The sequence below is a fragment of the Pteropus medius genome, unplaced genomic scaffold (genome assembly GCF_902729225.1).
Source record: "Pteropus medius unplaced genomic scaffold, Ma_sr-lr_union100, whole genome shotgun sequence".
In the NCBI taxonomy this organism is placed as follows: Eukaryota; Metazoa; Chordata; class Mammalia; order Chiroptera; family Pteropodidae; genus Pteropus; species Pteropus medius.
The window spans coordinates 10,160,912-10,305,090 of NW_024355205.1; the positions used below are offsets into that span (position 1 = coordinate 10,160,912).

At 29.8% G+C, this 144,179-nt stretch overlaps 1 protein-coding gene across 1 annotated transcript; it reads left to right on the forward strand.

Moving 5' to 3' along the window:
* Window positions 1-13,233: 13,233 nt before the first annotated feature.
* Window positions 13,234-97,718, forward strand: SI (sucrase-isomaltase). Its single transcript, XM_039857313.1, has 48 exons — window positions 13,234-13,269; window positions 15,674-15,791; window positions 17,009-17,145; window positions 20,752-20,869; window positions 21,153-21,262; window positions 22,188-22,339; window positions 23,362-23,533; window positions 24,924-25,023; window positions 25,943-26,055; window positions 28,670-28,795; window positions 29,385-29,516; window positions 30,121-30,240; window positions 31,915-32,028; window positions 34,911-34,995; window positions 35,968-36,085; window positions 37,523-37,694; window positions 40,574-40,690; window positions 42,560-42,714; window positions 43,553-43,637; window positions 44,454-44,510; window positions 45,443-45,567; window positions 47,132-47,220; window positions 49,784-49,833; window positions 50,564-50,734; window positions 52,684-52,839; window positions 57,914-58,117; window positions 60,081-60,235; window positions 61,724-61,892; window positions 63,377-63,473; window positions 63,572-63,684; window positions 63,777-63,902; window positions 65,432-65,560; window positions 66,292-66,402; window positions 68,133-68,195; window positions 73,839-73,955; window positions 75,257-75,344; window positions 76,239-76,377; window positions 80,536-80,669; window positions 81,521-81,555; window positions 81,641-81,757; window positions 84,278-84,426; window positions 87,019-87,103; window positions 87,187-87,243; window positions 87,841-87,965; window positions 90,385-90,473; window positions 94,435-94,484; window positions 94,618-94,785; window positions 97,600-97,718. The coding sequence occupies exons 2-48, from the start codon at window positions 15,674-15,676 to the stop codon at window positions 97,666-97,668; spliced, it is 5,481 nt and encodes a 1,826-aa protein (XP_039713247.1). The 5' UTR covers window positions 13,234-13,269; the 3' UTR covers window positions 97,669-97,718.
* Window positions 97,719-144,179: the final 46,461 nt, after the last annotated feature.

Genomic DNA, 144,179 nt, shown 5'->3' on the forward strand with positions numbered 1-144,179 from the left:
CTGTGGCCTTTTTAATCCATAAAGTACTCAAACCGTAGTAATCATCTTATTCAATGTCTATTTCCTCCTACACTCTCAATCATGTTAACTGTAAAACTTAATATAAATGTTATTGGCACCAGTGGGCATATTATCATTAGGGTGATAGAACTGAGGAAGAGGAAAGGGATTAGTGAGCCTGAGAGATATTTGCATCCTTGTAAAGAGAAGAAATATGGAAACATGAATCTAGGAAGGAGGAAAGAGGAGTTAAAGTATCAACTTATTTTATCTACCTTAGACAGGTGGATCCAAAACATTATTTTTACAGCTATTCGAGAAATGTACATGAATGTTGATTACACATAAACGAAAATTTCCAAATTTTAGACCCCGTATTTTATTCTGGAGGCAAGGAGATGAAAGGTTGAAAAATAAAGTTTGAGATGGAAAAATTAATTCTCATAGAATAACAGAACTTTAGTTAAATTGGAACTTATTTTATAGATGAGAACACTGAGGTAAATGTGAAACGACTTAGTCTCAAATATATGTATTCAGCAGTTCAGCAAGATCTGTTCACAGACCAACATTCAGTAAGCTGACAGGATAGCAAATCACTGTGGGAGTAAGGTATAGTGATATTAACCATCTTAAATTTATGCTGGTTTTAGAAATAAACACATTGAAAAACAAATTAAATTCATTATTCTTAAAATGTTTTGACATGAGGAAAGCATTTAGTATCCTGCTGATTAGTCATTTGTTCTAACTTAACATATTTATCGAGTGCCTAACAGGAGGAAACTCAAATAATCTTCTTGTAATCAGTATCAAAGGCTACTTTCATATTCTCTTTTTTTTCCTCTATTGCCTGTCCTTTATCTTTGTCCAAAGCTCAAAGTTATTTCCTCTTTTGTAATGTCTATATTTAAAACATCTATTTTTTAAAAAATTCAAATTCAGGAAAATTCAGAGATATTAGAAAAATAGTTATGGTCTCTTTCTTGATTTTTCTTCCAATTGATTAATTAATCTTATGTTTTTAAGAAAGTTTGAGTGGTTTGATTTGTAGTGCCACATTTCACTTCACCTATCAGATATTTTTATGGACACTAACTACTACACATTTATTTCCTGCTTTTTAAATCACATAACTTCAAGGTACAGCCATGTCATCTTAAGAAAGTAATATAACCCATTCCCTAAACCACAGTTTATTTATATACAACACAGACAGTAAAACCTACTTTAACATAATTTTCTAATAATTAAATAAAATAATATGTGAACATAGTACAGTGGTGTCAAATATTAGTCTTTTTCATACTTTAAATGTTTTTTATGTATTTAGTTGTGAATTAGAACTTTATACAAAGATTATTTGTTAGCTTCTTATTTTATTCACAGTGTGTATTATTCCAGAATGATTTAAAAAGTTGTACAAACTGAATGGGAAAATAGTATCCTATATTCACCAGGTCAAATTCTGTAGGCTCATCTCTTAAAGAAAACCTAGGATCAAGAAATGGGCACAAAAATGTTCTGTGATGGTACACTGAAGTTATTTAATATTTTTGGAAGATGGCTAAAGAAGTTTATTTGGAGTCAGAGTTATTTTGTTACATGTTCATTTAATAAATATGGATATATTACTTCTCATGAAATAATAAATTAAACACCATAACTTAGATGAGGGAGTTCAATTTAAAAGACAGGCATACTATTAAAATAACAAAGAATCATTTTAATGCCAATGGAAGAGAGAAAAACATGCTTTATAGCCCCACATAAGTTATAATCTAAAAGGTAACCTGTATTATAAATAATATTACTTTTGTATGTCATCTGCAAGATTAATAAAAGAATGATAAGAAATATTTCATTTTTGAATACTTTATCCAAGTGAATTATAATTTCAAAGATAAGCTTCAATTCAATTATCTCAAATTTTTTCTACTTACACCCTCTTCTCCAAACTCTTTACTAAATAAAGCATTGATGTATGTATTCAGGTTTTCATTAAATAGTGGAAGTAAATATGTTAGGACTCAATTTAAACATTTGCAATTTAACATTTAACATTGTATCCTTATCTATTTCACTATTTTCTCTATTAAACCCAGTAAAATCAGACGTTAATCAACAACACTCTATTTTAACTGGTCTTGATTCACCTATAACTTACACATTTCTAAAGCCAGTGATTGTTTCTCAGTCTTTATGATCTTTGACCTATCAGCAAAGCTGATTAGTCCTCAATATATTTCTTTTTGTTTGACTACTAGGACATCTCACTCTTTTATTTTTTCCTAAATCACAAGTGATTTTTTCTTTTCTTTGATGGTTCCTTTTCTCCGTGACCTCTTAATGTCGAAGGTCCCCAGTTCTCAGACTTTGGGCCTCCTTTCTCTATTGTACTTTCTCTGTGGCTTCCATTGAACTCTGGTGGCACTCAAGCTTAAATCTCTAACTTAGAACTTTCCCTTAAATTCCAGATTTATATACTTAACTGCCTCCTCGACATTTCTGTAGGAGATATAACAGATGTGTAAACTTAACCTTACCAAAACTCAACATCAAATCTTTCTTTCTCCCTCTGTTTAAACATGCCATACTAATTGAAGCATCTTCTAGATGTTTAGGCCATGACTTCTGTCCTCACACATCCAGTATTGTGTCTACCTTCAAAATAAATTTGAAATCTTACTGGTTTTTAGAGCCATCATTTTTTGACTCTTTCTCCCTGAACAGAGAAAGATCCAGTAGAAGCCATCTAATTATGGTTTAGACATGAGGAAAAGAGACACTTAACACTTAGAAAGATTGAGGGAAATACCCCATTTTCCTTTTCTTATTTTTTTCTTTCTCTGTTCTCTCAGGTTCCAGCCTATAGGCCATCCTATGGCAGTAATGGTGGCAGCAGCAGGGGCCTACAGGTACCTAAAACATTGAGAGGAAGGAACATTCCTCAAATATAAGAAGAGCTGTTGCCCCAAGAAAGTGAGACAAATACCATTGCTTTTTAAAATTTCTTTTTCCTCCCACTGTTTAGATTCAGGAATGGGTGCACTAATAAGAAGTGCATGGCAGAATAAGGTGACGAAAGCCTTAATTTACTGAAAGAGTAGTAAAAAGGGACCACAAGGAACCAGAAGCAGGGAATTTTGGAGAAAGAGAAGCTCAATGCTGGAACAATGATTATGAATTTCTCAAATCATCCTCAAGATAGACAGACATGTGTGACTCTGATGCTAATAAGCATACAAAAAACTTTGAGAACTGAACTTTGAGGCAGACGACCGTCGAGGGGCCAGAATGGACAGTAAATGGCAATACATGGACCAATTCTGAATAGTCTTGCAAAGACTTTAATAATGGAAGTAACATGGAAAATACAACCCACAAAAGAATTAGGCTCATTGGAATTTATAGCCTGAACCCGACTGTGTCAGTCACCCACTTAAACAGAATATCAGCATTTTTATAATTATTTAAACAGGATCCAAAGTCTAGTAATGCATTATTCAAAATGTCCAGTTTACAATTCAAAATTGCTCAGCATATAAAGAACCAGGAAAATTTCAATTCCCATTTGGAAAGATTACCAACAAATAATACCAACATGTTACATATATTAGAATTATCCTATAAGGACTTTAACAATAAAAAGAAATTTTTTCAAAGAGGATAAAAAAAAACTAAACATAAATTTTACAGTTGAAAAATAAAATTATAGAACTAAGAAAATAAAAACTCACTGGATGAGTTCAGTAATGGAGATAACAAAGGAAAGATTAAGTGAACTTGAGGTACATCACCAGAAATTATCTCGTTTGAACATCGGAGAGTGAAAAGGTTGAAAAAAAATGATTGGAGCCTCAGAGACTTGTGGGACCATACCAAAAGGACTAACATTTTGCACCATTGTAGTTCTAGTAGGAGTGGGGCAAGATATTGGTGCAGAAAAATATTTAAAGACATAATGGCTGAATATTTTCCAAACTTGGTGAAATTCACAAACCTATATACGCAAGAAACTCAGTGAAGCACAATAGGATAAACACAAAAAATTTCACACCAAAAAACATCATAATATAATATAAAATATGAAAGAAAAAAACCTTGAAAGAAGCCAGAGAAAAGAAATAATATTTTACTTATAAAGGAACAATATTTGAATGAATTCAGGTCCCCCATCTGAAGCCATAGATGCTAGAAATAAGGGGAAGATCATTTTTTTTTTAAGTGCTGAAGAAAAGTATTGTCAACCCAGAATTCTATAGCCATTAAAAATAGTTTTGAGGAATAAAAGTTAAAGACATTCTCTGATGAAGGAAAACTAAAAGGATTTATTGCCAGCTAACCTGTGTAAAACACTTGCTAAAGGATGCTCTTCAAACAAAATGCAAATTATATGAGACAGAAACATGAAACATAAGGAACAAAGGAAGAGCTGAAATGGTAAAATCTGGGTAAATCTAAAGTCTATTCTTCTCTTGAGTTATCTAGAATATGTTTTATGGTTAAAAGCAAAAATTATAACATCATCTCATGGAGTTTTCAGTGTCTATAGAAGTAATTTATAAAGTAACTACAGCATAAAGGAAGGGAGGACAAAGAGACCTACAGGTAATATGGTTTCTACAATACACATGTGGTGATAAAATATTAACATATATATATGTGTGTATATATATATATATATATATATATATATAAACTACTATTAGAGCAGTTGTAGTTTTAGGAAAATTGAGAGAATAATACAGATATTACCCACATACATCCTGTCTCCACATACACACTGCCTCTATAATATCAGAATCCCTACTAGAATGGTACATTTGTTACAATCAATGAATGTGCATCATTAACATAATTATCACCCAAAGTCCATAGTTTACATTAATGCTTATGCTTGGCGTTACACACTCTATAAGTTTGAACAAATCTGTAATGACATGTGTTCACTATTATAATATCATACAAAGTAATTTAACTGTCCTAAAAATACTTCATGGCTTGCCCATTATGGACATAAGTTTTCAAATTATTTGAATAAAAACCTAGGAGCATGGTTGCTGAATCATACGGAAAGAGTACATTTAATTTTGTAGGAAATTTCCAAACAATCTTCCAAGTGACTGTTCCATTTTGCATTCCCCAAAGCAATGAATGAAAGTTCCTGCTGCTTCATAGCTTTATGAGTAGATGATGTTGTTAGTGTTTTAGATTTTGGCTATTCCAAAAAATATGTTGTGGTATCTCATTGTTCTGTATTTTCCTGTTCAGGTTGGTTAGCCTCTGGAAAAAATCTCAATAGTTTAGGCTCTGGTAAAATAGTTTCTCCTGAGATCAAGCTCTGTTAAGAACAGAATGCTCTGACTCACTTCAAAATAGTTTATTTTCTCCTCCCCCTGCCAGAAGAACAAGCAGATTTTCCACCAATTTTCACTGTAAGAATCTGTTCCAGTTTCTGGGGGTAAAGTTTGGGAGCCCCCTATGACTGAGTCCCCTGGAGTTTTATATCTCAGACTTATGCACAATGAATCTCTAGTGATTCATCAGTAACAGTTTAGTTTTTCTTTATCCCAACACTAATTCCTAAGGAGATTTGGGATCATAGGTTTCTGCTCCAGCAAGTTGTGATTCTCTGTATGTGCCTGTCTTATCCTTGAATTTTGGCATCAGGAGTTTGACCTGTGACCTCACTTCTTTGACAGATTAAAGAAGGATTGTTGATATTTTTAGTTTGTTTAGACTTTTACTTGTTGTTTACTTGTTGGCGTGGTGGCTTCAAAGCTCCTTACATGTCTAGAAACTGGAAGTTTAGTACATGTGTTTTATATGTAGAAAACCACTTAAAAAACTATATGAAGAAATATGCTCAAAGAACACAATAATTAAAACAATGCCAAAAAAAAAGTTTAAATCATCCAAAAGAAGGCAAGAAAGAATAAACAAGTAAGTGAAAAATTGAGAGGAAACAAGACAATAAATAATATAAGATTATGTCTTAATCCATATTGATATTATGTTAAATTATATTGATATTATATTAAATGTCAATAAATAAATCTCAAAAATGAGAGATGAGAGAGAGTATGAGAATGAATGAGAATATTAGTGATATCATCAAGAGAGGATATCACTACGTGTCCCACAGACATTAAAGAGATAATGAAGGAGTGCTATCAGCAATTGTATATATATAAATTAGACAACTTAGATTAAATGCACCTATTTCTCACAAACCACAAACTACTAAAATCTACCCAGATGAAATGTATAACCTAAATATTTCTATACTATTTAAGATACTGAAATTATAATTAAAACATCTTTCAAAAAAAGAAGTTTAATCCTATACTGAAGAAGCTACACACTGTTGTCAATCTTAACCCACCTTGGGATTTATTCTATCATAGTTGTATTCTATTTCCTAGAGTCATTTTATTCCCTAGAGAAGATGTTCCGTCCAAAAGGAAAGATATAGTTCTGGTGTCTGTCATGCAATACTATTATACCATTGGTCAAGAGGAGCAAGATTTTCTTTAAGTTTCAGTACAAATATAGCTTGTGAACCATAGTGATTTCCACAAACTTCTCATTTAGGATATTGTAAGTTGGATATTTATCTTGAAGATTCATGTGACTTATGTACTTGACTTTACCCTTTATTCCTCTTTATATATATGCATGGCATAAAAGACTATAGAGCCATTCATTACTTCTCATTCTTCTGTAAATGATATGAAATAATTGCATTTGATCAAAATCAGATGCTTATTTTTTATGCAAATAATATTTTCAGGAAAAATTATAGGCATTTAAATATAATGTCAGTGGATCGATTGTCTTGCAGTTTGAGTGCAACAGAGGGCTTCATTATTCAAAGATAGAATATTACTTCTTAAGGCTTTTGAAGGAAGTTTGAGTTAGTTATTTGAAGATTTCATTACCTTAAAGAATTCATTGGGAACATCATTTCATTAGATAGATAAGACCCATCTAACTATGATATAAGTCTGTTTTCCTTTTCTTTCCTTTTCTTTTTCTTTCTCCCCATTTTATGTATTTTCTTGTTTAGCAAGGCTGAAAGTAGAAAATTGTTTTAATTTTTAGGAATATAACACAAAACTACAAAATAGGAAAATAACACAAAAATAATAGTTTAAAATCAAGTGAGATAATAAATAGTAAACAATTGTTTCTTCTGTTACATACTTTGAATTTCCAATCCCCTTAAAATAACATTAGCATATCAATAAAACAGGATGAAGAGAGTGTTTTTGTAAACAGTCTAATAAAAATAATTTTTAAAAAGCATTTAAAAAACACATTTTGATTTTATATTTTATTTCCCTGTACAGCTAAAGGAAGGATTCAATTGAAATTTCACATTAAATATATAAAAAATTGCAATTCATTGAAAGTATGATTGCCCTGTCGAATAAGTGATTGAGTCATTAATTTGAAAATGTTTATGTAATTTGTTCTGTTATTGAGGAGTACCACAAAGAATAAGGCAGCTACAATGGCTTGTGCTCACATAGAGATACTAATTGATTAGAAATTAGACAAGCAATTAGATTCTAATTGAGATGCAAACAAATAAACTGGTCATTACATTGAAGTGTTACTAATGCTATGATGAAGTCCCTTTACATTTTAGTTAATGCATTTTTCTCAATTTAAAGTTAATTTGAATTTTGAGGAATGTAATTTTTATGAATACATTTAGTGTTAAAGTTGTGTGACTTCAACACACTTTCTTTGAGTGCTTATAACGTATGAGATATTTTAGAAATTCAAAGATAATTAGACTACATTAGAATATAGTTCTCATTCTCAATTTAAGTTGTAGTCTATCTTGAGAGACAAATTTATAAATTGCTGCATACATTCTGAGAATGAATAAAATACATTATTTGTAAAGATTAAAGAAAAACACTGGACACTTTGGGTGAGACTTTTAGGTGGAAAGAATGAAGGCAGGCAAGGTATTGAGAAACAAAATGGAGGGACCTGTCAATGATGTGTAATAAACTGTATATGGAACTGCTAATCTCTCCAAATGCGTGAAACCTTAATACTGAAGTATAGTGTTTATTGTACGTAAGCTTCTTCCTAAACAGAGGGATGTTTGTATTGGCTGATATTACTCTGAGCTTCTGATGACCTAGGAGATCAAAAGCCAATGCTATTCAAGGTGCTTTATCCCCATTGAGGCTTAATTATCTTTAAGTGATTTCACAGTAACTAATGTGACCGAGACAACTGGAGACTGTCACTGGAAATGGTCTGAGAGCAAACTGCCCAGTTTAATTAAATGTTGAGTAAAAGATGGGTTCTCTATATAGATTACCAAGTTAAAACATTATACACACAAATCAATATATAATAAATGCTGATCAATGTGTAATATTTTCTGTTCTTCTAAAGACACTGTGAGAATTTGGAGTACATTTTGTTTATCATTATATGGGTTAAATCATTTTTCGTGTCCAGTATTTTGAGGAGATATTCTAGTAGCAACTTTATTTTCCTAATTGCATTCATGATATACATATGCTCACTAAGATTATTGACATACTTTTTGTATGAGTCTAATCAAGTGTGAGACTTTGGTTCTTAGTATCAATGGAAAGTTCAGCAAATGGGTGGAAAACCAAAGGATGCCATACAATGCTAGGATACAGCCATGATAAAGCCTAAGAATGATTTCCTTAGGATGCTATCAGCACTGTTAGACCCACGACTCTGTTGCTTCCCAGTGAATCGTCTCTGGTAGTTCATGTAACTGCTAAGAGCAAGGAAAGACTATCTGCTCCCTTTTACCTTGAGAGATGGTTCCTAGTTCCCATTTCTTGGGCCTTTCCTTCAATAGCAAGGGTTTTGAGATGTTACTAGTATCATTTTCTTTTAGCCAATCTCTATTTAAGGTAAAAGAGACTATATTGAATGGCCTTCAGTAGTTCCTGAGCTTGATACTTTTCTAAAGTGATAACATTAAGTAATATTATACAAGAGGCATCTCCAATATTTTCTTTTATATACTTTTTACATGTTGACATTTGGCAATCTGTCTTTTGATTTCAGATTTTATTACTCTTTGTGTATAATCTGTGATTCAGTGGCTTTTATGTGACTATAAATAACCCAGAATAAGCTCATATATAAACAGTGATTTTATTATCCCTGCAGGCAAGTGTTTACTTATCATCAAATAGGTAGTTTCATTTGTGCAAGATATGTTCATTAACTTACCAGTCATGTAACCGTTATTTATTAAGTATTTGCTATGTTTTCAGAATGGAGTAGAGTTTAAAGAAAAACAAAATGTTCCTTGACATGTAGGGAGAAAACATATGATGTAGAAATTTTTTTCAAATTATAAATCGGAATAGAATTGAACCCAAATTTGCTGTGTGATTTTGGTGTAGACATTACTCTCAGTTTCAATGGAACCATCTGGAAGGTGGGAATTATAAATTCTACTTAGCTGGGTTTGGTAAGATTGAAGATTATCTAGATAAGGTATTTAGTACATAATAGTATGGCTAAGTCCTATACACCTGAAACCACTAGAGAGCAAAATAAGATTTACCTAATCTTAAATGTGTTTTTAAAAGGTTATAGAAATTTTGATAAGAGGAAATCCCTAAAGAGCTTAAGTAATTGAAACACTGTATTCAAGAACTGAAACATGGAAGATAGTGGGTAGATTTTGAAGATGATTGCTGTAGAAATAGTGACACTAAAAGACCTTGGATCATTTTAGGAAAAATTTGACAGGAAAAATGCTGAATTTGATTTCAGAACTATTAACTTTGAAGGATGAAAGTTCATTCAAGTAAAGATGTACAGTAGAGTGGCATATTGTATTCGCTGAGAAGATGAAACAAGAAAAATGCAGCAAAAAGTTAGGCATACTGTAGTTTAGGTCAGAAGATAAACTAGAAAAACAAATTTAGTAGTTTTTAGTTTAGAGATGACAACTGAAAGATGAGTTCTCTGAGAGATAGAATGTTAAAAAAGAACAGAGCTCCAAAGTAATTTTGAAAGTCAATAAAACATTATTTTTCGATGTTCTGTCTTTTAAGATTTAGTTCAATATTGCCTTGACAATCATGAAAAATATGAAGAATCCACTTTCAGAAAATGAATATTGGGTCTCCTTAAAATTCTATCTAGGAAACAAAGGTGCAAATCTAATTATACTTTAAGTAATATACTGATACAGAGAAATATTTTATTTATAGATGAGTTAGGTTCATTTTTTCCTAACAGATGATTCTCCCTCCCGCAAAGTACTGTATCCCTTTGGTATAGGAAATCTTCGAAGAACAGGAAATTAGCCTTATTTTTTAGTAATGTGCACTTTCTAAAAAAGTTCAAGGTAAACTTTATCTAAAGAGAATGCGTTGTTTTCCATGACCTTGAATTATAACTGAAAATACATTTATTGTTTTGTATTGGCAATTTTTGATAAAAAGTTATATTAAATGCAAATGATTCCATCTCCTTAAAGATTTTTATTTAGCAGTCAATTATAATTAGGGACAGTTATATTTATGTCCAGCGCTTGCTCATTAGGACAAGCTGTTTCTTTGAAATGTGGATATCATGAAGATCAATATAATCAAATGCTTCATTTGTTATTTAATTATTGTTTTCAGTTGCACAAATAATTTTAAGATCAGGGGACTAATCATTTATTTTTTCTCCAATTTTATCATGGCTATTAATACCTTTGACTATTTTCTAATTTAATCTAAATTCTCAATATTAGTTTTCTCATACTGAAGATACTTCACTCAATGTAATGTTTCAGGTATCTTTCTCATCTCATAAACTGAATATATACATTCTAATGAACTTGTTCTCCAGCATCTTTTTCTCATACTCTCCCAAAATGTCTGTTTTAAAAGAGATGAAAAATGCTATATAAGAAGAAAAGGATAATATATAATATTTAGAGTACTTGCATTTATTTTTGAACACACACACATACACACACACACACACATGGAGCATCTTGGATTTTATGGTTGAATTATTGTCACTCAACCTTATCTAGCCTTTACTTTTGAGACTAGAGCACAAGAAATGCACAAGAGGGTGAAATTCAGGTATGTTTTTGTCAAGCTTTTTTACTCTACCAGTAAGTTGTTAAATATACTGTCTGTTTAGCTAACCATTCAGGGCATACAACAGAGAAAGCACTTGGGGTATCATAGGGGAGTGTAACCAAAGTCATTAACAACTAATTCTTATCAAATGGTCAATTTAGAGAGACAATGGCACTCTAGAGAATGTGTACTGTTTCTCCATTTTGATATAGAAAGTATCTTATTTAATAATAATAACATATTCCTGATGGGATGTACTAATGTCAGTTTTCTGGTTTTGATGTTTTCTGTTTCCAGTGAGTTAAAATTTTAAATTATCCCAAATTATACATTGATGCAGAAAATTTATAATCAACTCGTCTATATCTACTTGCTGGGATTTTTATTGAGATTATATTAAATATACAGGTCTTATTGTGAAGAATCAACAGCAACATAATATTGACTTGTGTAATCCATGAATATGGTTTACCTTCCCATTTATTTAGATCTTAGACTTTTACTAATATTTTGTTGTTTTCAGGATAGAGGTTCTGGATATATTTTGCTAGATTTATACCCAAGTACTCATTTTTCATGCTGTCATAAGTTATCTATCTATTTATAGCTATAGATATATACGCTAGATATATATATATGTATATATATTAGTTTCAGTTTCCAATTGTTATATAGGAACATGACTGACTTTGTGTATTGACCTTACCTCCTATTACCTTTCTACACTCACATCTTGGTTCTAGGAGATTTGGGTAGACTTACTGAGATTTTCCACATATATAATTGTGTGCTCTGTGTATAGAGAGTAAATCACTCATAACTTTTATTACATAGAACTAGTTTTGCCCATTGAGACCATTCTAGAATGATACTAATCTTATTTCCATATCATTGCTCTTTATATACTGAAAGTTCTCCTTTATATCTCCCCTGAGTCTTATAGTAATCCATGCATACACTTCTTTTATTGTTTCTCTTTAAATTCATATTCAGGTTACCTCAAAAAACTAGTTACTCTATTTTGTGTAATCACATTTTAAAATACATATTCTTTTAAAAAATAGTGGCCAAATTCAGTGCAGAACTCAGATACCAACCATTTCTGAGTCTGATTGTACTTCCTTCATGATAGCAGAGCTGCAATAATGATAATAGATTGTGTTATCTCATGTACTTCTCACAATGACCTTTTACATAGGTATTTTTATTTCTGCTTTGTAGATAAAGTGACTTAGGCTTAAAGAAATTAACAAATTTGCCCACGGGTTCTCAGGTGTTTATGTAGTACAGCTAGCATTCGTATCCAGGTCTCTTATATTGACTCCTTTGCTCTTAAACACTCTTCTAGCTCAAAATAGTAGCACAATCGATACTATAATTTTTACTATATGAAATTATAAATGTTTACAATATAATTTTTATAATTAGTGCTTTATATAATAAACATGTAGATAAATGAAATGTGATTTTATTTCTGGATTACTTATTTATATAGCTCTACTTTTACATTTTAAAATGGACTTGGTCAATTCCTCAATTTTAAGATTAATAATGGGACACAGGAGATAACTTTAGTTAATCATTGCTTTTTATGAAATATCTTTTAATTACTAGTGTCTGCAAATGTTTCCCAAATTACAGTTTACAAATATAGACTTGGTCAATTCTTCAACCTTAAGATTAATAATGGTAAACAGGAGATAACTTTTAGTTAATCATTGTTTTTGATGAAATATCTTTTGTTAGTGCCTGCAAATCTTTCCCAAATTATAGTTTACAGTATTTTTAATTTCACACAATGAGATAAAATATTTATTGAAAACATCCAAATAATAAAAGAAATAAAATTTTGAAAAGAGAGAAACAATATAAATACATATTTTTATGTTTTTAGTCTAGCTCATAGCTTACAGAAATCAAAGACTATGTGAGAGCACAGTTATTAATTAACTTAGATTCCCAGAGAGAAATAGTGACTCAAAGCTTTTTACAGTTGCATTTTGAACATAAGTTTATTAAGTACTGATAGGCTGGTTGAGAGTGCAATAAAACTTTATGAGTAGCTCAGTATATATATACCTGAGCATTTTTCCATGATTATTACTTTGGCAGCCTGGTACAACATAGCAAACAGAACAGGCTATGAAACAAGGTAAGTTTATAGATAATATTTTTTTTTGTTACTTTCATGTTTTCAAGTAAGTATTTGTTCCCTTAATTTTTGGTAGCAATATTTTTGTCTATCTGCACTGGTTTAAAATAGCAAATATAATAGATTTTCATTTGCCATTTCAAATATATAGCCCCTTGTACTAAAATAAGAAAAAATATTTTTAATTTTTTTAAGATAAAAATATTTTTTTGACCAGTTCTTCATTATACTTTTTGTCAGACTTAAGTGGAAACATAACAGGTTTAGTTTAATTGCTTTATATAAAACAAAATAAAGATCTGAAATAGTTTGGAAGATAGGGAAATTAATTATGACTAAATATATTTTATTTAAGAAAAGATATAGTCAGAGTAGAATGCTATATTTATAAAATATTAAATCTTTCCTAACAAATCTTTTAAAGATCAGTCATCAAACTACCATCTAATGAAGTGTTACTTAATTTGAAAATAAATATACAGAAAAAGGACATTGATATATAATTTCCCCAAAAATATTTTGCTTAAAATTACTGTGATCTAAAATATGATCACTGTAATTACCACCTACTACATATGAACAATTTTAGTACTGATTGTTTATGAGTACTCACATGAGTAATTTAATTTTAGTACATTAATTTTGTCCTCATTTTCTAGATACAATTGCTTCATGACAATATGCATTTTTTAGACTTCCATTAACAAAAGAAAAGCATAATCATTTTTATTGTCTTCTTGATACCAAACTAAGGTATTACCTAGAGTTAGACTTAAACTTATTTTAAAGTTAAAAATTAAATACAATTGTGTTATTTTTCATATAACATTAAAGAATCGTTTTACTTTCAAAACAGTTTCATATATTACCTGTTAAGTTTACATTCAGATGTTCAATTGCCAATGCAATAAACAGCTTTCATATTTGTTAATTATATAATGTTAATTTTTAAACATTAATTCACAAGGCATATTTTAAAAATTAAGCTTATGCTTGATGTCAGGCTCTGAACTACTTTCATGATTCTTGCTATTAAGAATACAGCAGTCTAACAGAGGACATTAACATATGCATAAATAATTGCAACAGATATATTATGAGCCATGGTAAATGGAAAAAATATACATTTACTCTGTCTCTAAGAGTGAAGAAGGACTCATAAAGAACATGGCATTTGAACTGGACGTAAGTTGGAACTAACCTAGAAGAGCAGATATGGAAGGATTGAAGAAATTAAATAACATGTACTAAGAAATACATGTTATCCAAAAAAGTTTCAGTTATAGGGAAAGGATGAGGATATAATTCTGAAAGTATTTTAGAGGTAGAATCAGCAGGACTAATTGAATGATTAATGTGCTAGAGAGATATGGAAGAGGGAAAAGAAGTTTTTAGGTTGGGACAACTTGATATTTGAACTGACATAGAAAATTACAGGAGGAGGGACTAGTGTGAGAGGTCCCCCCAAATTTTATTTTAAAACCAGCAACTTAAAGCATTTACAATGGATATTCCAAATTCCTATCTGTGTATATTCCATTGAATTAAAATTTATATAAAATCAGAACACAGAAAAACTATAAAAACTTGAAGATTAGAAAAGATGAGAGATGCTCAGAACTAAAACAAATAAGCTTTAAGATAATTACTAGAGAAAAGCTCTTCTCAATCTATATTTAGATATCTTCTGTATGCTAACTCAAATGTATAATGTTATCTTAAAATAAATATGTATTTTTGATATGAGAATTTGGTATATTTTATTTGTTATTTGAGGAAGGAACTTGAAGATCATATAGTTCAAATTCTGTTTTTTTAATAACTCCTTAATATATATAATATATACTTTTTCTTTTTGATAATATTTTATATTTATACTTTTACATATTTATACTTGTATTCTTTTGCACTTATTTATATTTATAATCATTCCACAATATTTTGTAAAAAAACTGTTGAGATTTGAGAGACAATAGAGTAGGAAGAACTGGTTTTTCTGACTCGGAGAAAATAACTAATTTTCTCTAAGTTTAAGGTTCCTAATGCTTAAAATGTGAATAACAGCATCTCCTTTATTGAACTGTTGTGAGAGTTAAGGAACATAGTGCAAATGTGAGGTTTGTTTGACTTGAAAACTGCTCAAATGAGAGCAAGGCACACCTTCTTGGAGATTTTTTATTTTCTTTATGTTTACATCTTTGTGTACTAGTATAATGCACATCCTGAATTCACTCCTTTTATTTAAAATTGTCCCGGTATATATTATAAAGCTATTTTCAGCTTTATTTGTGTTGTGCTTAGTTTTTTTAAAAAAAGAAATGTATATAATTTTATGATAATTATGGTGGCTTTTTGTAGTTATGTATCTTACATTTTAAACATACATTTTTTTTTCTTTCTTTAGATGGCAAGGAAGAAATTTAGTGGATTAGAAATCTCTCTGATTGTCCTCTTTTCTATAGTTACTATAATAGCTATTGCCCTAGTTGCTGTTTTAGCAACCAAGACACCTGCTGTTGAACGTAAGTAATGTTAAAAATATTTACACATTATAGTGAAGTTAAGATAAAATTTACTCCATAATAGTTATGGATTCGGAAAAGTAAACTATATGAAATGAAACATGTAAAGAAAGATCTTGGGTAAGTTACATAATTTTTCTCTTCATTATATTCTAGTTATTTCAGTGAGGAGCCATTGTAATTAAGGAATCTATGTGCTTTGACATTAATGGCCTTCCCTACATTGTGTTGCTTAATAAATAGCAAAGAGGTAAAGGGGTCAAGCTGTTAATGGAAGGTAGAATAGTGGAAGATTGAATAAACCTACTGTAACCAGTAAAGTTCTTTTAATTAGTGGGTTTTAACTCTGGCCTTCAGACACTTGCAAAAGTGAGGAGCAGATATTGGGGAAATACCCTCTTTGTCTTAGACTCAATTTTATTTTTTTAAGCAGAAAGAAGTTGTATGAGAAAAAAAGGGGGAGGGTGGTGAAAAAGGGCTCGAGGTATTTATCTTTTTTTTTTTTCTGAATTATTTTGTCTTAATTTAGAGTTGATACATACTACTCTGGTCCACCTAATATACTTTCTCTTTTTTCATCATTATCTCTTGACCAAATCAAAATTGGAAAGGGTGTTATAAATTATTCTCAAGGTTACCAAAGTTAACATTTTCTATTGATGTTAGTTTTTTGTTTTACCTTCTTCCAGTAAACTAAAAGAACACTACATTGTGAAGCAATCAATTTTATCTTACCCATATCTGATTTATTATATAAAGTCGGGATTCATTTTACATTGCCATTCCCTGCTATCTATTCTATTCATTTCTCTTATTTTTTCTCTCTTCTTCTGTTAATTCTTGTCTCCTTCTTTAAATTATTTTCTCATCCATGTTTCTTCTTCCTTTTTCAACTATAAAACACAAATTGTAAATGTAGTGGGAATGTATATATAATTTCCTTTTGATTCTACCTCAAGACATTCTGTGAATATATTTTGTTTTTCTGAAGAAGTAGTCAACAGGGTTCTGCACAGTAAATTTTAAATATCGTTTGGATCTTTAACTTTTGAAGACTAGGACCTGAATTTTTAAGTTCTATTTAAATGCCAAATTTAATTTTATTTTTATTATATACAAATTCATGTACTCTTTTAATGTAAATACTTAATTTCTTAAAAATATGAAAAAGTTTATTTGATACCATGTTTTATTTTATTGACCTTTTTCATTCCTAGAAAATAGTGATTCTACTTCAATTCCAACTACCACTCGTGCAACTACTGTGTATCCTAGTTTAGGAAAATGTCCAAGCGAGCCAAATAATCTGTTCAATGAAAGAATAAACTGCGTTCCAGAACAATTTCCAACACAGGTCTGCAACAAATTTTTAATATTTTTTATGAATAGATGTATATTAAAATAATTATATTAAGATAATTGCTTAATATTGGATCGATTCCACATTTTTAAAGATGTTACCGTCAATTAGGCTGCATTTATTTTTTTATTGTAGGTCTGTATAAACAGATGAGACATAATAGAAATTATTGAGCTTGCTTTTCTCTATTTCTATTCAATTCTAAAGTTAATATTTTTCCATGCTTAACAAGCTATTGTTAATTTTATAAACTTTCCTAAAATTCTATCCTCTCAAATCGACTTCATAAAAAAAGTATAACCTTTGACAATATAGATCACTGAAGAGAGATTATCTATACTCCATTAGAGTATCTGTAATGATGGCATTCAGAAGTATCTGTGGAAAATTATTAATTTTTTATTATTTGGTAATTCGGGAGAAAAAGCTGAAATGGAAGAAGTTAATGGTAGCTGAATTGATTCATGTAACCTTAAGATTATGCTTCTTTGATTTTCGTAAACTGCATAGGAATAAAGGTCAATGAATGTGTGTGTGTGTGTGTGTGTGTGTATAGTCACAGATGTTTTACAATATCTATATATTATATACATATCTATAATATTTTATATCTATATAAATTAAAATATATTAATTATATTAAATATCATTAAACATTATATATTAAAATATGCATATTTGAATCTTACCTCTCTCACTCCCCACCACACACAAAATAACTAAATGAAATAAACTTTCTATTAGCTCTATCCTACCATTGTTACATCATCATTAACATAATTTTCTGATTAATTTGCTGTGAAAAATTGGAAATAGATGAGATTTTTTCTTAGGACAATGTTAGGAATAATGGGTCCTATTGCTTACCAACTGATAAAAGAGCTAAGTAACGTAGTGTTTACTCTAGCACTCTGAGCAAATTGGATACATATTCTCTTTAGCTAATATTCTCCTTAGGAAATGATTGAAGCTTATCAAAGAATTCTGTTAGAAAAAAATATGTGTTGCTAGGATCTTAAAGGGAAACATTTGAAGGACAATGGTCTAAGATTTTCATGCCTACTATTAGCCTTTAATGTCGGGTTGCTAAAGAGTGTTTTCAATGTGAAACAAGTTAAACTTAGGAATTTAACAAATTTTAGCTGATATATTTTATATTTGTGATTTAAGAAATGAAAATGAACTTAAAACTGTATTTTAAGAAACAGCTATAATTGTACCCAGAGTGTATTAGTCAGCTCAGGCTTCTGTGATAAAATACCACAGACAGGGTGACTTAAACAATAGACGTTTATTTTCTTACAGTTCTGAAGGCTAGAAGGTAAGGTGCCATCAGGATTGGTTTATGGTGAGACCTCTTTTCCTGGCTTGTAGACAGCTGCATTCTTGTTGGGTCTTCACAAAACTTTTCTTCTGCGCATGCATTGGGAGAGAGATGGTGGGGGTGGAGAGAGAGTGAGAGAAAGATGGGTGGCACTCTCTAGTGTTTTGTCCTCATCTTAAGAGGGCATTAGTCTTTAAGATGATAGCCCAATCCTTATGCTTCATTTAACCTTAGCTCATTAAAGGCATGTTAGGGCTTCCTATATGAATTGTTGAGGGGACACAGTTCAGTCCATAATAGAGTCAACCGACTATATATGATTACATAAAATTCTATATGTGTACTCACATACACATAAAAGTAAGAACATACATTTATTTTTATCTACTAAGGTTTATAAGTATTGGTTAATCCTTATGTTTTAAATTTTTTACTTTTTCAAATGAAGCAGAAAGAAAAATGAATTTAGATTGGGAATTAAAAGTAATAGGAGGAAATGCCTGAAATCCTGAAAAATAGGCAGAATGACTAAACATAAATAACAACTATCAAAATTTATACAAAATAAACCAAATTTATTAACATATGAAAAGGAACAATTGGGAAATAATTTTTTAAACTAATATTTTAGTGTGTATATGTAGTGTGTTGAATGATATCCTTCAAAAATTCTTGTCTATTTGGAGCCTCAAATGTGACTTCTTGGAAATAGGGTCTCTGTAAATGTAATTAGTTAAATGAGGACATATTGAGTTAGGGTGGGCCCTAAAGCCAATGACTGGTGTCTTATAAGAGGAGGGATGACATACAGAGATCCACAAGGAAGAAGCCATGTGAAGATGGAAGTAGAGATTAGAATAATGTATGTTCGAGTCAAAGAATTCTGAGGATTGCAAGGAGCCACCAGAAGCTAAGAACAAGAATTCTTCCCTAGAGCCTCGGAGAGAGCATGGTTGTGCTAACATCCTGATTTAAGACTTCGAGACTCCAGAACTGTGAAAGAATAAATTTCTGTTGACTCAAACCACCCTGCTCATGGTTGTCATGACATTTGTAGGAAACTAATAACACTATGTTTGGAGAAACTTCCTCTAACTCCATTTTATTAATTATTTTATTTTGGCTAGATATGATTATAATTTGCTTATTTATTATCTCTTGTTTTTAAAACTAAACATCTTTACACCTTTCTAAATTAGTATATCTATGTCTAATTCTACATCATTTTATACCAACATTAAAAATATTTTATAAAGACTACTGTAAATGATAATTTTTATACAATTATCTGTTTGTATTTCTGGAAGTATTTCTAAAAGTTAGATAATTAGAGATAAAATTGCCTGTTCAAAAGTTACAAATACTTTAGATTCAAAAATGGGCAGGTTTAATTATATTCTCATTTGCAATGTACATGTATGCGTGTGTACCCTAAGCCATTTTAATTTGATGTTAAAATAGGAGAGAAATTAACATATATAATATCAGCCACTAAAAGTGAAAATGTAAACTTTTTTCCAAGGCATATAGCCAAGAAAATAAAAATTATAAGTGTTCAAATTATGAAAGTGTATCACACTACCAAGTTTAAATATTAAGTAGATTTTTAATTATACCAATGTTAACACATCATATCATTTTGTGGCTCAACTTTTTATGTAACTATATATAATTTTTCTTCCACTGTACACGATCTTTTCATATGGATCATAAAATTGCTGAGAATTCAGTATTTTTCTTTATTAATTGAATGTAATGGCAACAACTAGTTGCAACGCCTCTCACATAAACTAGTTTAAATAATTTAAGTAAATATTGAGCTAATAATTAGCTGGAAATAAATACCTTAAACATTTATGTAAGGCCATACCTTCATCTTTATAGCCTCTTTTTCATCTTGATACTTAATTGTTACCCAATAAATATTTCAGTTCTTCTGCATTAGCTGTATGATAACAGAATAGATTATAATCACCCAGAGGGCAGGAACCTTTAAAATACATGATCTTACAGTAATGTGCACTGATATATAAATTTTATGAATCACAGCTCAAAGCATCAAACTTTGATAGAGTGTAATTAATTCATTTCATCAAATATTTATATTTCTTCCAAGTAAAATGATATTTTAACACATTATATTTATGAAGAAATAAGCTTGTTTTTTAAACATTCATTGAAACATTTATTTGAATGAATGAATGTTTAAAAATTAAAGACTGATGCATACAATAACAGTACTAATCATTTAATTCCTTTTATCAATGTTTTATCAGGCCATTTGTGCAATGCGAGGTTGCTGCTGGAAGCCATGGAATGACTCTACCATTCCTTGGTGCTTCTTTGCTGATAATCACGGATATAATGTTGAGAAAATTACATCAACAAATGCTGGTGAGAACTGTTGTCATATAATATATTTTAAGTGGAATGAAAAACATATGTTTTAAATTTTTCTTTGGAAAATATCTTAAATAGATTCGAATGGAAAGTATATGTACAAGAATGTTCAAATTGATTATATTAAGGCTTTATTTTTTATACGATTGTATTTCCAAATTTAAAAGAGTCATTATTTATGATAAAGTCAATAAAATTATAAAAATAAAAAATATTTAATAATTATTAATCTTTATAAATAAAGGCATTACTAATGCCAACTTTTTCTTTCTTTAAGGACTTGAAGCCAATTTAAACAGGATATCTTCACCTACATTATTTGGAAATGACATTAACAGTGTTCTCTTAACAACTCAAAGTCAGACACCCAATCGTTTCCGGTTCAAGGTTTGTTTTTTTAGGTTTCTTAAAAAAGCATTAGTAATAAAAGGCATGTTATGAGCACAGCCTTTATACTACCCAGATATTTTCTCAAGAAATATCTATTCTAAAACAAAAGACTAATTGGACTAGTTACTCGACTCCTCTGAGCCTATTTACTCAAACATTACATAAGAAATAGTTCCTCTGGCAGGTATTTTTGTAGAACTGAGTAATATAGTCAATGGGAAATATTTGATGCAGTATCTGAAGAAGAATAAATGCCAATTAAACTTTAGTACTTTTTATTATTTCAGCTACAGATTATGATTAAGGACTAGTTTAACATTTAATTTGAGAAAAGTGTTAATTGTGCTCTATAAACATGACTTATACTCAGTAGTTCTTTTTATTGGTATCATTTGTATTTATGATTTTAAAGAAACTAATTTCTGAGGTTTTTTTTAACTAGTAGATTACTAGTATTTTTATTTGGAAGTAAAAACACTATATCTTTCATACATTTCCTTTTTAGCAACAATTTCACAGGAATTAAAAGATTTAAAAAAAAAAACAAAATTCAGAATCCTTATGGGATTTCTAAAGGGATGAACTCTGAAGAGCAACAAGGATAATTAAATTCACAAAAATCTAGTATTAAAGAATCAATATTTTATTATGCTATTATTTTTTATATTAGTTAAAAATCATTATTTTACATACTGTACTTTTATAACCAACTGATTTTATTTATTGCTTAACAATTTATGCAATTAATTTTGTGCACAGCTGTTCAACAGTATTAAAATTAAGTTTATGACTAGATTAAAAGCTCATCTATAAAATTATTAAATTTATTACTTTCCATTAGGAACTTGCATGTAGTAATTCAGAATTTGAAAGTTAAATAACAGTTTTGAATCAGCTAATGCCAACTTGTTTAAATTTGCAGATTACTGATCCAAATAATAGAAGATATGAAGTTCCTCATCAATTTGTAGAAGAATTTGCTGGCACCGCAGCTTCTGGTACCTTGTATGATGTGCAGGTTACAGAAAATCCATTTAGCATCAAAGTTATTAGAAAAAGCAATAATAGAACTTTGTAAGTAATTATCTTATTTTACATTTATGTAATTTTAAATAATTGTTCAATTTTATTCTATCATCATAGAATTAGGAACATCTTAATTTTAAGTCATTTTCAGAAAGAATAACTGTTCTCTCCAAAGAGGGTAGGTGGGCTTATTTGTAAAGATATAATGGTAGAGAGGTTTTGTTTTCTGTGGATGAAAGATGCAAGAACGTTAATGGAAATATACATATTAGGGCCAACCAAAGCTGAAGGTGGAGAACATCACTGATACAATTATAGCCTTGCCTATATTTTCACATACCTAGAACCCCTATTGTGTCTTTTCCCTATTATTTATCGTATTCTGTAGGATCAATTTGTAGGATCAAGTAGTTCCTATTCAAAGATGGTCTAATTTTCATAGTAATGCTTAAGGATTTTTCTTATTTATATATCAAATTAAATATATCCTTGAAAGTCTCCATTGTGAATGTATTTTGAGGAATATTTGTGGCAAGAAATTTACTAATTTTCAAGATAAATTCTTTTGCATCTCCAAGAAAGATTAATTAAATAATGTCAAAATCAAATCTAAGCAATTAATTTTCTTAAATATATTTTCATAATTTGTAATTGACTATGTTAAATCATAAAAATATTGTCATTTAACATTTCTCTTAGAATCTATTTGATTTGCATAAAACATTACCTTTTTTCTTTTTAGAAAATGATTTTGAAGTTAAACATGAATTAATTTTCCCAATTTGTCTCATTTGCAAAATGGGATTGATAAAGGTAGTTCTTCCTTAGGATTGTGATCGAAATTAAGGGAGAGAATGCAAGCGAAGAATTATATTGGTGATAATAAAGCAAATTGTGTTGATGGAATTAACATGTTCTGGTTATGGTATAATTCATGTGTTCCTAAGAAGTGATCACAGCTAAAGATTATCATATTTAAAATGAAATATTCTGGATGATAATGTAGACCCATATTTAATGAAACATTTCATATATTGAAACATCATTTATTTCTTTCTTTCATGATGCAGGTTTGATACTAGCGTTGGTCCCCTGGTGTACTCTGACCAGTATTTACAGATCTCAACCAGACTTCCCAGTACATATATGTATGGTCTTGGGGAACATATTCATAAGAGATATCGTCATGATTTAAATTGGAAAACATGGCCAATTTTCACCCGGGATCAACTTCCTGCTGATGTAAGGAACTATATTTCTTGTTATAAATAAAATCATTAGATTGGAGCAGATGGTAATTTTAGCCTATTTGAAACTCTCCAGTGATACTTAATCCAGAAGCTTATTTACTGTAGGAATAAGACTGATAGTGAAGTCCTAAATTAACTCAGCAAGTGACTAACATATTTTATGGATGTTTCAATAGGTATTTCTTTTGATTTTGATTTTTATATTTTACCATTTCCTTTTCACTCAACCTTGTTCTTAAACGTATCCATCACTAGTTATTACATTAGAATAATTCCAAACTCTTACCAATGTATATATGCATGACTTTATGTGAGATGGTGTCTGCCTATCTATTAGACGTCATATCAGGCATGTATGCTCTCTTCTTGCTCTTCCATAATGCATGATAATCTTCTATAAATTCACATATTTTCACAGTGGTTGGTATTCCTCATAAGTGCTGAAGCTTAAATTTCTTTATCATTTTTACAATGTAATTGAGAGCTCATTTGAAGTTTCACCTCTTAAGAAGCCCCGAACTCTCTCATGCAGAATTAGTGTTTACTTTCTAACCCTTTATTCATAGTTTAGTATGAAAATCATTACAGTGTATGATGTGCATTTATTTGTCTGTGCTTCTAGAATATGAGATTCTTCAGGACAAAAAACATAGCTTTTTTTAAAAAAATATATTTTTTAATAATTTATGATTACTTTGAGTCAAATGTTATTTAATTTTTAAATGCCAATACTATATCATTTCCTAAAACGAATAAGTAAGTTTGTTTTAAAAAACTTCATTTGGTACAGAACCACTAATAAATTCTACCAATCCTTGTTAACAGCATCACTAACTGTACTAAGCACCTAATAAACACCCGGCTGAGAACCTCATAGCTATTTTCCACATGTTCTTTCCTTTGAACCTCCATATCCAATCTGCCAAGAAATCTTATTTCTTTCACCTTATAAATGTATTTCCAGTTTGCCTCCACCATTTCATCTATTCTTCAGCTCTCAACAAATGTACTGCAAAAGTTCTATGTGGGTGGACATCATCATCTGCTGTGCCTTGGGTATACGTGGGGCATAATGGATAAATACCTTTACCTTATCATGAATAGCTTATTAAAAGTCATTTTATCATAATAAAACAAAGAGAAATTAAGTAATCTATTAATAGCATAACCTGTGTGTTATGTTATATATTTTTAAGTTAATATGTTATAATTAAATAAGTTAGATATTTTTTTGTGTGCTAGTGTTTCACATGAGAAAATTAAATGAGATATGAGGGGTAAATTACATACACAAATTGGAATTTGTAAAGGCCATTTTAAACATGTAATCTTTTTACTTTAAATGCACTTAAAATTTTAATTTTCAAAATTTTGCCTTATAGAATAATAATAATTTATATGGCCATCACACATTCTTCATGTGTGTTGAAGATACTTCTGGGGAGTCATTTGGTGTTTTCTTAATGAACAGCAATGCAATGGGTAAGAGCAACTTATCTGATAATATATTTAAATAAGATTTATCATGAATGGTTATAATTACTCTTTATTCTAATAATGGATATTATATTATCAGAGTACACTCTATTAGTGATTTAGTATGTGAAATTATAAGCTGGTTTTATAGTTAGTGAGACAATGGATTTTTGCATATCAGTGCTCTGTTTTGGGGAGAGTATACTATGTTGTAATTTTGAGGCACTTTTCTTTCCCTTCAAAGCAACATGGAAACATATCCATTCAAAACACATCCCATTCCCACAGCCTCATTTGTTAAGATTAATTAGTATGCCACTACAAATAAGAAAGAGAAAGGTCTACATGGGGGTAGAAAGGAGGAAGACTTATTTAGTTTATCATAATTCAAATAATATAGTATCTTTCTTTTTTTTAATGTGAGTGTAATACCTATATTTAAAAAGTAAATCAGTGACAACAGAAGGCCACAATATTAATAATATTCCAGTAAGAATAGTGATATTATATGGTTATCAAGGCAATTACTATGTTTTACATATAAAAAAATCAAATTTCTTATTTTTTCTCAGAAATTAGCATGTGATAATATGATCTTCAGAGCATCTTCAATGAAAACAACTAAATAAAATGTAATTTTAGGAAGAAATCTTTATTTTTAAAAAGGATTTGCTATTCATTTTCCAGGGAAGCTATGGCTAGCCTCTGTAGAAGAAACCAGCTGGGATATTCTATCAAATCTCATACATAGTGGCATTTTACTTTTGTATTCTTCCTATCTTCAATATTTTAATTTTTCATAATTATTTTAAAACAGTGTAAAATTACATAGTTAATACAAAATGCTTTAAATAGATATTGCAATTATTTTACCATTATGTAACTTTTTACTATATACATATGCTTTCCCAATTTTATTTCATAGAGATTTTCATCCAGCCTACTCCAGTAGTAACTTACAGAGTTACCGGCGGCATTCTGGACTTTTACATCTTCCTAGGAAACACACCAGAACAAGTAGTTCAGCAGTATCAAGAGGTGTGTTTCAGGTCTATTTTATAAAATTCTTTTCTACCAGTTTTTTTTTTTTTTCATCTAACATGTTCACATATTTAAATGACTTTACTTAAGATATCAGGAGCCTGTTAGCTAAATATATTTTTAAATCTTACTATTTTTTAGATATGAGTAGGTGTTTTTTTCTCTGTACAGTGAAGCTTATGTATATTTAAATGGATATATTTCTGATATAAAATTCTTTATTGTTTCCTAAGCAGTTGCATTTAGGAATTTCTTTTTTTTTCATTTGTTTGTTTGTTTATTTTTAATAGGAAAGTATCTTATCTTCAAGACTGAGGCTAGGCAATGGATACATAGGTCATACATCCCTATGACAAAAATCCTAGATGCAACCAAATTGTGAGGAAGACTAGTGAAACTTGCTGTTAATGCACAGAAGATAAACTCAAGGAAAATAGGCCCTGAATTTCAAACTAAGAAGGGCAGATTTTGAAACACAGTCTGAAGTCTTACATCTTAAGGTTACTATCTAAGCAACTTTCACTTATCTATTAAATAATATCCTAGTGTACGTGAGCCCAAGATGGTCCTTATAGAAGGGTGAGGAATCCAGGATTTACTTTGAGCCAGTTTCTGAAAATTTCTTCCACGTAATTGTTCTGCTGTGTCTGTTGGCATATATAATTCCTAGTGTCATAGTGGGAGAATAAATTATTTTTATTAATATAAAATTTAAGAATCATGCCTATTTTTAAAATCTTATTAATATATATTTTGACATATAATTCCCATTTCCTAAAATAATCTCAAAAGAGAAGTAATTACTATCAAAAACTGTCTTTAAATAGGATCCAAAAGACTAAAATGAGAATAGCTAGGGTTTTACACAATTGAATAATTTACAATGTCTAATAATTCCCACATTGCTGTTTATAAATATGAATTTCAGAAAAGAACACAAAAAAATTTACAGTCTCTGTTATATGAAATTATAATTACAGTGCTAAGCTGACCTATATATAGACTTTGCGTGTAGTTATCACACCATCAAAACAGGGCAGTACATTTTGTGAAGGAATTTGACATTTTATTTGTGAAATATTGGTTGATATACTTGCCTACTACATGTTGAACTCTGTGATCAGCAGTAGTCGTGTCTGAGTCACACTTGACATGTGAACGCAGTATAACAGTATGCTTCCTTACATCATTTTATGGGTATACTTTCAGAGACTTGAATTTAAGCAATAACTTAAAAGTCTGGTGTAGGATATAGAACTATTAATCACTGCTACATTTAAATAAGGCTCAAATTACGTAAAAGTAGGCAAAAGAAATTTTGTTTCCCATTTGAAGAAAAACAAGTTATCCTTTCTATGTAAGCTATCCTATTAGCTGCTCTCAACATGTTAAAATTTAAAATATAATTTATTTGAATATCTAGATAGTTTTAAAAGTATGAAAACAATGTATATATCTAAAATATAAAATGAATAATATATAAATTAACATAATATATAATAAATATTTTATATACTTTTATGAAATATAAGTTATGTCATATATTTGTAATACACACACATATACACAGGAAGAAATTTCACTCATGTGTTCAAATCTTTAAAGAAATTTTATACAAGATTAAGATTGAGAATTTGATATTATTTTTAAATAAATTTAATGCTTAAATTGAATAGAATATAATAACAATATGAGTATTTAAAAAATTTTACATAGTAGTTTTTAGACATACATGATGGAGAAATCATAGAACCAAAAGAAAAAAAAAATATATATATATATATATATACACACACACAAGTACAAACCTAAACCAAAGAATATCCATCATCCCAAATGCCAAATAAAATTATTTGTCTTAATGTAACCTAATACTCAGTTTTTAGTTAAAGAATTAATACCGGTTACACTCATATTTTCACGTGCAAAATCATGTCCTCTGCTGTGATGAGACACTGATACTCTGTTGTGGGATTGCACTGAGTCTGCTTGGGCCACTGAGCCCTGGAAAAGGGGCTCCGTTTGGTCCCTTGAGGAAAAGCCAATGCCTGCATGTGAACAAGATAAGTACCTTATGAAATAACTGAGTGGGAGTCTTGTAGAACATATATTTTATTATTTTTTTTAAAACTAAGAGAGAAATAAATTCCGAAGTATAAGAGAATAGAAATTATATACTTTTAAAAATCTTTTTTCTTACATGATGACTGTTCATTCATTCATTCATTTTGTTGTTACAGGAAGTAGGAGTATGGTCAATTTCTTTTTTCGCTTAACTCTTTGATGCTATTCTTTTATTCTATTCTTTTACTTTCCATGCTGTGCAAAATATACTTTTACAAGTGTTACTTTCTAAAGAGCTAACTTTCTAGTTTTTCAACACAAAATAAGCAGGAGATGAGTGACAAAACATAAATTCGTTAAGTGTTTCATAACAGAATTCTAACAGAATTTCCAGGACACATTTTAGAATGTATGTAACACTAAATATTTGTTTGAAATATGTAGTTAAACTTAAACAAATGCTAGAGATATAACAGAATAAGAAGCATATTAATATTAGTTTCTAATGCTCTTTATTGAAACTAATTAAATGTCCGTTTACTTCAAGCTTATTGGACGACCAACAATGCCAGCATACTGGAGTCTTGGATTCCAGCTGAGTCGCTATAATTATAGCTCAATTGATATACTGAAAGAAGTGGTAAAAAGAAATCGAGACGCTGGCATACCATTTGTAAGTGGGATAAAGAGTTTGTGGGAATGTATACTAAGTTAAATATTATCACATAATAATAATGGTAAGAAATTGTCAGGATTATTATATATATGGGTTATTAAGCTGCTTTTTAATGATAAAGTACATTTTATGACCATATATAATGCCCAGATGTATGTAAAATTTTGAGAGCTGATTATGAATTATACTATAACAGAATACATGTTTAACTGTGAACAAAATCATATTTAGTTTTTTTAGTAGACTATTTTTAGAGCCTATATACTTTTTAATATAATAAAAATTTAATGTATATTATATAATGTGTAGGTTTTTGTTTCCTATACAGTGAATCACAGATATATCATAATACATACCAAATTATCATCTCTGAAACAAATGTAAATAATCATTTAATGCTTTTATACTTTAGAATTAGAAAAACTAATTTTATAAATAATATCGTTGCATCTTTAGTGAAGTAAAAAAGGTGTCTAACTTTACTTTTAATCATTACATTTATAGTACAAATTTATTGAACTTAAATGTTGAAGTTATTAGAGAAATTTCTATACTACTTATTGAAATATATTCTGCTAAATTTTAGGATACACAGGTCACTGATATTGACTATATGGAAGACAGAAAAGACTTTACTTATGATAAAGTTGCATTTAACGGTCTCCCTGAATTTGTTCAAGACTTGCATGATCATGGACAGAAATATGTCATCATCTTGGTAATGGCTGGTCATTTATTAATATAATTTTACTATTTAGACCTTTGTAAGTTAATAAATTCTCTATCACTTTTTTTCTATTATTGTGTGTATTATGTGCCATTGAATCAGTTCTGACTACTAATGACCCTATGAATGAATGATGTCCACAATGTCCTGACCTCAACAGCCCTGCTTAGCTTCTGTAGACTCAGGCCTATGACTTCTTTCATAGAATTGATCCATCTCATATTTGGTCTTCCTCTTTTCCTGCTGCCTTCTATTTTTCCCAGGATTGTTGTCTTTTTTCTTTCCCAAAGAACCCTACCTTCTGATGATGTGCCCACAGTAGGATAGCTTTAGTTTTGTCATTTTTGTTCCAGGCTTAATTTGTTCTAGATCCTACCTATTTATCTTTCTGGAAGGTCAAGGTATCTGTAGAGCTCTTCTCCAACACCATATTTCAAAGGACTAATTGTATTTTCCTATTAGTGTTCTTCACTGTCCAACAATTGCACCTGTACATAGTAATTGAGAATATGAAGGAGTGGATGATGATCTTAGCTTTGGTCTCTAATGACACATCTTTGCTGTTGGTGATCTTTCCTAATTCTTCTATTTTTAGGACCCTGCAATTTCTATAAGTAATCGTGCTGATGGAGCAGAATATGAGACCTATGTGAGAGGACGTGAACAAAATGTGTGGGTAAATGAGTCAGATGGGACTACAGCAATTATTGGAGAGGTAAGTTATAATATTTGTTAAAGTCATGTTGCTCAGATTTTCTATTGTGCAACAACAAAGTTTTATAACTGTTTATAAGTGTGTGTGTACATATGTGTATTTATTTTCAAATCTAATCTGATATTTTAATTATGTAGAGAAATTTTAGACAGGAGATATTCCAAAATCTCTAAAACAGTTTTATTTATGAAGATGAATAATTTTTAGTGCTATACACAATTAAAACAAATGCTAACAAAATATGATATATAATTTTGATGATTATAATGTTCTGATAATTTTATATATAATAATGTATATATGAATTGAATACTCATATGCTGTGTATTGTTTTATGGTTTACATTTAATTTTCACAATAAAATAATGAGAAAGCTGTGATTAAAATTCCTCACTTACAGGTGAAAAAATGAATTTGAGAGAGGTAAAGTAACTTTTCTTATATCATAGAGCTAAAAAGAGCAGAGTCAGATAACTGCCAAGCTTCCAAATGCAAAAATTTTAACCAGTATAAATATTTTTGTGGAGACGACTTTGTAAGACGTATCAAAAACTATAATGTCTGGATACATTGACTTAATAATTCTGCTTCTGTAATTTAGCTAAAAGAAAAAATAGGAGAAAATATGAATTTATAAAAATGTGTTTATTATCACATTATTTAACATATTGAAGAATATTCTAGCCATCATTTTTTTATCATTTATCAAAGTTAAAATTTCTATTGAAAATCTTCAAATAATTATGAGCTCCATTAGAAAACAAAACAGAATTTCTTTCTTAAAAAGCCTATTAATAAGTCAATACATTCTGTTAAGACCTGCTCTGTTGGATACAGACAGATCAGATAGCCAATACGCATAATTTAGATATAAAACAATAATATTTATCCCAATTTATCTGAAATGGAATCCTCTAGTTTAATATCATTATTTTAAGTTATAAGTCATAAAGAGGCTGCATAATATTTGTAGTGTTTAGTAGTCTAGACTCTGATGTGAGATTGCCTGGGTTTGAATTCCTTCTCTGCCACTTATTAGTGGTGTAACCCTGAAGAATGTATTTAACTTCTCTGTTCATCACTTCTCCTATCTGTAAAATGGGTTTAATTATAACACCTACCTCATCTGTAAAGTGATGCAAATATAGCATCCATCTCCTAAAGTTCTAGTGAAGAATAAATGAGTTAATAGCTACAAAAACACTTGGAACAGTGCCCAGCACATAATATGTGTCACATTTGCATTTGTTAAATTAAAAAAATAAATATACAATGCTTTTTTTTCCCACTTAATCTTTTGGAAGCAGTTGCTTTTGGAAATGAACTAATGTACTTTTGTTTCAGATAATGTATGTTTTTTGTTTGCTTGTTTTTTAAACCTAACCTACTAGAATGCTAGAAATAAATTTAGTCACAGTCAAAATAACAGCCTCATCTCACATTCCTTTATTTTTCACTTCATAAATGCTTCATGTTCTCACTCTCTCTTTCTTTATTCTCTCTTAACTCAACTATAAAGTAGATCTGAGATTATTGTAAATACAGATAATACATGGATCACATATACCTAAAGAAGTACAATATTATAATTAATTTTTTTGCTATTCATACTCAATTTGAATTCTTATTTATTAATTAAATTTCTGTGTATGTACGAATGATCTATTCTTCTAGGTCTGGCCAGGATTAACAGTATTCCCTGATTTTACTAATCCAAAGTGTATAGATTGGTGGGCGAATGAATGCAGCATTTTCTATCAAGAAGTGAAATATGATGGACTTTGGATTGTAAGTAGCTCGTTTAAACCAGTGATTTTGAACAATGAAAATAAAATTATTTTTCTCATTGAATACTTATTAAGTCGACAGATATATTTTGTAACATATTAAACAGAAAAATAAAAGCTCATAATATTTTTTCTAGAATGTATAAATATCATACAATCATGTTCATAGATTAGACAAAAATAAAAACTAAAAACTGCAAATTGAGGTTTTTCTTTCTCAGTAATATGCTTTGCAGAATAAATTTCATTTCTATTACTAACGTGTTGTATCTTTAAGACTAATAATTTATGTTTGAAAACAGTTAACATTTGAGGATAATCCTATAGAGGTTATTAAAAGTCTACACTAGTCAGCAATTGCAGCAATATGAACCTGAATAAATCCTTACCCTTTAGAAACTTTTTTTAATAAGTTATGGAATACAATTAAAATGGGCAATACATTAACTGTTTTTTCGCAACATAATACCAGAAAACAACATTCTAAGTTGCTGGTACATTTATTAAGTGAAAACAATAATGTTTAAAAGTTTTCTTGGATAAAGTCTCATATCTGTAGATATTGCTAGCCTGCTGCTAAGTTTATTGTATAGAATAATGCTGTATTGTAGTCAAGATTTTGACTACAATGGAAACTATAACTGCATTTGGGAATGAAAGTACTTGGTGATTCTGGAGTTCTGTATTTCAGAAAAAAAGTCTAATAAATCTGAGAGAGAAAATATCAGGATTTTGTTCAGAGGTATTACAACTGCACAGAATTTCGGAAGGTGAGATAATGGATATCCCTAGGGATAGCTATATTTTCTTTGGCTGTTTAGGTCCCCAATATCTATATTTTCATGAAGTTCCCATTATTCATTCAGTCATTGTTTTTAGTTATTCATTTAATTATTCATTTATTTATTCAAACAATTGTTTAGCTAACAAATCTTTACAAAGATAGGAAATTATGTTTTTTGCTGAGAACATGAAATTGTGTAAAAGGTTAGTATAATATTCAAGATTCCTATGACAGTAATAGAATGAGAAGGGGAGGTATTAGTTACTTGACAATTATAATACCTAGCGACTGGTAGAAATAACAAAAATTGCACTCTGTTTCTGAGTTTTGCTTTCAATTCTAGCTCTAATTTCAATTGTATTATTTAAGTTAAAAGTTTCTTCTTTTTTTTTTTTCTTGCTTAGGAACAATTTGAGTTCACTAGAGTGGAGTTAGGAATATAAATAATGCTTTAACAATAATGAAAGAGAATCTGACTGTGCTATAGAAAGGGAATATTCCATTTGATACCCTTTGAAGACTGAAATATCAGATTTATCTCCAAAGAGAAGGAGAGGATCAGAGGAGTAAAAGTATCTGAGAAAGGCAAAGTTATTCTGATGCTAACGCAGAAGCATTTTGAATAATGCCTAAAAAAAACCAACAACACAATAACTAGAATGATTTCAAAGCTCACTGAATATCACCGAATCCATCATACTATTTATAAACAGTGGAAAGCTCTTACTTGAAAAATTGCTAGATCCTACTACTAAGTCGTTTCTTTAATTCTTTCACTTCTTCAGATTATTCTTTTTGATAGAATGAACATAAAGTAAAAATAAGTGTAATTTAACTTATAAAATTTTATTTTTATGTCAAATATAAAAATAGTTTTATAATTTACTAAATATCTAATTTAGATTCCATGCTAATGTTTTTTTTTAATTTTAAATATAAAATCACTTTGAAAAATGATGTGAGCTAATTGTCATAGAAAAAATTGAATATAATAGTCTAGATAATTTTAATTAAAAAACTCCAGTGTATACTTTAGAATAACTAAATAGCTTTCTTTCGTTGTGGCTATTAAGAAAACATTTGGGAAATGGAAACACATTTACCTTTAAAACCTGTATCACAATGAGAAATTTATACTTTGGAGCACCCTTAATTTCTCACATTAATTCCATCTGAGCAGAGACAACAGAGGTGTTGGAAATAAGGCTTAAAATTGTATAGAAATTCTTCACTGCAATTGACATAGAAGGAAAAAGAAATACTTATTTATATGTTACTTTTTTTAGTCCAAAGACTTGACTTAACAGGTTATGGTCACAGAACTAGTGAGTGGCAAGATAAGATTGGGGCCTAGGTTTACATGGCAAGGAAATCTGTCAACACAATATTCCATAATTCTGTCTCCAGGAGATGTTTAGGTCACTGGTTCTCAAAATTGGTACCCCCACCCTAAGGTTTTCTGAGACTCTTCCAGGGATTCAGTAAGGTCATCACTATTTTTATTAGAATACTGAAATACTATTTACCTTTTTTTTTTTTCACTTTTATTCTCTCATTAGAGTGTAGAAATTGGGAGAGTAGGTAAAGAGTGCTGATGTACATTCTAGTAATGCACATCATAGAAACTAGATAAATGCCAGCTGAATGAACAATGTTGAATAAATAAATATGCTAGAAATGTATACAATGATAGACTCCCAGTGAGAAGACTGATAGAATTATTTAGAAAAGACAGTTGCTTGATACTTGTAATTAATGTTTTATATGTATAATTAAAACTAGGTAAATTAAATGCATTTTGGTAATATGTAATCCCAAATCTAAGATACCTGTTATGTGTTCTATATTCATACAAAAGCAAATAATATTATTTTTCTCAGTATAATGACTTGTCCATCCCCAAGTAGAATCAAGTAGTGAGTATAGTTAAGCAAGTTTGTTTCTAGGTTGGTAGCTTATGTTTGTCTTTAAAAGTAAAACAACATTATATTTGCCTTAGACAAAAAAAAAAAAAAAAAAATTTGCAAACAACTAGAAACCCTCTATTTATATGATTTTGTGATTACTTAAAATCTGCTGTTCGTTTTATGTTTGTTCAGGACATGAATGAAGTTGCCAGCTTTATTCAAGGTTCAAGGACAGGATGCAGTGACAACAAGTTGAATTATCCACCTTTTACTCCTGGTAAATTTCATCTCATCATTTACTTACTATTAACTGAAAATCATTTTCCTTGTTGACTTGTAACTTCTAGAATATATTTCTAAATCGCAAAGTTTGGTAAAATTTTGAGACCCTGAATCAATATTTTTGTTTGTTTTCTTTTGGCCAAAATATTTATGCCTAAGGAAAGGAGCACGATTTTAAATTTTAGTAAAGCATATTGATTTATTTTTACCATTAATATATTGGCAGTGATTAAATAATTAATGAAAAGAAATAAAATTTATTTAAAATCATAATTTAAGTGATCAAATTTTTTATGAGCATTTTGCTGTGTCTGTTTAGTAATTAGAATGTACCTGATCTGAATAGTTATATTTCATGTATTCTTAAAAATATGTTTTTCGTCCTTAAAAGTGGGTAAAAAAGATTTAACCAAAGAAAAAGATTGGCCTTAAGGGAGTAAATCCCTATAAGGACATCTGAAGAAAAATGATAATAATTATAGAAGCACTATATATGCCTGAAAATTAAAGTACAATAAAAAACTGAAAAGCAAAGTTTCGAATCTTTTGTAATTGTATAACAGGTCTACATCTGTGGAATTAGATCATATTTAAGTAAATTATTCTACTATAAAGCTTTAAAATTAGTCTATGGTTATTTGGTATACAAGGTAAATGTGTACATTTCTATCCACATGTTAAAGGTTATTGTTTCCTTTGGATTTATTTATTATTGAGTTAGAAAGCAGAATATTTATTAGTGTAAGTGCAAATCTAATAGTTAATCAACAGAAGTAGTGGAAGGCGAAGACATAGTTGGAACTTAGTTTAAATTGTCATCTTGTATTTTTTATTTATCAGAGTATGGTATTACATAACATCATTTACAGATGATAAATGAAGTTTAAAATAGGAAAATATCTCTTATTATAAAGCGTAAAATGGTGAAGAATTCCTTAAATAACATTTCTTACATATTTTCTCTAAGATATTGTTGACAAACTCTTGTATTCCAAAACAATTTGTATGGATGCTGTGCAATACTGGGGGAAACAATATGATATTCACGACCTCTATGGATACAGCATGGCTATAGCCACAGAGAAGTAAGTGCAATTTCACTCAGAAATCTCTTTTATATTTATTGTCTAGAAATATATTTGACAATTTACTAATTATTCTTGCTATAATTTGGAAATAGCAAGAATAATAAAGCAAAGAAAGATAATATTTTCATAGTAAAACGGCATATTAAAGGCATCAGTTATTTTAGTAATATTCATGAATTTGCACATGGTATATGTATTTAACTGTAATTCATTTTTAATTTACAGATTTAAATAACTCTTTCAAAATTTTGATTCAGTTGGCTACCTCTGAATATAATTGCATTCTAAGCATAAACTTTACAATTGCCTTAGGAGGGTGATGCTTCTAGACTAAGTCTTTAATTATTTTTCAAAAACAGTGGTTTCCATTAAAATGTAATTTTTTATGTAGTATCTCCCAAAATAATTTTCTTATGTAATGTGTTACTTATGTATAAAAAAGAACATGATATGAAACAAAAGAAAGGGGCTATTGTATGTTAATTTTGTGCTATTTTCCAAGCATTGTATGAAGATATAATGTCATAGTCAATAAAATCTAGATCTTGGTCTCAATAAATTTTTAATTTTCACATAATTTAACAACTATAATTCATTTTTTAATTCAAAACCCAAATTATACCATAATATCAAAACTTTTATATGCTATCTTCACAGTGTTCATTTACTTTACTTTTTAAACTCAGTAGAACATTATATATTACATTGCGTAAGTAAATACATTTTAGAAAGAAAAAGTAACACTATAGTTCAATATCATAGAGGTAATAATACAGAAAAAACACCTGAGAATATAATTATATTTTTACTAAGGTAGTGTGGATACTTTTATATATTAAATTAAATTTTTGTAATTTTTTTCCTGATTAATTCCCATTTGTGGAAGAAAATGGTCAATAATTATCAGATACCAAGAGAGGTGGGATGAATAATCCTAGAAGTGGTGGATAGCAAATTTTTAGAAACCAACAAAATAAAACACTTTTCAAATACATGTTTTATCCCAACATTGCTTGCTGATATTTGAAAACGCACACTTTAATATATAATTAGCATTATTATGCCACGAAAATGTGTATGGGTTAAAGTCAGATTGCTACATTTATATTTTTAAAAATGTCAATGAGTTTACACCATATATTTCAAAAACAACTGTTGAGTGGATACAAAAAAACACGTTTATTTAATTTGGTAAAAGAAGTCATTCAAAGTATGAATCACTACTAAAAATTTTCCTTTGTATTTGATCAGAATGTATTTAAATAAGTAAATATTGATAACTAAATACAAAGTAGTTATAAAAGATTGATAAAATAGTTGTAAATATTATGACTTGGCTCTAGGAATTATATGCATTTGAAATTAAGACCAGAATTTTTAAATATCAGTACTATTTAAAGTAAATCTTATCTGTTAATTTGATTTTATTTTTAGTGCTATACAAAAAGTATTTCCTAATAAGAGAAGCTTTATTCTCACCCGGTCAACTTTTGCTGGATCTGGACACTATGCTGCACATTGGTTAGGAGACAATACTGCTTCATGGGAGCAAATGGAATGGTCAATCGCAGGAATGCTGGAGTTTAATTTGTTTGGAATACCTTTGGTGAGCAGTTTCACCCAATGTCATTTACAAAAACTGTGAATTACACTTATATTATCTTAATGATTTTTGGTAAAATGATTAAAAGTGTGTTATGGGAAATCCAGCCTTTATACTTAGGGAATAAACGGGTGATATCTATAACATTCAAGCCATTATAGTGTGGAAAATGGAATGAACAAAATTCAGTCAAATCAAAGTAATTTATGAAACAAATATAAGTAAGGCATAGAAAAAGCTGATATAATAAATATAAAGTGCCAAAAAAGATAGTAGGAAAAAGTTAAATATATTGGTAATAAAAGTAAATGCCAAAAGACTAAATATGTTTAAAATACTAGATTGTTTGTTTAGGTTAAAAAATAAAGGCTTTTTTCTCCATTTAAAAAAGATAAGGACAGAGACAATTTCAAAATTTAAAAGCAAATTTATACTAAGCAATTCTAAGTATAAGACATTTGATAAGTCTCTTTATATCCTGCAAAAAAGAAGTACACGGTGTTAATATTTACTAAAGAGGGCTACTACATAACAAAACAAATGCAAAATGTATTAGGAAATTATAGTGATGTATGCATTCTTTCTTTTACATTCACTGAACTAAAGGAAAACCAAAAACCCACCAAATCAAAAAAAGCTAATACATGCACACATACATGCACACACACAGTTTTGAATTTTGAAATTAAAAAACACATTATCAAATGATTTATGAGTTGAAAATTAAAGTGAATGGAAATGGGGAAGTGGAACCCTTAAAACTGAATGCCAACAATTGTATTTCATATCAAAATTGTGGGATATCAACTAAGTTGATATTTAGATAAAAGCTTATAGCCTTAAAAACTTAGATTAAAAACAAAGGAAGGCTAAATATTAATGAATAAAATGCAATAATTAAGAAAATGGAAAAAGAAAAACAATAAATCATAGTATAAAGGTGACTTAAAATTTGAATAAAATAGAGCATTTTATGGCAAGTTTTGTTCAAAAGAGAATTAAAAATAACCAATGTTATGGTGTATTGTAAGATAAGGTGTTATTTATTATAGCAACCAATTAATAAATAATAACCAGGAGTAAATGTTAAAACTGAGTGTAGGACATTTTTGAGAAAATATTAAATAACTAAATAAATTAAAAGTATACCACATTTATAGAAAAAAAGGCTCAATATATTTGAAATATGCATTCTGTCCAAATTATTATCTGAAGTCAGTGATATTCCAATTTAAATTATGAAGGGAGTTTGGGGAACATATAAGATTATTCTAAATTTCATATGGAAGACAATCAGTTTGAAGAAGTAGAAAAGAGCGTGAGAATTTTCCCTACAAAATAAACAGTTATCTAACACAATGATAACACTAATAACAGTTATCTAACACTTGATTGTGAATGTTCAAATTGATTAATATGGAAAAATAAGGCACGAGTACCAACTATTCATATGAACAATTGATTATTCATTGAAAAAATAAAATGGGTTCAAGTCTTACACTATACACAAAAATCAATCCCATATTGATTAAAGATCTATATGTGAAAAGTAAATTTCGAACTTTTTAGAAGAAAATATGAGTGGGTAAAGTTATTACACAAGGTTAGGTGGATAATTTCTTAGAACACAGAAGGTGCAAATAATAAAGAAACATAAATTTGACTATAACAAAATGAAAACTATTCATAAAAAGACTTTTTAAAAGTTATAATGAAAAGTTATCCACCTACTGGAAAATGAGATTTTTAATTTATATAGCCAATAAATGATTAATATTTAATTTAAAATACCTATTATGAATCTGTAGAAGGTAAAAATAATTGAAAAATTAGCAAAGAATCTAAATAAGAATTCTATATGGACAATAAAAATACAAAAAATTTCTCAACTTCCCTAGTAATCAGAGAAATTCAAGTATAAACTTTGGTGAGATATGTTCATATATATATATATATAATTAAAAGTCTGAAAATAACTGGAATTGGCAAGTAAATGGAGCAATGTGAAATTTCATGTGCTGTCACTGTTTACAAATGGTTGCAACCAGTTTTAATTAAATAATTACATTTAGGAAATAATCAATGTATATGTATGCATCTCTCTCTATATATATATACACATATATACATATCTATCATGATATTAAGTAAGTTCTTCACATATTCACAAAACCTATATATAAATTTTATAGAATCACTTTTTATAGTCATGGGATCCAGTTGAATTTCACAAAAGTAATGCTTTGAAAAAAAAGCAAAAAGCAATGTGATGCATACAACATATCGTTTATATAAAATTAATAAATGTGAGAAAATATATGTTACTTATAGATACATGTATACTACTTAGAAAAAGGAAGAAATGTTTGCAAACAGTGGATACTAAATAAAGGATAGTAGTTTTTCTGCAGGGTCCTCGAAAAAAAGAGGTATGCAATTTTACATGGGTATACATCAGGAGACATTTTTTACTATTTTATTCCTACAATATTATATTATAAATGGGAAAAAACAAATCATGGGAGGTGAGTTTTGGAGTAAGAAGCAACACATTTTAATAATATAATTTCACTTTATACATCGAATTAACGATGATTAGATCAAAAGAGAAAATAAATATGAAAAACTAAGAAAGAGTATAAAGAGACAATTCTGAAGAAAAGAGAGTAAAATAATGTAATTAGAAGCAAATTTATAACAAAAATGGAAAATAAAGAAACTAAGTTAAGGAAGAGTATATGAAGACAATAAAACAAAAAGATTGTAAGTAATGCAAATTAACTCATTGAGGCAAAAAAATGTGATTCTCTGGGTAAATTTGAAAATCTTTACACTATATATAAAAAATATATATATATATATATTATTTTTAACAAATTTAGGTTGGAGCAGATATCTGTGGATTTGTGCTTGATACCACGGAAGAGCTTTGCAGAAGATGGATGCAACTTGGGGCATTCTATCCATTTTCCAGAAACCATAATAGTGATGAATATGAGGTAAATGTCTTTTGTTTTCCTTGATTTGGAATAAAGCATAATCTTATTTTTAACAATATACTTAAAATTATATCTATAGAAGATAATGTGTGGTCTGCAAGTTGGTAGCATAATTTGTGAAAGAGTTATAAGTCCTCTTCTCAAGGCCTATAAATATTTTGTATCTAAAAAATGGTCAAATAAGAAAATCAGGATACATAATGTAGTCACAACATATTTTATCTAAACCTAAAACATATATGAGTGTCGAATCACAATATTTTAAATTAAAGCCAAAGTTTTTTGAGTCTGGATTCTTAGATTCTAACAATACAAGTTTCAGATAACTTTTCTTTCATAAAATATATAATATACTATTAGGGATTTCCAGTTTTTGTTTTGTTAAAGAAATACGAAAAAATTAAAGCCAGTGCAAAGTAGTTTGAGTCCAGACTCAAGCAAAACTAAATGGCACATTGGAAATGAAAGTAAAACTAACACTTTTAAAACATGCATCTGAACTAATGGGATCAGAAATACAAGGATGTACTGAACTATTCTACCAGTCCTAGGAATTCATGCTGTGAGTTCCCATGGGTACCTTTTTCAGTGAGAATGAGGAAATTAGAGGAAATCATCAAGTCAATTAAGTGCATAGTGGTTAAGAAATTATTCCTGTTCACATATTGGTTACATATACGACTTTAATTCTTTTTGAGAAGAAAGACAGAACTCAGTCTGGAAGGAAGCATGATAGAACAGAAGTTAAAGGTATAAATTGGAGATTAGTCACTTCTAATCTACCTAAACTGCGCTTTCCAAAAAATTTGTGTTCATGGGAAATCCTAATATAAATTACATTACACTTTGTGTTTCTGTTCTCCAAAAAGCAGATGCCAAGACAGAAATAGACATGTTAGAGATTTATGGGCAAAATACTTGAGAAAGATACAGGGGAGGGAGCAGGAGAAAGTAGAGAACCTCCAGATGACAATTCAGTCTAACTTGGTGAGATGAAGGCAAAGAAGGAGGTTTGATAGGCAGAGTCACATACTGGGTCACAGAGTGCCCGATTCTAAGGAAGTTTGAGTCAGCCCAGTGGGTAGTTTTCAGGACAGAGTTGGCCATTGGAAGAATCATGTGTCTTTCAGAAATGGGTCTGAATAGTATTTCCACCATGTTAACTGATTGGCTGGGAGCTGCCACAGGGGGATATAGCTTCAGAGTAAACATGATGATGAATCCAGAGAGGCAGTAGCCAGTACCTCTGGTTAGTTGTGCTACCTGGAGCAGGAGATCTAAGCAGGTTTGCTCACATCACTGTACCTTGGCTGAGAGTCAGCTAATCTAGCTTAGGCTCAGCAAGAAGGCTATCCTTTTAGTAGCAAGTCTATAGGCTGTTTGGGCAGCTCTGTTCCCTGTTTCCCTGTTCCAGCAGACTACCTGGGTTTATTTCTCTAATGGCAATGGCAGGCACAATGAGCAAGTTCTCAGACAAGCACATTTTGAGCTCTTTCTTGGATGTATCACATGTACTAAGCTCTTTGTAGGTACAAAGAGCTGTGAAAATTTAAGCCAATAATTCAGCTACCACAGATAACATTAGAGAGAAATTCTTTGTTAAAATGTTTTCATCTTCTCTCAGTATGTGTATTTAAATTTAAAGTAATTTAATTACTTTAAAATAAAGTAATTAAAACATATATCCAAATTAAAAACATAAAAACTGGAAATATTCATGTAGTCTGATGATGAAATAAGAGCAATTTAAACTTCTTATAAATAAATAAATGTATACAATTTGTTTTTCAAAAATAGAATAAATACTTCTATTTTAATTTTCATTCATATTTTAGTGTTCTTATTTCAGTTTCTCTTTTTATCCCATAGCATCAAGATCCAGCATTTTTTGGACAGAATTCTCTTTTGGTTAATTCATCAAGGCATTACTTGAATATTCGCTATACTTTATTACCTTACCTCTATACTCTGTTTTATAAAGCCCATAGTTTTGGAGAAACAGTAGCAAGGCCAGTTCTTCATGAGTGAGTACTACGTTCAAGAATTTTAATATCTTTCAAATTATACTTGCACATATATTTTAAAAATTAATGGAGATAAATCAATATGTTAAGTAGATTTTGCTCCTTGTTTATATGTTCTTATAAATGATTTGATGAGCTGTAGAATGACAGTAGTAAATATAATTAATTTAGTGATTTGGATAAGCTTAAGCTAGAAATGTGATACTTGAATAGAATTCAAAAGGTAAAAAGTATAGAGAATATATTAGGGAAATAATATCAGTAAGCAAGATGAAATATAGAATTATTGGAAACATATGATATATACATTGTGAAAATCATGTAAATATAGATCGAGTATTATATAGTAACAAAACCATGAACTGTCCTTGTTTTTGTATATCTTGACCAAAACAGGACCCTCCCTTAAGAAATGACTAACAACCCTTTCAAATCTATGTCAAAATGGGAGTTTATAATGAAAAAAAGTTTAAAGGGAAGAAAGTAGACAATGAAAGATTCTGGTATTTTATGAACCCATCTTACAGGAGAAAATCAGTTAAACATGAGTTGTTTATTACAGATAAAAGTAACCTTATCAAACATAATAGATTATTTTGAGTCCCAAATGAACTATTTTCCTCCCCCTTCTCTTCTGTCTTCCCTTTCTTTCTTCCTTTCTTTTTTCCTTCTCCAGTATGAGGTTTACCATAAGGATATAAGAAATATAGATTTAAAATGTCATATCAAACAAGTAAATTTAGAGCTAATAATCATTCCCAGTGAAAAACTGAAATGAGAACTCAAATTTGCATAAACTTATTTTTTATCTTTATACTGTAAACGCCATTTTTCTTAGGTTTTATCAGGATGTGAACAGCTGGACTGAAGACACTCAGTTCTTATGGGGGCCTGCATTACTTATTACCCCTGTCTTGAAACAGGTAGGTTTTGAAATTTAATACATTTATTGCTTAAAGGGAAATTTGTATAACCAAATCCACACTAAATTGCAAAATATCTATATAATATGTGTTACTCAATAGACTGTTTCAACCTGATAAATATTGAATTCTAAAATGCAGAAGAAATTTTGGAAAATTATAAATATGTTAAGAAGATTTATGCTTTTAAAATATATAATGTGTAACTAGGGAGAAGAAAATTATATAAAAATATTCTGCTGAAAAAGAAAACTTTATTTATAGAATCAAATCCAGATCTCATAGTAATAATAATGAACTCAGATTTAAGTAGACATAGATATTGAAATTTTGCTAAATTGTAAAGAAAGAGGAACTTGAAAACCATTTGATCATATGAAAATGTAGAAACAGTAGTGGAGTGAGATATTTCATTTTATCTATTATTTTAAAATCTTTACGCCCATAGAAATACATAGAAATGAATGTGTTCATATCTGCAGTTACCATGTAGATTACAAAAGTATGCATACATTATTTTAGTCGCCACTTAATTTCATCTTTGCTTTTGACATGTTTTATATTATATTATCTAAAACTAGTAAAATAGCCTTTTGATTATTATTTATAGAAAACATTGGAGTTTAACAATACAAAGGAAACTTTTACTCTTGACTATAAAAACCTAACAATATAATTGATACTTCTTTTCTGTGAAGTATTGAAATAGAAATATATATGAAGTAAAAAAAAATTACGTATGATATATGTGTGTGTGTGTGTGTGTGTGTGTGTGTGTATATATATATATATATAAATTATCTTGCTTTATTATAGGGAGCAGATACAGTGAGTGCATACATCCCTGATGCTACTTGGTATGATTATGAAACTGTAAGTAACCTTATATAATAATAGACTCACAGTATTTACTGTCAAATATCTTTGCATAGAAACTTAATTCCAAACATATTGTAATCTATTTTCAGTATTTGTTATTATTGTAAAAAAAATTCCAAATTTGAATAATGTATAAAATTTTGTCCATTTTGTTGCACATGACCAAGTGTGTTTTGTTACACATGATTAATATGAAGTTATATTCTTTACATAAAAAGTTATATTATTCATTTTTAAATTATGAAAATAAAGGTCTGGAGTAATTTTAGGAAGGAGTAGTGGCATTTAAATACTTTTCCTTTTCACATATCATCTTATTGCCAAAAAAATTGAGTAATGAGCTAATCTTAAACATTTATTTTATACAGTATATTCAAACATTTGAGGAAGATTTTTATTTCAGCCTCGAAAAGGCAATATAACAGCATTTATACACACAACCAATTTATTTAACTGACCAAGATCTTTTCAGATATTTATTTTAAAAGGCATTATTTTGCATATCACTTTATTTTTATAGAAGCAATGATTTTTTAAAATTTTATTTTATTATTAGTTTCAAGCATACAGTACATTGGTTAGACATTTATATAAAAACAATGATTTTTTAAAAATCTTTTTTAGATATGGTTAACTTTAAAACAACAAAGACTAAAAGAGAGGGCTAATTAAAATATTATTAATTATTGTAGAAGGGAAATATATTTTTCGACGTTGATTTTTTTTGAGAAAGTAAACTTATTTTTCCCCTGTTTTGTTCAGTAAACTTAAAAAGATTTTAAATTAGAAAACAGCTTACTAATATTTATTCAGATGATATGAATTACTCATAATAAAAATTATTTCTATGTATAAAATGTAATCCTTGTGAACTGTGGTTTAAAGTCTTCACTAATAAAAAAATCTTTTTAACTTCCAAATGTTAGGGTGCAAAAAGACCATGGAGAAAACAACGTGTTGATATGTATCTTCCAGGAGACAAAATAGGATTACATCTCAGAGGAGGTTATATTATCCCCATTCAGCAACCTGCTGTAACTACAAATGCAAGGTAAAATGAAAAATCATTAACTAAATTTTAATATTTCATATTTTATTATGAATCAAAGATTAATGTTTAGTTATTCACCAAAGGATATTTTTGACATAAGGAGATATAAAAAGAAGAATCAAATTATCTTAATACAAATTTAATGATATAAAAAATAAACATAATTATATTAGAATTATATTTCCTGTGCCAAAAATGTACTGACATTCTTTATGGAATATATATAAAGTTAATTGTGATTCTTAATAAAAATATGAAATATTAAAGTACATTATATAATTTATAAAAGTATCAGTTGTTAAATATATGGATTTTTATCTAAGTGTCACAGTATTTTTCTTTCTAAGATGTTTACTTTTAATTTGATAAATGAAGTGGATATTTCTGTTTAAGTAAAGAACAAGATAGAAACTAAGGTGTTCAGTAAGAATGAATTACAGAAATATTCAGGAAAAAAGAAGAAACTTGAAAATTCTGATGTTCCATCTTTCATAGTTCATTCTGGATACAAGGCATGGAAGGCTACCTCTTGAATCCGCGCTTCCCCATATTCTGCAACACCTGAACAGATTTACTCACTATTCCTTACTAAATTTACTTCATAACATTAAGAATATCTGGAATTATAAATTTACTTTTTCTTGTGTGTAGTATATTCACATTCCTAGACTATAAATTCCATGAAGTTGAGGAGTTGACTTTTCAGTGCCTTAGTCTCCAGACCAATAAGAGTATCCAACCATATCATGCTCCCTATTTTCTCTAAATATTTGTTGAAGGAACAAAAGAATGAATGAATGAATGTATGTTAGTAAGTTAATTATTTCGGCATTATAGAATTGATAATTTTAATACTGTAACTGTTTCATGAGTATGTTTTCAGAAAAATTGGTTATACTTTAGAGCTATATTAAACAAGAGAAACATACATTTTGATTGGTGTGTGCTAGAAGAAATATATTCTGTATATAGCAGTTGCCTGGACTATGAAGTCTCAGAGATACTTGTTTACGTTTAAAACCTAAAGTATTATATAACTAAAAAAATTGTATTGATCACATCTCATTTATTATGTCAGAATTAGCTTCATTTGTAAGATTATTAGCATTCCATTAAGTACTTAAACATTTTAGACTGTACTTCTCCTTATTTTGTATATAATATGTAGCCTTGATACTTTGCAATTTAAGGTTCATTGATATGTGGCAAATACACATTGAATTGAGCATTCATAAGATATTTAATTTTTCTTGTTTGAACTGAAATATTATTATGCTGTTTCACAATTGTTGGTGTCTTAGCCACCAAGAAATTTTGTATTGTATTGATTATACTTATTCCTTATCTTTACTTTCTAAGTGTATAGTCATTTTTCTCATTGAAAAATTAATAAATATAGACATCAATTTTATTAATATATTATGGACATGTTCTCATGTGAATGCAGAACTCCCACAAATTGTTAGGATGAAATAAACATTTCTCCATTATAAATTTATTTATTTATTTATTTTTTAATATAAATTTATTTTTAATTATATACACACATAAACTTACTTAACAGCCGAAAGAACCCTCTAGGACTTATAGTTGCATTGGATGAAAATAACACAGCAAAAGGAGACTTTTTCTGGGATGATGGAGAAACTAAAGGTAAATTTCAAAGGGATATACTTTTAAATGTTTATTCTGATGATGGGAAAATTTGCCTTTATTGATATAAAGTTGCAACCATTTAAGAAACATCACAAGTATTAAATTTAAGTCCATGTTTTTTATCTATCCTAGGGTCTGAAGTTACTTTATGAAATTTAACATTATTTAAATTATATATTTAATTGTAATATGTAGTTTTGTATATTGGTTCATTGTAAGAGTATTTGACAAGTTTAGATAGTTTAATTATTAAATTATTTTTAAGTAAAATAATTAATAAATTTATATAGATATACAAGTTACATTATATTTTCAACTGCGTTAAATTATTGTAGCAGTTAAAAATAAAAAATTTATTTCTGTAAAAATAAAGGGAAATCAACATTAAAACTTCGGTTAATAATGCTAGATTATTTGATAAGAACATCATCATAAATTATTCACAATTTATTTCAGTTATTGTATCTTTAATTTTATTTCATGAGAGCAAACCTGAAAATTCAGTAAGCCAAGGGAATAAGAAAAGAGCCATTTTTTGCTAATATATAATTTTGCCATAGTAAGTTTATCTGTTTAGGTTTAATTAGTCAATTCCAATTATCTTCATAAATTTATTTTTACTCATTTCTTTAAATAGAGGACTCAGGTATGTTTTTAATATATGTGTATATGAAAATTATAGTTTAGCTTCTATTTTAACTCACTACTTCTCAAATGTATTAAAGAGTATCTATACGCCTTTAAATATATACAGAACATCCAAATATCTCTAAATTAACTCAAGAATTAGTCTATTTATTGTGTGCTTTCCTATAATTTGAAAATATGGAGTCTATAAAAAAATATTGTTTTTAAAGTTTTATCTGTGAAAATATAGATTACTACAATATGTCTGCTTTACCTATAGTCTTTCCCTTGTCAGCTGATAATAATTTCATCTCCACGAGATGCCAAAAATATTACAGTCGACTCCTCTCTCACAACCTAGGAATTTTTCTTGATTCTATCTTGATCTGGGTCCTCTCTTCAGCTCCACCACTATCATCACTACCTTTCATTATAATTACTACAGTAGCTATCTAACTGATCTATGGATCTATAGTTCTTGTCAATCCCCTTTTACATTCTATTTACGATCTAGCAGGTAGGGTCATTCTTTTAAAAGATGATTCAAATTATCACACCTCTGCTCAAAACCATCTAATGATTCTCCATTTTACTTAGATAAGAGCCACAATCTTTACCAAGTTCTAGAACACTGACAATGGCCTGTGTTTTTATGTACAGGCATACACACACAGACAGACACACGCACACTTATTCCCTATTGCTGTCCATTTCTCAATTTTACTCTAGCAAGCCAGCCTTCTCTTGCTCTTTCTAAAATATTTTAAACACTAGAGTGAGCTCTCCCATGAGAATAGTTTCCAAGCATTTACTACATAGAAATTCGGTAAAAGTGGAAACCAGTAGAACTACATTATTTGTAATCATTTATTAAAGAATGTTGTTGAGATAATACCTCTATTGGTAGCATGTGGGACTTTATTATAAGGTTATTCTTATTTCTCAAATGATATAAATATTCCTAAAGATGTTTCTTTTTTATACTTGTAAAAATCGATATTGATAATTTATTTTCATTTAAGAAGATGGTTAAAACTATGGAGATAAGATTTAATCATTCATCTAATATATGTTACTTATATAGTTATGTGCTTTGAAAAGTTGAAATCATAATTTTCTAAATAATGAATTTATAAGTAAACATACAAACAATAAAATGTTCTTCAGTTCAGATTTTGATTCTAATTTTATTCCCTAGAATTAAGATTTTAAGTAAATTAAAGTTATTGAATGTATTGTATTTAAATTTTAGGATTCCCTTTATATTTTCATTGTATTCTTCCAAATTATTTTGGTCATAATCTTAAATTTCTCTTTAAAAACACGTATTGATATATTTTATTGTATCTATGTTGTAAAAAAATTTGTCGTCTTACATTTTCTTCATTAAAATTTATTTAAATAAATATTTAACATGTTTCCAGATTTACTTTTTCTTCAAATAATGAAAAAAATTAAAAGATGCAAAATAAAATTGCAGTGTGCCATATTTTCCCAAGATAAACTGAATGTTACATGGTTTACTAGAAAGAGATAAAATATTGTTCAAAATATAAATTTACAATTGTATATATTTTACTACAAGTTTTGTTTTCTTCATATTTCCAGAAATATTTTAGCAGCCTTTGAAAAATTAAACTAGGCAAATATACATTCATTACCTTTACTTTTTTGGAAAAATATTAAAACAAGAATAAAATTATTATCATGGGAGACCTCACTTTAGTGTGCTTAGGCTTTAAAGTATTTTAGAAAGAGCAAAATTATTTTGTTTAGAGGTAATTAAAAACCTTAATTTAAAAGGATAATCTATTTAATTTGTTTTATTAATAAATAGTATTTTTTCAAATTTCTCAAGTATTTAAATGTAAAAATAAAGCAGAGAACTTAATATTATATTTTGATCTGATAACTTTATTTTTTTCCATTTCAGATACCATAGAAAATGACAACTACATTTTATATACATTTTCAGTTTCTGATGTAAGCATTCTCTTCGGAAACATAGTTAAATATATACCTTGTTAATGTCTGGTTTATGACTTTATTATGGATTTTTTTTTTTGGAAATATGTTTACATTTACCTCCAGATTTCATTGGAAAGAGATGACATAAATTGTTAGATTAAATAGTTAAATCATTTAAAAAAATAGTTACCTTAAATTTTTATATCTATATGTAAGAGATGACTTAGTGATGATGAAATTAGTACACAGAAATTTTCAGACTTTTTAAAGTACTATGTCTGGTTTAAGCAAGATGCCCTAGGAAAATAATCTCAGCTTATTTGAAAATGTTTTAATACATCAGTCATGGCAGTAATTGTCATGAATTTGGATTGAGAATGAAATATCTATACACAAGGTTAAATTTTGAAGAATTAATAGCGATGTTTTTTTGTAGATGTTGTATTTCTTCAAATATTCCATTTTGCCAAAGCCAGGTTATTCTTCATCAATATTAGGGCTGGAATGAGAGGGGATATATATGAGTTGCATCATGAGTAAATTGAGTAATTTTTGATAATAAATTTTATGACATGTATACAAAAAAATTGAAGAGTCAATAATTATATATGATACTTGGAAGTGGAGAGCTGATAGGAATGGAAGGATAGATGATTGGTTCCTTTCCTGTTTCATACCTGCATTATTTCAGGTTTTTATCCAAAGACCTTCTACTTAATATATAATATTATATACTTTTTTTCAGAACAAATTAAATATCACATGCACACATTCATCATACCAGGAAGGAACCTCTTTAGCATTTGAGACTATAAAAATCCTTGGGCTTGTGGACACTGTTACAGAAGTTAAAGTGATGGAAGATAATCAATCAATGCAAGATCACTACAATTTCACTTATGATGCTTCCGATCAGGTAAATACAGTTTTCTAAAATATGTTAGCCATCATATACTCTTGCATTTAATATTACACAATTATTCAAGAAAATAACTCTTGATTTCATGATATTTTTCTTCATGACGTATCTTTTCTTTTTTTCTTTCCCTTTTGCTGCCAATATTCCATTTTAGGTTATTCCAATTTATATATAAATGTCAGCATTAAGGAGACTTCTTTTTACTGCTTCTCTATTGAATTTTATATTTGACATCACTTATCTATACCTTCCTAGTATTTTTTTTATACCATTCTCCTCTCCTAATCGAACTTACTCATCTGTTGCATATAATAAAGATTCTAAATGTTTTAGCTTCTCATTTATGACTCTTTAAGATATTGATTTAATCTATATTCTTTCTACTCCTTTCATGAACTCTCATTGTCCTCAATATATCTTGTACTTTTATTCTTCAAATTTTTGTTTATACCTCCCTTCCAATAGAAGGCCTGTCTTATCTTGTAATCTTTGTCTCTTTTAACAGGTATACTAGAGAGAAAAAAAGAATCACAAAATTGGGCTCAAATTCTAGCCCTGAAGTCTGTGCATTTAAATATATTAAATTAGTCTCTCATTATCTCAGCTGCCTCATCCACAAAATGTAATTTTTAAATCATAATGTTTCTTTGAATAATAAATTAATATATTTAAAATTTGAACGATAATAATTTAAAACATGGAAGCTATTTTTATTGGCATTTAATTTTCTACCATTTATGTAATACTAAATTATTAGTAAAACCATCATAAATAAATTCAAAATTATTTTAGATATAGAATATTTTCTTAGAGTATTTTTTGTATAACTCCTAAGCCTCCTGGAGTTTTTCACTTAGTAATTTTTATAAACATATGTATTAGTTAATTATTTTTTATTTAGTAAACATACTTTAATTTACATATTTGTAGGACCATAAGAATTAATAAATATAAATTAAATAATATAGGCTTACTGAGAACTTTATCACTCTAACAAAGATTATAAAGTGGACATAATATAAAAATTATTTTATTTGTTCTTTTGCAATCTCAGTTTACATCAGTGTCTGTTTTTATACTTACATAAAGATTTATACGTACACTAATAGTTATACCTTTCTAATTCTTCTGTGCTTAAACTAATCTTTATGACTTTTCATTCCTAAATGTAGAGTTATGAAAATAAGTTGATATGAAAAAAATTAAATAATGCAGTATAATGCTGGGATAAATTTTACCTATTTTTTTCAAGTATATAAACAAACAATAACCAAACATAACTGCAATATTCCAATAATAGAAATAATTGTATATTAGAATATGTATATATACCCATGTATGTATACAACTATCCTCCCATTTTTTCCTTTTTTGCATAATGCCATATTATAACCCCTCTAATTTTCCCTCAAATATTTTAGGCAGTAGATAAAATTAGAGAGAAATTAGGGAAATTAGTATTTTCCTCCTCTGGGAGCCTCAATATCAATCCAAGCGATCAACCTTTTCTTCCTTTTTTCTTCCTTCGAGGATCTAATATTTATTTCATATCTTGTATGTCTCAGGTATTATGCTAGGTGTTTTAAATTTCACATATCATTCATTGTATATAGCAATACATTTTAGTAGAGTCATTATTACTATTTACAGGGGAAGGAAATTGAAGAAAGACAATTTTCCCAATGACTCATGAGCATTAAATGGCAGAAGTGAGGATGAAAATGCTTTTCATTAGTAGTCTACAATTTTCACAGTTTACCTTGTGGTTCTAGCCATTTCAGCATGACATATCTTCTTTTTTCTATTCTGTTCTTTAAGTATTATATTAAAACTATTTATGACTTGATTTGAAGAATTGCTGTGGTTGCCATATTTTATAAATGTTAAACATTTTTAAATTATCCAATGGTCAGAAATATTTATTAATGTTTTCTTTGTCTTCAAAGAATCTTCTAATTTATAATCTCACATTTAACCTTGGAAAAAACTTTATCGTTCAATGGAATCAAGTATTCTTAGAAGATGAAAAGTTTAATTGTTATCCAGATGCAGAGCCTGGAACTCAGAACGACTGCACAAATCGTGGCTGTATATGGGAACAGGTAATAAGAATTTTAATTAAGATTCATGATATGGCTTTCACAGAAGCATTTCAATGTAAACTTTACATATTATAATTTTAATTCTACAGAATATAGACTAAATTCATCTAGACAAGCATTTGGAATTTGAAATTAGGACTTCTGATAGAAAATTTGTCTTTATCTTAATTAATTCTCCAAAGACATAACTTACTAAATGCTAGACTAAAGGGAACTGTAAGTTGCTTTTCAGGCAGTTCAGATAGTGTAACTTTATTTATTAAAATTGTACTCTATTTGTTGCACTCTATTAGATATCGGCTGTGGCTAACTAGCTTAATTAAGCAAGATATAATGCCAGTAGGGGACAGTCTTTCAAAAGCATTGTCTCAAGTTAGTAAAAGTTCTGAAATTGATTGATGGGCTATACCTGTTCCATTAGGAGATGATAATTTCTGACCAATTATTTTGGTCATAATTTCAACAGAATAATGGTGGCTATTGACAGCAGAAGTTTTTTATAAGAAGAGATAAAGGAAGTATACCCTCTTGCTATGCTTATGTTTCAAATTCTGGGCTTTTGTGTTACATCATTGGGTTTTCTCAGCAAAAACAGTTATTTCGTATGAGTAAGAAATTAAATGCATGTGTTGTACGACTGAAGAGAGTCAAGATACATCTGCCACAACTGCCCAGAAATGTCTGCATTTGTATGAGGGGATATTTAGTATCTCTGCCACCAAAGAAATTGCCCCCATTGCTCTTCGATGCTTGATAAAGCAGCATAATCTTCATCATTAGGAAAGTTTATGGAAGAACTGAAGAAAAAAAATAAGAAGAACAGATTCTGAAATTAATAGAAGCCAAGTAGTAAAGTATTTTTCCATGTCTCCAATATCTTCTCTTTAAAATGCAGATCTTCATTCAAATTCATATTCATCTCCCATTTTATTTAGTACATACTCAACTTACATTATCAAAACAAATATACAGGATGGGTACTAAAGCAGAAATAACTTCTAGTAAGAAAATGTAAAAAATTTACTTTTCCCAGAACTATTAGTATTTTAACACCTTACAGATTCTTAAAGCAAGTAAGTGAAGCTTTAAGATTTCAGACATAAGGAATCTGTTAAATATAATAATTTAGGGTACAAATAAACTTCTGATGTTTCTTTAGACCATGATGTTTATTCATTGATTACTTTTATAAATACTTATTGAGATCTGCTATATTCTAGGTGAATAAAATAAACAAAACCCTCTTTCCTGATATAGCTTATACTCTAGCATGGGAAAAAGAAATAAGAAAAGTATATGTTATGTTAGAGAAGTGTCATGCGAAAAAAAAAAAGGCAGGTAAAAAGGAGCAGGGAAGAATGCTAGTGGCATAATTTTAATAATTGGACAGGGAAAGTTTCTTAAAGAAGATGACATTATGTAAAAGAGATGAGGAAAGAATGGAAGGGATTAATACTGCAATAAGAAGAAACATCAACCTGAATTGCGTCTGAAGTAAGAAAGTATCTGGTATAGCCCACAAACAGAAAGGAGGTCATTGTGTCTGAAACACAGTATATGAAGGAAAGAACAGCAGGAAATGATATTACAGACATATGGAAACAGATTATGTAGATCAATTATTTAGGTCATTTTTAGAACTATGATTTTTACTCCAAAAATAAGATACTATTGAACAAAAAAAAGGAGAGTTTTGAACAAATGAGATTAAATTTCCATCTTAATGGGATCATGATTGCTTCTGTGTTGAACATAAAGTGTTACAGTACCAACACAGGAAAGAGGTTTTTGCAATATTTAAGGTAAACTATTATTGGTGGATTGAGCCAGACTAGTAATGATAGAATTGGTAATAAGTAATTGACTTTAAGATAAAGCCAAAAAAGTTTGTTGTTTGTTGGATATGTGAAATATGAGAGAACATAAGAGAAGAGTAAAAAATGACTTCAAGTTCTGGTTTAAACAACTGGAAAAAGGAAGAAATTGATATTAACAGAGACTGGGAAAACTATGGAGGGGGAACAAGCTTGGAGAGGAACAATTGTGTTTTGGGTAAATTAATACAAATCCTAGTGCAATTTTCCAGTTGTGAGATGCATTTAAACTAGTGAAATTGAGAATTTTATATTACAGATAAGATATAAAATTTAGAGTCAGAATATATACAGTGTTTAAAGCTATATGGTGGGATGACATCATTAAGGAAATGAGCTTGGCTAGAAAGGGAAGAGTTCAAAAACTAAATCTTGAAAAAAAAAAAACAAAAAACTTAAACCCTGAGTCAGGCCAACATTTAGAGCGAGAAAAGAGACTGAGAAAGAATAGTAAAAGAATTAGGTTAAAACAAAGAAAATGTTGGTTCTTGGAAGCCGATTGAACAAGGCATTTCAAGACAGAAAATTAACTGTGAAAATTATCCTTATAAATCAACGATAACTAGAAACTGAAGTTTAGATTTGGCAGCATGGAAGTGTTTGGTAACTTTTATAAGAGAAATATTGATGGAGTGCTGTGAATAAAAACCTAGTTACAGTGAGAATGAGAATTCAAGTGAGAATGAAAGGACAAATTGGAGATAATGACTATAGTGAACTTCTTATGTTTTGCTCTAAAGCAAGCATAAAAATAGGTCAATAGTTGAAGAAATTAATGAGGTGACAGTTTTTTTTTTCTTTTTTAAGATCGTAGAAATAAAATTGTGTTATGCCATTGAGCATAATTTATAATGCCATTTTAGTGATGCAGGTGAGAGTTGAGAATTGCAGAAAAAAATGTCTTTGTAGGCAAGGAGGCATAGGATTGGGTTCTCAAATAAAATGATTCCCCTTAGAAACACAGGCAGTACATATCTTGTAACAGGAGGTGAAGAGGTGGGTGGATAGATCATTCTTATTTTTGTTCTGATTTCTTTCTTTTTCATATTGACATAATAAGTAAAACCATTAGGTGATTAAGAGAATAGGAAAGATTTGTTGGTAGTTGGAGAAGAGAGGAAAAATGTCATCCAGGGTAGTGTGATAGTGAATGAACTAGGGAACTATAGTATGACTGCATCATTAGAACCCATTCTAATTTTCATGATTATACAAAGGGATAGCAGTTTGCATAACTGTGTATATTTCTCAAGCCACATTCAACCACACAATTATAAGCATTGAGAATTTAGAGAACAGAGTTTTTCCCAGGACCATTTCTCAACTGAGCACAAGAATGCAGCGAGGGCCTTAGGGATTGAGGTTACATGAAAAGAAGTGATTTAGAAAAGAAATAAGCTTGTTAAGGAAGGAAGTATAGGTGTCAATGGGTGAGGGACAAATAACAGTTTGATTGAATGGTTACTCTGATTATGGTCACACTGTACATAACTCTAATTTGTGTAATCTGATGGAAAACCATACATTAAAGAAAAAAAGTTATTTTTTTTCCCAAGGCTTCATATAATAAAGAATTGTTGACACTTCCTAAATCACTGACAATTTCAAGGAAAAAAAATCTTATTCAAAACTTGTTAATAACTCTGTTATTAACTCTTGTTAATAACTCATAATTTTTCAAAATCATGCCTGCATTCATCTAATTTCACATTTGTACTTAAAGCTGGCATCAGATCACATAAACTCTGAGGGTCTTACTGCAATAATATCATCTGAAAACTTCTGATTTAAAAATCTCAGAAGTGATGTTCCAAGTGGTAACTTCTCTACTTTGAAAATATACAAATGTGTGGAGAAGAGTGGGATTGAGTATTAAAAAATGAAATAAAATCTACTTAAAGATATATTTTAAATTTAATTAATTGGATTTTACTTGAATAAGCCAAGTTTTTAAAAAATTATCGATTGAATACTGTCTATAGGTTTTTATACTATTTCTGTAAATTAGATAGCAAGATTATTTTCATTCTAACTGCAAAAATAGCAATGCTGATGAACTATGATTAAGAAAGATGAATAAGAACTTTATAGAATGACAAAGTAGAAGTGCTACTTGGCAGAAAGACATATACAGACTTTGCAATTTTCTAAAGTTAATTATATTCCTGGTTCTCTTGGCATTCAGTTTTACTCAATTGGAATAAGTACTGTAGTATTCCTTACAGTTAAGGATTGCTTGAAGCTGGGAGTATCAGAGAACCAAAGTCTGATTTGATTAAACAAAACATGATTTTTTTTTTTTCATAAATAAGAATCCAAGATGTATTATGCTGGACTCTCAGTGTCATCAATGTCTCATATTTATCATTTGTTTTTCATCCCCAAGTTTGTTTTATAGTTTCTACCATTATGTATGCATTTCAAGACCAGAAGGTGGATGGGCAAAGGGATTCTAATTAATCAGCTTATACCATTTTATTTTAAGGAGATTTTGGGGGTCATAGACAATTTCCTCAAAAGAGACTGGGATATGTAGATGGGCACAATGCTTCTCCCAACAGTATAATTTAATGAATAAGATAGAATGGAGAATGGATTTTGATAAGGCAATTAGCCTTCATTGCCAGAGTTTATCATTCTTTTTCTTAGATTCTAGCTTCCACTCTTACATAAACCAATTAGCTCTACTCTTTGGCCATACTTCCCGTTTCAAGTATTGGTCAGTATGTAATTGGCCATTATAAGGATCAGTCATGAAATAAGGAATTATAGAGTTTATTATAAGTAAAAGGAAAGAACTTTAAGTGCATGCTCTTCTGAGTGTTGTTGTAGAGCAGTTTTACATTGACCAATGGCAATGGTCAATATAAGGAGTAAGAAAATGCATGTGATCAAAATTTATGAGTAATGTATTTAATTTTTGTAAACACTGCACAATTATCTATTTTCTGAGTTGAAATGCTATGACATTTGATCTTTTTGCTCTACTTGCCTATCTTTAGAGTCAAAATATAAATATTCTATATAACATTTTAGTACGTGGTGTCTGTTTTATGTTGTGATTGTAATTGCATTTTAGTATTAAACAATAAAATTAGTAAATCATACAATGTGTGATTAGATATGTCTACCTTATTTTTTAAGAGTCAAATATTACAATGCTTACAATTTCTTGCATTGAACATGTATTGCATTCTTAGGTACTCGAATCCAAAGCACCTGAATGTTACTTTCCAAAACAAGACAACTCTTACTTAGTCCGTTCAACTCAGTATTCATCAATGGGTGTAACAGCTGACCTCCAGCTGACTACTGCAAATATGAGAACAAACCTACCTTCTGTACCCATCTCAACTCTTCGTGTGGAGGTGAAATATCACAAAAATGAGATGCTGCAGTTTAAGGTATGTTTAATATAAATGATACCAATGCATGAATCATCTGTCAAGATGAGAGATTTTGACTAGATTATGTACTTGGATTTTTATTGTAATATTAAGGATTAGTAATTGGATTGAAGACATTTTTATTCTATTAAAAAAAGCTTATTTTTTTTTCTACACAGCTTTTAGCTAGGTGCACAATATTTAAAGCTTCTCATTTTTACTAACTTTGTGAATAATTAAACATATAATGGTAATTTTTTAAAAGATACTTAAATTCTTGCTGAATAGATAAATCACTTAGAGTGAACTATATTGGTAGTCCCATTAAAATAAACAGAACAGGATGCTTACTATTTCCATTATTTTCAAATAGTGATCTAAATTTTCTGGCCAATACATTAAGACATACAAAAGAAATAACAATTTCTTTTAACGGTAGCACTTAGCATTTTTTTTTACTCAAGGGCTCCAAGGGAATCCATTTTAAAAACTATTACAAATGATAAGATCAGCAGAATGACTGGTTGTAAAATAATATCTCCAAAAAATGTTGTGCTGCATACTATCATTCCTCATTAAGAAGCTGAAATAGTAGCAAATTCCATTTGCAAAATCAAATGAGAACAATCAAATAAACAATAAAACATAAAATATTATAGAGTAAGTTATAAGAAAAAGAACTATTAAAAAGAGTTGATAGATATTAAGTACTAAAAAATCTTAAATAAAATTAAAATTTTAAAAAGTTAACTCAATTTACATCCACTGATACTTTTAAATAATTCCCATAGAAATCTCAATAGAATATTTTTGAGATGATAAATAACCTTAAAGCTCATCTGAAAAGATATACATATGACAAAGGCAATAGTTAAAACTTAAAAAAAAACCAGGAAGTTATAAAATTTATAATATTAAAACAATAGCACTGCATTAGAATCACCTGAAAGTTTATTTTTAAAGGATGGCATAAAAATATATATGTATATGTAACACATATAAAGTTATTCATATCTACATATACAAATTAAATCAAATATAATCCCAGATATCTTGTATCTGGTTAGTAAATGTCTTTCAAACCATAGATATGAAGGCTTAAATCACATAGACAAAATTATGTATTTCCTGCATAAAAATCACACAGTTCAACATTAATAAATACTATAAACAACTAGAAGGCAAACAAAAAAATAGATAAATATCTGACACCTGTATTATAAACCCCAAGCAATTTCAACTCATATAAACAAGAAAAATGTCAAGATCTTATAAGCAGTCATTTAATAGAAGAAATAAAAATTATAAATAAAATGTTAAAATACACTCATTAAAGATCAAAGTAACAAAAGACAAATTTAAAGAATGAGAAATCTGAATGTTGAATAATCATGTAGGAAAAAGTTTATCCTCATCAAGAAAATAAATGACAATTAAAAAAATGCTTTTAGTGTAACATAAAGCTATTAGAGTACATTTTAGTGAGAATATTAGTACACTAATTCTGGAAAACAGTTTACGAATAGATATCAAGGACCCTACAAATGTTACTATGCTATGACCTAATAATATCACTTCTAAGAAATACACTGAAGAAATAAAAACATAAATAAACATAAACTAACATTAATATTCATTATAGGACCATACATATGACAAAAATATTAAAACAACTTCTGTGTCTAAACAGGAAGTGGTAAATTATTTTGCATATCAATATAAGAGAATATTTAACTCTAAAGGTTTGTTTTTAGAAATTTCTCATTGTATGGAAAAATGAATAATAAAATATTAAAAAAGATAAAACACAATACATAATTTCATATAGATATATGGGCCATGGATATAGAATTAAGAATTGCATAAACAAGAATTCTAAATATTCTTATCTGAACCATTGTTCAAACTGCTTAAAGATATTTATATGATACGTCAGCAATAAGAATAAAACGTTTTTATTTTCATCATTTTTCTGCAATAGATTTATGATCCCCAAACGAAGAGATATGAAGTTCCAGTACCCTTAAACATTCCAACTGTGCCAACAAGTACTTATGAAAATAGACTCTATGATGTTGAAATCAAGGAAAATCCTTTTGGCATCCAAGTTCGACGGAGAAGCACAGGAAGAGTCATGTAAGTGAATTATTTGATATGAATGATATTTTGATTTTAGCCTAGGAAGGGAAAAGTAAGATGATTATTTTCACAGCATTCCCTGTGTTAGAGCACTGTCACACCAAAAATAGTTTTAGTTGTATTAAATAACTTGCCCTATTATAACATTTTAAAGCTAAACAATTAGCACATCATAGGACTATCATTAAGGATTGTCTAAAATTTCATTTACACTTTGGGTGAGATTGATTTTATACTTATATACCAGATTTATTCTTCTAATTAAGTTGAGAACCAAACCATGGCTCTTTTTGAAAGCATGATGGGTGTTGGCAAAATAAGTAATGGGAAATGTGTAATGTAAACATTTTATTAGAACTGCTGCAATCAGTTTACTGGTTCTGGAATCAGATAGAGTTAATACCATCTCCGCCAAGTATGAAAGGAAGTTAAGTTACATACATCTAGATACATTTTTATGTTACAACAAATAAATTTAAGTTAAACAAAAAGTTATATTTGTGAAATGTTTTACAAACTATAGTATATTAAAAGAGTCTTTTATGTATTTTAAGCTTGCCATGCTATCCTTTGGAAGATGTTGTCAGAATGTTTTCAGATATTGTCAGAATAGATACAAATAATGAAGAAAAATATGTCTGAATTTTTAAAAAATTTTTATTATGACTATTTTTTTCCCCAAAGGGTAACAAGCTAAGTCATTTTGTAAAAAAAATTCTGTTGCAAAGGCATACTTACTGTTATTTGGGAATCATTATTCTCAAGTAAACACTTTTCCAAAATCATTAATATAAAATTTTAAATATGTCCCAAATTCTTTGTAATACTATTTTTCCTTACACTGACAACTTATTTATTTTTTCTCCTCCTCTATGTTCTTCTTGCAAATGACTAGGAAAAATAAATACATTCTCAGTAACACATTTCTTCTGGATTTGTTTGTAAACACTGATTTTTTATAAATACAAAATAAAAGTAGAAAATGATTGGGAGTATTAAATAGGAGGCATTTGAAATTAAAATATCCATTATGCCTTATAGCTTATTATAATATTGATTTATTTTTATTCTATATTAGAAAATAATTTATTGTAATTATCTCAAGGGAACATGAAAATGAATGACTTTCAACTTCTAGGACATATATTACTCCCAGGTCGTATATTACTTATAATTTCTTATTAACTTTATTTTTAAAAGCAATATATCATAAATATAAACATATATGGTCATGTTAATCATATTACTATTCACTTTATTAGTAATGTTGATGTGAAACATATTTTAGATATTTCTTAATTTAGCCAAAAGAAAAATGTATTGGAATAATTATCTATTTTTATTTGGTATCTGGGTACAATAAGGTATAAGTATATATAGAAAATATTATTGATTTTCATATTACCAAAGAAAGATTATCACTCTTATTTGTGATACTACTATATAAATATTTACAGAAATAGAATTGTGTTATTTTATTTTCAGTTGGGATTCTCGCCTACCTGGATTTACTTTCAATGACCAGTTCATTCAAATATCTACTCGCCTGCCATCAGAATATGTATATGGTTTTGGGGAAGTGGAACACACAGCATTTAAACGAGATCTAAACTGGAATACTTGGGGAATGTTCACAAGAGACCAACCCCCTGGTGTAGGTACCAATATTCAACTACCTCGTGAGGCAACTAAGACCATGATTAGACCCCAGCCACTTCTATGTAGGCCTGTACTTCAGTATCAAAGTAATGACAAAGGGCCTAGCTATCTCCAGAGCTGCTATAGTGATTTTCTAAAAAACAAATAACAAAAGTCACCATTACTGGCAAAAGTAGAAGTTGGATAGATAACATTGAGTACAGTGAGAAGTGAGGTAGTGACTCAATTCTTCACCCTCTCAACTGTATAGAAAGAATGTTCAGATTCAGTATTAGCTGTCAAATCCATATTTACCTCAGCTTTCAGAAAATAGCTGACCAGGGTTCTCCTTTTTTATTTTTACTTCAATAATGATTTGATGCTAACTTTTTTCTTTATGACACCCAGCTGCAGTTGTGCATTTTTGTGAGTCCATACTGCTAGTTACATCTTTAGAAAATGTTTTTATATGCTTATGTCATTTTTCTCAATGATTCACCTTATTAATGGAATACACTTCATGAATATTTAATGCACTGCACAACTGATATTAACTATAATTATTCTGGACATATCATAAAAATACATTTTAATAGAAATACTAGCTTATTTCCATTTTCCACATGTGATGCATACTTATATTAAGTGTGAAATTATAAAATGTGTATACTATTGCAACCACTTTTCATTGTTTGTTAGGTGCTAAATAACTTTTATTTGTACCACAATATTTCAACCTTATGGTATAAAGATGGTTTTTCATTATATCAACTTGAAAAAATGTGCTTTGCCAAAATTTACTTTTTAAAAACCCATCAACATTAGAATTAGCATTAAGTTAGTATAATCTTTATTCTCAATACATAAATTTTCTTTCCTATGCTAATCAATTACTGGGATTTGGTGTGGATCAAAGATGTCAATTTGATTGGGGATCATCAACTTACAAGTTTTTGGACCTCTGTCAAGTCATTTCATGGCTCTGAATGTACTTTTTTATTCTAGAAAGTAAAAAGATCTAGCTAAAAAAGAAATCAAATGCTTCATAAATATAAATTATTGTATAAACTATCATTTTAAATATTATAAAATATTATATAAACTTAGATATTACCATATAAGTATTTAAGAAGTTGAGTGCTTTAATCATTTTTAGGAAATTGCATTATTGAAAAAGAAGTGCCACTTTATAAAATAAATTAACACACATAATCTGTAGAAAGAAACTCACTACTCTAATACCAATGATTTTTTACATCTGTTGTGAGGCAGCATTTGTGGATGTCCTACGTTTGTATATTTATTTGCATGCTCTAAAGCAGTAACAGTTTAAATAACGAAAAATTAGTTTCTAGGAGAAATGCATTTAATTCAAATAGTATGTGTGTGCAAAGAAGAAACTTTTAAATTCCTAGGCTCAATATTATAATGAATTTAAATATCACATTGATAATATTTACATGATATTATCTAAATATATATTATTTTTTTTTATTTTAGTATAAACTTAATTCCTATGGATTTCATCCCTATCACATGGCTTTGGAAGATGAGAGCCACGCTCATGGAGTTTTCTTACTTAACAGCAATGCAATGGGTAAAACAATTTGTTTAATTTCTCATATTTTGTGTTACTCTTTAATAAAATAATATTTTATATGTAGATAAAAATGTAATTATCTTTTGGATTTCCAGATGTTACTTTTCAGCCAGCCCCTGCTCTAACTTACCGCACAATTGGAGGAATCTTGGACTTTTATATGTTTTTGGGCCCAGATCCAGAAGTTGTAACAAAGCAATACCATGAAGTATGATGGAATTTGTTTTTTTTAAAACACATAAAATTTTCTTTATAATAAAAGTAATTCTCTTAGCTTACAAATAATTTTTGTTTTCAAAGGTAATTGGCCGACCAGTCATGCCAGCTTATTGGGCTTTGGGATTCCAAATATGTCGTTATGGGTACAGAAATACTTCACAGGTTGAGCAAGTATACAATGAAATGGTGGCTGCTCAGATCCCATATGTATGTATTTCAACTTTTAAGACAATTTTACATATGTCATCTATAAAAGCAGAATGAAATAATTAAACACATGTACTTTAAAATTATTTTAAGCATTTGGCAATAATCAAGGCTTAGTTTTTTAATAACACCAAATGAATTGAATAGGAAATTTTCGTAAAATGTCTTTTAGATAGATACCATTTCTTTTCTCTTTCTCTAATTCCATGACCTGGAGTTGCACTAAACAAGTCACCGTCTTCTTGTATTTTTCTCTTTAACTTCGGGTCACATGGGTAGTGAGACATATTCCCTGTGTTCTCTTTGGGTGAGAGTAAGGGTCCACAGAACTTATTTAATCAACTGATGTAACAAGTTATAGAGAAGGAATTGGAGGTGAAACGGAGTGATTTTGCATTGGAATAGAAGATAGTTGTAATATTAGAATACAGAATTAAGTCTGGCAGAATATTCTCTTCCCTCAATGTTTGGGAAAATAAATATTCTAAGTATCCAGAAACAATCAGTCCATATAATTCTATTTTTTTGCAGTATTAAGGAATCCAAGAGATCTTTCTAATAACTAACACTTAAGAACTGAAATCTAGAATGCTTGGTGTATATGAGAACTCATTCTAAGAACAATGAAAAGGACCTCATGATAAGATATCAGTACACATAAAAGAATCCAATATATGGTTCTAGAATATATTATATGGTGATTTTAATTATATAGTTTGATGCTATAGAAATATGCAAGTGGATTTTTTTTAAAAGAATTTTTTTATTTTTATAACATCTTACCCATATATGTTTATAACATCACTATATTAACCATATATTTTACAAAATCTAGAAGAAAAATTTAACTAATGTCTATTAACAGAAAATAATTAACAAATTTGTTGTTTAGGCCTAAATTAAAATTTTCATGATAACATTCGAACATTCATTAGTTTAAAAATATTTGTAAATACCTATTCGTAAGCAATATTTTGCTTATTTAAGCTTGGGCTGTTATTTCAGAAATGACTTTGGTGGATAATGAATGCAAAATCTTACAATATTTAATGGATTTACTAATAATTCTTTCTTCCCCTCTAGCAATATTAGAATTATTTGAAATGATCCTATATTTACTTTATGTTTCCAGAAATAGACCAATATCTGTCTCTGTGTACACTATGTACACATCCAAATTACCACTTAACATAATTTCATGGCCTCATAAACCATTTGATCCTATGTCTTTCTGTTTCCTTTGGGAATTTCATAGCAAACGATACTGATTTGAAAGAATTTTTACTTCTAAATCAAAATTACTAACTGTTAATAAAACAGAGCATTTATATGAACTCATTCTTAGAATATTTTGCATCTTTACATGCTACTTTTATTTCTTGATCATTGTAATACTTGATTAATTCCTTTTAGGATCAAAGGAAGAGTCATTGAAACTTTCATATTGCTAATACTTTAATAAGTATGATTGAATGTTATTCACTCACTCTTGGGATTCTTATCCTACTATCACAATGCTTGTTTTTCAGGATGTTCAATACACAGACATTGATTACATGGAAAGACAACTAGACTTTACAATTGGTGAAAGATTCCAGGATCTTCCTCAGTTTGTTGACAAAATAAGAAGTGAAGGAATGAGATACATTATTATCCTGGTCAGTATTTATATCTTATATTTTATCTGAGTCTTATTATCTTATTAACTTGATTTTATTAAGATTACTCTCCCAGAATGAGGGGTACAGGAAGGTGTTTCCAAATAGAAAGTATATAACTTTGGATTCTTCTCCCAAACTTAAAACTTTCCTCTTTTAACACTGCACTTTAATTATGTAGGCTGCCACCAGGATACCTTTATACTTGATATATCCTTAGAGATTTAAGACTAAAGCTGAGAGTCAAAAACAAGCTGTTTTTGTTTGTTTGTTTGTTTGTTTTTGTGATCACCCAAGCTGTAAATTGGCCTCAATTTATAGGTGCTATCACAAAGTGATGATGGATTTTCTATTCCTATACAATTTTCAAATTATTCCTTAGGACTACTTCATATGCTTATCATGTTTAAAAATTTGCTTTTAAGTTAGTGATTCAATGGGAAGAAAATATCAAGATCTCACAGGAAGCAATTATAATCTTGCTTGAAATAGTAGTTAATATATTTTCAAAAGTTCTTAAAATTTTTTTCTAAGAAATTTCGAAGACAAACTAGCTAAAACACTTAAGTTTATATCATCAGTCCATTTTTCAGTCTATGAATGAACAATATAATGATGAAAGCACAATTAATGATAATGTAGTAATGGAAAAATATAACATTTTATAACAACTAACCAAGAGGCTATACTTTTATTCCGTAGTTACCTGGTTTGTATTTCTTTATTTTTAGGATCCAGCAATTTCAGGAAATGAAACAAGGCCTTACCCACCATTTCAAAGAGGACAGGAGAAAGATGTTTTTATCAAATGGCCTGGCACCAATGAAATTTTTTGGTCAAAGGTACTGGTTGATCTTAAAATAAAATACATATAAATGCTATTTCACTAAAAGGTTCCTTTGAATTAAAAAAAAAAAAAAAACAAAAAACTGTTGAAACCATTCAGGGAGAGAGATACATTATACAGAATGTAATGATTTAATAGCTAACAAGCAAATAATATATACTCTTTGAGTTCAATCTAGATTATTAGAAACAGAAAGAATTTATACAAGTTGTATGTCCAAATACGGTTTGTTTTATCTTTAAATTGTCTTTTATTTTATTTCTTGTTTTATTATAAAACTACTATTAATAAGATGGTGATTCATTATTCTGTATTGCAAGTCATTTAAATATATGTACTTCTCTTAAAAACATATCATTAATAAAATAAACAATGTTTTTAAGAGCTATACTTATATTCCTCCCTTGAAAAAGGAATATAATTGACAGTATTGCATATAAGCAATAATATTCAGACCTATATTAATATATAACATATATTAATATAGAAAAATTCATGGTTTGGCTTGCATATAAAAGAGTAAATAAAAATATTCGCTAGTCATAACTAAAATGAAAAAAATAATAATAACATCCTATAATGGAAGACTTAATTAAATGTAATGTGGGATCCTTTTTGGATCTTGGAACTAAAAAGAAGACATTAATGATAAAAGTGGTAAAATTCAAACATAGCCTGTAGATTAGTTGATAGTATTGTATTCATGTTAAGTTTTTTGTTCTAATAATTGTACAGTAGCTATACATATGTTAACATTAGAGGAAGCAGGGTGAAAGATATAGAAAAAAACCTAGATATAATTTTGCAGCTTTTCTATAAGTCTGAAAATAATTTCAAAATAAAAAAAGATTAAAATAAAATAGGAAAACTCCTGTGATAACCTTACTGAAAAAATCATATTTTAAGAAATGTACCAAGTATAGGATATGACATATTGGCCATAGAAAAGGATTTTTTTCCTTCCTACCTTTTTGTTATTCTATATTTCTATACATTTTCTCAGATTTCTACTCTCTATTTCATTTCTTCACTCTTCCCAATCAGGAATGAATCCTTTGTAGGTCATTAGTCCTTTGGGGATTATTTACATTTTTATATGGGACTTTTAAATTTCTAATACATAGATTCAAATCCCCAGATCTCTAACATGATTGAATTTAGGTTCTGTTATGTGTGTTTATGGTGGGGATGGAGAAAAACTTTGGTGGGCAGGGAGGCAGGAGCAGGGATGGAGGAGGTGTGGGGGTAAGAAGATGATTTGGTACTAACTGAAAATCACAAAGATATTTGCCTCAACATGGCCTCATCCAACTCAGATCTCCGGCACCTTTCAAATAAAAATATGTTTACCATTTTTAGATTTTAATAATTATGGAAACAGTTTTAATATACTACATTAATTTAAATTTAATATATGGTTTTCATATTATTTCCTGACAGACCTTTGGTTACATGTATTGTTTTCAAAATCATTACTAACTACAAAGATTGGCTTTTTAAAATTTTATTTGTCAGATTAAAAAGAAAATTAATATGGAAAATGGGAATAGTTTATAACTGACCCATATACCAAAACAAAAACTGAAAAAAATAACAAGAAATTACGGTTCTATGATCTTGAGTCTATCGTATATCTCTAAAACTCTATTATAATTTATTTTCAACACAGTCATACCATACTGAATTTTTTATTAAACCATTTTTCAATTTCTTTTTATTTTGCAGGTTTGGCCAGATTTACCTAATATAACAATAGATGAGAGTCTGACTGAAGATGAAGCTGTTAATGTAAGTTTTACATTTATTAACTCTATAACTATAAGACATTCAGCTCTTGGATTTAATGATCACTTTGACCAGTCATTCAATTTGGATACTTTCCTTAAAAAAGTAGATGGATCATTTTCTAATTCTTTATCAGACCATATTTAAATCAAAATTTCTTTTCTAAATAAAAACGTGTCAGTCACACTATTAAGTAATTTTACATTTTATCTCGTTTAAGTAATAATTTTATTGTGGTAAGAACACTTAACATGACATTTACCCTTGTAAATTTTTAAGTTTACATACATCATTCTTGGTCCTACTGACATTGTTGTACAGCAGATCATTAGAATTTATTCATCTTGTATAACTGAGACTTTATGCCTACTGAACTGCTGTTCAATTGCTCCCAGTCCCCAGTCTCTGACAATCACTAGCCCATTTTCTGATTCTGTGAATTTAACTATTTTAGATACCTTGTATAAATGGAATCATGCAATATTAAACGGGCTTATTTTACTCAGCAAAATATCCTCAAGGTTCATCCATGTTGCCACATATTTCAAAATTCCTTCTTTTGTAAGACTAAACAGTATTCCATTGTATGTATATACCATAGGGTTTTTGTTGTTGTTTTTTGTTTATTTTTTTATTATTATTATTTTTTAATCAATTCATTCATTGATGGACATTTAGGTTATTTCAACACTGTAAGTCTGTGAACAGAACAACAATAAGCTTGGGAGTTCAGATATCTCTTTGAGATCCAGATTTCATGTGCTTTTTTTTGTTTGCTTTTATTTTTGTTTTTGATACATGTCCCCAAATGGGATTGCTGTATCATATGGTAGTTCTATTTTTAATTTTTTGAGGAATTCTTATACGTTATCAACACCAGTTTTTTGTTTTTTGGGTTTTTTTGTTGTTGTTTTTTGTTTTTTGATAATAGCCATCCTAGTAGGTGTGAGGTGATTTCAATTGTGATTTTGATTTACATTACCCTGATGATATATGAAGCTGGGCATCTTTTCATATACTTGTTGGCCATTTGTATATGTTCTTTAGAGAAATGTCTATTCAAGTCTTTGCCCAATTTCAAGTAAGTTATTGTTTGTTTTTATACATACACACATATATACATACGTACATACTTACATATATACACACATATACATATGTGTGTAGGGCTATCTTATATATTTTGGCAATTCACCCTTTATCTGCTATATGGTTTGCATATATTTTCTCTCATTTTGTGGGTTGCTTTTTCATTTAGTCTATTATTTCCTTCACTGCGCAGAAACTTTTTAATTGGAGGTAATGATACTTGTCTATTTTTGCTTTTGTTGCTCGTGCTTTTGGTGTCATATCCATGAAATCTTTACTAAGACCAATGTCATGAAGCTTTTCCCTTGTTTTCTCTTAGAAGTTTTGCAGTTGCAAGTATTATATTTAAGACTTAAGTCTATTTTAAGCCGATAATTTCTTGTGGTATAAGATAAAGATCTAATTTCATTGTCCTACATTGTGGCTATCTAGTTTGCTCTTCAGTACTGTGTTGAAGAGACTATCTTCTCCCCATTGTATATTCTTGGCACTCTTGTTGAAGATTAGTTGACTATATATGTGTGGATTGATTTCTGTGTTCTCTATTCTGTGCCATTGGTCTGTATGTATTTTTACACTGATAATATATCATTTTAATTACTGTAGCTTTGGAATATATTTTGAATTAAGGAAATGTGATGACTCCAGCTTTTTTCTACTTTCTCAAGATTATTTTGGCTATTAGGATTCTTTGTGGTTCCAAAGGAATTGTAGCGTTGTTTTTCCTATTTCTGTAAAAGATGCCATTGGGATTTTGACAAGAGTTGCATTGAATGTATAGATGGCTTTGAGTAAGATGGACAATTTAACAACATTAATTCTTCCAATTCACAAACAAGAATATCATTCTACTTGTCTGTGTCTTTCTCAGTATCTTTTAATAGTTTTGTAGTTTTTAGTATATAAATTGTTCACCTCCTTAGTTAAGTTTATTCCTATTTTATTATTATTTTACTATTGTAAGTACAATTGTTTTCCTAATTTCTTTTTCAGATAGTTTGTTGTTAGTGTATGGAAATGCTACTGAGTTTTACATGTTGATTTTTTTATCCTGCATCTTTGCTGAATGTGTTTGTTAGTTCTAACTCTGTGTGTGTGTATGTGTGTGTGTGTGTGTGTGTGTGTGTGTGTGTGTGTGTATGCATGCATGTGGGGAGAGGTGTGTGTGTTCTTTAGAGTTTTCTATTAATAAATTATGTTATCCACAAACAAAGACACTTCTTTCTTTCTGATTTGGATGCTTTATTATTATTTTTTTTATGCCTAATTGTTCTGGCTTGGACTATCAGTACTATGTCAAACAGAAGTGGCAAGAGTGAGCATCCTTGCCTTTATCTTATATAGGATAAATTGTTTTCCTTGAATCAGTATGATATTAAATGTAGATGTAGGCATTAAACATATGATCTCTATATTGAGGTAATTTCCTTCTCTTCTTAGTTTATTGAGAGTTTTTATTATGAAAGTAGTTTGAATTTTGTCACCTTTTCTGCAATGCTTATTGAGATGATCATGTGATTTTTTCTTCATTATGTTAACATGGTATATCACATTACTTGATTTTTTTGTGTTAAGCAATCCTTGCATCACAAGAATAAATCCCACTTGTTCATGATGTGTGATTATTTAAATGTGCTCTTGAATTGTTTTCTTAATATTTTATTGAGGATATTTGTATCTATATTCATCAGGGATATTGTTCTGTACATTTTCTTTTTTCTTGTGATGTCTTTGACTTTGGTATTAGGGTGATGCTGACCTCTTAAAATAAGTTTGGAAGTATTCCCTTCACATCAATTTTTGGGATGAGTTGGAGAAGGATTGGCATTAATTCTTTCTTAAATGTATGATAGAATTCACCAGTGAAGTCTTCTGGTCCTGGAATTTTCTTTGTTGGGAAATTTTTTGATTATTGGTTCAGTATTCTTGCAAGTAATTTGTATTTTCATATTTTCTATTTCCTCATGATTCAGTTTCATTAGGTTACATAATTCTAGGAATTTATCCATTTTTTTTTTAGGTTATCCAAATTGTTGGTGTGTAATTGTTTATAGTAGTCTCTAATGATCCTTTTTATTTCTGTGGCATCAGTTGTAATGTCTTACCTTCCATATCTGATTTTATTTTCTTGGCTTTTCTCTCTTTTTATCTTAGGTAGTATAGCTAACAGTTTGTCACTTTTACATGTGCTGTCTACACGAATTCAGTTTAAGTTTAAAGGCACATATAGACTGTAAGCGAAGAAGTGAAAAAAGATATTCCATGAAAATGGCAACCAAAAGAGAGCAGGGTTGGCTACACTTATATCAGATAAAATAGACTTTAAGTCAAAAACTCTTACAGCAGACTAATAAGGACATTATATAATAATAAAAGGGTCAATTCATCAAGAAGATATAACAATTATAAATATATATGCACCTAAGTGCAGAGCACCTAAATATATAAAGCAAACATTGACAGAAGTAAAAGGAGAAAAAGTACACAGTAATAAAGTAATAAGAAGAGCTTTATCATTTCATTTTCAATAATATATAGAATAACTAGACAGAAAATCAACAAAGAAACTGAACTTAAATGACACTATAGACCATATGAGCTTGACAAACTATATATAGAACATTCTACCAAATAGCAGTGGAATATATACATTCTTCTCAGGAGCACATGGAACATTCTCAGGATATATCTATCACAAGTTAAGTGACAAAACAAGTCTGAAGAAATTAAGAACATTGAAATCATACCAACTATGTTTTTTGACCACAGTAGAATAAAACTAAAATCAAAATCAAAATGAGAAAATACACAAATATGAGGAAATTAAACAATACATTTTTGAACAACCAATGGGTCAAAGCAAAATAAAAAAAAAATTGGAAAATATCTTGAGACAAGCAAAATGAAAATACAGCATGTCAAAACTTAGAGGATACAGCAGAAGCAATAGTAAGAGGGGAATTCTAACGATAGATACCTGCATTAAAAAAGAGTCAAATAATGTAACTCTATACTTCCAAGCACTGCAAAAAGCAAAACAAACTAAGCTCAAAGCTAGAAGAAAGATGTGATAAAGATTAGACCAGAAATAAAGAAAATAAATACTATCAAAACAATAGAAATAAAATCAACAAAACTATGAGTTGACAATCAGTCTTTTAGGTATATCAAATTATAATAATTAAATCATATGAGTTCATGTAAAAATTCAAGTTCAGTGTGAAACATTAGAGGACTATTTTTACTTAAAACTTACTAAATTATTTCTAAAGTAGAGTCAAAGGATTGCTAAACCTAATAAATGTTGTTGAAGAAAAAAGGTCAGAGTTTTATCTCAACTGGAGTTCTATCCATTAATGTTGGGTAGTATTGGCAACACTGGAGAGGTAGGCATAGCTTCTTTCCATAGATTTTGGAGAACAGTTTCAATTTACAGTGGTGTATGTACAATCACTTGGGATCCTCTTCCACAAAAGGGATAAGTTTTTTGGATCATATGTACCTGATGAAACTTCTGGATATAACCAATGATTTGTATCAAAGGAATAAAAGCAGCCAACTGGAAAAAAAAAACAAACAGGAAAATGAATGAATTATGGAAAGAGCAGAACAATGAAAGTTATAAAACAAAATATGGCATTACCTTTCTTGCTCTTTCTCATTCATTGAAAATATTCATTGACTAAAACACCACTGAGCCTTTTTTCCTTATAAGTAAAATATAATTTGGGAAAAATTATAAAATGAAGTCCCTTTTAAATCTAAAAATACCCATGATATACATGTTTTGTTAATTTTTATATTTCCTACTCTGCATTTTCTCTATGCACAATGCCCTCTTATATACTGTTCTTGGAGAAGACTGTTGTGGCAGTTAACTACATAGTCTTAAATGTGACAGCAAAGTGTGTAGGTGAAGCTGTTTTTTGGGCAATTGATTTACCTGCTGAAGGTCAATCCTGTTCTAATACACAGACTCTGACCCTGGATTTATGTGGGTAGGCTGGCAAATAGGGAGTTTCTTTTTTTTTGATGGGGAAAGGAGTTAATCATCTCTTCTCTGCTGGCGCAGGAATGGTTAGATGTGAGAGAGCAAAATAAACGGTTGAGTGGGTGGAAAAATATATTGGTTCTGGAAGGGCAGAAAGCCAGGTAAACAATTTTTTTTTTTTAATCAGGAAAACAGACTAAACCAAGTCCCTTTCCTTCCCCATCATGCTCCACAAAGGTAAAGCTATAGAATATGGCTCTAAAAATAAGGAGAGAAAACTTCCCTATCACACTAAGCAGCACTGAAAACATATTTCTGTGTTTTGAACTGTTTCTTCACATTCTATATGGGACCACAAGGCTGCTCTCTTCTCTCTGCATGTATCTCTCTTTCTTTTTACTAACCCCATTGCTGCTGAGGTGTTTGGAGAGAATCGTATACATTTATGTAATTAAATTTGATATCTCTTGTGCACAACTTATGAATTTGACAGCTCAAGTCTAACTTAGGCACATATAGTCTTTTATATTATCTAATACTTGTGGATCTAAATCTTATTTTTACAGGCTTCCAGAGCTCATGTAGCTTTTCCAGATTTCTTAAGGAATTCCACAGCAGAGTGGTGGGAAAGGGAAATGATAGATTTCTACAATAACCAGATGAAATTTGATGGCTTGTGGATTGTAAGTAAACTTTGAATAATTTATATTCTGTTATGAAGTATGCATTGATTATGCAAACTTCTAACTAGATTCTAATAATGTCAATAAAGTATTCTTTGAGAAAATTACCTCATTCATTTTTTTCATAAAACTTATTTTTGCAAAGAACTTCTAAAATACAGTTTTAACAATTCAATTTATGTATATAACTGCTATTTCGTGAATATTCAAGTTGAATGTTTTCAACTTGACCAAGGAACCAAAATAGACTCTTTTTCTAACCATTCATAAATGCTTATTTTATTTCCATTAAGTTTAGATATAAATCTCACACTCAATTGTCTGCCTTTGGTGTAAGAAATCATAACTTCTTATAAATTAGACAAAATTCTCTCTCAGATAATCTCATAATTTTAGATGTCACTTCAAATATTGATAATAAGATTTTTAATAATATTATCTTGAGATAGCATAAAAATGTCTACCACAAGTAAATATTTAATACAAGAGATTTTAGATAACATTTCTCTAGATTTTTGGAGGTGATATTTCTCTGTTGATTTTTTAACAATTATACATTAATTTACGTTTTTTAAATTGAAGAAACCTTTATAAAGGTGCTGTGATGTGCAAGCCTGAGGATATAAGATTGTACAAAACAGATTTATTTAATTAATGGGAAATACACTTATTTGATGTATAAAGTTATGTACTATAAGGGACTCTATTAAACCTTTCCCCAAGGATGTCTTGATCCAGAAAAGATAACCTTTTATCGGGTGGAATAATCACCTTTGCGAGGTATACATTTAGGTGATGGTCCATTTATATGTGGTACTAGGATCTTAAAATGTGTGTCCAACAGAAAGACTCTTTGAAGTCTTCTGCATTTGTAAACTATATTCTGTGGTTTTAAAAATCACAAACAGTCATTTTTAAAAAAAAAAAAAGCAATTAATACAGGGTAGCTCCCAGGCATGAGTTTTGGAGGGAGGGTGAGGGAAAATATTCACTATTATAATTTAATTTTATACCTAGAAAACAGAAAAAATTCACTGTTATGTGTATATTATAACTACAGTGGAAAAGTAGGGCATTTTATGTTTGTCCAAAGAAGGAATGAACTATAAAAATGTTAAACTTTGAGCTTAATTAAATCCTTTATTATCATTGAGATTCCTTATGTTTTTGCTTTTTAAAATCGTAAGTAAATGTTCCATTATTTAAATATGCTGCTTTAATTTACTGGCTCTCTGAATTAGCTTTTTCAAGATTATATGTTCTAATTTTGTTTTCTGTTTACTTTTCTCTCTTCTTCTTAGGATATGAATGAACCATCAAGTTTCGTAAGTGGAGATGCTAATAATCAATGCAGAAATACAGAGCTAAATTATCCACCTTATATGCCAGGTACAACATTGTCATTTGCCTTTGATGTTATATTATCATTTATTTATGTATTTATTTATTAGATTTATATATTTCATGTTGCAGGGAAAAGGATTCACATTCCCAATTCTCTCTACCCAACTACATGCTGTACCACACTTTGATCCATTGCCAATATTATTTAATACTGCTTAAGATGAAAAATCAAGAAACATGTTTTATTTATATCAACACATTTCTAAATTTGTTTGAAATTGTTACTTTGATTTTCTTAAGGATCTTCCGATATTCTTTATGGTAAAAAAAATAGACTTTTATAAAAATTTTAAAAAAAAATTTACAAGGAAAAAAATGAAAGACTGCTAACACTCTTATGGTTGTCCCTGATCTGGAAGGGAAAGGTCTAGTCTCTCAGTGTTCATCCTCATACTTTTATATAGGCAGTAAACTTTATACACTGTTAACATAAAGTGATGGCAACTCTCTGAAAAATGCATCTTAAACAGAAAAAGTGAATCGGAAGATAGTGTTGGTATACCATTTGCCTGGCTCTTAATCCCAAGGCTTTAGGCTACCAGATTGATTTTTCAAATCTATTTAATCAGTATTTTTCATCTAAATGAATAAAATATAATTGACATTTAGGAGTATATTTATTTTTCTGGTTTTTATTAATTCACGTTAATTAGTAACATTTTTGTTACTGAATATAGTAAAATTTTTCTCATATTTTTCAGTCACAATTGTAACTACAATCAATTATAATTATAGACTCTGATGTACGAATGCTTAAAAATCAATAACATTTTTAAACAAAAATTAATGTTTTTGCCAAAAGAATATATAGTTATATTTTACACATTTTAATATGAGTCACTTTATAATATATTAATATCATTTATTGGTTCTCCCTAGAACTCACAAAAAGAAATAGGGGATTACAGTTCAGAACTCCGTGTATGGAAACTGAGCAAATTCTTAGTGATGGATCACAAGTTTCGCATTACAATGTTCACAATCTGTATGGATGGTCACAAGGGAAACCTACTTTTGAGTAAGCAGTGCTCGTAATTATCCTTTCTGACTCTTTATTATTTTTTAGATATTAGATTTAATGTTACTTTTAGTGTCCTCTGCTGACTTTATCTATTTTTTTATTTTTAAAATTCATCTATTTTTTAATTAAAATTTTGAGAGGTGACATTGGTTATTAAAATTACATATTTCAAGTATACAATTCAATAATACTTGAACTTGTAGAGCATAGTACGGAAACTAAAGATGGTTCTTGACATATTGTGGGATGTTTAGTAAATTTAAATGAATCAATTATTATCCTACTACGGCTATCAAAATTGTATAAATAAATTTCTAATAGTTGGCATACTAAGGTATTTGGGATATTTAAGGTCCAATTTAACTCTTAAGTGGCATTATGAGGAAGGTTTCAATACAATCTTCCGAAGCATGTCCTTTAATAAAAGTCATAATAAATTTATTTCAGTGTTGATTTTGCTTCTGCGTATAAAATTTTTCACTAAAAATTTGAACCACATTTGTACAGATTAATGTTTTAAATGTTGAGTTAACTAACCCAATTTGCATATTGTCATAGACTCATTTTCCATCTTTCAAATTGGCACCCATTTGATACTTAACTATTTCTTACTACAGTGCTCTTTACTTAACATGAAACAAACAAGCAAACCAAGGAAAGAAGAGAATGACAAACTCAGAAACAAGAGCTAAATAATCAGCTTGAGAAATTGCAAACAGTTTTAGAGAAAAAAAGCTTGGTGGCAAATATAAAAGTTTCATATCTAAATTCCATATAAAAAGTTTTCAGTCTTCAGTTGATCTACTGTTATTATTTAAAATTCAATTTTATACTGAAATGAAACTTATACTTCACATTTAGGAAGAAATACAATTTAAAAACTACCTCATAATGTGTGTTCAAATTTCAGACAGTTATTTAAGGATTATATAAACTATTTACTCTATATTTTCATCTTCAACAATACATTGAATGACTTTAGAGACTACTAATATTTTTTATTAGAGAGTATATAGGAAAATCAAGATCTTGGAAGTTCTAGATGTGTTAAATATATAGTTTTTAAGTAAATGCCCAAGATTTTTGTCATAATAATTTAGAATGATATAAAAAAGTCAATAGATACAAATTTTTTTCTCAGATATTCTTATAGACTGAGTTAGTTAGCAACTTGGAAAATTATATTGCTTTACTATGTAATTATCTACCTGGAAAAATAAATGTTCTTTTTTGAGATTAGAGAATTGTGTCCTGTGGGAAGTGACCTCTTCTTGCAATGTTTATATTAATCTAAAAATGAGACTGGTGCAGATAAAAACAATATTATGCATCTCATCCTTTTACTGGTTTGAAAGTTTTCTTGGTTACAGCTGTAACTCTCTAATATTAAGCTGTTAGTCACCTGAACAAATACCGAATATGTGTATCATAGACATTACTTCTGGTTGATATAGCTAAGTTGAACATTGATATAGCTGGTATCAATGTTTTAAAATTTTTGAGATTTGAATTCCTAAAACTATTTTTATGAGTTAACCTTTTACATTATCTTCTCAAATTTCAAATTTAATTTTTATTATACTGCATACTCAAAAACAGAAATATTTCAGCATACAAAAAACTTTTTACACAACTCTAAACTAAAACCGATATTATATTTTCAGATCTAATGGTGAGTCTGAGATGTGAAATGGGAAAGTTATTATTTCTAATTCATATTAATACATAATACTGAGATTTTTCCTTCCTAAAAATAATTTAATGAAACATCTTTAGTTTTCAAAGAGCTTTTTAAGATAAATATTGAGAAAAACAAGTCTGTATTAACGTTCTTTTCTCTAAGCAATACTGACCAATGTTCTAAAATAATTTAATTATATGCAATCAGAGCTATAAGTATCTGGAGTATATTTATCAATTGATTTCATCAGTAATTAAAAACAATAGACAACTGAGTTAATTTGAGATAATCTTTAGTAAACATGACAAAACCAAAGAAATTTACTTATTGTTAGAAACTTTAAAATATGTTTTTAAAATTTCCAATTTAATATTCTCCTTTCATATAATCTACTTTTAAAATATACAGGCATAGCTTTGTAAAAACAATCATTTTTTCTTTTAGGACTTTTCGCCAATAATTTAAGATATATTTTATAATTTTTCTAATACTTTTTAAAAAATACTCTTGTAGATTATTACAAACATCCAATAAAAATACTTCTGTAATACAACATTAAAATCCTTTCTATAAGATAAATTTTCCAGAGTCAACTGGCAACAGAAGATAGACTATCTTATGGTTGAAAGTGCTTCTTAAAATTCAACTTAATTTATTGTTACTAAACCATTTGTAAAGTTGGAACATGCAGAAATATTTAGGAAATATGTATAGTGATGGGATTTTAAATTATAGTTTTAGTGGCAATGTGATTTTTCAAATAAGAAATATTATGTGAAGGGTTACAGAGGTTATTCTAATGCAAGAGGTTAGATTTCCCTTAAGAAAATTATTTGAAAATACTTTAAGCAGAATTATTCTCAATCAGAAATCTAACAAGTCATATGTTCAATTGTTATTTTAAAGCCTCAGTAAAGAATTTTTGCAAAAGTAAGACAAACAGAAAAAATTCCTTTTAGAATATGTACTTCTTGCATGTCAATAAAATAAGAACTTGTGGCAACACTATCTTTGTAAAAAATTTTAGAATAGTTAAAATTAATTTTGTTTATAGATTAAATTTAGAATATATATTTTAATATATTTTAAATTTATCAATTCTTTTATTCTCTATAAATAGACATTTATTTTTTGTTAAATGTCAGCAAATATATGTGATATATAACAAATATATTAATGCTCCTAAATCGACTAGATCTTTTATATTTGTTATAGAAGGTAAACAATGAAGATGGTTTTCTGTTATGACCTTTTTAAAGAGACATACATACAAGTAGGAGATTTTAAGTTAACAAATACGATATCGTTTTTATTATCAGCAGATGGCTCAATATATCATCTTATGTCTATTTAAAACATTTTTAGTTTCCTATAATTTTGGTTTGAGTTATTTATTCATTAATTCAAAATTTTCTTGAGCTACTATTATAAGCCAAGTACTGTATTATGTGCAAGAGGTAAAAAAAAAAATTAATATGAAGTCTTTAACCTAAAGAATCTCAAGGTCTCATTGAAGAAGCTTAACATATAAGCACATCAGTACAAACATTTTGGTCTATGCTGTAAGAAATAAATTATTAGATATGGTTGATAGCGTGTTACTGCATTGTCAAGTCTGCCTAATTGGTATTGAAGTGTTTTCTCCTGAGATAGTTTTGTAGTCCTTATTCATATACAAGTTATTTTGAGTAATATAAAAATAAACATTTAATTTCCAATTAATATAATAGTGAATATTTTTTTAGATATTCTTATGTAATATCAGAGAGAAGAAGAAATGTAGATAATATAGAATACTGCCCTGTTTTGCTATTCTTGCCTTTAGAATGCACAATAATTCTTAAAAGTCCTTCTCCAAAGAGAGAGGAGGGGAAAAAAGAAAAAAAGTAATAACTTAATTTGTAAAATTCACTCTCTTGATCTGGCTTTGAAGAGCTTCCATTTTTGAAACCGAACAATTACTTTCGTTTTTTAAGACACAGTAAAGCCTTGCTCTTTTTAGCCTCTAAAACAGGCAGTATTATAGCAAAGATTCTCTGCAGAGTAATATGAAGATTAAGTGTTGACAAGTTATAATTGAGAAAGATTGACACAATCAATAGAGTGCAGAGCTTTATTCAAGAGAACAATTTAAGTAGAATAAAATGAGTTCATTCAAAAAACTCACAAAATTATTAGTTGGTTGATTTGATAATACCAGTAGTTGACTTAACTTGTATTTATTGAACAATAAATGCAAGCTACTTAGTTATATCTTCTGCTAAATGTTGGAAGGGAAGAACGATACCCTTCATGCCTGTGAGGATTTTATAGTATAGTGAGAGAAGACTTACATATAAAGAGCTATATATAAAGTTGTAATAAGAGACAACGTAAATAAAATCCTTTTTTTTTTAATGACGTGTCTATAAATGGAAATATCTGAAGGAAATACTTAGTGTGAAGACTCACAGATCTTTCTTCTCTTATATCAGTGCATTGCATAAAACAACTGGGAAAAGAGGAATTGTTATTTCTCGTTCCACATATCCTAGCAGTGGACGATGGGTGGGACACTGGCTTGGAGACAACTATGCAAATTGGAACAATTTGGACAAATCCATCATTGGTATGTGAGAGTCACCATTTTTCTCATTCTTTTTAGTTTTTTATTAAGTGTTCACTTTTGCTGGTTTTAGTTCATACTTTGTAAGTCCATCTCAGAAATATGCTTTTGGCACTATATTTATAACAAATAGCACCATGAAAAATTCAGTGGTCCAGAAAGCAGGATGCCATGTAGAAACTAATGATATCCAATCAGTTTATTTTGAGAAAATAATTTAATCTCCTTTTGTCTCAGTTTCCCGTTTGGAAAAGGCAGGAGCTGGGAAAAATAACATATAGAGTTAATAAAAATGGGTAGAGATTCTAGATTCTAGGGAATAAGAATTACTCAGAGATGCTGAAGAATGAAACATTTCAAACTTTTGAAAGAGTTTTCTAGTGATGATTGAATAAACAGTAAATATATCATTTTAAAGGGGAAATGGATGCTTTTCTGTTTCAGATCTAGTCTCAAAAAATGCTTTACTATTCACATTAGGATTGAAAGAAAACAATTAATGTTCAGAAATATTTTTTTAAAAGAAAAGCTGAGAAATCACATACATCCTATTTTATCAAAGTGATCACTCCTCAGAGGATTTTATTTAATAAATATAATTCAATTTGTTTCAAATGATGAGCCTTGTCATTATTATAGAGAAATTGTCATCTTGAAAGGGTGTCATTAACACTATAAAGTAAAAAAAGTATGAATATTATAATAAGAAATGATAGAAAAGTATGTGAATAACTTGAAAAATGTTTTATTGAATTAGATATTGGTATTAGAAATGGAATATCTTTATAAATAAAAAATTCAAAATATATGAAACAGTAGCTTTCTAAAATTTTTCCTATTTTTTTTTTTTTTAGGTATGATGGAATTTAGTCTCTTTGGTATATCATATGTAAGTAGCTCTATTTTATCTTCATAACTTGTAAATATTAAGAAACAAACTATTAAAATTAATTAAATGTAACAATGTATTGTAGACGGGAGCAGATATTTGTGGTTTCTTCAATGAATCAGAATATCAGCTCTGTGCCCGCTGGATGCAACTTGGAGCATTTTATCCATACTCAAGAAATCACAATATTGCAAATACTAGGGTACGTAATTACTGCATTTACTCTCTTTCCTTTCACTCCACTAACCACAGTAGTACCCTACCTGGCTGATTTCCAGATGAATGCTCTGAACCTCTGTACATTTACTGAGGATCTTTAAGTCCATCATTCTGAGAATTTTCTGACTTGGGTTATTCTTTATGCTTTTGGATTCAAGACTTGTTAGCTGGCATATATAACGCTGTTCTATATAATATGGGAGTAGCTAGGGAAAAACAAAACAAAACAAAACAAAACAAAACAAAACAAAAAACTGCCTCTGGAACTTCTTCCAAACTGGAACAGAACAATAAGAAAATCAGCTACAAACTAAATAATTAAAAGTGAAAAGTCATTTAGTCATTTTAAATATTAGCATCAATGCAAGAAATGGGGAGATTTAAACGGCAATTGTTAAAACAATGAATTGAGAAATCAAGGGAGAAAAAGGAAAAGAGAATTATGACAACTTAGTTCTGTGTCATAACACAAGTATATACTTTTACTAAGTTGTCTGGAGGAACTGGAATGAGAGGGGAGACAATATTAAAATTATGGAAAATATGGACAATTAGAGGCAGTATTTAACTAAGTGCTAAATGTTATGATGTTGACTTTCAGTAAGAAATGTAGAGGAAAGATAAATTATCAAAAGCACTTCACGGAAGGATTGTAGACAAAGCTGGTCTTAAAAACCATAGTAATTGAATGGTAGAGCTCACCATGTCCTTGAAATTTTTGTGCCACTCCGGAAATTTTAGGCAAAAAAGAGGAGAGGATTTATTTTAGACAATAAAAATGATTATCTACATAAGGTAAGAAGACAGAATGGGATCATATTTTGGAAATATTTGAAAGTTGGTCAACAGAGACATAACTTGATGGAATAAAAATATTTTAACAGGAAAACTTGTCAGTAATGCAATTTAGAAAGTTATAATATTGAGAGTGGGGCATGAATCAATATCAATAGAAGCCTGAACAGAGATTCATTCAACAAGTATTCATTGAGAATCTGCTAGCTAATATTTATAAAACCTATCTTACTGATTCATATAATATAGGAAGGAAGAGATAATAGATAATTATGTATATATTTATATTTATACTTATTTTTATATATTTATATATGTATTTATATAAAATTTCATGTACAAATAAATGCATATAAAGGAAAATGAGTAAGCTAAAGTGACAGAAATTTATGGGGGTTCTATTTTAGAAGAGGTACTCAGGGAAGTACTCTCGGATAAAGTGAAATTAGCATTAGAGCACAGACTTGAATAAGAAAGATCAACCATGTAAATATGTGGGGGAAGAGAATTCCATTTGAGAGGGAACAAGTGAAAGACCCTAAAATTGGAATGTGGCAGGAGTTTTTCGAGAAGATGAAATGGAGGCGGCAAAGACTAAGGAAGAATTTCTAAATAAAAATCTAAAGAACAGAAGCCTCAACTTAAGTTTAATTGTGAGATAATAAAATTGAATTTAGGAATGTATGGCTTAGAATTATATGCTTGTAAAACCACATGTTAAAACTGAAATGACATCAATGAAATTGATAAGCAACAGTTACAATCTTTGTCTCTTCTTACTTGACTTTGAAACTAGTAATGTGATCAAATACAGCTTAATAGTTCTTGGAACATTTAATTTTTAAGGTTGTGCCCATTCTAATACTACATATACCAGTAATAACAGTCATCATTCAAGTATTCTTACTCCTGAAATCTAGAAAAGTTGTTATCTTCATAGATATGACACAGCTGTTAAGGGCCTTATTTCAGTTGATATCAACTGAAATAACAACAACAACAACAACAAACATTGAAAGTGTTGCCTCTGGAGTTACGTGGCAGCCTTGTTTTGTTCCCCTGGTACAAATTAAAATATAAGATACTAATTGCTTTAACTGTGTATTATTTTTAACTAGTTAATGCAACATTTTTTAACAGGCATTTAATGTCTCCAGTATCAGTTTTAGTCTTTTTTTACCTGGAGTTTGTATTCTGGACAGACTTTGACATGTTCTTTTCTCTTTTCCAACATTAATTAGGTCTTCTCTGCCTACTATACTATTAATTCTTTTGTACCATAATTTATTCTTTTTTCAGGGGAACACACAATGTGCAGGGTTTCCACTATGAGCTCTGCATGTCTCTATTTCAATCCACTTTTGTGTAGCATTTCATTTCTTTCCTAAACTTTTTACCCCTACACTGAGTATCATCGTTATTGATAGCATATTTGTCACCCATTCAGATGTGAACTATTCTTTATATATGATCACTTAACTAAATCAACTCAGGGGCTTAATTTGCATTTTTCTTATTAAAATGTTAATCTTGTGCATGCACTCGCCATTGTGAGAGCTAGAAATACTATTGCATAAGATTTTTATGAAGATAGCACATGACAGTAAATTAATATTATTCCTTACTTTTTATTCCCCAAATACATTTTGAAAACAATAATTTAAACAAAGACAAAAGTTAACGTCTACTTCAATTTGGTTTGTTTCAGAGACAAGATCCACCTTCCTGGAATGAAACTTTTTCTGAAATGTCAAGGAATATTCTAAATATTAGATACACTTTATTGCCCTACTTCTATACACAGCTGCATGAAATTCATGCTCATGGTGGCACTGTTATTCGACCTCTTTTGAATGAGTAAGTACAAATTTTTCCTACCACAGAGAGATAGCTTTCATTTAATTAAATCAAAAATGCCGTTAAGTACAATATACAATATTTTAAACTATAAATTTTCATTGTTATTTATTATACATTTTGGGTTAACAAATATTTTCATAAATAAATCTTCTAACAAATAGACTAATATATGTCTTGGAAAATGAAACAGCAGTTATTAAGAAGTAATTATTGTTCTTAGGAATAACTATTGTATACCAAGTGTTATTCTAAATGATTTACATAGAGTATTTTCAAAATGTTTTTAACACAATATTATCTCAATACTATGACTGAACTAACTGAAGTTTACAGCAGTTAAGCAAATCTATCATGTATAAATTTCTGACAGAAGAAGTCCATTTCACCTCTTCTTGGAGGTGTGCTAATGGGGTACCCTAGAGCGGTTTTAACATTCTCCTTAGAAAATTGTTTCGGATTCACTCCTTGAAGCTCAAACTGATATTGGTCAAGTCTTGAAGTTCTATTCTGTGGATCATAGTTGAAAAATTTTAGCCTAGTTTATTTTTAAGACAAATACAAACCAATTCTTATTGTAAATGTTACAAAACACACACACACACACACACATTCGATCAAAAATACAGAAAAAAAATACATGGAAATAATCATAGTATACTTAGCTTCTTGTGTACCATATATTATTAGAGTAATTGATTAAGGTGATTTGTTTTACTGTACTATTGATAGATCAGTAAAAAAAAAACACAAAAAACAAAAAAACTACACAGCATATTCTACTCCAATTAAACAGTAGTACCCAAGGTAAAAATGACCAAAATAACAAGTTGATCAATATGCCTTCTATTCTAATAAAACATCTAGCTTTCTCAAAAAAAATTTTAAGTTCTTTCTAGATTCAAATTTTCAAATTATCCTCTCTATTTGCTTTATTAAACCATAATGCCTTCTTTATTTCTGGTAACATTTTACTAATCTCTTGTCTCTCCCTCTTTGTCATTTCCCTATTGACTTCCCAGAATAGTTAGAGTATTAGTTCTGGACTGAGTCTCCAACCAGAAACATTATTATTAACCGTGTAGACTCTTATCTGATTGAGAAAGCCTGGGTGTTAACATCCATTGGAAGTTCGGGAAGAGTAAACTCAGCAGTTCATCTTGGCATTAATCTAAGTTTAGAGTAAAACAAAACAAAACAAAAACAAAAGAACAAAAAAAAAACCCACAAAGTTTTTCACTTCCATTTTTTAAATTTTATTTTATTGAATTTATTGAGATAACATTGGTTAATAAAATATATAGATTTCAAGTGTACAATTCAATACATCATATGTTCATTGCATCGTGTGTTCATCATCCAAAGTTAAATTACCTTTCATCAGCATATATTTGACCCCCTTTCCCACTATCTACCTCTCCCTTTCCTCTTTCCATTTGGTAAATACTAAACTGTTGTCTATGTACATGAGTCTCTGCTTGTTTGTCTTGTTTGTTGCTTTCAGTTTTATATCCCACATATGAGTGAAATCATAAGGTTCTCAACTTTTTCTGTCTGAATTATTTTGCTTAGCATGATAATCTCAAGGCTCATCCATTTTATCTTTTCTTGTAGCTCAGTAATATTTCATTGTATGTATGTACAATATCTTATCCAATAATTTATCAAAGGACACTTTGTTTGTTTCCAATTCTTGGCCATCGTGAATAATGCTACAGTGAACATTGGGGTGCATATATCTTTACAGATAAATGTTTTTGAATTTTTTTGTTTTCGAATTAGGTCCCAGAAAAGGGACCTAATGGGTCTTATGGTCATAATTCTATTCCTAATTTTTGAGGACCGTCTATACCATTTTTCATAGTGGGTGTACCAATTTACATTCTCACCAGAAGTGTATGAGGGTTCCTTTTCCTCTGCTACCTCTCCAACACTTATTATTTATTACTTGTCCTGTTGATAATAGCCATTTTAACAGGCATGAGGTGGTATCTCATTGCGCACTTCCATTTTAATTAGAAGAGAAATGTGGACATTTAATAATGCCTATTCTCAAACCATAAAAAACAAATTTTATTTTTTCCATTTATATCTCAAATTTGGAATAACATATAGAATAACATTTAATGACATATAAATCCGCTATTCAATGAGCTCTAATTCAAGTAGGATAGGCAAACTTTTTTCATAGTTATCAAATAAAGATACTTATAGCACACTTGTCTCACAATTCTATACCAGGGTGTGTATAATTTTTGCTTTCTAGTTTGTTGATTTTCTACTAGAAAAGTTAATACTTGTACTTCTGTGAGTTCTCTGTAAAGGAGATTTCTCATTCTGTTTGTCTTACACATCCATCATAATTCTCTGCATTTTTTCAGAAGTTTAGTCATAGTCTAGATTTACTCATAAAGTATTGTACTGCTGCACCTTAAATTCCAAGTCATAAAATTGTTTTTATTTTTGTTTTATAGTTTGGTTTTCATTTTAATCCAAAAAGTCCATACAGTAAAATGTGATTTAAATACTTATTTCATGTTATCCAGAAAAGATAAAGTTCTTTGATTTAATTATTTGTAAATATTTTTCAAGGTTCTTTAATGAGAAGCCAACCTGGGATGTATTTGAGCAGTTCTTGTGGGGCCCAGCATTTATGGTTACCCCTGTATTACAACCTGTAAGTCCTACCACATATTTCTGTTCACAAAATAATTTTTTCCTAATTTATATGTCTTTAATGACTATATCTTTAAATTTCAGGATACTTACACGGTACAAGGCTATGTCCCTAATGCTCGGTGGTTTGATTACCATACGGTAAGCAATTAATGAATTCTGGGGAATTGCCTAAATAGAAATGGGTAATGGTTTGATCCTAAACTAATTTTCATTAATGACATATTTGGTTTACTTTTCACTTAAAAGAGTCAGATATTTCTTGCTAATTATAGCTGAATTAAATCAACACATAGCGAAAGAGAATTAATTTATTCTGCCATCATTTATTATGTAGTCATTGATTTATTTTACCAAATAAACATGGAGAGTATACATTGTACACCAAAAAGTCATTGCCCTTTGCTGGATATACAAAGTGATCATTAATGGTAATGCATTTCTTCCAAGAATAATGCATGTGCCGTCAGGAATAGCTTTTGTGATCTTTCGAAAACCCATACATTTTCTGCATGTGAGCACCACAAAAAGAGGTAGTGGTAAATTACTTTCAAGCTATCAATAAACCAAGAACTAAATATATGTTTTAAATATGATTTTCTCAATAAACATTTGTGTCTTTATTTAAAATTGAAAATGTATCATTTGATTTTATAAATGTGTCCTTCAAGTAGCAATATTGCTGATGATTCCACTTCTTGCTGTTTTTGTTCTTCCTTCCAACTCTCTGATTTTCAGGGCCAAGATATTGGTGTCAGAGGAACATTTAATGAATTTGATGCTCCTTTATATAAAATAAACCTGCATGTCCGTGGCGGTTACATCCTACCATGTCAAGAGCCTGCTCAAAACACATTTTACAGGTAAACAAAAAGTTTACAGAGCTCAGATTAAATTTCGAGATACATCACCTAGAATTGTCAAGAATTGGGAAGGGTCTGAGATTCTACCTTATTTCCAAGAATACAAGTTAGCCTGCCAGTTTCATGGATGCTGTGTCAAAAGCAAAGACCTTTCTTACTCATGGCATACCAAGAAATGTGACTTTTATGTTAGCTTCAGTTTTCCCTGTCCCCCAAGTCCCATGGGTGTGACATGGAGTGGTCCAGGCAGATGCTGCACATGCAGGAGGTTTGTGTTACAGCTAAAGAATTCCAACTCAAGGAAACCCAGTTTTTATATTGGGCTATAAGCAAACCTGTCCATTCTTTGCTTTGAAGGGAGATATTATCTTTATTATGCTGGACAGTAATTTTTTTTAATTAATTAAACAAACAAATACTACTCTGTCTTGTAATACTGTTAACTTTAAAAACATCCTTTAAAAGATGGTTCAGAAGAAAAACTCTTAGCGCCTCTACGTGTAAGATGTACAGAAACTTGAAAGTCTCATAGAAAATTGTCTTCAAACATGATATTCTCTCATAGTTAGAAAGATTAACAGAATAATATACCAACTAAACCTTAATGTCCTCTGTATAAATATACAAAGATATTGACAAGTGAATGTCATATATTTTGAAAGACTGCTTACCTAAGTTCATTGTTTCATCTACCTATGACATGAGGAAAGAAATATTACTTCATGAAAAAAAGATTTTTAAATAAACCTTTTTTAAAACTTTAACCAAATATTGCTTAGAGGACTTCTCTTTCCTTCCTCTTACCTGTTCTCTTTTTTGCTTCCCTCTGCCAGTCCCGTGAAATATTCCCTGATTCACTTTAGTCTATGAAAATGTAGATATTCATTGATTTCATTACACCTTCAAACTACTAAGTCCACTGCTGTCCACAGAAGATCCACATGTGTTTCTCAGTAGCCTTGTCCTATATAAAGATGGAAGATAACTCAGATTTTCTATCCATTACCATTCATAATTTATTATTTTGCTAATACCTTCTCTTCTTTGCCCCAGGATACCCTACCTGATATTCTCTCCCTCTCATTCAGCAATATGTCCAATCTATAGGGATCAAGGGTCCACTTTGTCTCCTGTGACTGACGTAAGAGTGAATCTTTTATATCAGTCATAGAGTCTCTATTTTTACTGCCTAAATTCCTGGCTTAGACATTCAGATTCTAGAGGACTTAGTCCTTCTTTCTCCTCTCTTCTCATGCTGTTTCTACTCTCTTGGTGATCTACATGCTTACAGCTCCAGTTGGTGTGAATAATCTCTTTCTATTTTCTGGAACTATCCAGATATATTTCTATCAATAGTTTACCCTGGCATCAATTAAAGATAAGAAAAATGATTTTACCTGAAAAATGAGGGCTTCATGGAAGGAATTATTCGTAAGTTGTTCCTTGAGTAATCTTTTTGTTATGAGCGAGAAGGAGGCTATTCTGTGTGTATGTGTAGGAGTAAAGTAAATAGGATATTGGATATTAGGTTTAGGTATATAGGAAAATGCAAGCCATGAAATTCTTTTCAATCTCAGATTTAAAATGCATTAGAAGATTGTGGGTTAAACCAGATTTTTAATGTTGCTAATAAGATATACTTATCTTTCACCCCAGTAAACTAAACTGAAATACATATGTATGTGTATGTGTATTCATGTTAAAACATGCTTTTATGGAAAATATTAAGTTGCTATGAAGATTTAAACTCTAGATAGTCTGGATATTTTAGGAGACTTCTTTGGCAGTACAAACTTAGGTATTTGTGATTGGAAAAGGCAGATAGCTAAGTATAATTTGTCTGAGAAATCCTTCCTTAGCAATAAGAAGCTGTCAAATCAACTTGCTTGTACAAACAGATCTATGTAGTCACAAGTTTGAGAGTATCCATTCCAAAGATAGGACTTATAACTTGCTGACTACAAACCACATCCTTATTAACAATTGCCAGTGATAATTCAGTGATTTATATATGGAAATGTGAGAGTCTTAACACATGAGATTAAAAAAAAAACTATTAAAATAGTTTCATGTTTAATGGTCAATGACAAGATTACCAGAAAGAATAAATATATCGATAAACTTAATACAGTTTTAATTATTGTAAATGAGGCCAATTCTGATTTATTACAGTAGGTGAATCCTTGAGATCGAAATACATGCATGATATTTTTATTAAATGTCAAGGATTTTAAGGTTTATACCATTCTCATGAAATCATAAAAAAGGGGAGTTTTTATTTTCTTTGTCTAAAAGTTTGCATTCTCCTTGATATTCTTAGTTGTGTTCCCTTGCATACTTATATGGATGTCATATCATAACAAGATATATGCTATTCTGTAAACTTATTTAACAAACGTTATTCTATTTCTTCCCTTAGTCGACAAAATTACATGAGGCTCATTGTTGCCGCAGATGATAATCATATGGCACAAGGATCTCTGTTTTGGGATGATGGAGAGACTATAGGTAAGTGTTCCACTTAGTAAATAAATGTAATTGATGACATACATATCATCACATTACTTTTATGTTATCTACATTTTGGAAGCTAAATAAAAATAGAATATTATCCAAAGCTAAAATAGTTTAATAAATATTTGAATTAATTTAACAAACAGTGTTACAAATATTTAAAGACTTTCTTTTTATCCTAAATATAGTTCATCTATATTGTAAGTGTCTGAATAACCAGAGATTTGTATCAGCAAGGGTTATATATCTGTCATTTTTGCACTCCCAGAACCTAGCCCAGTGGTGTTTACATAATAGAGACTCAATATGTGTGAGGTTAAGGATGCCTCTAAAACATGAGATAGTCCAGAAATAAAACTCAAGTTTGGTCTCTGTTCTATTGGCTATTATGTTGTGTTGTTTTTTGTTTGTTTGTTCATTTTTAACATTTACCATTATTGACATGAAAATTAGCAGAATTCAGACTTAAACCTATTTTTATTCCATGGCTCTTCCTCAAGACCAGACTGAACTGCTAAACTTTTAGCAGTGCACACTCTGTTGACCCTTGTCATCAGAATCCCCTGGGGGTGGTTTGTAAAGAATGTAGATTCTGAGGCCCGTCTAAACTCTATTAATTTGGGAAGAGGTCCAGGAATCTGTCTTTGAAGAAAATGTTTCCAGGTGATTATTATGCTGTTAAGTAAATATTGGTAGAGGATTAGGTTTACAGTACCAGCTCTATTGGATAAGAACTATGAACATTTTCTGCATACAAACCTTAGTCATAAAACTAACACCTGGATGGAGCTGAAGTTCTCATGGGGCATTTCACTACAATTTAAATGATGCACAGATGAGAGATTTTACATTAAAAGCAAAGACATATATCTTTCATTTTTTTCAGGTACATCATGGTTAATATTCTACAACCATAAGAAATAAGAATCTATTAGTAAATAAAGTATATCAGAAAGTTGATATAAGAATAATATAGTAGTAATCAAGACTCAAAAGAAAACTCTTCCAAGTATTTTGTGATTTAGAAGTTGAAAAATCAATTAATTAAATTTTAAAATCCTATATTTTTAGAGTCCTTACTTTAATTAACACACTAACTGAGGTTCTACTGGGTTTGCAGCCTTTCTTCTCTACCTGGGTCCAGCAGGATACGCTTTAAACTTGCCTATAATTTCATAGGGTGTAAAGTTGAGGTATGCATAATTTGCATCCTTGTCTTGGGATCTTTGAATCTTACTGCACAATAAATTGAGTAAATTCCTTCTAACAGCAAGGAAGACGGCTTCTTTAAGAATTTTTTCTCTAACTCTTCCTAATAAATAAAGATATAGATGAAAGAACTTGGTATGACCTTTACCCTACTGAAGTTTTATGGCAGATTTTTTTTTTTCTAATCATTGGAAAGAAACTGAGCATAACTCAGATATTTCTATGATCTCTTCATACAGGCAAAACAAATGGTCTTGATCAATTATATCTATTTTTTTGTTATATTTTATAATCTCACTACATTTATTATAATTAAATATATATAAAGATTTCAAAAAATCCCCTGTAATTTCTTGAGTAAACAGTAACAGTACACAACAAATGCTTAGTGTCTCTGTAATTATTAGATTAGAATCTTCAAAGAAGTTTTTTGTCACAGCAATCTTGCCAGTCTAGTTGCTAGGCACCCATCTAAATTATATTCTCTTTTAAGTTCTTTTAAATCTTATCAAATATTATTATTTGCCGACATATTCTTTCTTCCAAAAAATTGAAGATAAATGAAAGTAAACTATTTTGAAACTTGTATACATTAAGTAATTTGTGACCATTCTAGCTAACAAATTTGTAGCTTAGTAAAGTGTTAATTTATCCTACTTATACGAATAAAATAGACATATGTGTACCCTTCGCTAAGTCATACATAGTATTTTTGTCTTATTTATTAAAAATAACAACAAAACTGCTTATAACCTCCTACTAGCTGTCACTTGTTTTCTTTTAACTCAGAGTTCTATACTTTAAAAGTTGCCCTTAAAAACTGAAGTTATAATTCTGTATTTAAAGTTAAAAACTAAACTATTTTGCCTTAAAATGCATATTAAATATGGCATGCACAGATTGCCTTGGTTCAGAGCATAGCCTCTCTCCTGGGATGCTCCAAGTCCAGCTACAAGTAGCTACTAACCACAGATTGCTTTGTAACTCCTACCAGGTGGCTCCAGGCTGGGCACAGGCAGTGGCTGACATAGGCCTGCACCTGAGACCCTCCCAAGAGGCCCCAGAATCAAAACACCCCAGGATCAGCTTTACACCACACCAGAACACCACCCAATTAGCTCCACAAATGACACACTCAAAGGGCTGATTCAGCAGGCACCAGAGCAGGGGTGGGAGGTAAATGAAAAAGGTGAAGATATTAAGAAGTCCAAATTGATAGTTTTGAAATTGTCAAGGGGATGTAAAGTACAGCATAAGGAATATAGTTGATAATATTATAATAACTACGTATAGTGCTAGACTAATCAGGGGATCACTTCGTAAATTACATAAATGTTTAACCATCATGCCATACACCTAATTAATATAATGTTGACTGTCAACTGTAGTTTAAAAATTTGAAAAATTAAAAGTAATAAGTCATGTATACATTAGTATAGAGAGAAAAAACATTTTAGACAGAATATTTAATTTTAGTAAAGGCAGAATTAATCTCAAATTAGCCAATTTTTCAGAGAACGAATAAATACAATCCTGGCATGTATAAGTGAAAAAGGGAATTAAAATATGTTGTTTTTTCAATGTTATTCTAACACGTTTCAATCATGCATTTGACTCTATTTTGCCTTGCTGTCTTTCACTCAGTTTAGTTTTACATAGGAACATAATCTTAGAAGTCAGGGAAAACTAGCCTTGATTCTAGTCTTTGATAATGCACGTGATCCCTGACTTAATGATGGCTTGATTTAGAATTTTTTGACTTTACAATGGTGCAAAAGTGATACACATTCAGTAGAAATGGCACTTCAAATTTTGAATTTTGATTTTTTCTGGGTGATACTCATGTTAGGCAGTGGCAGCGAGCTGCAGCTCCCAGTTAGCACATACAATTGTGACAGTAAATAGCCAATACTCTGCAGGGTACTATGTTGTCAGCGTTTTCGTGATATCGTGTTTTGTGTTTTCTATGTGTATTCAATGAATTAAATATTCAACTTTATTATAAAATAAGCTTTGTGTTAGATGATTTTGCCCAACTAATCTCAAAAGGCTAATGTAAGTATTCTGAGCATGTTTAAGGTAGGATAGGCTAAGCTATGATGTTTATAGTTTTAGATGTATTAAATACATTTTTGATTTACTATATTTTTAACTTCTGATGGGTTTATTGAGATGTCACCCCATTTTAACTCAAGGAGGATCTGTAATTTGTTGTTTCACTTTTGGCCATTTATTTAATTTATTTGAGGCTCACTTTTCTGTACAGTGGGAACAATAATAATACATATTTCAAAGTAGTGTGATAAAGTACTTAGAATTTGACAAAAAGTAAGCACTTAATATATTATAGTTGTAAGATTATTTTTAAATGCCTTTAAAATATGGCAAGATTATATTTTAGATAGAGATAAACCCTATGTTTGATCAGTTTGAATACAGTTGACCTGTAATAATCTCAAAGTTACATATTTTTTTAAATGACACTAAAATAAGTTGCCAACATGTTCATTTTTCTTTACAAATGTTATTTTATTGCCTACCCTGTCCTTCTAGAACCTTCCTTGGTGACTCATCTTTCATATTTTAATGTTCTCTTGGGCTGTGTTTGAACAAATTAAATAAACAAAAAAAATTAGATCTGCATTGATGGTTTTGATACCTTTACACTGGGAAAGAGAAGCAAAATATATTAGTATTTACTGTTCTTCTTTGGAAATATAAATATATCACTTTTTTTTCTTTATAGATACCTATGAAAGAGAACTATATTTCTCAGTACAATTTAATTTAAATAAGGTATGTATTCATATCAGATCATTTATATGAAATTGTGCTAAATAATATTGGAAGTTTTATGCCATATATATTTTTTAAAAGATTTCATTGTTCTTTCAAATGACAGATTTAAATTATTTCTTTGTCTTTGTAGACCACCTTGACAAGCACTATATTGAAAAGTGGTTATGTAAACACAGATGAAATGAGGCTCGGATTTATCAATGTATGGGGGATAGGAACAACAACTGTTAATGAGGTTAATCTCATATATAATGGAAATCAAGAGTCACTTAATTTTACTTCGGAACCAACAAAGGAGGTAAGTGACATAAGAAAAAAAATTTTAATGAAGCTATTCAAAATGTCTACATAGATGTCTTCAATTTCTAAGCCCTAAAAAAAAAAAAAAAGAGAGACAATTATAGTTCTACTATAACTTTTCTTGTTTATTTATTTTCATTAAATTTCCATATCTATTTCCATAATATAATTCTGGATAAGCTGTCATACAAATCAACCTAATAGCATCTATTTTAAAATTGTCTTGATATAATTAAAGCAAGATTAAATTTACCTTAAACCTGTAAATCATTGTCATCTCTATATGGTAAAGTGCCTCAAAATTTAATATTTTTCAAAAATAAAATGTCCACATTTCAATTTTTAATATATCTTAGATAAAATATATTTGAAAATCCTTGCAAAGTTAATAGAATTATCTATTAGCACTCATGAATAATTTAACACTCAGGTGTATGAGGGTATAATTCATAGGTTAAACAAGGAGTCAGAATTCTTATGTTAAAGTCTCATTGCTGCCAATAATTAGCTTTTTATTTTGAACAAATAACTTTAGGCATTTTTTTCTTTCCAATTAAATAATAACATGCAAGTAAACAATCTCTTAAGCTCCTTCTAATCCTAAATTCTGTAAATTTGTCTTCTGTAAAAGTAGATTTCAAAAAACATGTATTCTATAAATCAGCTGTTATAATTGTTTGATACAAATTTAAGGCTACATCTGCACAGCTAAAACTGTATGAGTCTTTGTATACACCTCTGTTTGTGTTTAAAGTTGAATAAAGTAACTAGCTATTAATCAACCAGTCACTTCACATGAATTTAACTTACACAATAGCCATTTATTTGATTGACTTCAACTGAAAAACTAATAATTGTGTCTTGGACACGGTCTTGGGTAATCACAGACTTAACAGGTTATGAAAGCTGAATATCACTTGAGGGGAGATTTTATCCCATTGAAACTTAACACTTGTCTTATTTTTACTGCTGGTTTGTAGTCAAGTGAGATTTATCTAGAATTATAATATGGAAATAGATACGGAATATGGAACTATCTTAATTATTACTTTGACATTAAAATACTTTTATTTCTTTAAATTGTATCAAGGTTGGGAAATTAGAGTTTTGTATATTTAATGTCCTTCCTTGGTAAAATAAAATTGATAACCTATAGTTTCACACTCATGTTTTTTCTTTTTGAAATTTTAATGTTTTTAAATTTTAATGTAAGGGAATCACTGATTTAGTGGTCTTATATGGCAGACCAAGAAACAGTCCCTGAAAAAGAACAATTAATTCTCTAGGAATAAATAATCAATGGTTACCGATAACATTTAGAAATCATTTTTTTGAACTGCCTAATGTTCAGCAGATCAAAAAAGTATGGTTTGATTTATATATTTTCTTACTCTTTATTTACTACTACAATCGTAAAAAATAAAGCTCACAATTTTTACTATAAAATAAACTACATACAGTTAGCTAAACAGTGTTAAATACTTTAACATATAAAGTATTATTTCAAGTTTATTTTGACCAAATACTTAGCATAAAAACACACCACTTATAAAGAAAAGTCCATTCCACTGCTTTTAAACACGTTCACAAAGAATTTTAAGTATTAAGATAACATTTTTTACAATGTTTTATTACTTCAGTTATTTTAAAAGAAGCTATTAACTTTATTAACAATGAAGTGGTTTCTTCTAAGTACATTTAAATAAAACAAATTTTTATGAGTACCTATTGTTTCCTAAGCCTTTATAGATAAATGAGAGTAGGAGAGAGTAGTTAATTGCCCTTACCCATGGGTGTGGGAATTATATGCAAAGGATGATTTAATTGCTCTATCAGTTCAATTTTTAAAATAAAAGTTTCCTAGCAGCAATTATGCCTAGTTGCCTTTTGTGCCAGTATTAAAAAGCTATGCAATGTATTTATTGCTTTTCATTTTGGTATAAAGGAACTAGATTAGGTTTTGGTGTGAGATTGGTCAGTTTCAAACCTAGCTAATGAATATTAAGAAAATTATTTAATTTTTACCTTTCAAACTCTTCTATAAAATGTTAGCAATAAATCCTAAGACTCTGTGCTTTAGTGAAGAATACATTTTATAAAGCCCCTAGAAGTGTGTCTGGTACTCAGTAAGTAGTCAAGAAATGTTGATTCTCTTCATCTTCTTTTGCGTACTTGATGATTGAATTCAAACTTTCTGAGCTAAAGCACAGAGAGTATTTGAGACAAAGCAGCAATAGTTAGGTCTAATGACATCATCATATTACAGATATTGGCGATAATAGCTTAATAAGTCACCTCCAATCTTAGTTCCTATATGGTCTAACTGAGATTCTCTCCATTGAGAGAAAGTAACACATGCAAAATTGATATCGATAATAATTTCAGCATTATAAAGCTCTTTGAGATTGATGGAAAAGAAAACATTTCTAATCTAAATTTTGTGTGAAAATGACTAGATAATATTTGAGTGTGGGAAGTATAAAGATTTATGTCGTATAATTATGAATAATTCCATAGGTAGGACTCATGGAGAAAGAGTAAAATAATAGAAATAAGTAGTCTTAGTTGTCGCTGTCTTTTGAAAACCACTCCACCTCTCTGGGACTTATTTTCATCATCTGTATAATGGGTGAATTGGGTGAGATTATTGTTAAAATGGTTGTAGACACTTCGAAATAAAAATTCATTCAAACGAAAAAGAAAAACAAAGCATATCTTGCTTACTTGGAGAACATTTATTTATGGAAATAGTCTTTGTTAAAAAATGTTTCTGATTGATTAAACAATTAATTGTCATTTTACTCTTTTTTAGATATTAAATATTGATCTGACAGTGAATAATGTTAGTATAGATCAACCAATAGAGATCACCTGGTCATGAAGATTGTGATCAATTCCAGTTGCCAAAGGGAGATAACATCTGGATTTAAGTTTCACCATACTTATAATGTTTCCTCTTCATTGGTTTCTTATGTAAAATATAATTACATCTATCTAAAGTTATTGCACAGTCTATGTCAAAATGAATACTAATTTTATTATATTAATGTGTCCTGGATTCAATTTTTTAAACATATACAGTAGGATTAAAATAATTCTAGTTACCCTTGCTAAATATGTTAAAACTGTAAACTAGTTAGTTACTAAATATATGTGTTTAACTAAAATATAATTAAAACAGATGATTTTTTAAAATTAACTGAAATTTTTGTTTAATTATACAATATTTTCTTCAACGTTTAGTAGATTTAAGTTATGTACCAATAGTTGTCATCAGATTTAATTATTTCTTAGTATGTACATTTAATTAAAAAACAATATAAGATGTATATAAGCATACGAAATTAAAATTTTCTCTTTATTTTCTAAAGGAAATTATCTTAGTTTGAGTTGCTGTAACAAATTGCCATAGACTGAGTGACTTAAATAATAGACCTTTATTTCTCATAGTTCTGGAGTCTGAGAAGGTCAAGATCAAGGTGCTGACAGATTTGGTATGTGGTGAGGATCTTTTTCCTGGTTTACAGACAGCCATCTTCTCATTGTATCTTCATATAACAAAGAGCAGAGTAAAAGGTCACAATCCTTCTGATGTCTCTCTTATAAGGTACTAATTCTATTCATGAGGACTCAGCCCTCGTGGCCTAATTATCTCTCAAAGGTACCATTTCCAATCCAAATATTATCACATTGGGGACTAGAATTTCAACATACAAATTTGGGAGGGACACAAACATTCAGTACATAGCAGAAATCCAAATTTCTTTTTCTAGCTTTGTTTTATATTTAGGAGAAAAAAATATTCTTGTCTATTCTGTTTAGTTGAATAAATTATTTTAGGTCATTCATTCAGATTAGAGGACTCTAAATCATGGTATAATACTTTGGTTGCTTTAAATTTACTTAATCAACTAATATCTGTAATTTGGTATAATTCCTTCTTTACCTAATAATTGAAATATTATTATAAGGGAATATTTAATTCATAACTCAGAATACAAAAAATGGGAAAATAATGATGATAATGATGACAGTAATGATGATGATGGTAGTAATAATAATAATAAATAATTAAGTGTACTTGTAAGAAATAGTATAGCAGTTGAGGGTATTTGACAAACTATAAATTATAAAATCAGGTGCTGACAAGGAATCCACAGTCACTACAGATAAGATTTTAAATGAGTTCAGCCATTTTTGGAGGGCAATCTTGCAGTATTCAATGAAATTAAACTTGTATCTTATCTTTGACCCAGAGTTCCACCCTCGAGATACTCTCACAGAGGTGCACGCACACAAACACACACAAGTATATACAAGCTTATTCATTGCTTGTTACTGAGAAAGAAAAAACTAATCATTGACCACTTTCAGCGTGGAGTTGGCTTGGCTCTAAAAGTTAGGCTTGATGTTTTTCTGTTGAAAATAAACATTTTTACAGAACATCAACATCAGACAAGGGTACCCACAATGGAACAAGACAAAATGGAACAATAGAACAAGACAAAAACAAGACAACTCCTAATCATTTTTGAGGACAGGAAACAATGAAAACACTCTCCGGATCACAAGAATAACAGATACTATCTTCTCTTGGCTAATATGAGTGACTTGCTTTTTTATCAATTACAGCTTTAGTCTTATTCTATTTCTTCTGGAAAAAAAGAAAAATATTATTCTTATAATCGGTCATAAAATTGTCTTCCTTTCTGAGAGAACCCAATGTAGAGCGAAGTCATGCTTCCTTGAAACTTCCCCTGAATTATATGACACAAGCCCAAACTTTGTCACAAGACCTCCCTAACATTGTGTCACTGAGACACTCAATGTTTTCCTGAGTTTTTCTCTCCCTCCTTGCAATGAACCAATAAATCCATCTTTGTTTGACTAAGAATATATTTCCAGTGGTTTTTGAGTAATAGGCAGCAACTTTGACTATGGTAGCAAAGACGTAGAAATGGTGTCTGACCTGGTAGAGCTCCTAACGACAACACCATTTATAGGGCCTAAGTCACTTTTAACAAGAAATTTTGGTCTGCATGACAAAATTAGTTAAAATATATTAGCTTTAAATATAAAGTCAACTGGTGCAATGTGGTTATTTCTACAGCAATTGTATTTAGTTTTCAGTGTCATATTTTATGTATAAATGTGCAAATGCATATAAGTATGCATTTTATGAAGGAATAGTAAGTTATTTGTAGCTGTCCAAGTAAAGATTAGATTCCTATATTTGTCTCTCCTAAACAATCTGAGACAATCTGTGCCTCTATACCATAGCTATTTCACCTTATACATCTCTAATAGACACACTAATTTTCCCTTATCTGGGCAAGGAAGAACAGACTTACATTGGGGACTTTCATCCATCAAAACAACTTCTCCCAAGTTAGTTTTCTATTGTTGTATAATAAATTCCCAGAAGGAATTAGCAGTTTAAACAATTCAGATTCATTATATCACCATTTGCAAGAGTCAGGAGGCAGCCCATTACTTAGCTGGCTCCTCTGCTGAGAGTCTTACAAGACTGCAATCTTATAAGGGATTGGTTGGATTATGTTCTCATCTTCAGACTAGACTGGGGAAGAGTACACTTTCAAGCACACTTTGATTGTTGTCAGAATTAGTTTCCTTATACCGGTAGGACTAAAGACGTGCCTTTTTGCTCATTTTCAGGCCCTCACCTCTGAGAGGCCACCCACGATTCATTGCTATGTATGCTTTCTTAACATGGCCCCTTAGTTAAGGCAACAAGGGGAATCTCTAAGCAAGTCTGGTAGTGGTATAGAATTTCATGTAAAATAACCGCAGGAGTTATGTCCTATCAATTTTGCTTTATTCTGTTGATTAGAGTAATTTCTCCACACTCAAGGGGAGAAAATTACACAAAAGCATGAATACCAGGAAGTGATAATTATGAGAACTATCTTAAATTCTGTCTTCTATACCCCCAAACTTATCCATGTTCCAAATTCTAGTTGAAATTAGAAAAAAATTCTTATTTTTGATAATAGAATCTCCCCATTTTCCTTCCTAGCATCTTAGGTGGATGGGAGCCACTTATAAATTGTACTGAATCTTATTCCCATCTGTAACATTTATGTGTATTTGGAAAAGGAAAATATTATTTTACTTGATAGATTGGATTCAAACAAAAGTTAGGCCCTAATCGTACTATAAGAATGTTCATTACTCATAGAGGAATAAGTCATATGTATGCATGTGATGGAATACTGTAAATCAGTTTGAAAGAAAAAAGTAAGATTCTACATATTGCAACATGGGTAGAGCTTAGAACCATCATGCTAAGTAAAATAAAATAAGAAACAATCATACATGTTGCTCAAAACTTTTAGGTAAATATTTTTTAAATGAATTCATGCTAAATAAAATGTATTTTTCACAAAATGACACTTGGGTGAGAAATATGAGGAAGCTGAATTGGAAAGACTTCGATACATGAAAGTAAATACTTGACTACAGAGAAGAATGGAATTGAGGATGGAAATAAAATGGAGAGCACGAATAAATAAAATATGAAACAAATATATCCCTTGTACACATAAAAGGATAGCAGAGCATGAACTACAGAATATGATAGAATTATTTTTCAGTTTGTAAGATTAAGGGGAAACGGAGAATGCAATATGTAACAGATGAAGAAATGGTAACTGGTAACAGATACTATCCAAGTAATGTAAGGAAATAGGACTGAATTTGAGAATGTTTGACCCTCTTGTAGAACCTAATATCCATTTACTGCCTCAATATAAATCAGATCATATTAATCCCCCTACAGAAAAACTAACCGTGGTCTTTCATTGCAATTAAAAAAATATTCAAATAACTAATTTCTGACTATATAACTCTTTTTAGTCTGTTCCCTTGACTATCTGTTTTGTTAAGAATGTTTTCAGCTCCCAAGAACAAAACACCTGACTAAAACTGGCTCAAGCAATTATCTCATATAAGAAGTCCAAAAAGTAGAGTTGGCTAATTTCTTGACGCTAACATATCATGGACCCATATTCTTTCCATCTTTCAGGTCCCATCCTTAGGCTGGCATAAAAATGGCTGCTGCTGTCTTAGACTCCATGTTTAATGATAGTAACATCTCAAGCAGCACTACCAAAGAGATGTCACAATGTGACCCACAGATACATGGCACACATTATATAATTTTAAATGTTTTAGTATCCTCATTAAAAGTAAAATATGATGATGGAATTAATATAATAATATGTTATTCAACTTAATGGATTAACAGATATTTGGTCCTATCCAAAACAATCATAGAGACATGTGGTCCACCTGAAAAAACTCTTGAAATTTGGTTCTGTCCAAAATATTCATGGAGACATCTGGTCTGTTATTCTGCAAGATTGAACCCCAACTCATTTATTTAATCCCATGTGCCATTACCAATGCATAAAGGGTTATTACTGGCAACACAGCCACAACTAAATTATTAGAGTAAGAAAACATGATAATACTTTTATGTATTAATCCTGTAACCAAACATATAAATAAACATTATAGGCTATTTGAATCGAGCATTTTCTAAATGTGGATATTTTTCACAGGACCAAATTTCAAGGGCCTTTTGGTGTGAGTCAGATATATCTGTGGATGTTTTAGACAGGACCAAATGTCCTGCAAGAAATTTTTAACATGTAATCAATATAAAAATTATTAATGATATATTTTACATTGTTTTATTCTTTGTGATTCTACGTGCATTTTACATTTTGTAACACATCCCAAGTGAGAATAAGCATATTTCCAGTACTCAGTAGCTATGTGTGGCTAGTGAATACCACATGGGACAGTGCAGTAGAGGAAGAAGAAAGCTCGGTGTATCATTATTTTATTTTTTCCTGTGACTTTTTCTTAGGAGCAAACATTTTTTTTTTCCTCAGAAGCTTCCTCATTATCTTTCCCTTATACCTTACTGGACAAAATTGGGTCATACGTTTAAGTGTATATGGAAGGATTAACCTTACACGAATCAGGATCTCTCTCGCCACATAGGTAAAGTCAGAAGCTAACTACATGGAAAATTGAAGAATATGTGAAAACTCAAGATTATTAGTAGAGAGCAAAAGATTAGTTGAGGGATAGGTAAATAACATCGTACCCTATAACACTTGCTGAAACCCAACTTCTAACCTCTCAATCATACATGATGCTTCTCTCATTGACTATGCCAAGATTCTTTTATCTAAAATTTTTCGATTTCCTTTCAGTTCTCTAGGAAATATTTGCATAGACTGTTTATTTTTTTCTTTTCCACAAATGGTGAAATTCTTAATCTGTTTTAAATAGCCACCCTCTACCTTCCCTTTCTATTCTTTACTCCGTTTTATTTTCATAATAATTAACACTCTTTGAAAGTAATTTATACTTTTCTTTTTATTTCTTCCACTACAATATTGTATGTGCTTGCTTATTCTCCTACACTAAAAGCTAGAACTATTGTTGGCACAGAATAGGTACTTGGTATGAACTTGTCAGATTAATGATGTATGAACGAATGACTCATATCACATAAAATAAAGAGGCACCAAATAAGAGTTGAGTTTGGATCCATGCAACTATTTTTATAGATCATAAAGATGCAGTTTTTGAAATAGTGGCTAGAATGGATAACTTTTGAGGCTACTTTGAGAGATCACTATCAAACTGATAAAATATAACTTCCTGCCAGAAATAAGAACTCACAAAAGGTTGCAAGAGACCAAATTATGTCTGTACTTTAAAAACCATTAAATCACTATAATCATCAATTAACAATTATTTACTAAGTACTAACTACACATAAAAATGTATTTATCATTTTTGGCATTTGGAGCTAAATATCAGGTAGAGAAGTTTAACATGTGTTGACAATTTCTTGTTTTACAGGAAGCAAACATATGTTATCAGCACTAAAAAAAAAAAGTTCAAATTGAGGATTTATAATGGAAAACTTTTTCACTGAATAAGTAATATGTTCAAATATGATGTTTTTTCTACCTAAAATAACTTTACTTAATGTTCTCCCCAGTGAGATAGCATGCTATAGATTCTATAATGCATAGAATAGTACAGACTAATAGTTTATGCATATTGTCCCCTAAAAAGCCATAACATTTCGGTAGAGCCTTCTCTGGATAAATGAGGAGAAAGATGTAACAGGTGAAGTCTGCTATCCCATTCACATTTAAGCCATATTAACTCTGTTTTGTGTGACGTGCATTTTGCTACTCAATGAGCATGAGATTGGAAGTTCAAACAGACTTAAATTTGAATTCTGGTTCCAATATTTAATAGTGTGATGTGTAGTGAGTGATATCTGATGTATAATCTTGACTTTTGTCGTTGTCCATATTCAAAACATACAAATTATCTATATAAAGTAAAAAATATATGGCATTCACTATCTTTCCTAGTGATTCGCAAAATCAATATTACAAATTCAATTTTAGAACTAGAAAGATTAATTAGGTAATGATTACATCATAGAGATTTCGCAAGAATCCAAAATATAATGACCCATATATCAAAAAGTCTTATGTATTTTATAGTCTTTCTCTTCAGTCTGTTATCTCCTCTCTATTCTTGATCATATCTCTATTGTTTCTAACATAGAAACACTTTTAGAACATTCCAAATATTTATTGTTGCTTCTACTCTCATTCCCTTTCTTTCCTAATAATACAATAAAAATCTAAAATACAAATCTTATTTCATTTTCTTGATAATACTTCTTCAATGATTCTCTTCATATAAAATCCAAAAATTTTACCATAATAAACAAGGCTTTAACTTAATGAAAAAAATAACCGTAAAGTTCTGCTGAAGAACATGATAAAAATGAAATATTTTGGAAAGATATATCTTACTTTGATAAAGAAGTTTAAATTTAAATTAATCTCCCACACTCATTTTGTTTCTTTCTCTCCTCACCACTAAGAATGCTGCTGCTTTCTTCCTTATTCTTTCAACAAACTCCTGTTATCATAGTAAAGTTAAGCTTTACTTTTCTAACTCCTGGAAGAAGAATTAATTCTGTCTCCCTCTGTGTTCCCATAGTATTACCTAAATTACATTAACTTAGAATTTAAATTAGCTGTTTATATCTTTTGACTACATTATGAGTTTTTGAGACCTTGTTTCTTTCAGTGTCCAACATCTCAGTATACAGTAGTGAGTGCTAACAAATGTGTTGAATATGTAAAAAAAAAAAAAAAAAAATGAAGTTAAAATTTTAACTAAACTCTTAATGGTTCAATAGTAGAGAAGTTGACTAATCATCCATTAAGACTTATTCTTGTGGCTAGAATCAAAAAAGAAGAGAATAAGATATAGAGGTGAACTATAGATATCTTACTTTTTCTTTGGGTCCAGAAAATTGCCAGTAAAAAAGACAAAGGTTTAAAAAAAGGGAAATCTTGTGCCCTGTTCTCCCAACTACAGTATGTAAAAAGCCACAGTGAAGAAAAGGACGTTTTTGACTATTGCAAGAGGAAAACAGAATGAAGAATTCCTGACTCCCTAAATATTAATAATTTCTGGAGGAAACTGATTTTTAGTATAGGCCCACATGAGGGATGGGAAGCTGTAGACAGGCAAAGAAAAGATCTAGCTTGCACTACTGAGATTCCTTTAGTCTTTAGTTCTTGGGCGGTGAAACTGTCCCATTGTGCCCAGTGAAACAATGCAAAAGAGACTCAAACCTGGACTTCTAGCCAGTGACTTTGGTGCTGAGCACCAATGGAACGAACCATACTGATAAGGAGGCAAAGACACAAACAAGGCTATAAAGAGTTAATACAAATAAAGTGCAAATAAACAAGGATATAAAGAGTTAATACAAATAAAGTGCAAATAAATAGGCCCAAACATAAATGGTCAATTTATTTTTTATTCAGGTAAAAATGCAATTTATAAAAAAATGAGAATTTTCTCAACAAATTGTCTGGAACAATTGGTCAACCATATGTAAAAAAATTAACCTCAATTTACCTCTTGGACTATATTCAAAACATAACTCAAGATAATTTGTAGACCTAAATGTAAATTCTAAAAACTATAAAATGTCTACAAGGAAAAATAGAAAATCAAATTGTTATCTTGGATTAGTCAAATATTTGTTTGATATGACATCAAAAGTAGAACATATTATAGAAAAAATAAACTGTTTTCATAAAAAAATTAAATTTCTGCTCCACAAAAGATATTGTATAAAGAATGTAAAGACAGGCCTCAGATTGAGAGGAAATATTTTGAAATCGTGTATCTGATATAGAACTTTTATCTATATGTAAAGAACTCTGAAAACACAATAATAAGAAAATAAACAAGCCAATTTAAAACTGGACAAAAGACTTTAGTAGCATTTCACCAAAGAGTGTGTAGAGATTGCAAATAAACACTTGAAAAGATGCCCAATATAATAAATAATCATGAAAATGCAATTTAAACTACGGTGAGATATCACTACACACTTACTAGAATGGCTAAAATAAAACTGAAAACTGATAATTTCAAATGCTGACAAGGAAGCAGAGCAGCTGCAACTCTTCAACAAAATGGTAAAGCCACTTTGGAAAGTAGTTTGAAGTCTTGAAAAAGTTAGGTATTAACCTATCACATGAGCCAGTAATATCACTCCTATGTATCTATTCAAGTTAAAGACTTCTGTTCACAGAGAAACCTATATGCAAATGTCACAGTAGCTTTACTCATAATAGCCAAAACCTGAAAACCACCCAAATGTCACTCAACTGGGGGATAGATAAGTAAACTATTGTATGCCCATGAAAAGAAATGAACTACTGAGACCTTTGAAATCATAGAAGAAACTCTTAATTCATTATACTAAAAGTAAGAAGCCGAATTCAAAGGTCTCATACTATATAATTTTACTTATTTGAAATTCGGTAAAAGCAAAACTTTGATACAGTAGACAAATTAAGTTGTCAGGGACATGAAGGTGGAGAAAACGGCTAACTACTAAGGGGCACAGAGAAATATTTTGGGATGATGAAATTGTTCTGTATCTTTACTTTGTTAATAGTCACATGGTACTGAAAATCTTTGCCTTCCCAGTATTAATATCACTGGAATCTATATTTAGAGAAATTGTCTTTTATATACATTAGCAAGATTTCACTATTAACGAATTAATGTGCACTCTATGTATCTATCAAATATCTCCCTAAATAATTGAAGGTTAAAAAGATTAGAACTGTGCAAAAATATAAAAGCAAAAGAGACAATAATGTAAAAATTAAATTATTTATGAATGCATATGTCAAACTATGGGTACGTAACATTAGAGGAAATAAAATATTATTTTGTTAGCCCATAATGTTTTATTTTTCAAGATACAACTCAGATTCTAGTGGCTGAATGAAGTTGACGAGCTAATCAATAAACAAATCTTACAATCTCTCTTGAGAGCATGTGCAGTATCTTATGGTGACTGAATACAACAGTTTGCAGTTATTCATTTATATCTTTCCTAATTTTTATATCCTACAAAATATATCTTTTATATTTTCACAAAATTTAAGTATTTTTCACCTATATTTTCTTTTTCGAAATTGTACTTTCTATTCCAAGCTCGAATAAAGTTTGGAGAAATTGAAGTGTGTTCTTCTGTAAAATTCTATTTCTTCTCTTCTTGTCTATTTTTATAACTCCTTGTCATATTCTTAGGTATTGTAGTAATTCTGAAAATTATCTGGATAGCTGTATAAGTTTGCTCTTTTGTAAACTTTATGTACTCTGTTTGGCTGGAAATTATCAGTCTTTCAATCAAATAATTATACTCAGGGCTTTCACATTTTATTCCTGATTTACATTCCTGACATATGTCTAATTGAGCTTTTCCTTCTATGACACATTATGTTGCTCATGTTTAATGTTACATTGGTAAATGTTTTAAGTTTCTTTGATGTAACTTTTTGTTTACTGTGGATATGAATACTAGTTTACTTTTGATATGACTATTAACATGTAGTGACCACTACACAATTTTACTTCAAAAATGAGACTGCAATAAAATAGGTTAACTGGAAAAGAATACATTATTGTATTTTGTTCTTATTATCAACTGGTATCTATTTTTTAGTAATAAGTTTGGAAAAAAATACAGATAACGGTAAAATTCATACTTGAAACATATGAATATATCATGTAAAAATCACAATAATTATCTAGTAGTAAAATAAGATTAACATTTACCACATTTACCCTCAAATTTCACATTTTAGTTAAAATGCGAAGCATTATCAACACAGAGAATTATAGTTAAGCGAGTCCTGAGAATTTGAAAGTAAGATTGACTCTAAAATTAGCATGCAATGGCTCAGAGCAGAAATATGTAAATTAACCTTAAAGACATTCCATATCCCCTAAAGTCTCTCCACATCCTTTCCCTGTGACAGTTCTTTACTTCAGCTCCTAACCTTTCTTTGAGCCTTCGCAAATTTTAGCTTCACAGTCAGTAAATACCCAGATTCTCAACTTCTCCAAATGTCCCAAACAAAACATTTTGTTGTCCTTAGTTGAAGCCTGGTTGATCCCTGGTGCCACTGCTTCTCTGGAGGTTTATTATATCAAACTTCGACACCCTGAGCTCCATGGGCCTCACACCTGTATATTCAACTCCCTCCTCTTCTATAGTTCTTGGGCTATCTCACAAGCATCTCAAATGTGAACTTATCAAAACTTTGCCCATCTCCCCAACTGCACTTTAATTGCCAGACTAGCTCTTTATTCCTTTTTATTTCAGAATATTACCTCATCATTCACCCAATAGTTCATGCCAAAATTTGGGGGAACATTTTTTATAATGGTTTCTCCATTATACTCCAAACCTAATGTGTCACCAAACCTTGTTGATTCAACGTCCTAAATCCTTCTGCTCTTCTTTCCTGCTACCATCATAGTACAACCATTGTTATGATTAATAGGGAACGCCTCAATAACCCATTAATTACTCTATCTTCCTTAATTTTCAGTTCCTCTATTGTCTTTACTGAAGTTGAAGTGCTTTTTAATAAAAATACAAATACAATTGTATTACCACCACACTTACCCATCAATGGTTTCCCTTTACTCTTAGAGTAGAAATAAAGCCTTAACATGAGCTCAAGGCCTTCTTGACTTGGTGTAGGTGTTACTTCTCCACATTTATCTGGTATCACTCTCTCTTTGACTCTCTACTTCCATCACATTCACCTTCTTTGTGTTCTAAGAAATGCCATGTTTCCTCCCACCTGAGACATTTGAAAAGTTCTTCCCTTTGGATACTTCTTATTCTCTGTGTAATAGCTTGTCTAGCTCCCATACCAACTACAGGTCTTTGCCAATTGTCAACTTCTCAGTGAGGTTGCTCCTGGCCCCATTACTGTACTCACTATCCCCCTTCCATAGTTCAACTTTAGCACTTATTACTATAGACACCTGTATATCTTAATTACAAATTTGTGTATTTGTAATTAACTTGTCTCCCCACCCCCAGAATGTGAGCTGTTTGAGAGCAGGACTTTGTCTTATTTGCTCATTGTTTTATCTCTAATCCTAAAAAAAGTGCCTGTCAGGGAGTAGGCACTCAATAAATATTTTTGGTGGATTAATTGATCTTACTTAAGTAAGATCATTTATATTTTACCTCTGTTTTTTAAATGAGGACACTTACTGTTAAGGTCAGACAGCAAGAGTGGCAGAGCAGGGATTAGAATCTCAGCTTTTTGGCTACAAAGTGTCCTGTTTTGATGTGTTCACATACACTTGCATGAATAAGAAGTGGCAGAAAAGAGTTTCCTCTAATAGAATGGTTATTATTTTACATGAATATTCCTGGGGCACTCCATTTCCCTGTTTCTACGTATTTTTAATGATGTGTGGAAACATGAATGAGTATATTCACCTTGGCACTGATGGATTCCTTCATTGAATTAGGCATGTATGTGGTAAAATTTAGCTGACCCAAGGAGCATTCTCACTCCCAAAACATCAAAATACAGGAAACATTTGCATTAGACACACTGAAAATAAGAATGCTTCCTTTTTCAGTTCAACACATCCTAATAGGTGTAAATTGGTTTAAAATGGGATTCAGAAATGTGTTTTAACTCTTCAGAAATTGTTAACTTTAAAAATAGACTTTTCCTTAAAAGGAACAAACTTTTCTGGCTAGGAATAATGTTTTAAAATGAAAACTTCATAAACTGCATGCTACATTCTATATTTATAATAGTGAAATCCCTACAAATACCCAAACACTGCCACAAATATCATCACTAAAACTACCATAGCAAATACATTATTTCTTTGGAAAACCTTCGTATATTTGCTTAAACACAAGACCACAGCAATCAGAAAACCATCCGGTTAAAGGTTGTTGATCTGAAACCTTAAAATTTAGTCTATAGTAATATCCGATTGTGGTAGGCAAAATAATGTACCTTCTCCAAAAAAAAAGATGCCCACATCCTAATCACTGGAAACTATGAATATGTTAGGATAGATGTCAAAGGAAAATTAAGGTTACAGAAGAAATTAAGGTTTCTAATCAAATGACCTTGAGGTGGGGAGATTATCCTGCCTATGAGCGGTCCCGATATAATCAGGACCCTTATAAATGGAAGAGAGAGGGAAAAAAGTCAGTGTTAGAATGACGTGGTTGGTCATCACTGACATGAAATACATACAACATGTAGAAAAAAAGCAAGAAAATGGATTCTTATGTGAAATTTCCAGAAAGAAAGCAGCTCTGCTGACACCTTGATTTTAGCTGGTAGACTCATTTAAGATTTCCAACCTCTAGTACTGTAAGATAATAAATTTGTGTCATTTAAAGCCAGTAAGTTTGTGATATTTTGTTATAGTAACAACAGAAAACAAATACACTGATATTTAAGGTATATCCTCAAATGCCATTCAAAACTGCTGTTTTGATTTATAGACTTTTGAATCTTTAAGTCTGTAACTCTGTCTCAGAGAAATGCTTGATCACTACAAGCGAAACCCCACATATACTTTCCAAAGATGGCCATACACCAACCAGCTCATAGCTTTCACAGTGAAATAACGGCTTTTCTTCTGGATTCCGTATCAACACACGGTTCTATAAGAAGCAAGAGCTCTTTGGCAAGAAAGTCTGAGAAGATTTACAGACCTAACCCCACTGTGGTGAGACTTTAGAAAGATAGGCGTGGTATTGAGTATCAACAAACATTATTAGAAATATTAGCTGTATGTAATTATTAGCAAATTATGTAATTATTTTCATCTGTAAAAAGGGATAATAAGAGTATCTACCTTGTATATTTGTATAGGTTAAAAGAAATCATTTTTGAAAATAATTTATAGAAAGTCTGATACACAGAAAAAAGCTTAACATAGCTTAGGTATTCTCTCAATATCAAAAGAAAATATTAAAATAATACACATAAGAGTCATGTGGGCATGGATTTAAATCCTTATTGTTGTATCATTTATTAACTGTATACATTTACTAAATTATTTAATCCTGTAACTCTTCCTTTCTTCAACTATAAAATATAGACACATTCGCCTAAGACATAATACTTGGGTGGCACATTAAGTCATAAATAAATGGGAGTCTGCGTTATTATTAATAATTATTATTATCACAAGCAATACATTTAAATTGAATAAATATGTTCTAATTGGGTAAATTGTTTATTAACAAATGAGAACTAAATATAAAATATATGAAATGTGAAGTGGGGTTTATGATTATATCATAAGTCTAGATTTATCTTGAGAAGGGATGTTAAAAAAATAATTAATGGAGAATGTTTTCTTCCTACTCTTATCCCAGTCAAAAATTATTGTTAAAAAAAAATCAGTTGACTTGAAATCTGGGCATTCTACTATATTTAGAGCATGATAAAAGCACACAATGGAAACAAATCATCTTTAGAATGCCTATATAATATTTTAAAGGTAATAGAAAAGGTTTTGTTATTTTAATTAATTGTCTACTATTTAAGTAAACATAGTTAATTGCCATTTTTTAAGTCAGGCAAAGCAGAAAATTATGAAGAGAAAAAATTTAAATCACTCCAGTCTTATCACTCAGAAATGACTTATTTACATTTGATAACCACCATTTTAGAGAATTCAATATTTATATGTATAGGAAGAACCCCCAAACTGTTTTTGATAGATATTTACTTTTTAGTGTTAGTGTTGGAGCATAAAATTTTCAATAGCTTTTATGATCTTTATATATATATATATATAATTAATATTATCTTAGAAAAACATATAGACCTCTAATTATAGCAGTTACTATAATTTCGTTTGAAATTGTGGTTTTATAATTATCTGCCTAGATTGTCTTTAGAAAAGATAATTAAGATATATATTTATATATATATATATATATATATATATATTTTATTCTTTGACAAGAAAACAAAATAACATTTCCTTTAACTTTGGTTTTACCCTCCAATGACCACAAAACTACAGTTTTCCTAGTGCTACACAGTTTTGTTTTGTTTTGGTTACTTTCTCAGGATTTAAATTTCCAAATTTTAAAATAAACATGAACGAAAAATTTAAGTAACATCCTTCAGCCCTGCATTAAGGGAGCAGACTCAAGTGGAAAAGAGAAAAAACGCATAAAATTTTTGAAGCCGTGTAGTAAGTTAGGTTCAATTCCCAGATAAATGCCTCCCTTCCACTTACAAGACTTGTGGCATGTGAATGATTGAAATTAGTTCCTCTACAAAGTTGAATATTACTATGCCTTAGACTTCCCAAGTCATTCATGAATTGTCCAAACCACGAATGCAAATGAAAAGTTTTATGTCATTTCATTTCAGATATGTATATTTGCACATCTGGCTTGAATTTCAAGAAGTTGATTTGAATTATTTAAAGAAGGCTATAACTTTGACTCTTCAGACTGCTCAAGAAAAATAAATCATTCTTGATAACTTGAAAAAAATTGTTCTCCTGAGTTTGCAAGACTGCTGGGCAGGTTCTGGTACTGGCTGGTTCACCAAGGTAGTACAAACTTGCGGCTACACAAACTGAATTTTCTGAATCACCATGGACACAGTGGTCACCTTTCTTCTTTTTAAAGATCTCAAAACCATGCATTTAAATTTTAACACTTTAAACTTACACTTATTATTGTGCTTGAGAATAGAGCCTACTAGTTCTAAGATTAATCATATGGATGTTTTGAATTTTATAAACCATTTTGACATAGTTATACTACTTTTAATCTTGCAGGAGTGAGAATTTCAGTGCTATAAAGACTTACAGCATTAAAGATAATCAATTGCCTGGATCTGGGCATAAAAAAAAACAGGATCAGTGGAGAAGAGCTGGCTCAGCAGATGTCTATGTGATTTTCTTGTGTGGCTTCATAACTGGGAAGACAGTGGTACCATCAGTGACACTTTGCCAGTTTGTGTTCTTGATGTGGTTCAGTTAGTCAGGAGCAAAGAGAGCATATATTCTATAGGCTGCAGGTTAAGTGCCCATTCTACTCTTTTGGACTGTTTTAGGCTTACTTTTTCAAATGTAAAGATGCTGTAAATGATATTATTATAGGTTGAAGCGTATCCCCCTAAAAAAGATATGTCACAGTATCTTAGATTGTGATCTTACTTGGAAATATGGTCTATACAGAGGTAACCAAGCTAAAATGAGGTCATTAGGGTAGACTCTATTCTAATGACTAGTGTGGCCAGGACATGGAAGCAACTGAAGTGTCCTATGATAGATGATTGGATAAAGAAGCTGTGGTACATATATACAATGGAATATTACTCAGCCATAAGAAGAGATGAAACACTGCCATTTGCGACAACATGGATGAACCTTGAGATAATCATGCTAAACAAAATAAGCCAGACAGAAAAAGTTGAAAACCACATGATATCACTTATATATGGGATATTTACATAAAAGTAACAAATGAATAGAACAAACAGAGACTCATGGACATAGACTATACGTTAATGGTTACCAGAGGGTAGGGGATGAGAAAAGCGGGGAGGGAGATGGGGTAAAGGAGGTCAAATATGTGGTGACAGAAAGAAATCTAACTATAAGAAGTGAACATGCAGTGTAAATATATATATGCCTTACTGTTAAAGTGTACAGCTGAAACTTATTGGATTTCGTTAACCAGTCACCATTAAAAAAATAAAATTAAATAAATAAATAAATAAATCATATATTTTTTTTTTAAAAGGGGGAAATTTGGACATGGAAGCAAACATGCACAGCAGGAAGACTATGTGAAGACAGGCAAAACATGATGTGAGGATAAAGGCAGATATTGAAGATATGCATCTACAAGCCAAAGAAAAACAAAAGATTCCTAGCAAATGACCAGAAGCTAGGAGAGAGACATGGAACAGACTTTCACAGCCCTCAGAAGGAACTAATCCTATCAATACTTGATCTTGAACTTCTAGCATCCAGAAGTGTGAGACAATAAATTTCTGTTGTTCTAAGCTACTTATTTGTGTTATCTTATTACAGTAACCTTAGGAAACTAATATAATATATTTTAAAGAGGAAGTGAATAGGCACTGTGACAATAAATCTGTGACAAGTTATTTTAGTATCCTCACCGCTCTTTTCATGCCTATATTCACCATCTAGCTCACAGGCTTTAATTACATTTTTTATTATTTTGAAGACATAATCTAGGAATCTGTGGCTTTTAGTAGCTGCCATAAATCATAGATGATAATGCAATAAGTAAATGATATGTTAATTACTAATACGTTTCTTAATTATTGTTGTCTAGATGTTTTATTATAATATTATTCAGTGACCAGAAAGTATTATGAAGGCCTACTATGTTCAGCATTATACTAAAGCTAGGAATGTTGAAATATTCATTCTTCCTATCATAGGTGAGGCAGGGCACAATATCTGAATTGTTTATGCAAATACCTAGCTGTACCAGTGACAAGAGTTTCACTTACCACACAAGGAATCTCTCATTCTCCTCAGTAACTACTTATAATGCACCACAAATTCATCTCAGTGGAGTAACCTGCAAACATTTATCCTATTTTTTCTTTTTAGTTTCCTGGTAGACAAAAATTAACGCATTTTAACTTTCTGGAAAGCAGATAAGAAACACATTTTCTGAACCGGAGCATATTTATATCTTTTATCATTTATAAGATAGTTTCCCATAGTTTTGTACATGACTTCTTTTGTTTAATATACATTATGCTAGTGAAAAGCAGAAAAGGAACCATGTACCTTCGGCTGTAGGAATCTGACAGTGGGCAGTTGAGGACCGGGAGGTAAATACTAAAAGGAAAGGAACTGGGGCCTGCTGGTATAGTCAAAATATCAAAAATTGTTTCTTTCCAAAGTTCTTTTAGTATATTCCTTGAAATTTTTTTCCTCTTTGTTAAGGGATGAGACAATAGGAAGAAGGGAAAGATTTTCTTATGTAGCCTCAAAAAGTTAAAAATATAATTATATCATGACTAAAGTAGTTCTACACCAGTTTACATATATATCATTACTGAAAAATATACAGTGGTAGTTACATATAATTTTATGATATATGTCATAAGCACAGTATTCTGATACTATAATTATATTCCTTAAAATATTTAACAGATTATCAATTGTTTCTATCTAAATTCTAAGTGTTAGCAGAACTCGAAAGGCTCTTCTCAATTTGGCTTCCCTCTTCTCACTTCTTTATCCTCCTTTTTGGTTATTTCTTCACTTATAAATACACATTGTGCTCTGGACATATTTTTAAACAGAAAATACATTAAAAAATGTTTCTAATTTATTTTCATAAGGGGCTCATAATATACTCTTATGACCATTTTTAAATTAATGGGTTTTATTTTTTACATCACTTTTAGATTTACAGAAAAGCACTTCGAATGGAAAATAGTTTTTACATACCCCTCCTCCCAATTTTCCCCCTATTATTAAATCTTGTATTAGTGTGGCAGATTTGTTAGAACCAATGAAGCAATATTGACATTATTATTAATTGAGTCCATAGTTACATTAGGGTTTGCTCTTTGTGTTATATATTCCATGGTTTTTGACAAATGTGTAATGACATGTACCTACCACTACAGTATCTACCGCTACATAATAGGTCACAGCCGTAACCCCCTTCTCTCTGTAACCCACCTAGTATTCTTTTCTTTTGCTCCTTCTGACTCCCCAGAAGTCATTGATCTTTCATATTCTCCACAGTTTTGTCTTTTCCAGAATGTCATATAGTTGAAATCATACAGTATGTAGCCTTTTCAGATTAGCTTCTTTCACTTAGCAAAATGCATTTAAGATTGCATGCCTTTTCATGGCTTCAATGTTTATTTACTTTTATTGCTAAATAATATTTCATTGTATGAATTTATCACAGATTTTTTAGCCTTTCACTTATTGAAGACATCGTGATTGCTTCCAAGTTTTCGCAATTATGAATAAAGCTGCTATAAATATTGAGTGCAGCTTTTTGAAGGCTATAAGCTTTCAATTTATTTGAGTAAATATCAAGGAGCATGGTTTCTGGATCATAAGGAAATAGTATGTTTAGTGTTATAAGAAACTGCCAAATTGTCTTCCAAAATAATCCTACCAGTATTGAATGAGGGTTTCTGTTACTTCACATCGTCAGCAGCTTTTGCTTTGGACAGTGCTGTGGCTTTTGGCCATTTTAATACTTGTGTGTTGATATCTCACTGATGTTTTAATTTGCAATTCCTTAATGACATATGATTTTGAGTATCTTTTCATATACTTTTTGCTATCTGTACTTCTTCTTTGGTGAGGTATCTGCACAGAGTTTAAAAATATTAATTGGGTGGTTTGCTTTCTTATTGTTGAATTGTAAAAATTCTTTGTATATTTTAATACCAGTCTTTCATCGGATTTGTGTTTTGTAAAGATTTCTTCTCAATCTGTGGCATATTTTTTCTTTCTCTTAACAGCATCTTTTGCAAAGTAGACTTTTTAATTTTAATTAAGTTCAACTTATTAATTTTTTCTTCTGCAGATTGTGTTTTTGGTATTATATATAAAAATATCCAAATCTAATTTCACCTAGATTTTCACCAATATCATCTTTCAGAGGTTTTATATTTTGCATATTAAATTTAGATGTGCCTCTTCTTTCATCATTACGACATTCTCTTGATTACTGGAGCTTAATAATAATACTTTAAGTAGGATAGTTTCTGTCCTCTGACTTTATTCTTCTCATCAATATTGTGTTGTTTATTTTGAGTCTTTTGCAACTCCATGTAAATTTCAGAATCGGTTTGCTGATACCCACAAAATAACTTGCTTTTTTTTTTTTTGAAATTGTGTTGCACCCGTAGATTAAGTTAGGAAGAACCTACATTTTAATAATATTGAATCTATTCATTCATAAACATGGAATGTGTCTTCATTTATTTACATTTTTTAAATTCCTTTTGAGAGCTTTGTACTCATATATCCTTGAATAATTTTGTTAATAAAAACCTAAGTATTCTATTTTTTTTTTTTTTGTGCTAAGGTAAATGGTATTGTGTTTTTAATTTCAAATTCCAATATTTCATTGCCGGTATATAGGAAGACAATTGACTTGTATATTAAACTTGTATTCTACAACTTTGTTATAATTGTTTATTAGTTCAATTAGGCTGTGCTGATTTTTTGATGTTTTCTATATAGATATTATATCTGCTAACAAAAACATTTTTTTTCCTTCACAATCTGTGTGCTTTTGTTTTTTTTTGTCTTATTGCATTAGCTGAGAGTTCTAGCATTGTGTTAAATAACAGTAATAAGAGAGAGTGTCCTTGCTTTTTTCAGTAATCTTAGTAGAAAACCATTTATTTTCTCCTCATTAAATATGATATTATTCTTAGGTTGTTTTCTTTTAGATGTTTTTTAAAAAGTTGAAGATCTTCCCATTACTACTTTGTCAGTGTTTGTATCATGAATGAGTGTTGGAGAGAACATACAGTTTTTACATAAATTCTGTCTATAAATATATGTAAACATATAAAAATGCTTTATCTCTAAGTTAGTTTAATTTCAGTTTTGAGTCATAAATTTAGCTGGCAGTTGAAAAAAGTGGTCTAAGCAATTTCAGTTTCTCCCTTCTCTAATTTTGCACCTAAGTTTTAGAGCCTTTCATAGTATGAAGGCATCTGAAGGAAGCTCAGTTTGGTAATACATGTCATCTGTCCCTTTAGCCATCAGTACAGTTATTTACCTTCCCTTGATCTTGGTTGAGGACAATGTTTCCCTAAGTAACCTTTATTCCTCTTTTGGCCTGCTGAGGTCTGATCAGTCTCTGCTTTAGCTTGCTGTGCTTGAGGATGGGGATTATTTTGCTCCTTTCAGTTGACCCTGGGGTGTAGGAAATGTCTATGAGGTTTTCTTAGGCCACATTCTAAACACAATCACTTCTTGAAGTTTTCTTGAAAATCTGTAGGCAGGCCACCAGACTGGAAATTAGGGCAGGGCAGCAGTAACCGTCTTGAGGCAGAATGTTTTCTTCTCCAGTAAACCTGTTTTAGCTCTTAAAGCCTTTGAATTATTGGTTGAGGCCCACTGCACTATCAAGGGCGATCTCTCTTACTAAATGTTAACTAATTCTAAATGTTAGTCACATATATTTCTTCACAAAATATCTTCTACATTTATACAAAATATCTTCACAGTGACATCTAGCCTAAAAGTATAAAGCCTCCATGTCATTGTCAAGTGTTTGACCAAACAACTGGACATGGTAGCCTAGCCAAGTTGACACATAAATTTAACCATCAAAGTCTCGTTATTCTCCTCTTCCTAAAATTTCCTACTGCCTTTTTCAATGTTACATATTATTGTCTGGATCTGAGATTGTTCATACCTTTCATGGACTCTTTTGTAGAGAATATTTTTAATTAATATAAAGTACTCTCAGTACTATTTCCAAGGAACTTGGTAAACTCAGAACCAATTCTATTAATTGAAGAATATTTTTAATTCTATTATTTTGCATTGATATGTATAAATATTTTAGTTCGAATATTTTCACAGGTACTAATTTTTCCCCCACTCAGAATGCTTTTCTTTAATAAATATTTTTTTGCAAACCATACATTTTAAATAAATTTTCTTTATTCATGATTTCATTGGATACTTGGCAAATTAAAAATTCTTCAAAAATCATAGAATAGTATTTTTCAATGAACAAGCATTTTGAGCCATTGTTATTTCTTTTTTAAAAAAAGTGCTCCATAATAATAAAATAAACCCTTGTAGATGATAAACATTATATAAAGAATGTTCAGACTAATTATTTATACTTTCTACAGGTTAACTCTGAGCCTCTGTTTCCAAGATATATTTCATATACTCCCCTTATAATTTCACAAAGACATCTAGGGTTCTTTTCATTTTGCATGCCATAACATGAATCAGAGAATAATTGGCTATTACACAAAATGGCTGGCAGAGGCAGCAGTATTGAACACTTTTTCCACTACCTCCTAAGACCAAAGGAACTTCCTATTTTTCTTAACTTTATTTCAGTTAAGCTTTCTACGTGGATAGGAAACAGAAACTATTTCTATCTTTAGGCTTTTATTATCCCTATGGTTAATAATCTCAGAAAAGAAAGAGTACTTTTTTTTTTTTATGGCATCTGAAGTTTTGGGAGATGATTGATTTACTCCACTGAGCTCAGCCATCCCTGAATCAGTAAGTGTGACCAGGTGAATAGGTTTATTGATTGGCTAATCTGTTTGTCAGGTGGCCAGCCCACTCCTTGGGAACCCAGGACCATGAGATGACAACTTGAATAAGTAAGAAAATGAAGTTCTCAAATGGAAAGGATGATGAGGAGACATAGAGTACCAGATATTCACTATACTATGCTTGTGGGGGGTGTCTAGAAACTGGCCTTGATAGAGTAGAGAGTACATATTATGATAGTTTAGCAATGATTTTTTAAATAGGATAGGAACGAATTAAGAAAAGCCTTTAAATCCAAGCAGTTTTAGCTTTTAAAAAGAGAATAGTAGCATCAAAAAGAAGGGGGAAAAAAACAGTTTCTAGAACGATGTTCTGCACAAAATTTTTATAAATTGTATTCATAAGTAACAGTACTACAGTAACAGTTAAACTATGTTTTGCATGAGTCCTTGTTGTTCTAGATTTGCCTGTGAAATGAGACAAAAGTGTGCAGGATAAAGTCAGGTTTTACTAAGTTCCATGATATTCTTTTTCATTGATTGTGGAATATTTGCTTATGTCTATACCTTTTGATATTGTTAGAATTCAGCAAGTGCATATACTAAAAATTTAGGAGAGCACTAATATACTTTACTCAATATAAACACAAAATGAAAAACATTGAGATATATAGTGTACATAGCTTAAAATTACCTTTTGTGTCTTCTTACTACTTGAAAATTCTGAAGATGAAAAGATTTATTTATATACACTTTTATTTTAATAATTTATACAGTCTACTCATTATTGGGGAGGATATTCAGAAATGTTTTTGATAATAGAAAGAAATTAAACAGCAATATATTTGGTGAGAAAGAGTATAGAAGAACCAATGACATCTACACATATTTGTGGTAAATAGTACCAGGTTACAGCAGTGAAAATAAAATATAATCACAAGTGAAATTCTCTTAAAAACTAGTAAAACATGGCTTTTACAGATAGTAGCAATTATCTGCAGCTTTCATGATAGGAAACTGATAATGTTTGGGGAAGAGAAGTGGTAGAATGCTCTGATAAAGAATAGAACATAAAAGAAAAGTGTAAAGTATTTAAATGTTATTTAAAAGTTAGATAAAATGAATCAGGAATGTGAGTCATTTTTAGTCCTGGTTCACTAATTTAGAAATTCTGACATGAGGAAAGTTGATCACAAGAATGAACATAAATGAAACTAAAACTTACCAATTAGAGGTGATGGGATACTAACTACCAAATTTTAATAAACAGTTATTTACGGGGGTCTAAAAACATATTATATCAATTTTATGTATTATATCAATTGTGATTCAGGTATAAAAATAGTATGATTGCTGACCATTCAGAATATATTTTATGTAAAAAAAACTAAACAAAACTCAAGCTCTATTAAAATTAGGGATTTATGATTCAGCCATAAAAAATAATTTATGAAAAGCAGACCGAAAACTCAATAATAATCCTAGAACCATGTAAAATAATGTTAACGTATATTCTCAAATCTCGTGATCAATTTAATATTTATAATATAGATATAAGTAACTCTGGACTTTATATATGTGAATTATTTATGGCTTACTTCTACCTATACTCCTCCAGTTCTCCCCCAATAACTTCCTGGCACCAAAGGATAAATATCCTTGCCTTAATTTTGTCCTGATATGATCACTTTCGGAACATGCACAAAACAAATTAATTATAATTTCTGGAATCGCATCAATCTACATATAATATTTCTTGAATTGCCTAACATTTTCATTTAGGGCACACATAACATTATTCCATTTAACATGAACACCTGGATCAAATATTCAAATTTTCAAGATTTTCAAAAAGAAATTATTTTGTTCTCTTTATTACCAGAATAAGCAACTGTAAAATCTCTTCCTGCTGACATCTTCGAATTGCGTACATTATGAATTACACTGAAATTCAGAAGTGTGCCTGTCATTGTAAAGTGGCTCTTTGGAACTTCAGGAGGAATGTGTTCTTCTCAAAGTGTTCCAGTGTTTTGTACCTGATTTTATAAGGTTCTTTATTCTTGTATACCCACATTGTTCTTACTGGGAAAGGAAGACACATTCAAAGTAATGTTTAAAAAAGGAAACACGAGAGTGTACAAGTGGCCAATAACAGAGACATCAAGCAAAAAAGAATTCAGATTATAGGTGATGATAATAAACCTGTGGCATTAAAATTTCCTTCTCATCTCCTGAAAAGGAACCCTCTGACTTTCTCATGTTCTTAAGAAATGTCTCTGGGAAGTAGTAAGTAAAATAAAGTTATTGATAGCACTTGATTGGACCCAGATAGGGCAAAAAATACCTAAAAGCAATATCTAAAACAGCTAGCTGAAGAGAGGAATTACATAATGTACTTTTCTTCACTCTAATCCCAAACAGTAAAGTTCAAAATTTTTAAACCACAGAACAGGTCAAATGGGACACAACACCAGAAGAAAGGTACAAAATTATTTTTTAGAAGATGTAAAGTAAATAAGCAGATTATTACAGACTTAGTAGACTGGAGAAAGTATAAATTTAGTACTTGATATTTAGAGTAGAATTTATTTTTCAACAACAATAAATGCTAAAAGACAATGGAGAAAAAAAGATGATAAAGAAATTTATTCAAAATTCTGAAGGAAAATTATTTTATAGAATCTAAGCTCAGCCAATCCAAAATTAAATGTTCAAGTAGAAAAAATTTTTTTCAGACACATTTGGACTCACAAAGTTACTCACTCTATTAATTTTCTAGGCCTACTGACAAATTACCCAAAACTCAGCAGTTTACAACAAAACACGTTAATTATCTCACAGTTAGTATGGGTCAGAAGTCCAAGCAAAGCTGAACTACATCTTCTCAGGGTCTCACAAGCCTGCAGTTAAGGTGTTGGCCAGGGTTTAGTTCTCATCTGGAAGTTGAGCTAGGAAAGAATCTACTTCCTCAGTCATGTGGTTGTTGGCAGCATTTAGTCTCCTCAGTTGGAGGATTAAGAGGTACAGGATGTTTGTTTTATTTTGTTTTGTTTGTTTTTCTTCTGACTTTCTTTCAGAGCTTGATCTCAGCTTCTAGAAGCTATCCAGAGGTCCTAGAGATTTCCCATAGCTCCTTGCCACATGGGCTTCCCCAATATGGCCGCTTACTTCATTCATCACGTGAACAAGGAAAGAGAGACACTTCAGCAAGTTGATGCTTCAATCAAATATAATAATGTTCATCCTATCTTATATATTTTCTGTATTCCATTGATTGGTTATAAGCTAGTCACAGGTCTGCCCACAGTCAAGGGGAGATTATTCAAAGGCATGAATACCAATAGATGAGGATCATGAGGAGCCACCCTAGAGTATGTTTACCACATTTATCATGGTTATTTTCCAGGAAGAAATGGAAGATGTCCTCTGCAAAACAAAGAAATAAAGAGGAATATGTATGGTATCATGGAAAGAAGGGATACAACACATGGAATAGGCAAGAAAAATTTCCTTTTAAAACTAAGACAACAGCTACCTGCCTGGCCTACTGAGAAACTAGATTAGACCAAGATATGACTAGAGACATCACTTTGGACACTGTAAAAAAATAAAAGGGATTACTTGATGCATCAACCATATGAAAATTTTTTATTGAAGGGGCTTTTGTAGTTCTATTAGAGAGTTTGGGAAGAATTCATGATAATACCTACTAAATTAAGAAATGGGAGAAAAAAGCATTACTGACTTCAGAAAAAAGTGAGAATACGTTATATTCCAGAAAAAATGTTAAGGTAAAAAGGAAATGTAAATCGTGTAAGGATTTGGTTACATCAGTGAGCTATATTTATTCCTTTAACAAAACATTTTTTGATTGGTATTCCAGGTATTGCTTAGTGTTCAAGATAAAGCAAGGAGGAAGACAAATCCCTATCATCATGGAACTTACATTCTAAGAAGGAAAGACAGAAAATAAATAAATATACAAATTAATATAAAATAAAAGATAAGGTCGTAACAGTGTTAAAAAAAAAAAAATTAAAGCAAAGTAAGGAGCCAAAGAATAATAGATTAAATATGGAGTAGGAAAAAGTAATATTGAGATAACCAAAAGCTTATTACTAAGCACATGAGATAAAGGAAAGTTAGGTGATGCAATAATCTCCTCTTCCATAACAAATAATTTGTAAAATTGATGGAAATATTTTTAAACATAAAATAAACTTAGTATCTAAGACATATTTTATTGTTCTTTTCTGCTCTATTTTAAAGCCTAAACAGATAGAACCAGTTTAATCTGTTTTTGGTCCTTTGGCTGTAAGCATCTTTGTCACAGACATCTTTACTGTAAGCATTTTGCTACATAACTAATTGTCCATAAAACAATTTTGCCAAAACAAGATAAAATAACTGATTGACATTTTGGAGTTTTTGTTTTTGCTGTCTGGTTGGTTTCATTCCTCCATTGATGAGGTTCTTGCAGTTACTCCCATTTTTATGTTAGATATAAATCCTAGCTAGTCCTCACAGTGGTCTATACAGTGACAAGTAGTTGTGGAGGTGGTAGTGGTAGTCTCAAAATATTTATTCAAGATGATGATGATTTATCCCAATAATTGGCTTCTTATTCTAAAACACACTACATTGGAAGGAGAAAGAGCAGCCAATGGTTCTTTTGGAGAGCAGAGTTGAACTCACAGTTCCTGTAGAATGAAGACAAGTGCTTACATACAATCCATAAAATAAAATCAGTTACTGGCACAGTATTGCCATGAATTTACATGTATTTTCAATAAAGTTTTGATTTTGTTATTAATTATTAATTTTCTCATGTTTCATTATATTTTTTATTACATTTATCAGGGTGACACTGGTTAATAAAATTAGATAGGTTTCAAGTGTACAATTCAATAAGACAGCATAAGTATATCACCAAGTCAAATCTCCTGTCACCATATATTTGGTCACTTTACTCTTATCTATCTCTCCTACCCCTTTCCCTCTGGTAACCACTAAACTGTTGTCTATGCCTATCAGTTTTTGTTAGTTTTGTTTGTTTATTGCTATCAGTTTTGTATCCCACATATGGGTGATCATGCTAAGCGAAATAAATTAGAAAAAATCAAGAACCATATGATTTCCCTCATGTTCTTTTTAATGTTTTTATTTGTTGTAATTTTATTTATTTATTTTACAGCAATTTCTGCTAACTAGTTATGTGGTGAAAATATTTTCAGCAAAAATGCTTAAGGCAAACATATCTATGGCAAAGATGCTACAGTGAAAATACCAGACAAAGTCTACCAACTTCAACTAGTCACACTGTCTTCAGATGAACCCTGAGAAAGCACATTGGCAGTGTGTGACAGTTAATAGTATCCACCCCTTACTAGGATGACAGACATAAAATGAGAATAAATATACGGGTTCCAAAATTAATCCCTATGTTCATTGCTTTCAACAGATAGCACACACTCTTTTAAATTCACTGGGGGGTCAGGGAATCTACCTATCTATCATCTGCCTGTCTATCTATCTATCTATCTATCTATCTATCTATCTATCTATCTATCATCTATCTAATCTATCTATCAAAATTGAAGTCGGTTAATGATGACACTAGAATAAAACGAACTACATGTATTATTGAAAACAGTATATAGAAAAATGTACTGAAGCTCACAAATGTGACATATTTTCTATGGTCTGACTTGGGCTGACCATTGGGGTTTTCCTTGATGCTTCAGCGTTACAAAGAGCCAATATGAAATATTTAATCTGAAGCTAAATTATCTTTAGCAGTTAGAAGAATGAAAAGAGGAAGTATAAGCAAAGACAAAAATTTCAATGATCAAATCATTAAAAAAAATTATACAGTTTCTTTTGATAGTGAATGCCAGATGTTGGCTCTTAAAGTGTTAAGAAAAAATCTAGCTTTTTGATTAAGCCACAATGTAAGGTTTGTTTAGACTTTGAATGCTAAAGTGGTTATATCTTGTTAATCAAGAAAAGAGAGTTTTCCCTGGATTGGTGAATTGAGAGTTTAAATTTAAGTCATAGAAAGTAAGTTCTCATTACTAAAATGACCTAGAAACAAATTATTGAATTAACTAAGAACTTATCTTTAACCCATAGTCTATTGTGATTATAAAGTTGGCATATTAAGAAATTAAATATCAAGCAGTTTATAACTTTTGAAAACTTATTAAACATCTTCCCAACTCTGTAGCAATTCCTGTGGTACCAAGTATGATAAAATCCTATGACTTCCTTCAAGAAGCTTTGGTCCAGTGAGATACCAAAGATGGCACTAACTATAATATAGTACTGTAGATTTATGAAAATATATGATAAACAAGATGTTATGAGAACCAGATAAGTTGGGGTAGGCCATTACTATATCTCTCAGAATAGTCTTCTGAAATATGCTTTAGTGAATAATATTAGCTGAACCGTGACTATGAAAGTATGTATACAGGTTCTCTGTACAGATCTTGAAGGAGAGATTTTAAAAGGGAAAGAGATCAATCTGCCTTTACTAAACAAACACTAATTCATGGTCCTGTTAGAAAATGTCAGGTCTATCTAGCTACCTTGAGAGGATATGGCAAAAAATAGTTATTTGAATTATTTTTTAGAAATAACCATCATAATAACATTGACTGTGTACTCTATGCTACATTGTTTTGTAACTATCAGTCTTCACTTCTTCATTCCTTCACCTTTGAATTCTTCAGTGGTTGAGATTCTAAATAAGAAGGATTACTCCATTTTCTTCCAGTTCACTCTAAAGTGAATTTAAATTGACTATTTACTTTCATCATACAATAATTTCTTAGTAAAATGTTATTTTTCTTAAAGACCTTTTTTCTACATTAAATTTATTTATTTACAATCTCAAAATGAGACTCAAATACATTTTTTTGTTTATTCAAAGGAAAGCCATTAAAAGCATTTTGTATGCTTTCACTACAGTTGCTTTAGTAAATCAACCCTAAAATGTAACTAAAAAAAGCAAAAACCACAAAGAAAATAACAACTAAGCTTTCTAGACTGACTAGTCTATGGCAACCTTATTTGGTGCCATGATAAATTTTAATCTTTTGATAAAAATGTTTGCATTGTCTACCAATAAATTTGGTAACAGAGCAATATAATCATGCCAACTGCTAATAGATAAGCATACGTGTTCACTTGACCATTATTCTGATGGCCTTAGTTCATACTGACAAAATATTGGGGGAAAAAACAGCTCAGAAGTAAGCTTGTCACTTTTATTTTGTTCTTTTAAACTTCTAAAAACATATTATTTCTACCTTCCTTAATTCATTTTAATAGACTAATAGAAGTTTGGGCCTATTCAACTGAGGGCTAAATCTTATTTATAAATTAACATTGGTACGCTAATTAACAGAGTAATAGAAATAATAATCTGCCCTTTTTAAGATGTAAAAATGGTTTTTAAACAAAATAATTTTTAAACAAAATATATTTTCTGAAACAGTTAAGACATATATTACTGATTAGTTTTTCATTAAATCACTATGCATTTATTGACTCTACATGTTCTTTGGGTTTATATTATGAATAAGTGTAGAAAATAAATTTTAGAAAGAAATTAAATTGTTATAATTAGAATTATAATTAAATTATAACATTTTATTGCAAAAAGCAGATTGAAATAGTATAGTAATTCTCGACTAGGGGTAATTTTGTTCCCAGGGGACAATTTAGTACTGAGGTTGAAAACCTCTGCTATAATAGAGTAAAATTTTTCTTGAAATTTTACATAGGGCTAACTAATAAGCAAAATAATGCTATTTCATTACTGCCAGAGAGATTCTTTTCTGATCACCTATTTTAAACACACAAATAAAATTCTAATATGATATTACAGTACTCTTAAATGAATTATAACTAAAAACCTCAAGATTCAGTGAATTACGGCTATAGTTTTATAGTAACTTTAAAAAATTTCTGTGAATGATTTGTTGAGATATTTTTTAATGAGCAATGAAATAATTTGGTAAGGCCTTTAAATTTTTTTCTGGTTGTCATTATTGCCACCATGCTCTAAGGCATAAAATTTTGGGACTTTATCCCTTTATTTTTCCATAGCTGAAGAGGATCCAAAACTGTTTTGAAGAAAATCTTTGCTTGTTCTGCACTGTGAAAGACACTATACTTATGTGTGAGTAGATGTACTAGGCTAAGATTCAGGTATAGCTTATATACCCTCTTCCGTTTTCATAAGAAACATCATATGAAGGTCTAGTTCATTTGAGCCTTGAACACATAACATGCACTTCAGAGACAGCAGCATATCTGTTCTCATATGAGCAAATTAAAACTTATGAAGAAATAATTGAAGCATATGTATATTTCCTCTATTATTCTATACTCTAAAGCTGAATTAGGCCATTTCATGAAAATCTGCATGCCTAAAACTATATTTTTGGTTACTCATAGATAATGTTCTAAATATTCGGTATTATGTCATCAACCTAAACAGAGGGAAAATAAGAAACATCCCTATAAATTTCATTGTTTTATTAATTCCTAGCTTTGAAAATATTCTTCAATGTGCTCTCTTTTTCAGAGACCATAGGAAAACAACAACAACAACAACAACAACAACAACAACAACAACTACAACAACCATCTCTGGTCTTAGTTCCAGGAATAGCTGTGCTACTCCGTGTAGCAGAAGTTTTTTCTATTGTGGACACTGTTAATTATGCAAATCTCTGTTATGGTTGTCAGAAAATAGGATTGGACTCGTGGAACAATCTCCAGCATAGAGAATTTCGTGTTTAAAAACTCTCTTCAATCTTTTTACTCATTTTTCTACATTTTGTTTTCTCTTTACTCCAGTGCCCTACTAAAATATTAAGATTAAGAATCAGATTTAATGGTGTTTAGCTTAAAATATATTTGCAATTATAGGTTTTACACTTTTCAGACTAGAAATGATTGTTTCAATATTTATTGTACATAATATTAACTTCTAAGTAGCATTCTTCACTTGCTGGGGGAGGTCATCAAGAACACAGCCAGCTGCCCTGAAGCTGAACCTGGGCAGTTGGGGGTCCTCAGCCTTTACCCTCTCCTTGGAACATGTTCTTCACTTGCCTTCTCTTGTGTCCAAGGACACAGACTTGAGATAGTAATGTGGTGATGAGACTCTCTGGACTATGTACACGACCAAACCCAGTTAAGGTTGCCTATGTGCATAACTCGACCTTATTAAGGCTTCATAAAACAGTCTCAGGTGAGTACGCATTATGAAAAAAAGCTAAAGATTTAGAAAGTTCACAAAAAAGCAACATAATTTACTTATCCTCACAGGTTACTTCCAAATTCTATAATTTCACTTATCTTGACTTTAGTCTCTACTACAGTTTTCTTTCAAACTGTTGCTCTGTTATAAGAATTCATATCATGGCAATACCCTAGGAGCTACATACATTAAAAGAGTAGCTTTTCACTTAATTCACTCTGCTGAATCTTTCTTCTAGGCTCGCTTACTGGAAATGGTAGCATAAAAGGAGACTGTGGTCTTTTTCAGATTGTGGCTCAGATTTAGATGACTCAGTCACTTTTTCTATTAACACATGTTTTTCTAGAGTGTAAAGTGGCAGGGAAGGTTTCTCTGATAATACAACATCTGTACAGTGATCTGTAGAAAGTGAGACATTTGGGTATCTGAGGAAGGGAATTTTCAAACAGAGTGGTCAGAAAGAACAAAGATGATATTGGGACAATCTTGGCCTGTTCAGTTAGTAAAGAAGGATGTCAGCAGATGAAGTAACAAATAAAGGAGGTTGGGAGGGTTGTATTGGCTAGTGAAAGTCATTTTAAGGGTTTTGACTTTTACTCTGACATTAATGGCTAGGCACCGATTGTGGGCAGGTAAGTAACATCTGAGAGCTATGAAAGGAAATAATTAAATGGAGAAAGGATGCAAGCAGCAGAGTGGATAGGCTGCTATTGCAATAAACAAAGTTGATTGGATAAAGGTGATAGTATTGGATGCTGAAATCTGGATATATTTAAGAAAGTATAGCTAGAAGGAAGGAATTGCTGACAGTTAGATTCGGATTACATGACCAAGTTTCTGGAGTTTTTTTGACCTGAGAAACTGAAACAATGTCATCCACTGAGTTGTAAAAGACTTGGAATGTAGCAGTTTAGACATCAAAGTGGAGAGGTGGAGTAAGCAGCTGGATTTTTGAATCTGGAAACTAGAGGAGGACTAGAGGTATTACTTGGGAATCATCAGAGCATAGATAATTCTTAGAACCATGATATTATGAGATCATTTGAGAAATCAGTGCATCCCCTGGCTGCATCTGAGAACACTCCAACATTTATATAATAAGAACAGGAAAAGGATCCATAAAAAAAGGCAGAGAAGAAACATCATATTGGAATGTAATAAAAGCAAGGAATTAATTAAGTAACTAAGCTTTATCTACAATGGCTAGTATTGCTATAATTAACACACAGTTTACAGAGGCTAAACTATAAACAGAATTTCTGTTGAAAAAGATAAATTGAGTGAGAAAGGCATAATCATTTCTTTAAAAAATTCAGTCTAGAAACAAAACTCCTCACTTCAGCACATACCGGGTTCCAAGTAAGCATTATTACCGGTGACTGCATACAATCTTAGTTGGCTGCTATTATAAATAATAGTTAAAATAGCATTTGTGCCAGACATTTTCTGCTGCTTAAAAGGCAAGTGATTTTGAACAAATCACTTAACTTTATCTGCAGTTTATTCTTTTGATTGTGTCAAAACCACTGGTTCTTGATATTAATATTAGCACTGAATAATGGCTTTTGGTTTTTATACTACCTTGGGCTTTTTTAAGCCCTGTAACTAGAATAATTCTGACATTGCTTTGTATATTGAATATCTGATATAATATTTACAATATTTACAACAAAAAATAACTATTACAATTTAAAGATTATATTTATTGAATAGGATGTATCAAGTATTACATGTCCATAGTATTGTCACATATTTTTTCAATACTTTCTCTCTATTTTCATTTTTCTTGCTGAATGCTTTTGCTTTTATGTTATCTTGTATTATTATCTGTATATTTTAAAACTGCCTTAAATTTTCAAGGAAAAAATTTTAGAATAAGTTTAGACAAATAAGACACTCATATTAAAGCACATTCAGTTAGAAAAAGAATTGCTTTATTAAAATGACTTTCTGAAAAAGTTTAGTTTGCTTTATTTGTTATGATTGAATATAATGAATTTAATATGCGGTAGAGAAGCCATTTAAAGAATATAAATCATGAGTGCTTGAATTTTGTCATTTTTTAAATGTTCAATTAAAAATAATATGTTTTAATATCTGTATTTTCAAAAACTCTGTGATTACAGAATAATCACAACTTATATGGCCATCACAAATTTTTCTTAACCCAGTAGATGATAGAGAAAAATCATTTGGTGTTTTTTTAATGAATAGCAATGCTATGGGTACATTATTGATTGAAAGTATGCGTAAATAAAACTGCTTTGAAACATTCTTAAGAATTATATTTAAAAATAATCATAGACATTGCACTTTAGTGTAGTAATTTTTTATAGATGATTCAGCACAGGCTCTTCTAGTATAAATGAACTATGAAAGTAGTAAGGCAAAAAAACAATCTGGCAAGACTAAACATGTACGGTATTTAATGTAATACTACTTCCAATACTAGGTAAATCAAAGTGAATAAAAATGAAATTATTTTTTAAACATTGAGAAATTAATGTTGCGTTTGATTCTAATACTGGACTGAATACAAAAAACTCATATTAAGAATTTTTATTAGTAACTTGTTCAGTTAAAATATTTTGAGGATAAATGCTATTAGGACATTTAATCTTTCAATTTCAAATATGTGGATTTGTATTCATTATTTTCTAAAATAATACCCTGACAGCAACTAACACTATAATTATATTATTTCTATGTACTATATGATATTTGACATTAATGTTTCAAATTTTCTACAGAGATTTTCATTCACCATATACCAATAATAACTTGGAAGGTTATTAGAGGCATTCTAAACTTTTATATTTTTGTGAGAAATAATCAAGAAGTACAACAGCGAGTGCAGGAATAATAAAGCCTACATTATGAAACCTAATGCTTCTTTTATTGTCCATTCTCGCTTTATAACATGTACATGTTTTTAAATTTTCTTCACTAATAATTATGTTTGCTTCTCTGGTATAAATATCACCATTATTTATGGCATATCAATATTCTGTGTTATATTATAAATTTCTTTAATTTCTATATTTATTATAGTTCTGTTTATAAATTTGTGTTTTCCTTAGTAAAATATTTTTCATTTAGGATTCAGTATTAGAAAGAAAACTTATTTTTCTAATACGGTATTTGCTTTATAGAATCACCAACATGGATTTAGTGTCCCTCTTTAAGACCTTCAGTGGGAAGGAACAATTTCTCCAAATTGTCAAAAATTTTTTATATATTCTAAATAAAATAAAATCTTTCTAAAGTGAGATTTGCTTACACCCACATAAAGCAATGATAATGTTTGGGATAAGAAATTTGATGATGATGATGATGATGATGATGATGATGATAGTGATGATTTAATTGAAAACATGGTTATTTGGTAGAAATCCTATGTGACAGATCTTTTGTCCTGAGTGGTTATTCAAAAATAATATAAATTAAATTCAATTATAGATATTCTTACTAATACCAGTCTACATTTGTAAAGTTCTTGAGTAATAGACTTTCACAATGTCATCTTAACACAGTGCACAAACAGAAAAGAAGTAGTTCTGGGAAATGTGATTTAAATTGATTTAATTTGATGAACAAATACAAAAAAAATACGATTTAAAATTAAAATGCTAATTCAATATTTTGTTTAATTTTGCTTACAATCTGAGCATAAATAATTTTTCTGATTCCAATATTTTTATGATTTAGAAGTCAGTAATATGCTTGTGATGGGAGAAACTGAATTTGATTGCTCATAAACTTAAGAAACTTATTAAGTATGGCGAACTTAGAAAATAGTGATTTTTTTACCAAAAAAATAGTAAGTATGCATATATTTATATAGGCATTTATATATTTAAAACTCTGTTAAATACAGCTTTTATTGGAAACTTACTAAAGACCAGGTACTATTCTAAACTACATGCTTACCTCATTTAATTCTTGATAGCAGTTGCTGAAATAGGAGAAAATAGTCCTTTCTTATAAAATTTGTGATGTCAACTCTCCTCTTTACTCAGAGAAACAAATTATAACTATTTTACCTAAATAGTAAACATTGTCTATTTGTATTGCAATTTGTTTTCTCTGAAACACTCCTTTAATTCCCACGATGATTCACCAAACAGTAAAGAATTCTCATTGCATGCCATTTATCTAACTCTTACAGATTTATGTATACCAATTAAAATATATAATGGTAAGCTAGAATAAAAAGTCAAGTTTATCAAACTTTACAAAGTTTCAAGGTAAGATTTAAGTAAAGAAGAATTTGTAAAATTTGTTTTAAGGGTATCAATTTATTCTAAAATAATTCTGATAAACCTCCTTCCTCTCTTTGACCGCTTTCAATCTGATTCATTGATCAAATCGATGATACTGTAGTTCGCAACAACTGCTATTCCAAGTCAGGATTATGGGTCTATATTATGATGAAAGGTATAAGATCACTCCTTTTTTTCAGTTGTAGGTTTTAAACAATAGTAAGAAATATACTCCTTTTGAATAAGTACTTTATTTTATTTTCACCTTTAAATATAGACCATATACTATAAAATACACAAATATTGTGTTAAGCTTGATTAATTTTTGTATATGTTGATATCCATATAACCTTGAAAGCACAATTTTTAAATAACAGAAGCTATTTAAGTCACCATTTTCTTTCCAAAAAATAGATTTCATGAGCATTATAAGTACAAATGTCTGGTTGATATGGTAAAAGGAAGTCAGTAGTACTGCAGTTAAGACATAGTCCATATCCTTGCTCATCTGAGAGCTAAAATGTGAATTCAATTCTAGTGAATATGATCCTTTAATAACTAACATTGATAAAAATTAGAAAGTTAAATATGAAAATTCTTTCATAAGTAATATATATTTACTTGACAGAAGCTTTCCTTGAATGAGGATAAGACTTGAATTATAGAATATTATTTAAAGATAGTTAATTTGATTAGTTTCTACTAACACTAGATGAATAACAGATTATCTCCAGCCTCAGATTCATAACTCTAAGATCTCTTTTGGGTTTAAATGCTTTGAGCTAAATTTTGATTTTACCTCATTAGCTTCCAAGGGGAGATCTTAAGTAAAAAACTAAAAATAAAAAATAGCTAATATTTATTGAGCACCTTCTAACTGTGCTGACTATTGGATCCTTAAGCCGATTATCTTACATCGTTTCATGATCCTGCAGGGTCGTAAGGCAAAATTTTTGCTTCTTGTACATTAGGAAACTGGATAGATGAATTAGAGCCATTTCTGCGCAAAAAATGTATTTGAGTAAGAGAATTGGAGAATTTATTATGCAGAAATAAGAGCAAGAATCCATCTGGATATTAGACAGGGCCCAGAAAGCCATCAGGATCCTCCCTTCATCAATTTGTGCTTGTGTTTGAGTGTGTGTGTGTGTGTGTGTGTGTGTGTACAGAGTTCATCTGCTATGCTGACCTATGGTTAAAGAAAATAATTTAGAACCAGAAGTTCTTTTTTTACTGAAAATCTATGGTTCTCAAACCTAAATATGCAGGACAGTATAGAGACTCCCCCGTGGTTCAAGCAATTGTAGTCAGAGTACCAGTTTTAGAGACACCATACGTGACTGTTAGATTCATCTCTGTGTGGGAGCGTTGCTTCCCAGATAGTAGGAGTAGTGACCTGAAAGATTGTCTAAAGGTTACCTACTCTAGTGAGCCTCGAGGAAGCTGAATTTTCCAGGAATCATGTATGCCCAGGTCTATCTGAGCACAAAGTTCTTATCCTTCCTATTATACGTTACTGATTCACCATAGGCAAAGTAGTATATATAAATCGACTTCTTTTTTTCACTAATTTGTTGAATTATTTTATAGATAAACCATCAGCTAAAAGGTTGTTTTTTGTTTTGTGTACATGCTATTTTGTTTAGAATTGAACACTGGACAAAATACAAAAGTTCCTTTCCTCTTTGAGCTTACTGAAGAAATATGTAAAGCCATACACAAACAAATCTGACTTAATCTGGATGTTTTATAAAAATTATAGATAATTCCTTAAAACAAAACAAAATAATACCTTGTTTTAATATTTCTTTCTAGAAATCTTATGTAACGTTAATGAATTACAAATCCATACTGCATTGTAACCTGTCTTATCTCTACAATGGCCTGGAAGGGGTGGTAGTATTGCCTTTAAATATAATACGGGGAAACAAATTATCTAAATAGTATCTAACAAATTATCTAAATAGTATCTAGTACCTCTCACACTCCATTTTTCCTTCGCACTTGTTTTTGTTGTTGTTGTTGTTGTTGGTTTTTTTTGTGGTAAATGACACATAAGATATATCCTTCTAACAAAAATGTAGCTCTGTACTAGACAGTACTGTATTGCTAACTAAATGCACGTTGTTGTACCATAGCCATCTAGAATTCATTCATTTTGCACAACTGAAACTCTTATACCTATTGAACTGCAACTTCTCATTTCTAACTCCCTTCAGTTGCTGGCAAACATCATTCCATTTTCTGCTTCTATGAGTTTGACTACTTTAGATCCCTCATATAAGTGGTATCATATTGTCCTGCCCTTCCGTGACTGGCTTATTTCACTTATTATATAGTTCACCCATGGCTGAAAAATATTTAATTGTACGCATGTACCACATTTTCTTTCTCTATTTGACCATTCATGAACATTTGTTTCCAATTCTCGACTATTTTAAAAAATGCTGTAATGAATATGAGAATGCAAATATCTCTTTGACATCCAGTTTTTGATTCTTTGGGATAAATACACAACAGTGATATTGCTGGATTACACAGTACTATTTTTAGTTTTTCAAGCAACATACATACTGTTTTTCATAGCAGTTGTACCATTTCAACTTTCTACTAACATTCTACAAAGATTCTAATTTCTCCACATCCTCACAAACACTTGTTATTTTATAAATAGCACAAATCCCTTGACAGTCACAGCTGCTTTTGTCCTGTACTCTAAGAACCTCAGATCTCCATGCAACCAAAGAACATACATGGAGATCTCTCGAATCCTGCTTTAGTGTTGTGACTGGCATTTATGCTCATTAGACAGTGTTCACATCATATTGGTTATTAAATAGCTATTAAATTGTATATATGTATATATGACCTGTGTATAGGAGAGCATTTCAAATCTTCATCTAAGTCCTTTCAGGTTACACAGATAGCTGAAAAGCTCTGTTCTTCTACTGTTCCATCCCTACCTTCTTCTTGCTCCTGTGGCAGGTAAAATTGGTGGAACCTAGCACCTCATTCATTTAAAGAGGCTTTTCTTTATTATTCTTAGTTAAATTTAATTTAAAAGAATTTAAATTAAAAATGCAGATATTTATAACAACATAGCAGCTAAGAGACACTTGTTTTCAATATTATTTTTATTGGATCTAATAGTACTTGTAATTCAATTATCCCTGAGGATACTACTGTATAATAATGTCTGAAAATTAGCAATGCATTATTAAAAAATTATAAAACTATGTTCCACATCCTTAGAGAAAGAAGTAATATTTAATACATTTTTCACATTACTATCAAAAATGTTTAAAATAATCACATTTTATGCTCAAATAAATTAGATATAAGCATGATTGATGCTTCAAGAATGATGGTTAAATGACTATTGCTCTCCCTTGGTAACTAAGTATAGTATGGAGCATTTGTTTTGTTTTGTTTTGTTCTGTTTTATTTGAAAAGCAATTTTCTTTATAGCAAGTAAAATGTATTAATTCAAACAAAGGTATCTTAGAGAGAATTGTACTTTTGGGGAAGTTGAATACGCTATAGCCACCATGAAGAGAGAATAATAATGAACTTCATAAACATCTGATAAACTCCTAAAATATTTGTGAGTTATTATTTCATCATGCATATTTGTCTATGATTATGCATTATTGTGATATCAACTATGGACTAAATGTCATTTCAGTATTTCTCAAAATTGGTATGTTGAGGAATAGCAGAACAAAAATTTAGACAAAACAAACACACCTACAAACCGCACATACACACAAATGCCAACATGTTATAATAAAACAGTGTTCTATTTTCCAGCATATAAAAGAAATACTAAAACAAAGACTTATAGAAATAACATTACAGAGGGATTTTTTTTTAGCTCCTTTAATTTAATATGCCATCGTGACAATATGTACTGAAAATCTCCAAAGACAGGCACTCTGTGCATCTTCACAAACATATATATTCAGGAAAAACTTTTTCAGGTAACTCCTATAAATATTTGCTGTTTTACATCAATGCATTATAGGTGGCTTTAGGAATCAAAGTACACTTAAGATTTATGAGTGAATATTCTATAGAGAAAAATTTAGTAATAGCTGATGTAAGTTGAAGCAATGCAGATATGTGATTATTTATAATGTTTTCCAACCAATAACAATATTAAAAGAGATTCTTACCTGTGGAGCAGAACCTGAGTGTGCAAGTAAAGGAAGAAGAGATTTTTTTTTTCCTTCCTAACTCCTAGTTCAGTGTCATATTTCCCTCTACAGAGATGAGAGACAATGGAAGGAGATTTAAAAGGGTGAATAATAGAATGGGGAACATAATTTTAATAATTAAAACTAGATTTTTAAGAGCTGAAATAATACTAAAAATGTTTAATTCAATGCATTATAATACAGTTTTGGTTAATAATTACAAATCACATTTATTTTTTAAAAGGAAATAATGAAACTAGAATTCTACTTGATTTATTTATATTTTTAAATAAAATAGTATAGTATTCTCAGCACTAAATTTAAGTTAATAAAACATATTCTTCAATATTTTAAATTAGATATAGTACATATTATTTTTCTGATATAATTTTTCTAAATAAATATATTTCTTTAGCCTTAAGATCCAACATATTTTACAAAAACTTTCTAAACTTTAGAAAACTTAAAATTTAATAAAAAAAAGTTAAAAATAAATTCTTTCAACACATCAAGGCACCATTTGCACTTCTGCTATATAATGTCATCTCTATTCCTTATTTTATAAGTCCCATGTAAACAGGACAGAGTATCAAGGCCACTTCTACATGAGTAAGTCAAGTACTCACAAATTTGTTTTACTTCTCAACTATATTCAGTTAGCTTTGATTTAATTTTGTTTTATAATTATGAAATATTTTTCACACCTCAAATGCCAAATCTACAAAACAGAGTATAACCAGAGAAACATAACTTCTGTTTTCTAATTTTCATTTCTCTCCTCCACATAACTATTTTGTTCACTTAAAGGCTTATTCTTCATCTAAAAAATAAGCAGTATTTCATCTCTTCTTATGGCTGAGTAATATTCCAGTGTATATATGTACCACAGCTTCTTTATCCAATCAGCTATCGTAGGACACTTTGGGTGCTTCCATGTCCTGGCCACCGTGAATAATGCTGCTATGACAATATGGATAGACCTCAAGATAATCATGCTAAGTGAAATAAGCCAGACAGAACAAGTTGAAAACCACATGATATAACTTATATGTAAGATATAAACCTAAAAGCAACAAATGAATAGGATAAACAAACAGAGACTCATGGACGTGGACAATAGACTAGTGGTTACCAGAGGATAGGAGGGAGCGGGGAGAGGAAAGGTAGATGAGGTAACAGGGGTCAAATATGTGGTGACAGAAAGAAATTTAACTATTGGAGATGAACACACAATGTAAATATATATATGCCTTACTGTCAAAATGTTCAGCTGAAACTTACTGGATTTTGTTAACCAATGTCACCATGAAAAAAAAAATTAATTAATTAATTTAAAAAAGATAATCATAAAAAATAAAAAAATAAACAAATGTAGATATTTTAAAATTTTACTTCTGGAAATACTTGTTTCAATATCATGAATATGTTTTAATCATTTGCATACTTAAATTAATTTTATTATAACATCAGAATCCCATTGAACTCCATAATTGCTCTAAATGACAATAATTCAGCAAAATGAGACTTCTAGGATAATGAAAAGTCTAAAGGTAGACATATTATATGTAACATGTTCTACAGATGAAGTTGTTAAATGCCTCAAAAAGTCTATTAAAACTAGTAGCTAAGCATACTCACATTGTTTTGATCTAAAATTAAGAGTGACTAAAATATAACTAAGAGATTTTCATATGTGATTTATGAAAGCCGAGATTGAATGTTGTAACTGGCAGATATTACTGAAATAATTTACCATGTTTTCACACTTATCATGCAGATAAAGATGAAATAAAAATAATAAATAGAAGTAGAAACTAAGAAAGAGAATTTACAGTGTATATACATACATATATATATATACACACAAAGGAAAAGAGAAGAAAGAAAGAAAGAAAGAAAGAAAGAAAGAAAGAAAGAAAGAAAGAAAGAAAGAAAGAAAGAAAGAAAGAAAGAAAGAAAGAAAGAAAAAGAAAGAAAAAGGAAAAGAAAAGAAATGAGAGAAAAAAGAAAGGGAGGCAGAAGAAAGAAAGGAGGAGAGATGGGGGAGGGATGAGGGAGGCGGGGAGAAAGAGTGAGAGAAAGGAAAAGAGGAAGGAAAAAAGAGGGTAAGAAAAAAATAACTAGAAACTAAGGAAAATTTTACTTTAATAAATATACTTCATAAGTCCCTGTAATATTTATTAATGCAGACTAATATTTGGCTCTGGTATTCTTAGCAGCAAAAGGAAATGGAAATACAAGATTAGATGTAATTCAGTATCTTATCTTAAAAATTAATGTAAATTGCTCATAACAAGCAAAACTTCCTGGCCCTGAGAACATGTTATCTCATAAAAGGGCCATTGAAAAAATGTTGAGGACAATATATTTGGCAGCGCAACTATAATAAACATCACAATGAGTACCATGTGGGGTGGCATTTAGTGTGCCCTGTAGTAAAAGGTTAAAGCATTGAACTATTGCGATAGTAGTCATAGAAATGTGTAGAGTGTAGATCCTAAAAGTTCTTATTGCAGGAACAAAGATTGTAACTATGTGGTGATGGATGTTAACTAAACTTACTGTGATGATCATTTCATGGTATATACATATTTTTGACCCTTGAACAACATGAGGGGTTGGGGCACTGACGTTGACACAGTCAAAAATCTGAGTATAATGTTTGACTCCACAGGTGCCCTTTGCATTTGCGGCTTCAACCAAATCAACTAACGTGGATGGAAAACAGTATTGTTGATCTGAGGTTGAGAATCTGAGAATGGGAATCAGCAGTTGGGAATGTGAAAATACTGGTTTTTATCCGTGATTCATCGAATTTGCAAATGAGAAACCCAAAGAAAGGCTGATGAGTTGAAAAAAAACTGCAGATAATGGACCTAAGCAGTTCAAGCCTGTGTTTTTCAAGGGTCAACTGTATATTGCATCATTATGTTGTACTCCTGACACTAATATAATGTTATATGTCAAGTATAGCTCAATTTTTTAAAAAAGAAGAAATTTGAGCAGAGACACCAGGATGAATGGCTGCAAGCCAAGGAGAGACGCCTCTAGAGAAACCAAACATACTGATACCTTTATCTTGGACTTCCAGAATGGTAAAAATATAAATTTCTCTTTTAAGCAAAAAAGAAAAAAAAAAGAGAAAAAAAAAGAAATGCGTTGTTCTCAAAGAGATAATTTGAAAGAGTAAAATCTAGATTTATTAATATTTTAATGTTATAAAAAATATAATTTTTTCACAAATATGTATGAACATTTATAAAATGTTCATACATATTTATAAAACATTTATAAAACATTTATAAAACATTTATAAAATGAATATGTTTTACATAACTCAATATTACTATGCCCACTAAAGAATACTTAAAAGCCTAGCAAAATTGAGAAAATATAAAAATATTCTAGTATTACATTATTTTTTTACAAATGGAGAATCCAGATTTCAGAGATAATGGTATTTGAAAAGATATAAATTATAATGATAAAATCAGATCAAGGTATAAATTATTTAATTCTGTTTTTTATTCTATCATGTCATCTCTGTCTTGTATGTATCAGAAGAAACTGACTCATAGTCATTAAGATGGTAAGATGTGATATAATAGCTTGTATTATTTCTGTGCATTACTTAAATAAATGAGAACCTAAATATTCTATCCATAATCATAATTTTGAAGTTAGTAAAATAATTTTTCATGTATTGTCTTATTTTAATGTTCATAGCAACCTTGAGATGTAGCATTGGTGAACCCATTTGTTAGATTAGAATTAGAGAATCAGAGTTTCTGTGGTTTCTCCAAACTATCAAAACTAAAAAGTGATAGGAGGGATTTATATTCAGGGATTTTTTTTCCAAATTAAGCATTCTTTTACCAGTCTATAATTTTTAATATAATAATTTAATCTATTGGTTGTCTTTTATTTAATAAACATTTATGGCACACTAGTTCGTATGAATTATAATCTGAGGGGTAGAAAAACACATAATGATAATACAATTTAATTTTCTTTCAACAAGAAGTCAAAATATACAGGAAATAAAAAGGACACTAATCATTTCCATAACCAAAGTTAGTTATTCAAATATTCTAGTCATTGATTCATTTGCTGTTATAAATTTTTTATATTATGAATGATATCAAATGGTAACTTACTAAAATTTACCTCAGCTAACATGTCTCTAGAATAACATAAATTTTATGTCTAATTTGCTTTAAGATATATAAATGTATGTTTATCACTAAGCATAATGGCTGCTACTGTGAGAACTACTAGGAGTTATAATAGTGAGAATTGGTAATAGTTATTATAATAACAGTAAGAATTATTAATAATTATTATGTGTCCCTGTTATAAAGAAAATCACCTTTGTTAAACAATGTATGCTGAATGGACAATTTTCATAGTTATTTTCTATCTCTGTAAAAATCCTATTGACAATTTAAGAGGTCAAAAAAGAACCACTATGAAATGGGTTGAAAGAATTACTGGCAAAATTCATCATTTATTATCGTATTACTAAAGCGCAAGACTTTTTTGAACTTTAATAAATGCCACACTTACTTTAAAATTTATAAGTAATTTCCCAGTCATGATGCATGCAGTCTGATTCAGAATTTCTTTTTCAGTAGAATATAAAGCACATTTAAATGAACGCTAGGAAAAGGGGTCACTTGCATAAAATATTAGGAATTATGGGGATTTTTTTTCCTTTAACTTTAGTTTTCTAATTTAATTCAGCCCCCTCCCACTTTATTTTCCAGGTATTGTCATCTTTCTCATTTTCTCCCCACAATTAAATGTCTAATGAGCACAATGTTTGGTTCTAGGTACCCACTTTGGAATCAAACAGACTCACAATTCGGAATCTGATTCCACTTAGTTATGTGACTATGTATAAGTTGTAACTTTTCTATGATTCACTTTCTTCTTCTATAAAATGATGATTAAAAACAAAAGCCTCATAGTTGCTACAAAAAGGTTTGTTTTAGTTAATGTGTCTCTTTAAGCAATACATATCTTAGTAAAAGTAAGACTGTATTTCTAGAAATGCTCTAGCTGTACTTTAGTGTATATTTTTTTTCAGATAGTGTAGAGAAAAGCAATTATATTTTCTATGAATTTTTAATCTCTAAATTTTTTTCAATAAAATGTTTCTTGTGTTCCTTTACGATGATAAGTTTTAAGTTTTATGCCATTAATGACTTACTATTAAGTCATTTTTCTTTAAAAGTAAATAAAGATTTACTTTATGTTTATTGAGTCAAAATCATTAAACTTTTCATTATTATTTTATTAATAATACACTTAATTTATTTCTTAAGTTAATGTGTATTTTTAGCTTTAATATTAGAAAATATGAGCTCTTGGAAAATTTAGCTATGATAGACAAAGATTATTAATGAAGTGGGAGAAAAGATAAATAAATTATTAATGAAACAAATGATAAAACTTAATTATAGACATTTATGTGAATTCTCAATGTGTTTTGAAAAAATTAGTGGATAGTGACTAGCTATCCTTTTATCTTCATTGAGGTAGAAAGCTTTGGGTTAGCTCTCAAGGAAATTGGACAAGTAAAGAGCAGAGATTTAACTTGACTAAAATATGAGAATACTGTTGATTTCTTTGTTGTAGTAATAATTTTTCCATGAGACAGAATAATTGGATTGCTCATTGTTTTTATAAACTAATTTTTATCTTGATGAAGTGTGAATTTTGGTAGCATTATAAAACAAATATATTATGGTAACTTATAGTTCATTATTTCTTTAAAGAAATTAATGTACCTTTGACCATACTTCATTTCTTACCATTATGACTCCTTATGGGAAGCCGTAAAAAGAAAGTGCATATCCAGTTACACTCTACTTTGAGAAGGTGTGTGTTTAGCATATTTAAGCATGTTAAGAATGTGGCAGCATCACTTCATTGGGGATGCTTCTGCCTTTATTTTAGGTTCTCAATATATAAACTAAGAAAAAAATTTCCAAAAATATATATATATATTTTCATTCATAATCACTTAGCATGGACTTGTACCCAACCATAATACCTACAGGAACAAATTCAGCTTTTCTGACATGAAAGTTCTTGGTAAAGAGACCAGACCTACATCAATTATAGTCAAGAAAGCACACCTGCTCCTTCTTTTAATGATGTCGATAAGGTGACAAAACCTAATTAAATATTTTATATCTAAAATATAAATATGAGCTTTCTAGATTTATTGCTTACAAAGACATTTAAAACTATTTTAACCATTTTTCTACAATTCTAGTTGAACTAATTTCTATATATTTATATTTAATTCAATCATCATAGTCATCCTTTCTTTCAATACTCTTCTTGTTCATTATTAAAGCACTCCTAGACTATATCTTATGGGGTCTCTTTTAATCTTGCTTAATATCATTGGATGCATTTTCTAAATTTTAAATTCATAAAATTATTCACTTTGTAAAAAATCTCCTGCGGGCCCTAAATGTCTATTGTATAAAAATTTAAGTAAATTATGTTGGAATTCAAGGATCTCTATTACCTGTGCCCAACCAACATTTCTAAAACATATGCTAGAAGCAAACTTGTTTAATATCAGCAATTTGTTTATTTAGCTACCTATGTAATAAGTTGTGGGTAATATAGCAGTAGCAGCTACAGTAGTCGCTGTTGCGATAGTTATAGTGCATACTATTTATACTCATTCAATCAGTACAGATCGAACAGATCAGTACAGATCTTTTAAACTCATATAGTGACAGATGACAGAGGCAGAGTTTGCATCTAGGCTCATTAGATGCTGAATTATGTTCTCTCTGAAGAGTTAAATCAGAATAATTTTTGGCTCAATAAAGGACAATCGTTTAAGCCTAATTTAGTGTCTTTTCATTTAGTATATAGTTAAATTCATAATGTCTAACATGTTACTTGCT

What these genes read in the sequence shown, in the direction of transcription:
- SI (XM_039857313.1), top strand. Translation starts at nt 15,674, where the DNA reads ATGGCAAGGAAGAAATTTAGTGGATTAGAAATCTCTCTGATTGTCCTC. An exon ending in ATACATTTTCAGTTTCTGAT is followed by an intron (nt 49,834 to 50,563) that starts GTAAGCATTCTC and finishes ACTTTTTTTCAG; the next exon opens with AACAAATTAAATATCACATG. An exon ending in ACAATATTGCAAATACTAGG is followed by an intron (nt 81,758 to 84,277) that starts GTACGTAATTAC and finishes GGTTTGTTTCAG; the next exon opens with AGACAAGATCCACCTTCCTG.